Source organism: Hibiscus syriacus, unplaced genomic scaffold, assembly GCF_006381635.1.
Source record: "Hibiscus syriacus cultivar Baekdansim isolate YM2019G1 unplaced genomic scaffold, ASM638163v2 tig00110418_pilon, whole genome shotgun sequence".
In the NCBI taxonomy this organism is placed as follows: Eukaryota; Viridiplantae; Streptophyta; class Magnoliopsida; order Malvales; family Malvaceae; genus Hibiscus; species Hibiscus syriacus.
In genome coordinates this window covers 2,177,384-2,321,562 of record NW_024062730.1, presented here as the reverse complement: position 1 = coordinate 2,321,562, position 144,179 = coordinate 2,177,384, and the positions used below count along the sequence as shown (strand labels likewise).

The following is a 144,179-nucleotide window of genomic DNA, read 5'->3' as shown; positions in this document are numbered from 1 at the left end:
GTGATGTGTAAATTAGAATATATTATAAAATTATTATAGGTAAGTATTGTTCATATAACAGAAATAAAAATGAAATCCTCGATCGAAATAATTAATATTTTTTATGAATTAGAAATAGGAGTAATTAATATTTGATTGTTAAATGTATTATATTTTTTTAATTCGATCCAATCTTTGCAAAATATTATAATCATTATTTACATAATATTTTTTATAAATATATTTTATTATTACTTAATAATAAAATTTAGGGTTAAATATATAAATGGTCACTGATTATAGAATATTGTTTTATTGAGTCATCTTATTATTAAAAGTTATAAAATGATCCTCTAATTATAGGATACTATTTTTGTTGAGCCCCTCAATTATTAATAGTTACAAAATGATCATCTAACTATTTATATGTTCTAAATTTGTCATCTTCTGTTAAAAAATTGGCAGTCATTTGAGTTGGATGTTAACCTACTGACTGAGATATGATAAAATCATGTTTTAATGATGCCCACTGACACCACTATTGCTTTCAAGGACTGTCTCGTCGATCAAACTTGTCCATTGACAAATGTAGTTTGTGATACGTCACATGGCCCTAAAACTTAAGAGCCCCGCACTTAAAAAAACCTATTAACCTAGGAAAAAAAATTTCCGTGGCAAAATTTGAAAAAAAAAATTCCTCCTAATTTTCTCCTTATTATCTCAAGAATTCAATTGTAATCAATTTTTTCTTAAAAATTTTCAAATTTATGGTGTTAAATGGACAAAAAAAATTCTTATTTATGTCCATCCTAATTTCAATATCTTAAATTTTGATATTTTATAATTTCATCTTATTAGAAAATATTTTAAGGGTTCCACGGAGGGCAATTCATAATTTGGAGGTCTTCCACAGAAGCTACTCTCAACATGGTGTTGGGGGCAGCCTACTATCCTACCTCCCCCTTACCCCATTACATATAAGAATAAGGGTCAACTAATTTTTTTATTTTAGAAAAATAGCATTGGGTCTGCATATCTTTTGGGATAAGTCTGTCCTCGACATAATGTTTCAAGAAATGGTTGAAGACATAATGTAAACGGAGAGTCGATATACAAAATACATCTCAAATAGTTTTGTGATCAAATTTTATCACATCTCAATCAAGAGGTCAACGTCAAGCTCAAACGATCGTCAATTTTTTAACGAGAAATACTGAGTTTGAACATGTGAATAGTTGAGTGACTATTTTTTTTTATTAAACTAGAGTAAGTACAATGTAATATCTATTCAAAGGAAACTCTCAATCATTTTATATTGAACGCTCACACTCCTGATATTTTTTGTACTCAAACCCAAACCTCGCACAATAATTTCTTTACCACTGAAATAACTTAATTTATACAATTTTTAAAATTTTATAACTTTTTAATAATAATAAAAACTCAAAAAAAACATCACGTTGTAATAAAAAATAAATTTATAACTTTGAATGATTATAAGAATGAACAAATTAATTTCTTGTAATTTACAAACCATTTGTGTGCTTTAAATTGAAAACGGTGGGTGGGCAGCGATATTGGGATTACGTGTGGGTTCGACTCTTGCTTTGTCTGCAGCGCCAAATCAAGAGACGTATACGCGCACTCGAGGCCGACATGCCCATCTTCCAACTACTTGCATAACGTGTCCTGCTTCTACTTCGGGATCACAAATTATTTATTGCAACCAAAAAACATTAGTTATTGCATTCTGGTGTACATTCATTCAGCAAAACGTTAAAAGAAAACGTCCTTCCAAAGTTGAAGTCGGCATGATTTAAAATATCACCCATCTCAAATTGGCCTCCCTGCTTGTCGTTTTGCCACTCACGGAGCCCTTGTCTTATTCTTTATCCACATGTTTCTAAAATTTTTTGCATATAATATTAATGAACGAACTTTTGCTACATAAGGTGAATCTAGGAATCAAAATAAAATTATATTCTTTTAAAGGATTTCAGAGTAATACATTTTATTTTAAGAACAAAATCACTCTAAGTTCTTTGATTCAATTTCTGTTGATAAAGTTAGTAAATGATGAGACTTTGGAGTAATTTAATATAAATTATGTGTGAATTATCTTTGGATTTCATTATAATTTAATTATTAATTCAATAATATTTATAGCAATCAACTTTAATTCTAGTTTATTTAAATATATATTACTTATAATTATTATTTTACCTTTTATCTGTAAATTGATAATAAATTTACCTCGTGAGTCTTTAACGGTTCATTCTTTCTAATTTGAGTAAAGAGTCATAATCGATAAGGTAATGACCGTTAAACGATGTTTTTATGTGAAAAAGATAAAATCGTAAGGGGTAAGATGCGAGTAAAAGAGGTGTAAAAAGTGGAAAAGATCTCATTCTCAATCATATCGAGAGATATTTATAATGATTATAGTAAACGGTATTAAATATTTAGACGTAGAATAATTATGACAAGCCATAAGTCTGTAGATTAAATGAATTTAATTGTAACGGAGTCAAAAAAAACTATAATACTCGTGCCCCAAGACTATAGATTTCTTGGAAAACGAAGAAATTTATCCAAGAATCTCGGCTGATAAAAGATTAATAATTTCTGAAAAAAAAAATATTCGAGAAGTATGGTAATATTAAATGATATTATAGATTCATCAGATAAATAGGCGCAGAAAAAGAGGAAAATTTCAATTCGAAGGCAGGCTGTTGAATGGAGCGGAACTAAGAAGCAAGTAGATAGTGAAAAGCTAGCGTAGGAGGGACACCCAATTTGGCAAATTTCGTTGGGAAAAGGGACTGTTGTTTTGATTTTGCGCACGCGTTATTCATGCAAAATTAATTATATTTTCTCGTGTGTCAAACAGCTGGAATATCAGCATCACTACTTTTCTACTGATATCTTCGACACTGCTTAGGCAATACTATATATAAATGAATCGTTTCTCTTCAATTCTTCATCCTACCTTCACTCGTTTGATCTCCTTCTTTTTGTTTATTGTCTAATCAATGGATTCAGAACTTTCCTTATGGTTTTATTCCATGACTAGTGCTTTCTTCTTCGTGTTCTTCACTTTCACCCTCTTGTTTTCTTTGTTTTCGTTGCTGGTCTTCGTTTTGAGGTCGAAGCTATGGTGTAAATGTGAAATCTGCGAGGCTTATCTTACTTCAAGCTGGGCCAAAGAGTTCGACAATCTTTGTGACTGGTATACTCATCTTCTTAAAAGATCCGCCACAGGAACCATCCATATCCATGTTCTTGGCAATATCATCACGGCAAATCCTGGTAATGTCGAGCACATGCTCAAAACCAGATTTGAAATTTACCCGAAAGGGAAAACTTTCTCCACTCTCCTCGGCGATCTTCTTGGTAGAGGTATTTTCAACGTCGACGGCGATTCGTGGAAGTTTCAGAGGAAAATGGCCAGTCTCGAGCTCGGTGGCGTCTCCGTAAGAGCGCACGCTTTTGATATTGTTCAATCAGAGATTCAGTCCAGGCTTCTGCCTCTTTTATCGTCGGTTTCCGGTAAAGAACAGGTTCTTGATTTACAAGATGTGTTTAGAAGATTTTCATTCGATAATATATGCAAATTCTCCTTCGGGTTAGACCCCGGTTGCCTGGAATTATCATTGCCGGTTTCAGAATTCGCTGAAGCTTTTGATTTGGCATCTAAATTTTCGGCACAAAGAGGGCTGGCGTGTTCTTCTTTGATATGGAAGGTCAAAAGGCTACTGAATTTAGGCACGGAGAAGCAGCTTAAAGAAGCCATTAAAATACTTGATGAATTTGCTCAACAGATGATAAATCAACGGCGACAAAATGGGTTTTCTGAAAGAAACGATCTACTGTCAAGATTCATGGGAACTATCAACGAAGACAAGTATCTCAGAGACATTGTCGTAAGTTTCCTCTTGGCCGGTCGCGACACGGTGGCCTCAGGGTTAACTAGCTTCTTCTGGTTGTTAACTCAGCATCCAGAAGTTGAGTCAGCCATCCTAGACGAGCTGGAACGAGTCATGGGTTCGAGTGACGAGCAATTCGCGAGTTTCAACCAAATGCGGGAAATGAACTATTTGCACGCGGCCTTGTACGAAAGCCTGAGACTTTTCCCACCGGTCCAATTCGACTCCAAGTTTGCTGAAGAAGATGACATATTGGTTGATGGAACCTTTGTGAGCAAAGGCACCAGGGTTACCTACCATCCATATGCAATGGGTCGGATGGAGCAGGTTTGGGGCTCCGATTGTCTTCAATTCAAGCCACACAGATGGTTGAAAAACGGTAGATACATGCCTCATGACTCGTACAAGTTCCCAGTTTTCCAAGCTGGGAAAAGGGTTTGTTTAGGGAAGGAAATAGCAGTCATGGAGATGAAATGTGTGGTTCTGGCCGTAATCAAGCGGTTCAAAATCCTGGTTCCCGGTCTTACTCAACCACCCAGGTTTGCCCCTGGTCTTACTGCCACCTTGAGAGGTGGCTTACCGGTTCTAGTCCAAGAAAGGGAAGCTTAATTCAGACATATTCCTACAGTTTTTGTGATCTAAGCCGAGTTATCTATGTGGTAACAGGGATGTATTATTTTCTTTAGAGCTCTCATGTTCGAACATATACATCTATAGGAAATGCCTTGTTAATAATTAAAAAAAACTCTAAACAGATACTACCTAATAATTACCATAAACTGTAGAAAAAGAATCAATAGATATGTACATGTTTCATCATATATATACATATATATATTAGGTGATAGTAAAGTTGTACTTATCCCACAACTGATTTTATTTCACAACTCAAGTTCTAACAAAGTTCCTTGAAATATCAGAAGCAAAGTTTGTTCACCAAACGAAAAACTCGTAAAAATACCATGATGATATCAAATAGTGTCTCACAAATGTACGGAAACTCAAACCCAGATTATTATTATTAATATTTTATTCAGTACTTAAGATTTAATTCCATGTTGTAAATGGCCTGGAATGTGAATGTGAATGTTCATTGTATAATCTTCCCAGTCAATGCTCTTTGAATCAAAGTTGAGTTCAGCTACATTAATGCCTCTCTCTTCAGCCACCCTCTGCAGTTTCTCCAAATTTTGATCATCAAATCTGTTTAAAAGAGCACAAAGACATTTCAAATGCTTATATTAATAAATGTAACATAATTGAAATGTTAAATAAAATAGAATGCAAAATAGAAACTTACATCCCTGTGAAGAACGCTTAAGGTTTGTAAAATTCTACTAATCGAAGCGCATACTTAATTTTACGATCAAGTTTGGTATAAATTTTCTTGAAACCTTGACAGCAGAGTATATTGATCAAATAGAACACCTGTATTCCAAGATTACAAACATTGAAAAAGAGTGAATAATTTGATGTAAAAATACTTCATAAAACTGAAAATTGAGAAGAACAAACCGTGAGTGGGAGCACATATTTGAGTTGCAGGAATAGGAAAAATCTGTTGGGTGTGCTAAAGACTGTTGCTTTACCAACTTTTACTAACTTCCCATTTGCATCAATCCATGGGTTTTTTTTTTGTGAAATAAGAGCGTATAAACTTTCGAAGATCTGACAATTTCATAGGATTTCTGAATGAAGAACTGACATGGTAAATGTTCTCAAGAGAAAATTATCTGCGTAATGAACTTGCATGGCCACAACAATGGCATTTACCACCATATCTACTGGTATCTGCACATATAGTTAAGAAATTCATCTTTTTCACTTTGGGTTTTAACTAATTATGTTGATTTTTTTCTTACCACATCAAGAGGAGAGTTAAAATTGCCTAGAAAAAAATATTAATTTCCCCTTTCCATAACTCAGAATGACACTATTCATGGTTCTGTGTATAAGAAACCAGAAATAAATTCCATAAGTTGTGAACTTGTAGTTTGATTTCTGCAATTGAATATTTGTGTTGAGTACCTGACACCTTCAATAAACCTGGGAAGGGTGTGTTTATAAGTGCTTGTAACCATGGTGGGACGTATAATAACAAGAGGCAAATCGTCTTTGAAATTCCCTTAAAGCATCTCTCACATTGCTTTCGTAAATACATATGTATTCGGCCACCCATTCAATTTTGCCCTATGTTCATACACACAAAAACATATGTTGTTGTTTAGTATGCTAATTATACTGATTCAGATCATTGTTTTTGTCTCATTTTGTAGCTAATCGTTTAGGGTAAATATAGAAAGAAACCTTTCGAGGCCAAGTTTCTTCATTGATGAAGACATTGCTTTATCAGAGGCAAAATAATATTGTAATTGCTCTAGTTGTTCGTCCACAATTCTCTTCTCTTCAAAAATATTTATGTTATCTGTTCCTTTCAAACTCTCACCCATATAAAATAGTTTTTCTAAAATTATTCGCGTCTGTTCACCACAAACATAAGCTAAAAGAGGAAAAAAACCATGTTATTATCATTTTTTTGGGGGATAAAATGTATATTTAATCCAAAGAAGCAGCAAAGCTGCAAAAACAGTCCAACACCCTAAACAAACTATACAGACCATTGACTATCTCCTCCTAATAAGCTTTATCTGAACAAAATCATTAATACAATCAATAATCCTCTCCTCATTCCTATGTAAGTTCCTAAAATTCCTTCTATTTCTTTCCTCCCGAAGAAAAATATACAAGCATTTCAAAGAGATCTTAAACAAGAGAGTTGAAAGAGACCTACCCCTCCAACAGGATAAAATCCATCGAATTTCCTCCTCCCATCCAACGCTTGCACGATGAACCCCATTCCAAGCTAGAACTGCCCTCCAAACCTTAGCCGAAAAAGAGCAATCAAGAAACAAGTGGTCCCTAGTTTCCCCTTCCTCTCCACATAGCACGCATTTATCCTCAAGAACCAACCCCATTCGGCACAACTTGCATTTAGTGGGCAGCCTATCTTGCAAAGCAAACCAGGAAATAATGGAATGCCGAGGCATACGCAATGGGAACCAAACCAACTTCTGCCAAAGAACTTTATCATTCTTCACCCTTATCTCATTCCAAATCCACCTCGTTCGAATAGCCTCCGAACACCCATTTTGAAATAAAGGTCTCGTCACCTCCCTAAGAGAAAGAATCTTCTTCAAACTCCAACTCACCCCAGTGTTTGGATCAAAACTCCAAAAATCTCTTCCCCTAAGAACATAAGTTCTCACCCAAGCCACCCAAAGTGAACCATTATTAGCCAACAACTTCCTAAGAAGCTGCAAGAGACAAGCACGATTCCAACAAGCTCACCCTTGCTCCAGAAGCAGGAACATCAGAGCCCTTTCAAAAAAATCTCATACACAATATGAAGAATAATTCGTATTTAATAATTTCCAGTTGAAATATGGAGAAGTAACCTAATTTTATCGCATTTCTTCGTAAGTTCAAAATATTGAAAGCTCCCAACGTATTGATGTTCAATGCAACGTCGTACCTTCGATACGTAAGAAGAAACTAAGATGAAAACTTCTACATTAAGATCAACTCAATACAACTTCTACTTTTGATTATGAGGATGATAACCATAGTTATAATATAATTATGACATGCATAAATCTAAACTACCTTTCATTGAAGTCAGTTGTGGCTGCTGCATTTACTACAATTTCTATTTCTTTCCACATTTTTTCTCGTAAAATTGAATCTTTCAGTCCCAAGTTTTCAGAAGAGACATCACCAGCCACTGCTATTGTTAGGTATGGCTCATAAATATACCAGTAAAGAGGACAGGAGATGGAGCGGAGTGAGCGAAGCGAACATCAACTGTCCTTACAAAGAAAGTCTCGTTGTGGGGTTACGAATTATGTGGGTTGGGGGTGCGGGGGCGCAGCCCTACGGTACGGTACAGGGTTGATTTTGTAATTATGTACCAGAGTTTTCTATTATAAATAGAGATGTAACCTAGACCTAAAATATCATTTGAAAAAACTTCTAGCGCCGCCTAGGCACCGAGGACGTAAGCACATTACCGAACCTCGTAAAATTCTCGTGTTCTTTTATTTTCTTTACCCGTTTTCGTCAACAATTGGTATCAGATGTCAGGAGCAAAATTTGAAGTCGCGAAATTCGATGGTCAGGGTAACTTCGGATTATGGCAAACGAGGGTGAAGGATCTATTGGCGCAGCAAGGGATCTTGAAGGCTTTGCGACCTTCAAAGCCGGCGTCGATGGATGAGGAAGATTGGGAAGAATTGTAGTAGCGAGCGGCAGGAACCATACGATTATGTTTGGCGGACGAGGTCATGTATCACGTCATGCATCTATCGTCTCCAGACAAAATTTGGAGGAAGTTGGAAAGTCAGTTTATGTCCAAATCCTTAACGACAAAACTGTATCTGAAGCAGCGGCTGTATGGGCTGAAGATGCAGGACGATCACGATTTGGCGCAACACGTGAATGTCTTCAATCAAATCGTTTCTGATCTGGCTCGGCTTGATGTGAAAATTGAGGATGAAGACAGAGCGATGATTCTGTTGTGTTCTTTTCCTCCCTCTTATGAACACATGGTGACTACTCTTACATATGGGAAATAGACTATCAACGTTAAGGAGATTACTGCAGCCTTGTTGGCTCTCAACTAGCGGAAGCAGAATGCAGGGGAAAACTCTCAAGCCGATAGCTTATATGTCAAGGGTAATCGAGATCGTGGACGGAAGCCAGAGAAGGCAGGGTCCGGGAAGCGGAATTCCAGATCCAAATCCAGGGATAAGAAGACGATTCACTGTTACAAGTGCAAGGAGGCGGGACATATGAAGTGAGACTGTCCGAAGTTGAAAAAGCAGACTGATGAGAAGCGTGATGGCTCAACCAAGTCTGTGAACGTGGTCGAGGATGATAATTCTGATTGCAGTGAGGGTGATATGCTTTTTATTTCAACGACACAATTGACGGATGCTTGGATTCTTGATTCTGGATGTTCTTATCACATCACGCCAAATAGGGAATGGTTTTCGACATACAAGCCGGTTAATTCTGGTTCAGTTTATTTGGGTGATGATCGATGTTGCAATATTGTTGGTATTGGTGATGTCAGAATTAAGATGCACGATGGCTCCGTTCGGACGTTGAGTGGTGTTCGACATATCCCAGACTTGAAGAAGAATTTGATTTCCTTGGGCACTTTGCACAAGAATGGTTTTATCCCTAAGGCTGACGAGGATAGGGAAACCATTCGGATTGTTAAAGGAGCATTGACTGTGATGAAAGGCAAGATGACTGCAGGGAATATCTACAGATTGTTAGGGAGTACCGTTGCAGGTGGAGTTCACTCTGTTGAGTCATGTGATGATACGACAAAATTGTGGCATATGCGCCTTGCTCATCTTAGTGAACGTGGTATGGCAGAATTACACAAGAGAAACTTGTTGCATGGTGTCAAAAGCTGTAAGCTCGATTTTTGCAAGTATTGTGTTCTTGGTAAACAGACTAAAGTCCGTTTTAAGACTGCGAAACACACAACTCAAGGGATTCTTGATTATGTGCATTCTGATGTATGGGGGCCTTCCACGACATTGTCTTTGGGTGGATCTAGGTACTATATTACTTTTATTGATGATTTTTCACGGAAAGTTTGGGTGTATTTTTTGAAACAGAAATCTGAAGTTTTTGAGAAGTTCAAGCTGTGGAAAGTTGAGGTAGAAAATCAAACAGGACGAAAAATCAAGTGTTTGCGGTTTGACAATGGTATGGAGTACACAGATTCACAGTTCCTACAATTCTGTAAGGAGCATGGGATTCAGAGGCATTTTATAGTGCGCAAGACACCACAACAGAATGGTGTTGTGGAACGAATGAACAGGTCATTGAATGAAAGAGCCAGATGTTTGCGGTTGAATGCGGGGCTTCCCAAACACTTCTGGGCTGAGGCTGTTAACATGGCGTGTTACCTTATCAACAGATCGCCAAGGGCATCGCTGGCTGGGAAAGTTGCAGAAGAGGTATGGACTGGTCATGATGTTAGTTTTGATAACTTACGGATTTTTGGTTGTCCTGCTTATGTGCATGTACCTGCTGATGAGAGATCCAAACTTGATGCAAAATCGAAGGAGTGCATTTTTCTGGGTTACAAGAAAGGTGTCAAAGGATTCAAGTTCTGGGATCCTGTTGCGAAGAAAGTTGTGATTAGTAGAGATGTCGTTTTTTATGAACAGTCCATGTTGCAGCAGAAGCAAGACACGACAGTGGTGGATTTCGAGCAGTTTCCAGTTGAGAAACCAGAAACTTCTCAACCGATTTCTGGTGGTTCCACTACGGATGATTTGCAGGATTATAGTCTCGCCAGAGACAGGGTGAGACGAATGAATATAAAGCCTCCGAACAGATTGGGTTTTGAAGACTTGGTATCTTTTGCACTTATTGTTAGCAGTGATGATCCGGTTACTTTTCATGATGCCGTTACTAGTCAGGAAAACGACAAGTGGATGGCAGCCATGGTTGAGGAGATGAAGTCTTTGAATCACAATCGCACATGGGAGTTAGTTCCCCTTCCTGAAGGTAAGAAGTCGATTGGTTACAAATGGGTGTATAAGAAGAAACCAACAGTAACAGAAAAAGAGGGGGAGAAGTTCAAGGCTCGTTTGGTAGCGAAGGGTTTTTCACAGCAGAAATGAGTTGATTATGATGAAATCTTTTCTCCTGTGGTCAGGCACACTTCAATCCGAGCAGTACTTGCATTAGTGGCTAGTTGGGATTTGCATTTAGAGCAGATGGATGTTAAAACTGCTTTTTTGCATGGTGATTTAGAGGAGCAGATCTACATGCGACAACCTGAAGGTTTCACTCAACCTAGAAACGAGCATTTAGTTTACAGATTGAAGAAATCTTTGTACGGGTTGAAACAGTCTCCGAGACAGTGGTATAAATGGTTTGACTCCTATATGATCAAGATTGGCTACAACCGATGTGAGTATGATTGTTGTGTCTATGTTAAGAGCCTTGATGATGGTTCTTTTATTTTTCTATTACTGTATATTGATGATATGTTGATTGCTACGAAGAACATGGATGATGTTATCGGTTTGAAAACTTTATTGAGTCAGGAATTTGATATGAAACATTTAGGTGCTGCAAAGAAAATTCTTGGAATGGAAATTTGCAGGGACAGAGACTCAAGGAAACTGCGGCTATCTCAACAGGGTTATGTTGAGAAAATGCTAGAAAGGTTTGCGATGAGCAGCGCGAAACCAGTTAGCACTCCATTGGAGAATCACTTTAAGCTCTCATCAGAATAGTGCCCTAAGACAGATAAAGAAGCTGAAGATATGGCAAAGGTTCCGTATTCTAATGCTGTTGGCTGCTTGATGTATGCGATGGTATGTACTCGTCCTGATTTAGCTCATGCTGTTAGTCAAGTTTGTAAGTACATGTCTAAACCTGGTAAGCAACATTGGGAAGCAGTCAAGTGGATCTTTCGGTACTTAAAGGGTACTGTGGGACATGGAATTATTTTTGGGAGTCAGCGGGATAATCCTTTGGTTATAGGATATGTGGATTCAGACTATGCAGGTGACTTGGATAATAGAAGATCTACGACAGGGTATGTCTTTACTCTTGGTGGAGGGCCTATTTGTTGGAAGTCTACTGTTTAATATGTTGTGGCTCTATCTACAACTGAAGCTGAGTACATGGCAGCGGCTGAAGCTGCAAAAGAAGCTTTATGGCTTACTGGTTTAGTGAAGGAGTTGGGTGTTCAACAAGGTGGAGTTCAGTTGCTTTGTGATAATCAAAGTGCTATTCACTTGGCTAAGAATCAGGTGTATCGTGCTAGAACTAAACATATTGATGTAAGGTTCCACAAGATCAGAGAGTTGGTTGCATCTGGAGAAGTTTTGTTTCAGAAGGTACATACTGATGAGAATGCCGCTGATATGTTCACCAAGCCAGTTATGACAGACAAGTTCAAGCATTGCTTGGACTTGTTGAATGTTTTGAGTTGTTAAAGAAGCAAGGTAACCAAACCCACATTGAAGTTTCCAAGGGGCAGGATATTCGCCAAGGTGGAGATTTGTTAGGTATGGCTCATAAATATACCAGTAAAGAGGACAGGAGATGGAGCGGAGTGAGCGAAGCGAACATCAACTGTCCTTACAAAGAAAGTCTCGTTATGGGGTTACGAATTATGTGGGTTGGGGGTGCGGGGGCGCAGCCCCACGGTACGGTACAGGGTTGATTTTGTAATTATGTACCAGAGTTTTCTATTATAAATAGAGATGTAACCTAGACCTAAAATATCATTTGAAAAAACTTCTAGCGCCGCCTAGGCACCGAGGACGTAAGCACATTGCCGAACCTCGTAAAATTCTCGTGTTCTTTTGTTTTCTTTACCCGTTTTCGTCAATAGCTATTACCTTACATGGTATCAAGTGATCAAATTTCGAACCCCATTTCTCTCGAAGAATCCTGAACAATTCTGTGCTTATGATCTGCATACAAATTTTAGACCTCATATGAATATTAGTTATGCTATGTATTTTACAGCTTCATATATACCTCGTTACACAAACGTTGCATGGCAGAGTTTTCATCTGAAGCCCTCAAAAGAAGATAAAGCTTATTCACATCTGGTTGAAGCCTTAATATCTTCTCCACTAAGACTAGAAGCCATGGATGAATCATTAAATATTAGCTGTAGTTTCAATAAAATCTCCATTAGCTTAGCAAAGAGATAATAAGAGTAGTACCCTACGACAAAAATCCAGTTGAACCAGTGACTAATATAGTCTTGCCTTGAAGAAACTTGGCTACATTATCCAATATCTCCATGTCTGATGGCAGTAAAACTTAAGAGAATAAATTACACTGCACAGAAGAAAATATAGTCTTCCAATCTTGATGTTTTCATAATGAGTTTTATAAAGAGGACATTTATAGGGGAAAACATGCACTAATTGGGATCATGCATGGTGATATGATGATGGAAAATGTCTTAGATGTCTACCATATTTATAAGCTCTTTTTGTTGAAGTTATAGGTTATGTTGAAGTTATAGGTTAGTTTCGTTCATTTATCAAAATAAATTGGGTAAACTACAAATTTAGTACCTCAATTGTCATTTTTTTTTCATTTTGGTCACCTAACTATTTTTTTCAAAATCATACATAATATTTAGTTTTTGTTTCATTTTGGTCACGCGTCATTAAAAAATTAATGATGCTAATGTGTCATCATAAGGTAATAATGCTTTGTCTCATTAAGAAAATAAAAAATATCAAGTCAACAATTTTTTTAACGGTGAGTGATTAAAATGAAATCAAAACGTAACATTAGATATGATTTGAAAAAAATAGTTGAGTAACTAAAACATAATAAAAAATGATAGTTGAAGTATAAAATGTGTTGTTTACCCAAATAAATTTAAGGTAACTACATAATAATATAATAAATTAGTTTCTATTTATATTTTTAGTTCAAAATTGAAGATTTTATAAAAATATGTGAAATTTTAATTGAGATATAAAGGGATTTAAATTTTAAATAAAACTTTTAATGAATTCATCTCAAAGTTAAAACATAATTGAATTTAATATAAGTTTAAAAGACCAAAATTTACTTGAATCACATATTAACATATAATTTAATTATAATTTAACATTATAGTTTTAATATAATTTCAATGTTATTATTATTATTATTAAAAATAAAAAATAGAAATATATTGTTAATAATAATAATTTAACATTATAGTTTGAATTGGTTAGGAGCCTATGAATATTTTATCCACTATGAATTAAATATTTTCTTTAAATGAAGTTTATCTTTTTGAATATTCTAAATTAAAAAGAATATTATGCGATTTCCTTTTAATTTAAATATTAAATATGATATGAATTGCAATTCACGAATATATTCGATATGATACGGTGTTAATTGACTATTTCTGATTTTATTCAGATGCTAATTAATAGCCCAAATATATTGTTTCCAATTCATCTCCTTTGTGAAACACTATAAATACCATGCTAACCTACTAGGTTAAACACTGTTCAAAAACTCTCTTCTTCCTCTCTTGTTTTCGGTGATAGTCTCTAGCAAGATTTGGTTCGTGATCTCGCAAGTTGTGCTACTGTGAGTTGATCATATCGTTGTTGTATCCTAAGAGACAGACGACCAAGATATCTTGAGCGCCAAGGAGTGACCGAAAATCTATCTTAAGGAAACTACGTTGTTACAAGCCTCAACCTGATTCAAGTTCGATATCATGTTATTATTCGGGTTCTTTACTCTAACATGTTTCTTCTACTTTATTAATAAAATTCGATTTGTTTTTATTTTATTTTCGTCTTGGATTGTATAATATAGTGATCTTAATATTTTTAAAATTTTACTAACAAGTGGAAAATGATTTACACATCTCCATCCACATATCGTAAAAATGATTTTAAGAAATGATTTTTAAGAAAATAAAATTCATTTTATGAAAATCATTTTCCAAAATCTTTTTTCAGTGAAAAACGCATACCCTAATTTTATATCTATATCATAATAACTTTTCGATAAATTATTAGGAAAGATAAATCAATATTAAATTAGTTAGAGAAAATAATTAAATGTTACTAATATTATTAGCATGGTGTTTATTTTTGAAATCTTTGTAATTATAATCTTAGAACTATGATCATATTGATAGTATTTATAAATAAATGTTTAAATTTATTTAATTATTTAAATTAAGATCAAATGATAAGATATATAAGTGTTAAAGATTAAATATATTATTGTACCAATTTAAAATAAATCACATTATAATTTTCATTATTTTTAATAATTGACAACCAAAACAAGTTAAAATGATAATAATTTTGATTAAAATAAAATTTAAAATAATTAGATGAAAAAAATCAAAATAAAAATACAAAAATAACTAAGTAGTTAAACACATAGTTTATTTTTTATTTTATCAACAATGAAATGCTTTTTTTATTAATACAATGAAATGCTACTATAATAAAATGTGCACATTTCAACTATAAGGAATAACACGTATCAATAAAAGCAATTTAATGTATTTGTGTCGCACGTTTCAATTTACCTCAGTGATTAAAGGAATTGTTGTTGTTTTTATAGGTCACGGGTTTGAATATCAACAATTGCGGTAAGTTGATTAAATGCATTCTCAAATAGTTAAGATTATTTAAAACAATTAATACTTTATAATCACATTAGATTAATAAAAAAACAATATGTTTGCGTCATTTAAAATTGAAAAATATAAATATTTCGAATACTTCCTCTTTTTTCTTTTATTTTCATTTTGCTAGACAAGCAATGGTACCAATTTGTTGTCGGTCGTGACTACCTATATTTTTTTATTGTTTATTTTTTATATCACATATTTATTTTTTCTTTATTTTTTAATTTATAATAATTTTATTTTTATGGCATATTTTCTTCTATTTTTATGACACATTTTTAGTTGTTTATTTTCCTTTAGGGTTTGATTTGACGTTAATTCGACTTTTCAAGATGACCCTTAATGTTATTTTTTTGTATCTTTTCTGCTTTGGACACTCGTATTCGACTTAGATACGTGTTTTACATTCGTAGATAGTTTTCTCACGACATTTAATTTTGATTTGTGGTTGTCAATAGTCTTTCAATAATTTAATCTCATGTTGTGGTCCGTTTGCCGATAGAATCAGATTTGTTTGTATATATCTTTTATTCGAGTTTTTTGAATAAATGTTAACATTTTTTGTATGGTTATTGTATGATCTCGAATAACTAATTTATTATGTCAATGATTATAAAAAAATATTTTAATTATGTTTTAAATTTATGTATTTAATTATAATTTTGAATATTTTTTCTTTTCAATAAAACTATCTACTCTATTTGCATAAAAAAATATAAATTGTTATCACAAATGACTATTATTTAAGTAATCGATTCTTTTTTATAAAACTAGGGTGATTACAAGTAATATATGTTTTAAAGATCCTCAATTATTTAACAATAAGCGTTCAAATACCATACAATCACTTTGTTATAATTAATCAATTATTATAACATATCACTTTGTTAAATTTCAAATAAAAAATATTTTATTCGAACTCATCGTGTTGACATGATGAATTTCAAGTCACTGTAGTAAAGCACGCCGAGACCAATAGGACTTCTAACTTTATGAATGCCATTGCTCCATGTCAAAGCCCCAAACACAAAGCTACCATTGCTCTTCTCATATGGCATGAAATCAACCCTGAAAGACATCTTCTCTCCAGTCTTCGTAAAGCAAAGTTTTGAAGGTGTAACTCTAACTTTAACACCAACCGGATGATCTATGTATGCATAATAAACCGTGGCGTCATTACCGTAATACGTAACCGTTCGGTGAACAGATAAACTTCCGTTCATGTTGGACACACCGATTGATGGGTAGTTTAAATCATAGGATGGTACAAGAGGTTTTTGGTAATATGTTAGTTGGCCAGTGAGGTTTTTCAGTTGTGCAGGGCTTGCACCTATACTGCAAAGAAAATCGATGAGCTTGGTCAAGTCATAGTCGTAAATTAGACCAGGTTCAAGTGCCGCTATCGGTTTATGTGTCCAGATCCCTAGTCGAACGGTGTGGTCTCATTTCCGAACGGTTGTCTTCCGATGAGGTGTTTGGTGTTATCAAGGACAGTAGCTGTAGCAGCAAGAAATGAAGTCTTAGATATAAAGTATTACAAGAAAATGGGTGTGTTTCATGCATCAACCAACTATTCTGATTGCAGAAAACTGTTAACTTGTAGTCATTATTGCAGACTTTATGGCTGCCGGACTCCATGAAGGTCTGATAGATTTTATTATTGCAGCAACTGTGGAAATATATGAGGACAAGACAGAGGTCCAGAGATGATGTTATAGTCGACTGAGCGTTCTGCGGTGTCTACAATTGCAATGGGAGACCATGCTGCCAGAATGTACAGTCCAGGTCCTGTAATATCCGGCTGCATAAAAGTTGCACATTGAACTCGTTTAAAACAATAGAAGGGATAATGTCACATTAAGGCATGTGCAGGATAGTATTGAGGAATGAGGATGCAGTAGTAGTTTACTTTGATGATTTCAGGAGTTATAACATTTGGTCCCATGGAAGAAAATCCAGCCATTGCCGGTGCAGGTTTAGTGTTTAAAACAGTTATCGACGGCTATATTTTGACAACCGGATTCCTGTAGTAAACAAAAAAGTTAATACTATGACTACCATTCAATTCTGAAATGGTAAGACTGCATGTTTAATTCTCAATATACACTGACTTTTCGGTTTTCATGTACTCTTGTAGCAGTTCTGCTTCTTCTTGACCAATTAGAGTACCTGGGAGCACAAACTGGAACCCAAAGTCTTTTGCTAATGGATCGATAAGTATAATACCGACTCCGCCGCCTTGTCTTATAAATATGCTTTTCTTTCTTCGGTCATCTGTTACTGCCTCAATCGTGCATGCCACAATCTTTCCCTTGATTAAAGTAGCATCCAGAGTATTGTTCTTGCAAAAGCTGGAAAATAGTGGAAAATGAATCAGGCTAGTGGTATGAATTTTGAGAAGCCATTCTTCATCATGAATAATCCTTGGCCTTGTTCCAAGCTTTAATCTTAGACGGTTGAATCGTAGTATCGGGAAAGAATATTTGGCATGATTTGAGTGATTATATGCATTACCGAAAATCGAAAATGCAACTCTGAGGCATAGGATGATCGTGAACATGTTACACATATAATGCTGCAGAGTTGAAGTTTTAGGCATACCTAGCATTGTTTGGTGTAACTCCTTTGGCAGCTGCTGCACTCCCATCTACCAAACCATATGAGGCATCCATTTCCAGAGGGTTTAAAGAGAAACCCTGAGAGCATACGAACTCGTATGCAGTTTCCAGATACTTCACTTTTTGTGTTCATTTCGAGCTCTTTTCGGTTTTCTTGTTGAAGAAGGGATTGAGGGAGGGATCCTGAGAACAAAAATGTTTACGGAATGTTACCTTCAAAACTCTTGAATTGCCAAGATATACATTTGAGTTGAATATTCTGTCCACCGAAATTGTGGCAACAGTGAGGATCCAATGAGCAACATTCGATGCAGTGCCTGGAAAAATCGAATTTCCAGCTGAGCAGGAGATTAGAATTCCTTTTTGAAATGCATGGAAAGCTCCAATGGAGATGAATCTTCAAATTATATGCTTTCTGGAGGATCAGGGCCGAGGGAAAGATAAAGGATATCGACATCATCACTAATAGCATCATCCATAGCCAAAAGAGTATCAGCATCACTGCAAAGATTAAACCTACAAGCTTTATAGATTGCAAGCCTGGCACTGGGTGCACCACCTCTAGCATTACCCCTGGCCATGCCAGATAAGCTGACATTTGCTACAACTGATCCAGCAATGGTTGACGTGGTGTGGCTTCCATGACCATCACTGTCCCGAGCTGAACGGAAGAAAGTGCCTCCTTGTGACTCGAGAGACCCATGTTCCGCTTCAAACCCTTTGAAATAGTACCTTGCACCAATAATTTTCCTGAAAATTTCGAACCAATGTATCATCATCATTACAAAAAGGGGGAAATTGCTATGAACTGATCAGATATTGAGAGGAGAGTTCACATTGGAAATGTCAGCATACCTATTGCAGTTAGACAATGCAAACTCTTCTCCGGTTTCACATTCTCTTCCGATTCGGGCCAAACTCCTGAAGAATAGATGTAAATAAGGAGAAGTTATGAATGAAAATTTCAAGAAACGTCAAAGCAAGCAGATGCAGTCCTGCAAAGCCTTAGTACATATATTACCGCTATCAATGACACCAACAATAACATTGGCTGATGAATCCATTAGATGATCCTTATATTGTTGAATGGAGTCTATTCCTAGAAAATCCCATGTATGTGTTGTATGGAGCTTATTTGTCCTGCTTTTGAACACGGAAACAACCCCGTCATTCTCTGCAACGCAATTGCAATCGGTAAGAATTTAAACTTCATGATCCAAAGTTTTTTCTTATAGCTATGGACTGAATAGCAAAACTGCTTGGTGTATTATTTGAGTTACCTGAATGAAGCTATAATTGCAAAACAATACCAGCTACTCTTTGTGCTTGTTCTGGTGTAAGCATGGCTGAGAAGCCTCTAAAGCTTTTACTGTAATGGTGAAGTGTAGCTTCTTTTGCTCCTTCCAAACCGAAAATTATATGCCGAAACGTCATTAACAATAATTTCCCATAGCATATGTGAATAAATTAATACTTCTGAAATAATAAGCTATTAGCTTAGTGCATGCCTTCCAGTAACTGAAGCAAGCATTTCAAGGTTTGCTTTGATAACAGATTCTGAGTTGGGATGAGAATGCTCCCCCATGTAAACAGTATAATGATGCGAAATCGAGCAAAACGCAATGAAACACAATCAGATTAGCCACCTAAATCAAATCAACACAACATGAACAAATATTCTATTTCCTTACCTTTGCATTGCTGCTGTCCCCATGAACCAGAGTTAATCTAATGAACAATAAAAGAGTTAGAAGTTGAGCAAGTCTCATGGTGATGAAAATGAAAAACCAAGAGAATAATAGCTTAAAGCTGGAAACGGTGAAGAACCATGACCGGCAAAATGACCTTCTTATAGCAGAAGAAACTCAAAAAAGAGAGTTTCAATTGCCGGCATGATTTGATTATTGTTGAAAGTCTATTTCAGTGTATTGATATGATAAGTTAGCCGGCTCCGGCTATTTCTTGCAGATATGTTTCATGTAGGACCTTACATGATGATTTCTGTATAGAGAAAAAAAGTGAGGTTATTGGAAGTATTCCATTGGATAATGTTGAAAGAACAAGACTATATGTTGGCTGGAGCATCTATGTTCAGCAAAAGTGACCTCAAAACAGCTCCCAAATGGAAGTTCCTCAACTCCCACAAGATTAACTGGGGAAGGATCAAATTTGTATTTAATTCAAGGTAAAAACAATTTAAGAGTTTTTTTTCCCCTTTAAACTGTCCTTGTTTGTATTTAATATTTGTTGCTAACCAGCTTTTCAAACCCAATTCATGGAATCTGATACGAGGAAAGTGTAATCATTGCCCTTGTAATTTGTATTTCTAAATTTCGGAATTCAATGTTTACATGAGCTGAGGTCAGATATTTGTAATGTAACACCCAAAGACCGATACGGGTGACCTGATCCGATCCGAAGTGTCACATTAAGATCACTGGAGCGACCTACTGTAAAAATCTTAGAAAATTTAAAATTTTGTTAAAACACTTAAAATCATAAAACAATTTATAAACATAACAGTAAAATTTAACAATATTCAGAAATAAGACAGATTCCAGACTCGGATATAAAAATAAAATACCAGCTACATGCCCTCTAATCACATGCACCATACTCCGCAAGCAACGCCGATGTAACTCCTTTACTGAAGTCGATAGCTACACTGGTTTGATCCTTTTAACCTGAAATGGTAAGTAAAGGAGTGAGCTTTAGGAAGCTCAGTAATACAGAACTACTAGTTGATGCTACAAGACGTGTAGATAAATGTAGAAAAATAAAATTTCCTTGTTGAATCAGACGTATACATGTTTTCGGGATAAGCTGGGGTTCCACTGGTAGTTCATCGAGCAAAAGCCATGAAGATCTCAGTTCATAGAAAACATTCAGAATACCATGCTTTTAGGAGATTGGAATATGGTGTCTAGTGTGTTCTAACCAAAACCAGTGAAAAGATATATATATTTTAAAACAGTAACCGTTTAAAACATGTTTTCAAAACCATAGTAGAACCCTCTAACTGAACACCATTATGCAGTTCCTTAGAACTGTATCCATAAGGGCTTACCCTGAGCATACAACAAAGGGAGTCACCCTAAGGGAATGCCTTGGGGCCCGAGAGCCTACCCAAGAAGATTACTCAGGGCCACGGGGCCTACCCAAGAAAGATTTCGAGGCCTCGGAGCCTACTCAAGGGTTACCTTAGGGTCGTAAGGATTTACCAGCTGGATCATGTCTGAACCTCCATACTCCAGAATTTTACCCATATAAAATCCAGTAGAAATTAGTTTTAATTGTAAACTGTAACATCTAGATCGTGATCCAGTAAAATCTCGTAAATGTGACAATCAAATAAACCATGTAACTGCCCTCCACCCGTACACCATATGTAGTTCCATGATTAACCCAAGGGAGTGTCATAGGGCTTGAGAGCCTACCCATGAAAGTTTTTCGGGGCCTCAGATCCTACCCAAGTGTCACCTTAGGTCTGTAAGGATTTACCAGCTTGATCAGAGCTGAACCTTCAGCCTACCCATATAAAGTCACAATAAAACAGTTCAAGTAGTAACCAGTGAAAACAGAAACCATAGTTCATAAACCAGTAAATTCCATGATTCCATAAATCAGGAGCAATCATATTTTTCAGTGAAAACCGTAATCAGAGAACACGTACTATGTTGTCATGGTTCATAAGCCAGTAAATCAATAAATTTCGGTAAAATGCATTTCAAAATATATAAAATAGTCATGTAGTACATGAGGAACATACTAAGGATCTAAGAATTTTTCAGAGGCACATAATAGATATCAGGAAAACATGAAACTTATGTAATTTGATCGGATTCCAGGATCGAGGTCCTATTAAAAGGGATTGGTTACTAATGGATCTATCAGATATTTAAAGTTGATACTTTAGAACCTCGTTATGATTCGGGTACATTAGGAAGGTGTTCAGGAACCTTTATATCAGAATAATTCAAGATTCATATTTACATAGAGTGATTCCATTACTCAGGAGATCAGAGGCATTCAAGATTTGTGTCGATCTATCGGGATAACGTGTTAACTTGAATTAAACAAATCCCAGCACTGATATCTATAACCCGATCAAATCATTTCACTTCTAGGGTATTCACTTTTTAATACAAATAATTCTTGTCAAATTGATCATCTTCATAATCATCGCGTAATGGATCCTTGGGAGACGAACAAGTATTCCAATGGTCTTTATTCCAATTCGACATTGCAACGTTATTAGGAAGAGAAAATAACCTCAGTGACCAAAAATCCCAGATAATATACGATTTTGACCAACTTTTTTTGGATTTGCGAAAATGACCAACAAAATCGCAATGCGATCTCTAATTCGCATTGCGATCTTCACTATCGCAAATTCGCGTTGCATTTCGCGTTGCGATAGTTGAAAATCGCGTTGCGATTTTCCATTTCGCGTTGCGATAGTTGAAATTCGCGTTGCGATTTTCCATTTCACGTTGCGATAGTTGAAAATCGCGTTGCGATTTTCCATTTCGCGTTGCGATAGTCTACAGTTGTCGTTGCGATTTTCCAAATTCGTTGTGATAGTTAAAAAAAGATTTTGTTTCTTAAGAATTTTCTCTATAAAGATAATATTCGCGCGGACGTGTCGAAGACACGTATTACCACGACCACGACCACGACCACGACCACGACCACGACACGACACGACCCGACCCGACCCGAGACGACCCGAGACGAGACGAGACGAGACGGACGACGGCGGCGGCGCGCGAGAGTCCCCCTTGTTCTCTATCACTCAACAAGGAAGTGGGAAAGCCAAGCCTTAAATACCATTCCCAATAGTGTTTCCAATACCATGTGGGATTTGAGCATTACCAACACTTGTTCCCAATATTATGTGGGATTGAGCCTTAAATAGTGATATTATTTTTGAATGTTTTGCTATCGCGATTGATTGTAGATTGACTTTTAATTATGACATATTTAATCGTATAATACTAATGCAATTGGTTGCTGATTCAGTTGTTTTAAGGTGCATGATTGTTAATTGTTTCCTGAATAATCACATTGTATTGGAAACAAGTGTTGGTAATGCTTAATCCCAAATTGTATTGGAAACACTATTGGGAATGATATTTAAGGCTTGGCTTTCCCATTTCCTTGTTGAGTGATAGAGAACAAGGGGGACTCTCGCGCACGACCGCCGCCGCCGTCCGTCTCGTCTCGTCTCGTCTCATGGTCGTGGTCGTGGTCGTGGTCGTGGTAATACGTGTCTTCGACACGTCCGCGCGGATACAATCTTTTTAGAGAAAATTCTTAAGAAACAAAATCTTTTTTTTCAACGAATTTGGAAAATCGCAACAACAACTGTAGACTATCGCAACGAATTTGGAAAATCGCAACGACAACTGTAGACTATCGCAACGCGAATTTGCGATAGTGGAGATCGCGTTGCGATTTCAACTATCGCAACGCGAAATGGAAAATCGCAACGCGAATTTGCGATAGTGGAGATCGCGTTGCGATTTCAACTATCGCAACGCGAAATGGAAAATCACAACGCGATTTTCAACTATCGCAACGCGAAATGCAACGCGAATTTGTGATAGTGGAGATCGCAATGCGAATTAGAGATCGCATTGCGATTTTGTTGGTCATTTTCGCAAATTCAAAAAAAGTTGGTCAAAATCGTATATTATCTAGGATTTTTGGTCACTGAGGTTATTTTCTCTATTAGGAAATGTCGATGTGCTTGATATGTGGTACCAAACTCTTATGGACGATACAACATATAAGATCATCAGTGTTTTCAGACTTATCCAAGTTATTCACTTAATCCAAGGTCATCGTGGTACTTAATTTAATTAGTATTCAAATTTATCCCGATCACTTAGGAGTTTCCTAAATAATTCGGTCGTTTGTACAAATTCGAATACATTTAGTACTTCCATTCTGTTTAACTTGGTCAAATAATAAAATCATATTGGTATTCGAGGTTGATTTGTTCATTTCAGTACTTGGGGTATTTAGTTATTTCAGAGCTTGGATGTTCTTCGAATCATATTACACTTCAGGGGCATTCCAACTAAATCATGAATTTAGTCAGTGATTCCAATATTCAAGTGGATCATAAATTAAGTTCTCAAGTCGTCTCCATTATCATAGTTATCTATATTCTTTTTTTACACTTTAAGGGTATTATCGTCATATTATTCAATTCTGTCAGTGGCATTATTGCGGATAACATAAGCTTGAAAGTATTCTAGTTTATTTAGAGTTCAGAATGCTTTGTTCATTTGATCACTGGAGGTTATTTTCACGACGAGGGGATGTCTTGGTCCTTTTACAGTACAAGGGCATTTTTATAATTTTACCTCATAGGGATATTTTTGGTAATTTCTTATCCAATTAATCCCGATATTTAACATTTAAATAAATTTATCAAATTTTAAGGATCTTGAATCAATTAAATTATTATTGAATCACTGAACTTATAATTATTTCTAAATTAATCTTTCAGTCTCTCTTTTTCGAACCGTTTGAGCCTTATACCATGTTATGTTTTTATTCCAATTTATGTCTGAATCCAATGCTAGTTAAATACTTCTATTGGATCAATCATTTCCATTCATGCATTTACTATTTATCCATGAGTTCTGAAAAACATACAAAAGGTAGTAGAGTATTACCTCGGTTTTTATGCCATATCGATCAACCATTTATATTCCATTTGATCACACTCGAACTTTAATTCAATGTCCAATAATTCCTCGGATACATAGCAAACAATTTTACGTCAGAAACTGAACTTAATTGAGAAACCATATTGAATCCGAAGGTAAATCATTGAAAAATGGCTTACTGGTGCGAATTTGGCAAAACGGACTTCGGATTCAGACTTAGGACATCAAAAAACATAAGATATAACCTTTTCGAAAAAGTTAACTTTTTGGGTCAAAGTCAACAATCAACTGTCAAAGTCAACGATCAACTTCAATAGGTCAAAGTCAACGAGTTGACTCAGTCGGGTCAACTAGACCCGGTTCGACTGGACCAGTTCCATAAATATCTTGGACTAACGGAGGAGCCCCACACGCATTGCCGGTGCGTGCCAGTGCGTGTGGCGGCAACAAGGACCGTTGAGGTGGCCCGATCACTCTAGATGCTGCCAAACATGATAATAAGTAAAAAATTACTCAAAAATTCAACCAGAAAAGATGTAAAACAAATGTAAAATTTGTTGAACAGTTACCCCCGAAAACCGAAAAATGAGTGACTGTGAAGAGACAGTGCTGACTGGGTTTTGATCAGAATCACATGGGGAGTCAAATGAAGGCAGCGGTGAGTCGAACGGACGTTCCAATCAGACAGAAATGACGAATAACCAAAAAAGGAATTGGTTTTTTTGACAAAGCTTCAAACACTTCCCTATGGCTTACGACGGAGATTCAAAGGAAGTAATCAGCCAGGATTTGTTTTGGTTGATGAGACGTATCCGTCGGTGGGAGCAGTGACGGTTAACAATAAGCCACAACTGGGATTGACGACAAAGAAATCAAATGTTCCTTCCCTGTTTACGATGATTGACAACAAATCTAGGTGTTTAATGTTCTGAGCTAGGGTCACGAGATGTTGGTGATGCATCTGGAAGTGGTGGTTTATTTTACCGCTGGCTGGAGGTGACTGAACGGGGCAATGGTTTGGGTCGATAGAGATTTTTGGAAATGGGGTATTTGGCAGTTGGGTTTTGATTCTGATTGGGGGAAACAAATTTATTTTTCATTAACCAAAAAATAGTTTAATTTAGGGTTAAGTCCCTGAACTTCCCATAGGTTCCATAACAAAGTTGTAACTTTTAAAATTTTACAATTTAGTCCTCAAATTTTCTCTTATTACATCTTTAATTCGATACTTTAAAATTAATAAATTTTAACCCCTAAATTGGGGTGTGACATGTAAATCGAGATATCTCTTTATTAATCAATCGAAAATGCATGTCAAGTTTGTTTCAATGATTGTGGAATGGAAGAATTGAAGCAATCTTCAAGTAAAATGCTTCTCCAACAGTGCCAAGTCAAATGATGAAGCCGAATTTGAGAGCTCTGACCCAAAGGCATCAATGCAATAAGCATCAAGGTTTTGAAGAATATTCTATTACACAATCATTTCCTTCTAGTTTGTAATAGAACCCATAATATATTATATTCTGCACTAAAGAACAGGCAACAAATCAACAACCAGTTAGTCTAGTGGATGAGGTATTAGATGCTTTGAGCAATGTCAGGAGTTTAAACCATAACATTTACGAATAGAACAAACTGGGTTGGAAGGTAGCTCTCGCCTTTACAATATCCTATCTGGATTAGTCAATCAATATATCAGATATATTAATTCAAAAAAGAAAAGAGCAAATAACAAGAGTAATATCGATGTTAGTTTTTAAAATCCACGAGACTAATGATATGGGTGGGATATTGCATATTTTTAATATTATTTATTCTTCATTTTTTATTTAGATATTAATAATTCAACTTTTCTAAGCATTTTTTTATTATGAACTTCATCGGAACAATTAGATCAAAACCAACCATTAAAGGAAAAATTTGAATTTTACTGGAATTCTTAGTAGGAGTTAGGGGCATAACGTGAGGTACGACACAATTTGAGTCTTGTAATGTCCCGAATTTCGGGTTAGTAGTTTCGGTCAACCCGAGACCCATCAGTATAGCCCATTAGATTTTTCAAGCCAATTTTAGACCAATTTCTTAAAAGTATTGGGCTCAGGTTGGCCCAATAGTTATAGGAAAATGGTGTTTTTAAAAAAAATATATGAGAAGAACTTAATTGTAGTTTACCCTTTTTGTTAAAGCTAAAAATGTTTCCCCTATTTTTATATCATTTCAAGTAACCAAACTCCCCATAATATCTCACCCACTCTTCTTCTTTTTCCTTCCATTAGTTCTATTTTTTCTTCCTTTCAAGAGCCAAGTTTCAAGTATTCTAAGCTTAGTTTGTTGTAGCCAAGGTAAAAATATTTTCCTCCATCCTTCAAGCTTTGTTTTAAGCTCCATTTTGTAAGTTTTAGAATTTGTTTTCAAAAATGGGTTTTATGGAAGTTAAGGGGATCCATGAATCCAAGCTTGGTTATAGTCTATTCAAGTTACCTATAACATCTTAAGCTTTAAACCAAGAGCTTAGTTAGTTTAGTAAACACTTTTCTTGTCTTTGTTTAATAAGGGAGGTGAGAGAAAACTCTAAAGCAAGAGAGAGAGAAAATTTACCCCTTGGTTAACTTCAAAGAGTTTCTAGCAAGCAAGAAGCAAGGTAACACACTATGAACACTTCCATACTCCTAGTAATCATTAGAAATGAGTTATATCTTGAGAGTAAGTTATAAAGCTTAGAGTTATATGGTAATGGTAGATTACATGATTTATGTTATAAGCATGATATAAAGCCTTATTTATTCTCCTTGTAATCACATAAGACTTTAAAGAATGTTTGGGGACCTTACTAGGGTCTTTGGGATTAAAATATAGTATTTTCGTATGTGTTTTATGACTTATGCAGGTAGAGCATCGATACTATAGGGATAGTATTGCTACTTGTTCTTCGTTTTGGACAAATTCGTGAGTTTATGGGCAAGAGTATTAATACTCTTTTAAGAGTATCGAGACTTTGGGTCATAGTTTTGAAACTCCTAGAAAGTTTCGAAACTAGGCAGAATAGAATGATTAAAACTATTGGTACTTATATAATGTATCGAAACTTTTACAGGAGTATCGATACTCTTGGGCTAGTATCGATACTTTCAGTTTATTTTGGCCAAAAAGTTCAGTTTTTAAGTGAATTAGACTCAAGGTACCCTAACACTTCAGTATTTCCTCACATAAGACTTCAAGTGAGAACATTAATGATTTTTAATTCAAATGTAGAAACGAGAATAAAGTAGGGTGAAATAAGACTAGCGTTGTTTGAATGCTCGAGAAAAACAACCATGACACCCGAGTTTCTTTAGAAAATATAACAGAGTCGAAAGTATATATTCAGTCCAGATATCCTTAGGGAGAACGCAAAGAACTTTAAGCTGACTAGTTTGGGTGTAAGTTCTGACACTTAAGGAGTGGGCTAATCGAGAGTGTGGTGTTTGATGTAGAGATTCCAGGGGCCACATTATAGACTAAAGGAGTGTATGAGCTCCGAGATGTAGAACCCTCGGCCGCACCATGATGTCTACCATTGAATAGAGAGTGAGTATACAAGTATACTTGTAACATCCCAAATCAGGGTCAATGACTAAATTGCAAATTTTAAAAACTATATGCTCAGTTTCGAAACAAGTTAAAAGTTCAAGGATTTAAATAGAAAAATTTCAGTGTTAGATTAAATGGTAATTTTTGGAAAGTTTGAAGGGTATAATGGTAATTCCATAAGAAAGATTTTTATTTTTCCTTTATATAGGAGATGGAACGTGGAAAGGGATGAAAAAAATAGAAAAGTCTGGAGACTTTGGTTCAACCTTCTTCTTCTTCTCTTCCCGTAAGCTCCATGGCAAAGGTAAGTTTAATTTCAACTGGTTAATTCTTGAGTTTTAAACTTAGTTTTGATTCTTGGGGTGATAAGAAAGATTATTTAGAGATTAAAGCATGTTGAAACTCCAAAATGAATGAGTTATGAAGGATTAAATGTGAAGAGTTTTTAAGTGAATTATTGAAATAGAGGGAGTTAATATATTGTAAAGTTGAATTTGACTTGTCAATGTTTAAATTAAGAGATTTGGAGTGATAGAATTAGATTTAGAACATATAGAAAATTTGGTATGATTCTTGAATGCTATGTGGAGGAGTGAATTTTTAAGTTAAAGAGGTATTAAATGAAAATTAATTAGTTTAAGTATGTATATGAAAGTTAGGAATATTAAAGGTAGTGAAATATGAAGTGTTGAGCTGAAAATGAAGTGATTTTCGAGCTCTACATGTGATTTCTGGGCTAGGGGAATCGGTACCCATTCAAAGGGAACCGATACCCCCTCAAACGAACTAGAATTTACAGAATGTCATGGGGGAACCGATACCCCCACAGGAGGGAACCGATTTTCCCCTAAAGGAAGAAAAGAATATTGGTTTATTAAGTTCGTTTAAGTTGGTAGTATCGAATTACAAGATGTAGGTATCTAATAATTGTCTTGAAAATGTATAATTATGTAGATTCAGAGCCTGAACAAGTTCCAGAATCATTGTCAAGTAAGATCGATAAAAGGGAAAGATAAGAGATTTGTATTGACTAGAGAGGCCAGGTGAGTGCATACTAGTAACATGTAGTGTTTAATGGAAATAAGACTTGCGATGAGTCCATTTCCTAGAGTAATATGCATGAAGTTATGAACATGATTATGTGTTTGTTGTGATTATATGTATTACACTAATTGTATGTATGCATGACTAAAGATATTGATATGCTTTATATATATTATATGATTTGTGTAAAACACTATTATGTAATAATAGAATAACATGAAATAAGTTGTATGATAAAGACATAAGGACTGAAATGAATAGGTGAAATAAGCTACAAGTTAATGAATCATTGACATATGTATATATATATGAATATAAGATAACCAAATATAAGTCATATTATATGGTATAAGTGATTACATGAGAAAGGTTAAGAGACTCTACGAGGATAGTATAAATTTGAGGGCATAAACATAAGTAATGATACATAAGTTTTATAGGGAAGATTTATATACTTAAAGGAAACTACAGTTTATGAATTATAAAGTGAAGAATTACAAAACTTTATGAAAAAGTATTATAGAAGTCATGAGAAATTGAATTAAATAAATAGATAAAACTAGTATATATATGATTTATGTGAGTGAAAGGGGAAGTGATATATGATAAGTAGAAACTATGTATAGGATAGAATGAGACTATTTGAACTTGTAGTATAAACTTTATAAAGGAAGACTTAGGTAAACTCATTATATGATACAATTATAGAGCATTGCTATGTAAATTATATTAAAGAGTATATATGAGTATATGAGTAAGTTTATAGGTTATTGATAGGACATATAAGGTTATATAAATGTATGATAATATGAAAAAGTGAACTAAGTTTAATGATGTTGAACCGTATGAGTAGAAGTTATGTGATTATAAGTAACATGATTACATGGTTACAAGATATAATACTTGACATGAGATATATGAAAGAGAAAGTATATGTCATATGAAATATTATATGATTATGTGATTATATGGAAAAGAATACAATTATATGTGATAAGCTTTGTGACATGTGAATCATATGAAAATGTTCTACGCGTAAGTGAATCATGTGTCTATATGTATATGTGATATGTGATTTATATGACAATGAGCTATGAAAGAACTATGAGACTATGTGTATATGTGAATGTATATTAACATAAATATTAATGCTCATGTTATGTGTCTTGAGAGCTTTGGGGTATAGTTGGCATGCCAAGAGTCGAGGGTCTACGCGGTCCTTCAGGACATATAGGTATCCTATGGAACATCTATGAGGTCCTTTGCGACACATATTTGGTCCTTAGCATATGTATATGATTCTTAAGGAATTTTCTGCGTGGTCCTTCGGGACGTATATGTATTCTTTGGAGCATGTATGAGGTCTTTTGAGACACTTACTTAATCCTTGTTATATGTATATGGTTCTTAAGGAATTTATATGTGGTCCTTATGGGCAATCTTATATGGCACTACGGTGCAAATTCTACGCGGCACTTCAGTGCAATTATACGAGCTGTGGTGACATCATTAGTGCACAACCTCTATAGACTCACATACATATAGTTCTCACATATGTCCATGGGCTAATCAGGAGATAATAACAAATATATGTTTGTGATATGATAAATGTTGTAGAAATGATATGATGTTGTGTGTGTGTATATTGTTTGATTAAGGGGTTTAAGTATAAAAGTATGTGATTAAAAGATAAACTGTTGATGATGCTTTATGTGTATGTAGGTATATTTTGTTAGGTAATCTGATATGATTTTGTATGCTATGATGAAATAAGGTGATTTAGTATAGCATGATAGAATGAAACATGCATGCATGGTTAAATGTTATTAAGTGCATTATAATTTTTATTTTCCTCACTAAGTCATCGACTTAGCGTGTGAGTGTTTCACACGTAGGTTCTGGAAAGCTAGAAGAAAAGCTAAGAGAGCAAGACAGGTCAACATCTCCCTTACAAATTTCAGATCAGAAAATAGATGATTTAAATGATTTTGGTTATTATGAATATAATTGGCATGTACTAAAGGATTGAGTCAATATGCTCAGATTAATTTTAGTTATTGTGGTCAAGTTATGTAAATAAACTGCTTTTACTTTAATTAAAGCTTTAAATTTTCTTTAAATTTTATAAAGAGTCAAGGTTTGAAAAGTCAATGTGACACCTCAGACTCGTATCCGGGTCGGGTACGGGTTGGGGGTATTATAATACTCCCTAAAACAGAACAAAACAGACCAGTAGACTAGATAACAATAGACCAGATAGTAGTAGACTTGATAGTTTGAGTATTTCAGTGACAAACTTTTAGTATGTTTTAGTTGTTAGTGTGGTGCTGAGCTAGTTAGCTTAGCCTTCAGATTGTTTTTCATGGGCAAGTTAATAGATCGAGAGTTTGAGGAGCATTAGATAGATCAAGGTCCAGGCCCAATCCAGATTAAAAGTGCAACTCAACAATTTTTTAAGGGCATGTCTATTTTATAAACCCTGTTATATTAGTTGAGTCATAAATTTTATTAACAGTCGGTATGTAATATTTTGATTGTAAATATTTATTTTGGGAGCTCCCCGGTATAAAGTTTTAAATTATATTATTTCATGGATGTTTTATTTGTTGAAATGGTCGTTTTATAGTACAAGAAAAGAGTAAGGTGTTGGTTAGCCACTACGGTGGTTCCGTGTGGCATCCTACATCGGTCGATTGTGTGTCATACTGATCTAGGGTGTTATATTTAGTGGTATCGGAGCGTCAGGTTTGATGTTCCTAAGAACCACGGGTCAGTGTCGATAAAATAGTTTATGAGTATACATACCCTACAGATTTATGTTATACTTATGTATCTGCAGTAGTAGTAATTCCTCGTTTCCTCTTAAGTTTAGAATTCTAGAGATAGATGAGAGTCTAGACCGTAGTAGAGAGGTTAGTGACGAAAGTAGAGCTTCTTTAGCATGTTATTTGAGAGATGAGTTTATTTTAGACATAGAGTTTGATGAGCGCGAAGATGCGAGGATAGATGAGACAAACTTTTTTAGAAACCTGACTGCTACCTTGGACGGTATAACTAGAGTCTTTCCTAGAACGCCTGTTTAGCCAGCCCGGCCTTTCCTTCAGTTATAACATTTCAGAAAACACCAGTAGAAAGGCTCCGAAGGTATTGGACCACCAAGCTCTTTGGGTCAGGGGATTATGATCCCGATCAGTGGTTAAGAGAAACCTTGAGGACTCTTTATCAATTACATCTCACTCCAGAGGGTGTGCTATAGTGTGTCATCTCCCTGTTGAAAGGCGATACGATAAATTGGTGGGAGACAATTGAGATATCGTTAGAGCCTGAACAACTTACTCGGGATCGATTCTTAGAAGAGTTTCGTCAGAATTATGTTCGGGAGGTCCATATGGATGCAATGAGAGATCAATTTGCTTAGTTGGTTTAAGGGAATAAATCAATGTTTGAATATGAAGTAGAATTTCTCTGGTTGAGTAGATATGCCCCCCAAAGCTGGTTTCCTCAGAGTATCAGTGCTGCAGGAAGTTTAGAGAGGGTCTTCAACTAGGCATCCTCACTCATTTAGTCGCTAATCCACCAAAAAAATTTGTCGAGTTAGTTCATAAGGCAAAGGCAGTAAAAAGCGTTGTGGGAAGAAGAGTAGCAAAAGAGGGTACCACTTTAGGTCAGCGTAGAGAAGTGGTTGAGTCAGCAGAACTATCCCAGCCATCCAAAAGGTCGAGAAAGTATCAAGAGTTTTAGGAGAACCCCGACAAGCCAGTTCAGTGGACCAGTTCAGAGCGCGAGTGGAGGAGAGAGTAGGACCAGTCATCGCAGACGACATGCAACCTTTGTATACCGCACTGGTAGCTAGTGCTGGAGGATCATCGATAGCGTATTCTCATCCTCGCTGTTCCCTTTATGGTATGATGCACCCAAGAACCTGTAGGCTTGGGTCCAGAGCTTGTTACCGTTACAGATCTTTGGATCATTTTCTCCGAGATTGTTCAGAAGCTCAGAATGTAGCTCCAGTTTTTGACCCAGCAGTCAACTCCTACAATTCATAGAGGTATTGGATTCCAAAGGTTAGAGAGTTCTTCTGATCAGACTGGTGGAGGTGTCGTATAGCACGGAGTAAGTAGAAACCCTAGAGTTATAGCCCGTCGGTTTGTAATTAGAGCTAGAGAAAAGAATGATGCAACTGATGAAATCTCAGGTAACCTACCTTGTTCCCTATTCCAATAGCCACCCTAGTCAAATTAGTATTCTGCCTTTATAATTAGATGTTCTAGTGGTTAATATTTATTGAAGATACATTGTCAAAATTTTGAGGATGAAATTTCCTATTCGGGATGAGAGAGTTGTAATATCCCGAATTTTAGGTTAGTAGTTTCGGTCAACCTGAGACTCGACAGTAATGCTCATTAGATTTTTCAAGCCAATTTTAGACAAATTCTTAAGAGTATTGGGCTTAGGTTGGCCCAATAGTTATAAGAAAGTGGTGTTTTTAAAAGTAAGTAAATAAGAGAATGACCTAAAATGTAGTTTACCCTTTTTGTTAAAGCTGAAAACTTTCCCCCTCTTTTTATGTCATTTCACTTAACCAAACTCCCCATAATATTCTTCTTCTTTCATTCATTAGTTTTCATTTCTTATTCCTTTAAAGAGCCAAGTTTCAAGTATTCTAAGCTTAGTTTGTACTAGTCAATGTAAGAATGTTTTCCTCAATCCTCCAAGCTTTGTTTTAAGCTCAATTTTGTAAGTTTTAGAATTTGTTTTCAAAAATGGGTTTTATGGAAGTTAAGGGGGTCCATAATCCAAGCTTGGTTATAGTGTATTCAAGTTACCTAGAGCATCTTAAGCTTTAATCCAAGAGCTTAGTTAGTTTAGTAAACCCTTTTCTTATATTTATTTAACAAGGGAGGTGAGAGAAAACTCTAAATCAAGAGGGAAAGATAAATTACCCATTGGTTAACTTGAGAGAGTTTCTAGCAAGCAAGAAGCAATGTAACACACTATCAACTCTTCCACACTCCAAGTGGTCATTAGAAATAAGTTCTAACTTGAGAGTAAGTTATAAAGCTTAGAGTTATATGTTAATGGTAGATTACATGATTTATGTTATAAGCATGATATAAAGCCTTATTATGCTCCTTTTAATCACATTAGACTTTAAAGAATGTTTAGGGACCTCACTAGGTCTTTGGGATTGAAATATATTATTTTTTGTATGTGTTTTATGACTTCAATATTGATACTTGTTCTTTGTTTTGGACAAAATTGTGAGTTTCTGGACAAGAGTATTGAAACTTTGTATCATAGTTTCGAAACTCTCATAAAGTTTCGAAATTGAGCAGAACATAATGTTTAAAGGTATTCGTACTTATATAAAGTATCAAAAATTGTGTAGGAGTATCTATACTCTTGGGTTAGTATCAATAATTTTAGTATGTTTTGGGCAAAAAGTTCATTTTTAAGGGAGTTAGACTCAAGGTACCCCAACACTTCAGTATTTCCTCATATTAGACTTCAACTGAGAACATTAATGGTTTTTAATTCAAATGTAGAAATGAGAATAAAGTAGGGTGAAATAAGACTAGCCTTGTTTGAATGCTCAGAAAAATGACTAGGACACTCGATTTTCTTTAGAAAATATAGCAAAGTCGAAAGTATAGATTCAGTTTCGGATATCCTTAAGGAGTACACAAGGCACTTTAAGCTGACCAGTTTGGGCGTAAGGTCAAACACTTAAGGAGTGGGCTAGTCGAGAGTGTGGTGTCCGATGTAGAGATTCCGGGGGCCACATTGTATACTAGAGGAGTGTGTGAGCTCCAAGATGAATAACCCTCAGCTGCACCATGTTGTCTACCATAGAATAGAGAGTGATGAGTGAGTATACATATATACTCACTAAAGAATAACATAACAGACCACTAGACCAGATAGCAGTAGACTTGATAGCTTGAGAATTTCAGTGACAAACTTTTAGTATATTTTAGTTGTTAGTAGCTGAGCAAGTTAGCTCAGCCTATAGATTATTTTCTATGGGCTGGTAAGTAGATCGAGAGTTCGAGGAGCAGTAGATAGATCAAGGTCTAGACCCAGCGCTGATTCATAGTATGTCTCAACAGTTTTTGAAGGACATGTATATTTTACAAACCCTGTTGTATCAATTAAGTCATAAATTTTATTAAGAGTCGGTCTGTAATATTTTGATTGTAAATATTTATTTTGGGAGCTCCCCAGTATAAAGTTTTAAATTATATTATTTTATAGGTGTTTTATTTGTGGAAATGGTCGTTTTATAGTACAAGAAAAGAGTAAGGTGTTGCTCAGTCACTCCGATGGTTCATTGTGGCATGCTATATTGGTCAACTGTGTGTCGTACTGGTCTAGGGTATTACAAGTCCGATACAACAGATTTTACGATATAGTCAGCAATTTCTAGAAGACATGTCAATATTATCTTAAAAGATAAACGTCAGAGAGATGAATATGAGGTTATCCGTAAAAATAAACGAGAATTCAAATTGAACCACAAATCTTAAATATTTATATTTATCTTTTGCGATAAACTTTTAGATTTAAATTTATGAATTTTAGTTTGAATATTTTATAGTTATATATTATATAGGAATGAGTTTTTTTAGGAATAGTTATTTTATGATAAGAATTGAGTTGCACTTCACACTTATGATAGTATTCTTCGATTCTTTGAAAACTATGAGTGATAACATGACATTCATTTAAAAATTACGACAGTTCCAACTCAAAAAAGATGTCATTGGCTTGAAGATTGGTTTGGCTCGTGGTTTGAGAGTCAGATTAGTTGATTGTAATTCAGTTTCATGTGAACAAACTTAGTGGTAGTCTGCTAAGGAGAATCAAGATAGAGTTTGATTCTCAAAGAGATGTTATAACTCGGATTAAGCTCTTCTAACATATAAAACCATTTTTTTGTGCTAACGACGGTAGACATTTTTGAATTCTTTTAATATTATTTATTTTTATTTACCTTTAATATTTTTTGTTTATCATTTATTTTTTATCTTATCACTCTCATTATTATTAAAACCCTCTTTCATTATTATTAAATTATTGAATTAAAATCCGTAATTATGAGCACATATTTTCAATGTATATTGTTATAATAAAATATGACATAAATTAAGTGTCTGATTATGTTATAAAGTCATAATGTATTAGAAGTGTCATAGAAATAAAAGTGTAGATACTATTAAAGTTTTATTTGTAATTCGATTAGGAGCAAAGTTATAACTACAAACAATAATTGATTCTTAAATTAGATATATAATGGGGTTATAGTTAGGGGTGTAAACGAGCCGAGTCGAGCTCGAGTATTGCCGAGCTCGACTCGACTCGAAAACTCGCGAGCCTAAAATTTTCAAGCTCGACTCAAACTCGAAAGATAATATTGAAACTCGAATCGAACTTGAAAAGGCTCGAACTCAAAAAAATTCAAGAGTTCAACTGAAGCTCGAGACTCGAGCTCGATTGTAAGCTCGATTCAACATCGACTTAAGCTCGAGGTTGGGTTAATATTCTTTTGTTGAAACCCATCCCCCTTTTATACATTCGACTTACCCCTTATTTCCCAAGAACCACCGATGTGGGATATCAACTCACATAGGATAGTGTATTTCAAACATATATATTTCAACATTATGTATGGCAACAACAACAATAGCAAATCTCTGGAGCTCTCCACCTGATAAATCCCCAACATTACGGTCTATTAACTGATTCAGTTCAAGATCGGTACAGAGCTCTCCACCATTGTTTCTGGTTCAACTTTCAACTCTTTCACTGGATTTTTTGTTTCGGGTTTTGCATTGAAATAAGTTGAGTGAGAGCTAAAACGAAATTTATCTGAGCAAGAATCCTTTCATAACAGAGAATAAATACTTATGATTTATGATTTGAAGTTGCTGCATTTTGACAAGTGAAAATGGAATGATTTGTTTCATCATTTTATTAGGATTCTCATGTATAGTTTATGTTCTGGGTGAGGCATTATCACCTCGGAATGGAATTCATCAAAAAACTTGTGGCCTAATTAATATATTAAACTATCAATTCAATGGTATGGCTTAATGCAGCTGTAGATGACGAACTGCAATGGGTTGAGTGGAGTTGATGACAATTTTTCTATTTGTTTATATGGTAATTCAATTCTGGGAAGTAAGTTTCTCTTGTATATTTTTGTGATGACTCATGAGCTTGCAGGATGAGACTTCTAGTGAGCCTTCTTTTTCCATCATTTTATGTTTGTATTTAAGTTTAACTGTGAACCATCAAGTTGTTTTCTATATTTGTAAATTCTTATAAGTCTAATTAAGTCAGTTTAACCAAATTTCAAATACCTGATCGAAGAAGCCTTGCAGTTATTTTTTTTCATTTCTGATTTAATTACTGAACACCGACAATATGTAGTTTGTTACTTTGTTGCTAGGCCACTGGTGTGAGCATGCTAAAACTTAGCGGCAAAGCCTTCCTTTTAGCATTTTAAGATCTTTTTTGGTCATCCAAAATTTCAAACAGTAGATTAGGATAACTGTAAATTCACATTCAATGTGCATATATGTCGTTAGCAGCTCATCCTTGGGCAACTCGACTGAATAATCTTCCATTTCTAAAAGTTTAAGCCTGAAGATGGCAATTCTGCCTCAACACTTTCGTAACACCGAGCAGCTGGGTTTTCAATTTCAGGACCCTATAATTTATGCGTATTTTGTATTTAAGTCATTGATTTAATTCCAATTTTGTATATTTATTTTAGTCATTGTTTAGGATTGTTTTCTTTAATTGGTTGTGAATATTTATTTTGCATGTTGATATGTTTATGTATAAGTATGCGAATGATTTATTTAGGAGTCACATAACATCATTTTGCATAATTTGTATGTTATCTTCATGTGCATAACTTAAACCCTAACCCTTAATATAAAAACCCTAAACCCTAAACCCTATCATATAAACCCTAAACCCTAACATATAAACCCTAAATCCTAACATATAAACCTTACATCGTATCATATAAACCCTAAACCCTAAATTCTAAACCCTAAATCTTATTATATCACATAAATTCTAAACCCTAAACCCTAAATCTTATCACATAATTAGAAGAAATGAGATGACTTAGTGAAAGAAGAGAGAGTATACTTGTTTTGATATATAATTTTTAAATTATTAATATTTAAATTGAATCATATTTTTTATATTTATTATCAAATAAAAAATTAATTATGAGATAAGTACAATATAATATCTTGATATTAAATGCTCAAACATCTTAGTACTATTTTTCTTTATTTATATGAGGATAGAATCGACACTTTTCAACCAAATTCACTTAAGCAGACCAGACCAACCCAACCCCTTCTAACCATCCGTTCAAGTGTAATCCTAACTGCTAGGCAGTAACGGCAAGTGCTCCAAGAAGTACCTGAAATTTCAAATGTTTCAAAAACCAGATAATTGGACGGCAAGAAAACAGGGTGAACATATTTAGGAAGAAAAAAAGGCACAACTAATATTTAAACATTACATGTGAAGTTCTTATTGTGCAACTTCAATAATAAATGAGAGTATTGAATTAAAAAAAATTAATTAGGATATATAATAAAAATTAGTAAAGGCGCTGGTATTTAATTTGCGTGAATTAATCTGAAATTAAAAAAAAAATTCATCTTAAAACCCTGGGAGTTCAACCAATTTTCATAATAGTCCCCGTTTTCTTTAAAAATCTAATATTTGAAAAGTGTTCATTAGGCAGAAATTGTCACATTTAGTCCGCAGCCAAAAACTATAAATCTTTTATATTATTTAGGATTAACTACATGATTGATTACTTATGTTTGTGTTTTGTTTACTTTTCTTTATGATTTTAAAAATATAATATATGATCACTTTCTTTTTTATTTAATTAATATGTGATCACCAAAGGCTAACTGCTGTTGGACCGTTAACAATTTGATGAATTGACACAGTAATTAAATAAAATAGAAAATATATCATTTCCACGTGGATTGTATTAACTATATGATTGATCACTTATATTTGTGTTTTGTTCACTTTTCCTCACTGATGTCAAAAAACATAATATTCATGATCACTTTTGTTTTTATTTAATTAAGATGTGGTCACCACAAGTTAGTTGTTGTTAGACCATTAACGATTTGCTGAGCTGACACAACAATTAAATAAAATGGCAAATACATTATTTTCACATAGATTAAGTTTTAAAAAAACCCTTAAAAATTAATTGAATAATTGTGAAATAAAAAGCTATCATCAACTATCCATTTTCTTCAAATCCATAAAACAGATTATTTCTTTTAAAAATACTTTTCTTTAAATCCCTAACACAACACCCTTTTGATATCTCTAGCAGTCTTAAAATCCTAAGAAGAAGAAGAAGACACCTCAAAGAAGAAAAATATTATGGAATAAGCAGTGACAGAAGAAAATTATTTCAAAGGGGGCTTTGTTTTAGGGATTTGAAGAAAAAAAATAGTTGATGACATTTTTTATCTCACGTTTATATCAATTATTTTTTTATTTCTTTAAACTTAATCCACTGAAAATGATGTATTTTATACTTTATTTAATTATCGTGCCAACTCAACAAACCGATAATGGTCTAACTATAGTTAACCTGTGGTGACCACATCTTAACTAAATGAAAACGAAAGTGATCTTAGATATTATGTTTTTTGAAATCAGTGAAGAAAAGTAGAGAAAACACAAACTTAAATGATCAATCATGTAGTTAATACAATCCACGTGGAAATGATGTATTTTCTTAACCTCGGGTGTGGTATAATTATTAGATTTAATGATTAAATCTTAGTAAAAATGAATTTGGTGCAAAAAAGCATTCAAAAAAATATTTTTCTCTTCAAAAATTCAAAGGCTTGTAATATTTTTATGCCAAAAAAGTTAGGGTAAACTAAGCATTTAGTATATAAATTATCAGTTTTTGTATGTTTTGGTACTAACACTTTTAATTGTTTTTCAAAATCATACCTAATATTTAGTTTTGTTTCATTTTAGCACCCATTGTTAAAAACTTAATGTGTTTAGTAACTAAACTATCAATTTTGGTCCGTTTTAGCACTTAAACTTTCAAAAAAAAATTATAAAAAATAATGTTAAATTTTAAACATGGTGCTAAAATGAAATAAAAACTAAACTTTAGGTATGATTTTAAAAAAAATTAAAAATTTAATTACTAAAATAGATCAAAACTGATAGTTTAAATACTAAAATATATTAAAATTGATAGTTTAGGTAATAAAAACATAATTTACGCTAAAAGTTGTATACCTCACGTTTTGTCCAAAACTTTTTCAATCGGTTAAGTGTACCTTCAAGGGGAAATAAATTTCAACCTATCTTTATGAATTTTCTTTCTTTTTGTTATTTTTAATGTATTCTTCCAAGAAAAAATCTTCTTTTGTACACATAATTCAAACGCAAAACTATCTTCTGAAAAAAAAAATTTAGATGGTTTCGGTTTATCACGTCATCTGTTATCTCAACTAATAATAATATTTTATGTCATTTTTTTCTAAGATGAATCTTCACCTATTTCCTACGTATAAATAAAGAGTGAACAGTTATTTAAAAGTTATTTTAAAATTTGTTACTCTCATACAGGGATCATAAATAATATAGTGTCGAAACTATAAAATAATTTCTCCAGTTTTGGGTATTTTGTGAACTCTTTATATGAATTAAATATATAATAATTCATACATAATCAAACTCATTTTCCTAAGACTACAAGGATTCTTCCGTTTTTTAGCTTAATTAATTAATATCAAATCATATATATAAAGAGAAAATCGCCTCAGTGACCAAAAATGCCTTATAATATACGATTTTAACCAATTTTTTTTGGATTTGCCAAAATGACCAACAAAATCGCAACGCGATCCCCAGAATCGCAAATCAGTTTCCAAAATCGCAACGCGATTCTTGAAAATCGCAATGCGATAGTACAAATTCGCATTGCGATTTTCCAGAATCGCAACACGAATATGAAAATCGCAACGCGAACACATAAATCGCAACGCGTATCCGTAAATCGCAACGTGTATCCGTAAATCGCAACGCGTATCCGTAAATCGCAATGCGTATCCGTATATCGCAACGCATATCCGTAAATCGTAACGACAATACGTAAAATCGCAACGCGTATCCGTAAATCGCAACGCGATTTTTAAAGCGCCATTATAATCGCTACGCGTATTTTATTTTCAAATTACAAAAACGAATATTAAGACAAAATCCCGTAATCGCAACTCATAACCTAAAACCTAAAATCACAACTCAGTCCCATCTCCATCTCTCACTCTCTACGGCGAAATCCGTCCCCATCTCCGAAGATTTCCGTCCCCATCTCCGGCGAAATCCCTCACAAACCATTCACGGTCAGAAATCCCTCACAATATTCAGAAATGGAAAATCAACCTCCGAGGGTTAGTTTTTTTAATTATTTTTATTTTGAAATTTTTGCATTATTGTAGGTTTTTCATATTGAAACCGATGATAAGTTTACTGGTCATTTCAATAATAGATTAACCATTTCACTTAGATTTCATTTCGCGTTACGATTCTCTCGTTGCGATTTTCATTTCGCGTTGCTATTCTCTCGTTGCGATTTTCAAGTTAGTATTTGTTTTGTCTTTGTTCTGTCTTTTGGTTGAAGTAATGCAATCATTCAAGTTTCAATTTGCAGAAAGAGTCGCAACGAGAGAAATGAAAATCGCAACGTGAAAATGACTATCTGCAACGAGAGAAATGAAAATCGCAACGAGAGAATCGCAACGCGAAATGAAAATCGCATTGCGATTTTCATTTCGCGTTGCGATTCTCTCGTTGCGATTTTCATTTCTCTCTGCGATTCTATCGTTGCGATTTTCATTTCTCTCGTTGCGACAGTCATTCTCTCGTTGCGATTTTCATTTCAACCAAAAGACAAAACAGTGTTGCAAATTTTAGTTTCAAGAATAAACTACTACTTTTTATGTTTATGTTTTTGGTATATCTTCACAGTGTAGTTTTTGGTATATCTAACTTGGTATGTTTATTGTTTTTGTAGAAATTTTTTTCGGCTTCATTGACATTAAGGAATAAAGTTAGCCTAGCCACTACAATTGCTTCGAAGCTTTCACCTGCACAAAGAAAATTGTTTGAGGAAACCTGCTTCGGGCCATGGCTGAGAGTACAGCATCCGGGTGGAGATGCTAATTTGACCCATTTGTGGCTTCAGACCATGACATCAAATCTACCCGACAGTATACAACGTGGTGAGGAAGAGATATGGTTTCATTTTCCACCAGCGTATACTTGTTTTGGGCGGAAGGAGTTCTGCTTAATCACTGGTCTACGATTCGGACACGATGATGTAGGCCGGTACACTCGTCATCGCCCGCCCATCATGGTTATCCCGAGTTTTTCCGGATGAGTCAATGGAGAAGCCGAACCTACACGTCAACGACCTGAAGAAATTGTTTAATAAGAAAGATGGTTTCACTCGGATGGATGACGTCGATGTTGTCCGAGTATGCCTTCTACTACTGTGTATGCCGGCTTTTTAGGCAGAGAGGCCATACAACCTATTCCTCGGGAGCTAATATTGGTAGAGGACCTGAATGCATGGAATCTGTTTCCGTGGGGTTCGTATATATGGAAAGCTACCTGGACTAAGTTGTCTACTGCCTTTGATGACCGCAAAAGTTTGCGTGGCGATGGGTCGAAATACACTTTGTCAGGCTTTGTTTGGGCCTTAAGGTAAGAATTCTATATAATGTTTCTAAAATTAATTAATTATTTAACAATTACTAATTTTGTTATTATTGTTTGTAGATTTGGATATTCGAGGCTTTCCCCCAGCATGCGTACATATGCAATAAAAACGTCAAATGATATTCCCAGGGCTATTTCCTGGAAGAGGAAAAATCTGTTGGATTGGGAAGACTTAATACCATATGCGACAATAAATAATGTAAGTTAACACAAATACTTTCATATAATATATAAACAAGTTATTAATAGTAGACGTTTAACTTTGTTTGAGTTTTTATATCGTTAGAAGGCCAACATTCCATTACAAAGACTGACACCCACGGAGGAAGAGCTTGCCACTGATTGGTGGCAAGCTAGTCAGAGTTTTTTTGATGGCACGGATGATGAGCAGCATCCACTTCCTCCAATTCGAGAGCCATCACCTCACCCAGAGCCATCACCCGATCGACCCGACTATACACCTCTAGAACGAGAGCCATCACCTATCCGTCACATCATCGAGCCTCTTCTCCACCATCACCTCATGATAGGCGACCGGTAAAGAGGCCACGACATTTATCTCCTTGTTCTCCACCTCCACGGGATGAGTTACGTGATGAGGTCAATGCCTTGCGTGAGGAGATCGGTACTCTACGCGATAACGATGGTGCATGGCGTGTGGAGGTGTCAACTTTACGTGGTGAGGTTGCCGCTCTACGTGAGATGATAGTATCATTGCAGAATGAGGTTCATACTCTACGCAATGAGGTAAGTTTAAGATTTTCCATATTTAACTTAATGATAAATTTACTCGTAATTTCACTTAGATTAGCCATTTCACTTAGATTGCTTAGTAAATTTATTCGGTTGCTGCCAATTCTGCTAAACTGTGTATTCTTTAACACTGTGAAATAGTATTTGTCTTTGTTTGTCTTTTGGTTGAAAGTAAATTTGTTCGGTTGCTGCCAATTCTGCTAAACTAATACCATGAAGTCAGTATTGTCTTTGTTTTGTCTATTGGTTGAAGTAATGCAATCCATTCAAGTTTCAATTTGCAGAAGAAGAAATAGTTTCTTTCGCAACACGAAACTTAAAATCGCAACGAGAGAATCGCAACGCAAAATGAAAATCGCAACGACAGAATCGCAACGCGAAACCAAAATCGCAACGACAAAATCGCAACGCGAAACCAAAATCGCATTGCGATTTTCATTTCGCGTTGCGATTCTCTCGTTGCGATTTCATTTCGCATTGCGATTCTGTCGTTGCGATTTTCAGTTCGCGTTGCGATTTTGGTTTCGCGTTGCGATTTGGTTTCTCGTTGCGATTCTCATTTCGCGTTTGCGATTTTAAGTTTCGTGTTGCGAAAGTAAACTATTTCTTCTTCTGCAAATTGAAACTTGAATGGATTGCATTACTTCAACCAATAGACAAAACAAAGACAAATACTAACTTCAGGGTATTAGTTTGAAACATATTTTTCTTTGTTATCTGATGCATTTTGTGAACTATGATAGAATAATGACTTGGGTGAATACAATGCAAGTTTGAAACATATTTGTCTTTGTTTTCACTGTTTAAATATCATGTCTGTTTATTTACTGATTTTTGTATTTAATTATTTAGCGGCCCGATAGAGTGGATGCTTTACGTCGGGTTATGCTTGCACGACGGAGTTCACGCATCAGACAGCGTGCACGTGCTATTAAGTCTCCGTACACCCCAATAGTGCGAAGACACCGCAAGAAGAAGCCCGACTCGCCTGTCATCCCTCAAGAGTCCACTCCTATCGTTGAAGAGGCCCCCCTATCATTCCTCGAGAGTCCCCTCCCACCGTTCAAGAGGCCACTGTAATCATTGAAGAGGTCCCTCCCACCATTCAAGAGCTCGATTCATATGGCGTCATATGTAGGCTTCTTGAGAAACCCTCTGACGTGCCGGACATAATGGATGAGAGTTGGCTCTCGTATAAGTTACCGGCCAGTACCATTCCGGTATCGGAAGTGGAGAGAGACAACTACCAGACACAATTCTGGATAACACCCTTTGGGCTAAGACCGCAGTTGATTTTTATCTACATGAGCGGAGCCAGGGGTGTTTCACTGACATATGCAAGCTCACCGATGATATCTATTTGTTTCTTGATCGGTCTTGGTGGGGCGTATTATTAGGGGTCGAAGACAATGGCTATTTCGATGGGGGGTAAGTCTTATATTTTTCTTATATTTCAATTTGATTAATTTTTTTAAAATTTATGTAAGTCACTAATATATGTCTTTTTTTGTAAAACAGCATATCGATACGTGGGTGACACGTCTTCTAATAATAAGAAAACTTAAGAAAAATAAAAATATACGATATACAATTATGCCGACGTCTTTTAACGCCGTTCACTTGAAGAATCAACGAGATGAATCATTTGATTTGGCATGGACAAGCTAAACTTTATCCTGCATGGTGGGAGGTCGATAAGGTTAGTATTTATTTAGATTGAGTTTAAAGGTTTTATGAAATAAGTGCGCAAATGAATGAATTATTACTTATGATTGCAGGTGTTTATCCCTGTTTTGGAACGTAAACATTGGATTCTCGTCGAGCTTCAGCTCCCATCCCTTAAGACAATAGTGTATGAGCATGATAAATTACATATCATTGGCTGATTTAAGAGATATTATTAAGGGATGGAGCTCTCATTTGGCTAAATTCTTGGATGCGATCAATTATTGGACTCGTTCTGGAAACAAGAAGCCAAAGAAGCTCAATACAGTTATTAGAGACGAGACCGCGCCACAACAAACGGAAGGAGCCAGAGGAGATTGTGGTCCTCTCGTATGCTTGGCGTTGGAGCGTTTGACGACGGGAAGCACCAAGTATCTACCTCCCACCGATAGAGATAGAGCTGCAGTAGGCTTGTGGTTTCGGCATTATATGGCTAAATCGATATATACGAGACGCTGCCTACCTGCATCCGCGTTATAAAAAATGTCCATAAACAATTGGTAAGTTTATAGACTTTTGGTTTGAAAATGTTTGGTTAAGTACCTAGAATTCAATAATTTGCTGTTTGTAGTTTTAGATGTGTAGAAAGTGTTGTTTGAGCAAATGTTGGTTTCTGCAGGTTAATCTCAGAAGTGAACTGCGTGAAAATGATGTATGGCTGCAAAAGTGATTCAATAGTTTAATTGATTGTTTTTGATTGTTTAATTGATTTGTAAAAGTTGATTCAATAGTAGATGATTGGAAATAAGAATTATTGCTTATTTTTTGATTGTTTAATTGATTTGTAAAAGATGATTTGTAAAAGTTGATTTGTGTAATTGATGCGAACATAATTCTTATTTGTGCTTGTTTAATTGATTGAAATGTAATGGTTGATTTTGTTGATTTCAATCTGCATTATGTTGAAGGCAAAAATGACTATCGCAATGCGGAAATGAAAATCGCAATGCGAAATGAAAATCGCAACGAGAGAATCGCAATGCGAAATGAAAATCGCAATGCGGAAATGAAAATCGCAACGAGAGAATCGCAATGTGATTTTCATTTCGCATTGCGATTTTCATTTCCGCATTGCGATTCTCTCATTGCGATTTTCATTTCGCATTGCGATTTTCATTTCCGCATTGCGATTCTCTCGTTGCGATTTTCATTTCGCATTGCGATTTTCATTTCCGCATTGCGATTTTCATGTTGGGATTTTCATTTGCATTGCGATTCTCTCGTTGCGATTGTAATTTCCGTGTTGCGATAGTCAAATGCATGCCTAATAAGTGATAACAACTGAATAACAAGAGTTGTTAAGTCAAAATGGTTGGCCTGAGTCATTAATTCAACTGAAAATGTTAAAAGTTCACACATAAATCCACATAATACAACGTTTGCATTTAAAATCACCTAAGTTAACAGTCCCAAAAGGTGAAGCCAGTTTGATTGGGATTTTAAAGATGATTGCCTTTTGCTTGACACCATATGAGCTTTGGATTTGATGAGGATCCATATTTTGGTAGAGGAAAAGATGATTGTGATGGCACTGGTGATCCACATGTCAACCTTGTATGACCACTTTCCTTGCACCGACTACATGTCGATCTCTTCTTCTCTTCACCCTTAGACGGTATACGATCGTGACTTTTTGGTCGGCCAGGTAGCCTTCTGTCCATGGCTGGTGGCAAAACTGTTTGTAAGTCATCTGGTATGTCCCACTCAGAAGGATGTGGAATAGGGTAGACAATCTCGGCATAAGTCTGTCGATAACTTCTGTAGTGTAGCAATCCATAGCGTATGCGCTTGAATCATCTTGGTTTAAATGAAGAGCAACTTTTATACATGGCCACACGGATAACCAGATGTTTGCCATTTCATACAACTACACGTCTTTGCATTTAGATCGACTAGCCCATTTAAGTTATTATCCAGTACTTGAAACAAAGTGTTTGAACATGGTTCAACTCTCCATGACGTTGACTTCACAACACGTTTCGTTATCTTTTTTCAGTCCATGGTGTAACACGATGTTCCAATGTTCCTGTAAATTTAAATAAACAATACTTAGTAAATATATAAATATGATAAGTTACGAATTCAAAGAATAATACCTGCATGGTTTCTTTTCTTGTAGTACCACTGTTGAATAGAGGCTCGAAAAAACTCCATTAACATAGTAATGGGTAATTTCCGGAATGACGACTTAGAGCGTTGATTGATTCTGCACTATTAGACGTCATGAAACCATATCTTGCTCCAAGTTGATGTACTCTTGACCATCTTTCAAACCCGACATCTTCTAGTGTTTGAGCATACTGAGGCAAAACACGTCTTAAACATTTATGCTTATTGAAATCCACTTCCCGATAAGCTTTTACAGCCTTCCAGTATGTCCATTTGTGCTTTTTTATACCAGCAGACCTTGATTTTAGATTTCTATACAAATGAACACCACAAAGTCCATGAAAAGCATCTGGGAAACACCTTCTAACAGCGTTGTCAATTGAGTTTGCCCTATCGGATATGATTGTCAGATTGCTAATAGGACCTATGTAATCCCTAAGATGCCCCATAAACCATGTTCATGAATCAGAGGTTTCAGATTGCCAACCCCGTAAGCTATTGGCATATCCCATTGTTAGCATCCATGGCTACTGCTAATAAGTTTACTCCAAGGTATCGACCTCTCAAATGTGCTCCGTCAACTATAATAACTGGGCGCATGCAAGTAATAAACGAACGAATATACAAAATAATATACACAAGAAATATAATCATTTAAATGTGAAATGCATGTAACTAACAAAAAATGAGTCAACAAAATATATTGATTTACTACCGTAGCACCAATGGCGATAAACAGCAACTCAAAGTGTCCATCTCTATCTGTTTGATATGAGTTACCGACCCAGGATTTTTCAGCTTTAAATTGTGACAATAAGCCGGCAGTTGGGCAAACGATGCTTCTGGCGACCCCCTCAACAATTCCAAGGCATAACATTTGGCTCTCCAGCTTGAGAATATGATATACTAATCTTGAACCGAGCATTCATGTCAGTCATAATTTCATGTCCCCGATATACCCTGCCATTCAAAACATAACTCAGCCAGAAAACCACCCAACAGCTTTTTGTTTGCCTGTCTATGGTGAGGAAAAACTTGGGTTCTTGAACATGTATGTTTATCAATAAAAGTCCTAACTTGAAACATTTCGCAATCTTTATTCTCTTTGCAATCATACGCCACGTACAGTTTTTGTCAATCATACACCTTGTTTCGAAACGATCTTTGCTTGATTTGTTAACTTTTAGTTGATAGCCATCTTCCACACATTTTGTATACAAAGCTATCTTCAAGTCTTCCTTTGTATCAAAACAATCATCTTCTTGATACGAATAACTTTGTGTAACAATCAATTGCTTTCTTTACCAACTCTTCTTCCGGTATCTGAAGTAATCTGGCATATTCCAGTTATACGCCCGTGGCATTTTCTTTTCTTCGGGGACTTTTTCTTCTTCAGGATTATATGAATTATAGAATGGATGTTCAACATGTTCATTCACAGTCATAACTTCCTCCTCATTATCATCAACAATACCTTCTTCGGCAACGGCTGTTTCATCATCAAATTCGGGTATTGACCAATATCAAAATAATTACACGCAGGGTCTGTTTCTCCGGATATTGACCAAGACCAAATTTCGAATACTGACTAGTACTCACAATTTTTTCTGTTGGCTCATCATCGTCTAACTGGTCAATACGAAAACCGGAATTTGGTGCTGAAAGTTGATTGGGATTTTGAGAAAAACTTAATTGATTACTACCCGCTACTGACCCAACAATACTACTTCTAGGTTCAACAACATACAATGTAATCATCTTGTGAAACTAAATGTAAGCAATGAATCGTTCACATCTTCATTGTCGGTTAACAAATAAACTTTACCATTTCTCTGATAAGATAGCCTAAATCCACTTAGGGGCTCCAAATTCAATTTCTTTGAAACACGTAGCATTAGAGTTTCATAAGTTAACTTTTGTAAAGACATTTTAGTTGAAGATTCATGGGTAAAGGCATATATTGTAAAACACCATGAACATTATCCCATGACCCTCCAAAACACAAATCTATCCAAACATGATCAACATTAGATGATTCATGGTTGTAAATTAATTTACTAAACAGACGAGCTGCGAACTAAAACCTGTTACCGGATTGGGAAGGATGTCGTTGGATATAGGAACGGATGTCGCCGGAGAGAGTGATAGATGGAGATGGAATGAGTTGCGATTTAGGGATTTAGTTTATGATTTGCTGTTGTGCGTAGTTATATACCCAAATTTCAGTGTTGTGATTTACAGATTCTCGTTGCGATTTACGGATTATCGTTGCGATTTACAGATTCTCGTTGCGATTTACGGACTATCGTTGCGATTTACGGATACGCGTTGCGATATACGGATACGCATTGCGATTTACGGATACGCGTTGCTATTTACGGATACACGTTGCGGTTTACGGATACGCGTTGCGATTTATGTTCGCGTTGCGATTTCATATTCGCGTTGCGATTCTGGAAAATCGCAATGCGAATTTGTACTATCGCATTGCGATTTTCAAGAATCGCGTTGCGATTTGGAAACTGATTGCGATTCTGGGGATCGCGTTGCGATTTTTATTCGCGTTGCGATTTTGTGGTCATTTGACAAATCCAAAAAAAGTTGGTTAAAATCGTATATTATAAGTTTTTTTTGTCACTGAGCGATTTCTCATATAAAATATCTTGTTAGATGATTTGTGAAACCTCCAGGTTTGACAAAAGAATGCCAAATTTTGTAAGTAGTGACTATGGCTAGATGATTTTTTGACGTCATCTTTACATTGATAAAATAAATTGTATTCATGAATTTATTATATACGCGTGGTGGGTGCCATGATGTGGGTTAATTATGGTAATTAAATAAATATCTTGTTAGATGATTTGGTGAAACCTCCAGGTTTGACAAAGAATGCCAAATTTTGTAAGTAGTGACTATGGCTAGATGATTTTTTGACGTCATCTTTACATTGATAAAAATAAATTGTATTCATGAACTTTATTATATACGCGTGGTGGGTGCCATGATGTGGGTTAATTGGTAATTAAATGTTCAACCAAACTTTTTTTATCTCTTTTTTTTTTTCTTGCAACCAAATTCTCAAAAGAGATGAAGAAACATAATATAATGGTTATATTTTTTTTAATACTCTTACCGTAACAGTAATTTTTTTTCATTTATAAAAACCTCTATAAGAATTCTTTTGCTAAAACTTCTGGTATCCTATATTCTCTGATCAACAATAGTTTTTCTACAATATCATTAATAGATTTAAGAGATCTTTCATGATCAAATCTATTGACAGTCGATACATTCATTTACTTTGTTAACCTATAAAGTTATGATGACCTTAGATTTGACATTAATATTAAAGATAGTTCGAACTCTCTATCTTTCTTTCGTACTCTTCTAAATTCATCTTCTCCAATTATATTTTCTCCAAAAATTATTAGTTACAGTTATCTATCTAATCAAAAGGAACAAACTTTCTACCATCATCGTAAAATCATATTTTACCATCAAGATTAATCCTTAACCATTATTTTTTTTAAGAATCAACAAACCAAATGAATTACATTTAATTGGAAAGTGTTCATGTGAAACCTTTAATATAGACCAAGTGCTTCTCATGCATGCATACGTGGGAACGATATACTAACTTTAGAATCAAAAGCATAAAAACAACATGATTGATTGAAAATTATGATTAATGCTGGTAGCCAAGACACATAAGACATATCAGATAACTCTTGAATGTCTGGAACACAATACAATCCCCGTCCTATTAAAATATTACCAGTAGCAATGAAGCTGATAAATTTTCTCCCTTAGAAAATAACCCAAACTTGTTTCAAATCCCCATGGAAGAGAAGAAAATTCATCTACTTCACCACTCGAGGTAACCCTTTTCTTTCCATCTTATTCCCGATCACGAGCGATACCCAATTCAGAAACACGAGCGCAAGTTAAAGTGTAGTCGAAACGGCCTAGTGACTCAGTGAGTGAGTTCATCTTCGGAGCCCGTGGTGCATTCCTTGTCGAGCCAAGGGTGAGGAGAATGGTTCTTTCCGAAGACCTGATGTGATCTTTCAAGGACCGTTTGTGTTTGAAATCGGAGCCACAGGTGCAGTACCAGCTTGCCGCAGTTCTTCTCGTGTGTTCTCCAATCGCCTTTGACGGCGAACTGTTTGCCGCATTTCCGACACGAAGGGCTTTGCGCCATGTTTCCTCTTGTAGTGAGTCTGAAGTGTCCGAAAGTCTTTCAGTGCCTGGCTCGTGGGTGGTTGATGTTGTTCTTGCAGCCTTGAGCACAGCAATAGCACGGCAGCCTCAGCATTGCGGCTGGTTGTGTTCCTTTAAGTGAATCTGGCCCTTTCCTGTATTCAGATCCATGCCCCCACATATGCATCTGTACCAACAATATTCAGTTTCCTTTACTTGTTTTTCCTCAAATAATTTCATACTCTTAACATTTTTAAAAAACCGTTTGACAGATTGAGTGACCTTAGTGATCTAAAAAATCTAAACAGATATTACCTTATAATCATTCTCGATCTTAAAAATAAATCATTCCATACCTAAAAAGTAAGTAATTAGAAAAAAAAAATTCGAATTTGATGTTAATTTAGATAGTGATGTTTTAGAATATAGTCATGATTACTGATAAAAAAAGGCAACACCAAGGAACATTCAGATGTGTCTTTTAATTAAAAGTTGAATAATTAAGTTATTAAAGAGTGGAAATTTTACTGAATAACAAGATCCAAAGATGTGAAATGGAGCTGCTCAGATTAAATCCCATGGCCCTCACACCTTTCCTTTTAGATTTTCCTAATCAATTTCAACTAATTGATTCCTACCACTTCATTATCTAAGGCACAGATCATTGTTAATTTAACGATGGAAAAGAAGTCATCAATTTAATTTCTTGCATGTTCCATGATTTGTTCATAAGATTAAAGAATTGGAAAGATAAAAATTTGACTGACCTGCATGTTATTGTACCTATTGAAAGTCTTGCTACATATGGAACAAGCAAACTGCATGGGCCAACGAGAATCTGTGCGGTGTTGGGATCCAAAACCTACTCTCTGTGTTGAAAGAACATCCATGGAAGCTTCTGCTTTTCTTGATGGCTTCTTCTTCTTCTTCTTCCTTCTCCTCCTTAAAAATCTTGTTTTTAATGACTGGATTACAGTTATCTCCATGATCTGTGCACAACTGTTAGTCAACCCAATGTGCAAAGAAACTTCAACTTTCTCCATCTTTTCTTCTTTAACTATATTCTCTTTCAATGATTTGTTCTCTGTCATCCTGCTTAAAAGGCAGGCATCGAACAGTTTCCTTCCCTTGCTGCTCATCATCTTGTATCAAGTAGCCATCGTGTTTATAAATGGAACGCGCTGATCATTTAAGACGACGACGACAACGATGAAGCAGGAGATGGCTTGAGCCATTCAATGAAAGTAGGAGCTTGGAATTCCTCAACATGGCAGCTCCTAAAACCCATCTTCATCTTATGTGGGGAAGGGCCTTTGGCCTTGAAAAATATAGCAGCTGGTTTGGTTTGTCTTTTAGGACAAATTACACTCCCTTTTCTTTTCTTTCTTTCCTGGCCCTTTTATCTTTGTCAACTTTTGTCATTTGTTTGATTTGGGGAGAGTATATAGTGAAATATGGAAAGCAGATTAGTGGTGGGGTTTAAGATAATGAAATGCATAAATAGAGAATCCAACAACAGTATTATCTACATGTAAACACACGCATATATGGTTAAAAGGTATTTTACAAGTCAATGAAGGATAAAGAATAAAATCTTACAACATAGTGATAGATCTAGAAATTAAAAAAATGGGAGTTTAAAATTTTAATATTCTAATTTCTAGAAAATTTGAGTACGTAAAATTCCTTATTTTTTTCTTTCCTCTTAATGTATTAAATTAAATTTAGTAATTTTTTTTCAAAATACGGGTATGTACTATGGGAGCTGCGTACATCCGCCACTATATAAATAATGTATAACATCTCAAGATCACATAATATCAATTCTATTGAGAGATTCATGATAAAGTGTCCCATTTTGCCACATATATAAAAATTAACTGATTCTATTCTCATATGTAATAGGATGAGGGGGAGGTAGAATAGTAGACTGCCCCTATCGCTAGGTTGAGAGCAGCTTCCGTGGAAGACCTCCGGCAGTCATAATTATGAATTGCCTACCGTGGAACTCGATCCCACGACCACAATGTTAAGAGCTTTGCGCTCTACCAACTGAGTTGACGGACAATTCTTATGAAATCGGTGTGATATACACCTAATGCATTTGCCATTACACCTAATTAGCCTTAATTATTGCAATGAAACTCCGCCCGTCCTACATTAGCCATTGTGCATACTCTATTTAGACAAGGCAACTCCCCAATTATGGAATAACAACCCTCATAGGTTTTTTAGTAGCCAAGCTTAAGCCTTTATCAATTCTTGTGTCATATTAATTTATTTTTTTGCCGACAAGATTTTGTGAGCGGATTTTCAGGGGATAAAACATGTTTTAACCCTTTCCTTTTCTAAATTTGTTGCATGCTTTTCCATCATCTTTTGCTCCACCTTGCCTTTTTCTTTTTTAACACTGTTTGATGCCCCCCCCCCAAGTCCCATGCTACACTCGTCTTTTAGATATTTAATATATATTGGTGAATGTGCTTACTCTTAATCTTATTTCAACAATTATATGATACTAAAGTTGATGAAGTTAAGAATAAACACAATGTGCTTACTCTTAATCTTTTGTTGTAAAAATATTAATAAAATATGTGCTGTCATGTTAAAACGTTAATAGAATAAGTTATGTTATCCATCATGATCAAAATATAGTAATTCAAAAGTTGAGTGATTAAATTTAAAATGTTTAAAGTTTAGTAACCAAAACAGGAGTAAGAAGAAAGTTGAGTGATGAACATTGTAGTTGACCCTATCATAAACTATTTAAATACCAGAGGGTTTGTTTTTCATCTGCCATTTCGAATTATTGAAGAGCCGGTCGAGCATTATATTCTCAAGGAATCATTGTATTCTGTTTCAGAGATTCTTGCAGGTTTGAGTGCTGCAATTATTCACTAAATAGCAAAGATGAAACCAAAAGTAAACTCATGGCAGGTGCTTAAAAGGAGAGCAAGTCAACAATCTCACTGCTCTTCTCTGTGTTAATCAATTCTTTGAAGAGAGGCAGCTGCCAATCAAAGGCAGAAAGAGAAGCAGATCCTTTTTACCAGGATTTTGAACGGTGAGTAAGCTACGTTTGCTAGATCTGACCTTTTTAATTCAAAAACAATGGCTAAATTGCTCTTTTTGCTTCTGGGAATGGTATTATCAGTAGAATAAGGATGGTTCACCGGAGGATCTGCCAATTGCTTCACTCAGAATCAAACTCAGTGAAGGCAGACGTATAGCTTACAGAGAGAGAGGTGTGCCCAAGGCCGAATCAAACTGCAGGATTATCATTGTTCATGGCTTTGGAAGCTCCAAAGACATGAATTTTCGAGTTCCCCAAGTACTCACTTTTAACCTTCTTCTCAAATCTTATACTGCCTTTTTTTCATTAATCCTATGATAATTAGGAACTGCTAAGAAATTTTATTCGCAATCCGTATGATATATGTTATCAGGATAGACGAGAGGGGTTATTGGGGCAATTCTTCTTGAAATTTTTAAATTTTTGTATCATTTAGAATTTTTTTGAGGCTCGGGTGAGTAATAGATATGGAGATTTATTAACACTTTTTCATATACTTGGAGGACCATACTCCCACATGCATGCATGAATTCGTGTCGAAAATGAATATGATAGGATTTTGATCTTTTTCTTATGAAACTTGTAAGACTTATCAAGTATTGATGTAACTGACCTGGAGTTGGAGATGTTACTTGTTTAGCATTACAAACAGACTTGATCACAGTCAATGATTGTTATGACATCTTTTGCCTGAAATTAACTTCAAGATTGGTCAAGTTTCCAGGAACTAATAGAAGAATTGGGAATATATTTTCTGCTATATGATCGAGCTGGCTATAGCGAAAGTGATCCGAATCCAAAGAGCTCGGTTAAAAGTGAATCATTCGACCTCCAAGAGCTTGCTGATCAGTTACAGATAGGACCAAAGTTTTATGTGATTTGAGTCTCAATGGGATCATACCCCATCTGGAGTTTCCTCAAATATATACCAGAAAGGCAAACTAAGGCTTTTGTTGTAACTTGTGCCATAAGCAATCTACTTGCCAATTGATTATCCCTGCAGGCTAGCAGGCGTGGCGATGGTGGTTCCGGTCATCAATTATCGATGGCCCTCCTTTCCCAAGAGCCTGACCAGAGAAGATGATAGGAGAAAAATTGTGAAGTTGTTGTAATGGATAGCAAAATATACCCCTCGCTGCTACTCTGGTCTGTTACTCGAAAATGGTTCCCTTTGTCATTGGTCGTGGAAGAAAAGCCGGTGTTCTTCAATAAAAGGGATATGGAAGCCCTGAAGAAAACAGATGGGTTCCCCATACTTACCAAGGTAAAGATTAAACATTCTACATCAGCCTATGTTTAAACTTGGGACGCCCGCTATCAAGTACTCATTATGTTGACGATTTATATTTGTACAAGCAAACGGGAAAGATTGCGAGAACAATCTGTTTTCGATACACTGTGCAGTGACTTTCTGGTCTGTTACGGTGATTGGGACTTCGATCCAATGGAGCTGACTAATCCATTCCCCGAAAACCAGAGCGGTGTTCATATCTGGCAGGGTAACGAAGACAAGATCGTCCCATTCGAACTCCAACGATGCATTTCGAGAAAGCTACCATGGATCCAACACCATGAAGTTCCCGATGGTGGACACCTACTCGTGCATTACAACGGGTTACGCGAGGCCATATTACGTGCGTTGCTGCTCGGAGAAGAACATAACCTGTATAGACCAAGTGCAGATAAAGTTATCGCCTAAATATCATCCACAATTTCTTTCATTCTTTCAATGTTGATTGTGACTGGGCAATTATGTGGTGTAAGATTTGTTAGAACAAATTAAATAGTCAAGTTTGTTATCAGGCTTGTTTAGTGTTTGTTAATAAGTATGTTAGTGGTTGTTAAGTGGGTTGTTAGAGGATGGACTATATAAGCCACGTTTGTGACGAGCTAAAATGAGCTTTTCACTCAAACCTTTGTAATTATGTTTCAATTGAATATTTCATTTAGTCCAAAATCCCTTTAGTCCTGATTACAAATCTCACCGCCGTCGATGACTTGTCGGCCACCAATGGTCCCTTTTTCACATGATTGATAAACATGAAAAGATTTCACAATTTGCATATGCATATCTAATACATACATACACTCGTACATATACATTTAAAGTGCAATAATCTTTGTCGAGATTCACCCACCAAAGTCAGGTATACGACATAAATCGGTCTGAATTAGTCAAGACAAAACCTTAAAACTTAAAGGACAAAAAAAATTGAAATAATATGAACACAAACATAAATATAAACACGAGAAAAAATCATAAAAATGTAACATCAACAACTTTTTTTAATAGTGTAACATCACCATTTTAGCTGGGAATAACATGTTCGCCTCATGAAATATGGTATTGAATAGATTGACAATTATATATATATATATATATATATATGAAGCATGGTACATAATTTTAAATTTTATGTTAAGAGATAGACATGATAAATACTTATATTATTGTATATTTATATATGCATAATGTAGACACCCATTTTTATTAAGGACTTCAAGGGTTTTATTTAGTATATATAATAATATATATAATAATTTCAAAAATATATAATATATATAGTTTTTGAAGATATATAGTATAGTTTTTGGAAACATATTTTTAAAAACATATAATATATAGTTTTTTAAAATGGTTTTTAAAAACATATATAATATAGTTTTTGAAAACATATAATATATAATTTTTAAAAAACAGTTTTTGAAAATATATATAATATAGTTTTTGAAAACATATTTTTGAAAACATATAATATAGTTTTTAAAAAGGTTTTTTTTGAAACATATAGTTTTTGAAAAAAATTATTTTGAATATATTATATATATATATATATATATAGTTTTTAAAATCGGTTTTTGAAAACGTATATAATATATATCTTTGAAAACATATTATGTTGTTTTTGAAATATAATATATATTATAGTTTTTAAATATCTACATATTATTATATATAATATTATTAGTATACATGAAAAGATTTCACAATTTGCATATGCATATCTAATACATACAAACACTCGAACATATATATTTAAAGTGCAATAATCTTTGCCGGGATTCACCTACCAAAATCATGTATACGACATAAGTCGGTCTGAATTAGTCAAGGTAAAAACTTAAAACCGAAAAGACAAAAAAATTGAAATAATATGAACAAAACATAAATATAAGCACGAGAAAAAATCATAAAAATGTAACATCGCCAACTTTTTTTTAATAGTGTAACATCACCATTTTTTAGCTAGGAATAACATGTTTCGCCTCATGAAATATGGTATTGAATAGATTGACAATTATATATATATATATATATATATATATATATATATGAAGCATGGTTCATAATTTTAAATTTTATGTTAAGAGATAAACATGGTAAATACTTCTATTATTGTATATTTATATATGCATAATGTAGACACCCATATTTGTCCAGGACTTCAAGGGTTTTATTTAGTATATATGATAATATATATAAAAATTTCAAAAATGTATAATATATATAGTTTTTGAAGATATATAATATAGTTTTTGGGAACATATTTTTAAAAATATATAATATATAGTTTTTAAAAAACATATAATATAGTTTTTAAAATGGGTTTTTGAAACATATATAGTTTTTGAAAACATATTATGTTGTTTTTGAAATATAATATATATTATATAGTTTTTTAATAAATACATATTATTTTATATATATTATTAGTATTTTACTTTCCTTTTTCTTATCTATTGTCATTTTTATTTTTTTATTTCATATTTTTTTAAGGTCCAAAGTACAAAATGGGTGATAAGACCCAATCTGCCTGACCCAACAGATTGGGATTCAAGGAAGTCCAAATCAAGTGGAGGCCTAATAGAGAGGTTTGCCTGATCCAGCAGACCAATCTGCTAAGCAATTGTATAATGGACGGGGCCCAAGAAACAAGCCCAAGCCACACTAGGGTTTCATCATTAAGTCCAGCGCCGCACAAATGAAGACTATTAGATCAAGATGAAGATCAAATGTAACACCCACAACCCGTACCCGACCAGCATACGAATTTGAGGTGTCACATTGACTTTTCAAAACATTTACTTGTACAAAATAGTGAATAATTTTAAACTTGTACTAAATACAACTAAATAATTACATAAAATACAATCATATGATTTTACAAAACCTATTAGATCATATCGAATTCAATCTTTATTTACATGCCAACCACAATCAATATTACAAAATACATACTATTCAATTCTTTTTTGATATGAACTTTGGAAAGGAGAAACTGATCTGTCTTGCTTAACTTTACTCATTCTTCTTCTCGGAACCTACGTGTGAAATAATCACACGCTAAGTCGTTGACTTAGTAAGGCATATAAAATATATAATAAAACCATAAAACATTTCATATAACAGAATGCATACATGCACATATACCATCATTATCAACATCATTACCATGATCTCTATCATTATCAATATCATGTAATACATTTCACTCAACAATACACACAGTATCACATATAAATATTGTAACATATTGCATATAACAAAGCATATACATCACATAGTGTATTTATTATTATCTCTTTATTAGCCCATGTACACATGTGATTCAGTAAACAATAATAACATGATATCATATAATAATGCAAACACTTTTGATATCTTTTATAGGCCATGTACATTACTGAGAACTCAAGGTATGCGAGTACATTGAGGTTGTGCAAACATACTGTCACCACAGTTCGTATAAATGCACCGAAGTGCCACATAGAATTGCACCGAAGTGCCGCGTAGAAATGCACTGTAGTGCCGTATAAGATGTCCATAAGAACCACATAGAAATTCCTTAAGAATCATACATATGCCAATGACCAAATATGTGTCTCAAATGACCTCATAAATGTTCCATAGAATACATATATGTCCGAAGGATCGCGTAGACCCTCGACTCTTGGCATGCCAACTATACCCCTAGCTCTCATATCACATAACATGGGCATTATCATTTATAAACAGTTCACATCACTTGTATTATATAAACAAGTAATCTCATAACTCGTTCTCATATAGCTTGTATATCATTCTTGTCATAACCCATATCAGGTCATATCATAACATATATCACATGTACATGTAATCACATAAATCATATCGTGCAACTTATATCATTTCTCATGTGTTCATGTAAACACGCATGTCATATCTTGTTCACATATGTTCATATACATCATATAACACATATAATAACATAAAATTATACATGTATTCATTTACATACTTTCATATAGTTCGTATATCAATTCCCTATAACTTATCTCACAGTTTTACATAATCACTTATCTCACATTATTTATATTCTAGTTTCATATATTTACTTAATTCAATTTCACATAGCTTGTTACCTATATATATTCTAACTTATCATTATCTAGCTCTCATAACGGTTCCTATAGCTTCATAGATCTTTACCATATGACTCATATATTATATGTTCATTTAAGCCCATAACTCTTCCCCATATAACTTATCTTACATGTTCGTATAATCAATTCTGTCAATGTCTCCTAATTTATGCACTATTCTTATATTGTCCTTTAGGTCAATGTTATTTAACTTATCTCACTTTTCATTTAATCTCATAAGTTGGTTATACCAGTTCCTATATATCTAACTCATGTAATTTATATCTTTTTATTATATCTTCAGCTAGACCTATATCCACATGTTCATAATCAGATAACTTATATTCTTTCTCATATAATCACATACATCCATGTCGTTTAACTTATCATTTATATCTATATCACCTAGCTTATATCATTTTTTTATTATCACATAAGTCCTTGCTATTTTACATAGTTCGTGATCCTATAGTCATTTTTGTCAATACTGTTGAGTTAATCGATTGACGGAATTAGCCAAGAGGGGGGTGAATTGGCAATTAAAAATTTGGTGGAAGCTTTTGCAGAAAATTGAAAGTAATTGCACAGCGATTTAGAGTGGTTCGACTTTCTCAATCAAAGTCTACGTCCACTACCTTAGCTATCCACACTAAGGATTTTCCAACAAATTCACTAATTTGTTCTTTCTTTTGAGGCCAAAGAGATAACCTTACAACACCCTCAAGAATATACCCCAATTATTGAGAACACTCTTTCCCAAAGAGAAGATTACAAATTTATAAACTTACAAGAAAAACCTCACAAGGTAAGATGTTTGCACAATTCTAAAACAAGAAAAGAACACTCACAAATAATTACAAATGAGCACAAATGGTGTTCTTTGAAAGCAAAATGAATATTGAAAGAAAAATTGGCTTGATTTGCACAAACTTGGTGTTTGATGCTTTCACTATTGTTTTCTATGATTTCATCTTGATCAAAGGCTTCAGAACTTGTTTAAATACACCTTGAATCACTTCTGAACGTTGAGGATGATTAGTGAAGATCATATAGCCATTTTAGTGTGAAAACAATTAATAAAACAGCTTGGAACGTGGGGGGAATCGGTACCCCCTATGGGGAATCGGTTCCCTAAGTGTAAAATTCAAATATTTCGACTGTTATACAAGGGGGAATCGGTACCCCTGGGGGGGAATCGGTTCCTCCGAGCATACTGGAATTCTCGGAGCCAAACCATTCAGGGGGAATCGGTACCCCTTGGGGGGAATCGGTTCCCTATGAGCAATCTGGAACTTTTGGCTTTGAAATGGTTCGAATACTTTGTAAAATTATTTTGAAATTGTTTTAAGATTAAAACTTAATTTTACACTTGAGTAAGGATTAAAAATGATTTTTGAAAGATTTGGAGTAATGTTTTGATATTCGATATTATATCGAATATACTTAGAAAATTATTTGGAAAATCTTAAAATTCATTTAACTTAATTTGTTATATCGAAATATCAAAATGTTTTCAACAATCTCCCCCTTTTTGATATAACAAAACATTTTAGTAATTTTAAGATTTTGAAATCAAGTTTTGAAATTACTCCCCCTTACTTTAACACTTCTCCCATTTATCATTTAAAACACATTTAACACTTCTCCCCTTTTTTGTTAAATCAAAAAGACATTTTTAAGAATTTAAACAAGTTTTTGAAATTATTTAGCCAATTGATTATATATAGTCTAAGCTGCTAAGATCACAAGCAAGAGAAACGTCAGCCATTAGTTCCATAATCAATATTCATAATTAATGTGACATGGCAAAATTGGTCATATTGCTAAAATTATGTAAATGATGCAATAATGAATAAATCACACCAAATATATAAGTTCACATCATCCATAAATCCAAAAAAATTCAAAATCAATCAATCCACAAATTCAAACATCCAAATAAATCCAAAGTCACAAAATCAAACAATCCAAAAAGTTGAAGCAATAATCGTTTAGTTTAAGGTTTTAAAGCTAAGCACAGAATCACATATTCGGATCAGGATGAGGAAAACGAGCTCGCATAGCGGCCATTTCGTGAGTGAGTTCATTAATACGCGCGTTGGTTGCTTCGTTGTTTGCACGCATCTCCCGAAGAATTTCTAATTGTTGAGCTCCCATTGTGGATAAATGAGACTCTATAGAAGTAAAGCGCGAATCCATGGTAGCATATCGAAAATCGAATGTCTCCATAAAGGATTGAAAATATGGAGGCATTTGATGCGTTTGTTGTGCTTGCTCCTCGGGCTGCTCAGGCTCATCTTCGGCTTCATCGATGTCTCGCATTAATTGCTCAAGCTCGAGATCGTCATCAGCTTCTGGTGGAGCTCGTGAAGAACTAGCTCCCAGAGTATTTGCAAAAGATCAAACCCATTCACCAGTTTCCTTATCCTTTATCCATCCCGCTCTCGTTAAGGAAAGAAGATTAATTTGTTTCTTAAGGGGAAAAATGACATCTAAACCGACTCTAATCCCAGCTTTTGAAAACAGATTACTCAAATTGCAACCATAAACTAGAGATGAACATAGCTTCTTGTTAGGAACAAGATTTACGGTTTCAACAATTTCAGCAAAAATAATCTGAGGTAGGTTTATTTTAATATTGTTTTCGAAGCAATGTAACCACCAAAGATCTAAGGCTCTAAGAGTAGAATAACGACCTCCGGATGGCCGAAACCACCAAGAAATCATTAGATGAAGAAAACGTTCATGAAGGTCTAAGACACTTACACTATCTCTTCTTTTATAACGAGATCCTAAGATTTGTTTTTCATTTGAAATACCATCGTTATCTAATCCGAATGTATTGGCTATGTAAGCCGAGTCAATATATAAGAATTATCCTAGGAGGTAGGAACGAATTCCTATGGTTTCGGTTTCAGTTTGGTTTTTAACACAAACGACATTAGAATAGAAAATACGAACAAGTTGATGGTAGACAATGGGTTCAAGATCAAAAAGTTTGTCAAATTTCCACTCTTGTAAAAGAGGAAGATATTTAAAATTAATATCTAACATAGCTTGACAAGAAGGAATACGTTCTTTCCGGATTTTGTAAGAGTCGAAATATTGATAATACCAAAAACGATGATTTCTAGGACCAGGATTATTGAAGCACGAATTTTGGATAGTCAAATTAGGATCAATGGGATTAGGATTAAGAATTGGATTTTGAGGATTTGGAAGTGGATTTGGTTGACGGTGTGAGCAACTAGATGATGACCTAGCACGTTTAGGATTGGACATGGTTTAGGAAATCAGAATAGAATGGATAACCTGCAATTTAGAAAACACATGTATGCAATTCAATCAATCCCAAAACTCAATTGAGTCCTCAATATTTCAGGTTCTCTAAATCAATCCTAATGGGCAAAGTTTTTGAAAACTTTTGAAAAATACGGTTTTGAGAAACAATATATGTATAGTTTTCATAACAACAACATAATTCAATCAAAACACAATAATTTGAAAATCAACTTTTTTTTTATTTCGAAAATTTAAAAATTTTTGGAAAATTCTTGTGTTTTTGATGAAATTAGTTGTAATATCTAGTTTGTAATCACTAAACACTCAATGCCCAATCTAAAGTTCATCCTAGAACTAATTAAAACTAGTTCTATGTTCATAAATTGATGAAATAGAAGTTTTGGAAAAATACCTTGAAAAGATTTCGGATTTGAGTGAGATTAGATGAAGTTTGCACTTTTTTGATGATTCCAACAGGTTTAGAAGATGATATTTGAAGTGAATTCCGATTAAGAACGTTGATTTGAGGCAAAAATGGAGATTTGAGAGAGTAGAGGAGTGATAGGTGGTAAGGAAGAGAAAAGAAGAGGGTTTGAAGTTTTGAAGGGTTCTGCCCGTGTATATCCAGAACCCCAGGGGGTATCGATTCCCCTGTGGGGGGAATCGGTTCCCCTTCAAAGGGGGAATCGGTTCCCTCATGGGGGGATCGATTCCCTCTGCACCAAAATGCTAAAATTCGATTTTAAACACCCAAAATGCTAAATTAATTTCCTCTAGTGGTATTGGCAACTCATATATTGAAAATTAATCATGTTCAAACAATTAAATTAATCTTTAAACGATATTTGAACATAAAATTAATTTTTCATCAAGAATCATAAACTCCCCCTAACTAATAGCAATGAATGCAATCAAAAATTACTATTATAAGCATTTTTCATTTATTATTAAAAGTGCTAAAATTATTTTAAACACTAAGTGAAGATAGGTTGGTCAAACCTAATTCTCTCCTAAGTGCCCATTGTTCCTTGTTTAAAGGTTTTGTAAAGATATCCGCTAATTGGTGTAAAGTATCCACAAATTCTAGAATTATATCTTCCTTAGTGACATAGTCTCTAATGAAGTGATGTCTTATTTCAATGTGCTTAGTTCTTGAGTGTTGGATAGGATTTTTAGTGAGACGAATAGCACTAGTATTGTCACACTTGATAGGAATGGTATCAACTTCAATTCCATAATCAAAAAGTTGTTGTTTCATCCATAAAACTTGTGCACAACAACTACCAGCTGAAATGTATTCGGCTTCAGTAGTAGATAATGCAACACAATTTTGTTTCTTTGAAAACCAAGAAATCAGCATATTTCCAAGGAATTGGCAAGTACCGGAGGTGCTTTTCCTATCTAATTTGCATTCTCCATAATCCGCATCAGAAAAAGCATGCAAGCTAAAGCTAGAGTCTCTAGGATACCAAAGTCCTAAACTAGGAGTGTCTTTAAGGTATCTAAAGATTCTCTTAACAACTAGTAAATGTGATTCCTTAGGGTATGATTGAAATCTAGCACATAAGCAAATACTAAACATAATGTCCGGTCTACTTGCAGTTAGATAAAGTAGAGATCCAATCATTGACCTATATAATTTAATATCTACACATTTACCTCCTTCATATAAGTCAAGCTTTGTTGAAGAGCTCATTAGAGTGTCATGAGGTTTCCCATTTTTCAGTCCAAACTTCTTGAGTATATCTTTGACGTACTTAGCTTGATTGATGAAGATGCCATCTTTTCTTTGCTTGATTTGGAGTCCCAAGAAAAATGAGAGCTCCCTCATCATGCTCATCTCAAACTCACTTTGCATTAGCTTAGAAAATTCTTGGCAAAGAACATCATTAGTAGAACCAAATATTATATCATCACATAAATTTGATCTACTAATAAATCTTTAGCTTTATGCTTTAAAAACAATGTAGTGTCAACCTTCCCTTTTGAAAAACCTTTTTCAATTAAAAAATTTGACAATCTTTCATACCAAGCTCTAGGAGCTTGTTTTAAACCATAAAGAGCTTTTGTCAATTTAAGAACATGGTCCGAAAATTTTGAATCTTCAAAACCTGGAGGTTGTTCCACATACAATTCTTCCTTTATAAAACCATTTAAAAACACTTTTAACATCCATTTGATATAATTTAAATTCATGAAAACATGCAAATGTAATAACATTCTAATTGCTTCATCCTAGCTACGGGAGCGTAAGTTTCATCATAGTCTATGCCCTCTTCTTGAGTATACCCTTGAGCAACAAGTTTAGCCTTGTTTCTCACTATATTACCACTCTCATCAAGCTTATTCCTAAATACCCATCTAGTACCTACAGTAGATTTATTACTAGGCCTTTCAACTAATGTCCATACCTTTCTTCTCTCAAACTGATTTAACTCTTCTTGCATAGCCATAATCCAATGTTCATCATTTAATGCTTCTTTAATATTCTTAGGCTCTATGCATGAGATAAATGCAACATAATTACAAAGATTTCTAAGAAGATCGAGTTGTTACCCTTTGGATGGATCACCTATAATTTCACCATCCTTGACATAGTTGTACTCTCTTGGATAAGATACTTCCCTTTCTTCAATGGTTGGATTCTCAAAAGGATCATGAGTTTCCTCATTTTTTGTTTCTTCCTTGATGATGGTTCTCCAACGTCATGTCTAACATCATTTGTATTTATACACCTACATCATCATTCACACGAGAATCCTTCCTCGGAAGGGGATTATCATCGAAAACAACATGTATAGACTCTTCTAAAGTTCTTTTATTAAATACTCGATAAGCTTTAGAATTTAAGGAATAACCCAGAAAAATTCCTTCATCACTTTTAGCATCAAATTTGCCAAGGTTCTCTTTACCGTTGTTTAAAACAAAACATTTACATCCAAAAGGATGAAAATAATTAATGTTAGGCTTTTTATTTTTGAAAATTTTATATAGAGTTTTCTTTAAAATTGGCCTAATCATTACTCGATTTATAACATAACAAGCGGTATTTGTGGCTTCCGCCCAAAAATATTTTGGCAAATTATTTTCACAAAGCATGGTTCTAGCCATTTTTTCTAAAGTTCGATTTTTCCTTTCAACAACTCCATTTTGTTGAGGGGTTCTAGGTGCTGAAAAATTATGGCTAATACCGTTAGAGTTACAAAATTCAGTAAATCCAATATTTCAAATTCAGTTCCATGATCACTCATAACACTAGTTATAGAGTAACCTTTTCATTTTGGATTACTTTTGAAAACGTGATGAATTGTTCTAATGCTTCATCTTTAGTACTTAAAAATAGAACCCAAGTATATCTAGAATAGTCATCTACCAAGACAAATGCATATTGTTTTCCACCCAAGCTAGTAGTCCTAGTTGGTCCAAAAATATCTATATGGATCAATTGTAATACTCTACTAGTTGATACGTCATTAATGGATTTAAAAGAAATTCTCTTTTATTTTCCTTTAGCACAAGCATCACAGATTTTATCATTATCAAATTTAAGCTTAGGCAACCCTCGAACTAAATCACCTTGAATTAGCGACAAAACACTCATACTAGCATGTCCTAGTCTCCTATGCCATAACCAACTATCATGTTCATCCTTAGCAACTAGGCACAAATTAGTCTTATCAATAGAATCTAAATGCACCATGTATATGTTTCCTATTCTATGACCAACAAGCATAATCTGATTAGATGCAATGTCAATCAATTTTGCAATCATTTAAAATAAAACATTGTATCTTTTATCAAATTTATTTTTAAAAAGATTATGCTTTTAACCCATTCACATATAAAACATTATACAATGTTGATTATAGAGATTAAGAGCACACGCATAAAGTTTTTGAAAATGTTATGCCTTAAAACTTTATAATATTTAAACAAAAAATCTATGCATAAACATTAAGAAAAATTTCAGGTCAAAATTTTGCAAAACCAAAGTTCTTGAAAAAATCGATATCAATTGTTAAAGAGATATCAATTACATTTTAAAAACAATTTTGACCAAAAATTAATATGATGAACTAGAGTTTATAAAACATTAGCAAAAATTACCATGTTCATCATACAAATTTTTCAACATACATGAGATAAAACATAATTCAACATTTTAAAACCTCATGCATGCATAAATTAAATGAGCAACCAAATAAAAACATTAAGTTTAGAGGTTACCCATTCCATTTTATGTGGCTAGAGCATCTTGAATATCATATTTATCACCATTCCTCTCACACACCTAAAGACATTTAAGTAGATTTTGGTATCCAAATTGCTTTGGATCCTTGAAAATTAGTTTCAATGCCTCTTGTTCCTTTTGGAACCCATACTTGTCTAATTTTAAATCATTTTCCTTTCTTTAAAGGACAAGTATGTTCCTTATGACCATGATAATGACAATGTGAACATATTGTCATTATTGAACTAGATGAATTATTTAGAATGATCTCTTTTTCTCTTGTTCAAGCTTATCTTTCAAATTGAAATTTTCTTTTTCAATACTTTCAAATTTCATTTTTGAGAGTTCTAAATCCTTCTTCAAGATTTCATTTTGATTTTCAAAATCCATTTCATTTCTAGAAGAAGTTTGTTTAATTTGAAAATTTCTTTTTCAAAGTTTTCAGATTTATTTTGAAAGCTCTAACTCCTTTCTCAAATTTCATTTGATTTTGCAAGTCTGTTTTAGCTTTCAAAAGAAGATCATTTTTAGCAATAATTTAGAAATCAATTTATTGTATTTGGAGTTCATGGTCTCAAACTCCGAAAATAATTTATCATAAGCATCTTGTAACTCATTACAAGATTTTGAATTTGATATATTTAAGTTAGAAGATACCTTTGGCTCTGTGAGAGCTAATAGAGACATCACTTTTATTGGTTCTTCTTCTTCCTTGTCTCTATAGATCTCCTCAAGCTTATCCCACATTTCCTTGGCACTTGAACAAGAAGAAACTCCTTTATATACATTAGGATCAATTGCACAACACAATATGTGCATAGCCTTTGAGTTTTGTTGAGCTTCCTTCCGTTCTTGAACACTCCACTTCTTTGCCTTCTTAGTAGGAGAGAAATATCCTTTCTTGATTATCATCCAAGCTTCCATATCAAATACTTTGATGAATATCATCATACACCTCTTCCAATGACGATAATTTGTTCCATTGAAGTGTGGAGGCATGTCAATAGGTCTAGATTTTTCCATGGAGAATGAACCGGAAGTAGACGTCATATTTATCGATTTAACTCTTCCCGGATCGACTCAAGAGGCGATTAAACCTTCAAATGAGTTAGGCTCTGATGCCAATTGTTGAGTTAATCGATTAACAGAATTGGCCAAGAGGGGGGTGAATTGGCAATTAAAAATTTGGTGGAAACTTTTGCAGAAAATTGAAAGTAATTACACAACAATTTAGAGTGGTTCAACTTTCTCAATCAAAGTCTACGTCCTACCTTAGCTATCCACTAAGGATTTTCCAACAAATTCACTAATTTGTTCTTTCTTTGAGGCCAAAGAGATAACCTTACAACACCCTCAAGAATAACCCCAATTCTTGAGAACACTCTTTCCCAAAGAGAAGATTACAAATTTGCAAACTTACAAGGAAAACCTCACAAGGTAAGATGTTTGCACAATTATAGAACAAGAAAAGAACACTAACAAATAATTACAAATGAGCACAAATGGTGTTCTTTGAAAGCAAAATGAATATTGAAAGGAAAATTGGCTTGATTTGCACAAACTTGGTGTTTGATGCTTTCACTCTTGTTTTTCTATGATTTCATCTTGATCAAAGGCTTCAGAACTTGTTTAAATACACCTTGAATCACTTCTGAACATTGGGGATGATTAGTGAAGATCATATAGCCATTTTAGTGTGAAAACAATTAATAAAACAGCTTGGAGCGTGGGGGGAATAGGTACCCCCTATGGGGAATTGGTTCCCTAAGTGTAAAATTCAAATATTTCGACCGTTATACAAGGGGGAATCGGTACCCCCTGGGGGGGAATCGGTTCCCTCCGAGCATACTGGAATTCTCGGAGCCAAACCATTCAGGGGGAATCGGTACCCCCTTGGGGGGGAATCGGTTCCCTATGAGCAATCTGGAATTTTTGGCTTTGAAATGGTTCGAAATACTTTGTAAAATTATTTTGAAATTGTTTTAAGATTAAAACTTAATTTTACACTTGAGTAAGGATTAAAAATGAGTTTTGAAAGATTTGGAGTAATGTTTTGATATTCGAATAGTTATATCGAATATACTTAGAAAATTATTTGGAAAATCTTAAAATTCATTTAACTTAATTTGTTATATCAAAATATCAAAATGTTTTCAACAAATACCACATGGCGTGTGTTGTATTTTATATATTCATGTAGTTTAGTATCACATATCGCATATACATGTAATTAGTAGATCATGTCATATGGTAAATATGACACATATACCCATTTTTATGTACTCATGCACACAAAGAATCACATCATCACAATTAAATAACATTTTAGGAGTCACTTCCATATTAACTCCGTCATTGGCTCATCGCAAGCCAATGTTTGTTCGAAAACATAACTACAATTAAATTGCACTCACCTTGACACTTTATATAAATCCAAACCACTTCTATGATTTATCTCTTTGGATTGATCCTAACTTTGCAGTCGTTTCAGAACTTGCTTGTGCTCGATATCTACACAATCATACATTTATACATATCAGTATTCCTAATAGCATACTCTAGTTTCATTTCTTAAACTAAAGGAAAGATCTATTCCATTTCCCTTTCAGTGTATCGGTACCCACTATAGGGTATCAGTACATCCCTTCATTGGTGTATCAATGCATGCCTATGTATCGGTACACAAATTACATTCGAAAGTTTCCTTTTAAGAAGGGTAACGATACGCTTCCTTAGTGTATCGGTACACTAACTATGTGAATGTTGCACTTTAATCACCATCTTTTCAAACTTCCAAAATAGTCATATTTCACATAAAATGCTCATTTTAATTCCAAAATAGCAATTTCTGCATAGGACATCCACTATTAAACAATTTTACAATAATACACAACTTTTCCAAAATTACCAAATTGGTCTCCCTACTTTTCAAAAATTATAGAATGGTCCTCAAACTTTTCCAACGTTTATACTTTGGTCACCAAGCTTTCAAAATCTTATAATTTGGTCACTAAATAAATCCATTTATAGAATAAATTCTTTTTGGGAAAAATACCACTTAGATCTTTAAACTTTTCCCAATTTTCTACTTTGACCATCAAACTTTCAAAATTTGCATTTCAGTCACTAGTCATCTTTTTAGGATGTTACAAATCTCTCCGCCTTAAGAAATTTAATCCTCGAATTTTCACTGCACAAAGAGATAGGAAACTGTCTACTCATATCTTATTTGCATTTCCCTGTTATACTATAGATCCACATCTTTTAAAGATCTCATAAGGTCTAATGAATGTAGGTTAGTTTCCCTTTTTGCCCAAACAAAAATATTTTTCTTCATATTCCATCACTCTTCTCATATCAATATAAGAAATATCATCGTAACACTTATACTCATATCTGATTACAAATTTTTTTCCACATCTTTATATCCTTGATAGTCAACACTACTTGCACAAAACCTTATTCTTTATCATTCTTATACTTGTCTTTTCTCCACTTGTTTCAACAATTACCAAATTCCAATACTCATATAATCCATTTAAAATACTTTTTCTACTTCAAACATAACTTCTAACAGAGCTTTTAACCCAATTCATAAAAGTTGTATTTAACCTTAACTTATTATCAATTAACTCCTTGTTTAATCTTCCAGTATCAGACCTACTACTTGAGTCTGTCTGATTCTCTGGCAGAATGCAAACTAATTCATACATGGTCTGAAATTGAAAACCAAAATCTCTAACATCTCTTTGATGATGTTGAACTATGAAGCACTAGTTCTTTTAATCATCTGAGATTTTTGTTCTCCAAACCTTTCATTTTGAGCTCTCTCTAGAGCTTTAGCACGATTAATCATTTCTTGAAACGAGAAAAAATTCAAAACCAGTAACTCTTTTAATTTAAGGCGTAATTTCCTTGTTTCAAGCTCGTATATTCTAGCTTCATTTGTCTTATAAACTGGTCATCGATGTACTTATTTTTTAACTCTTATACAAATAATAACTACGTCACTTCATCTTTTAACATTCTCATGGTGACATTTGTCCACCATACTCTAGCTTGTCAATGTAATAATGAAACTACTCAATTTAACTTCTCTACTTTGGAGAAATGAAAACCTTCTAACATTATCTTCATATTATTTAACTAAAGGTCTATAACAATAGAACATTCCTCAAATTCACCCTTGAACTCGGGTACTCTTAACTCTTTCAAATCTTTCAATATATTCATTCTATGAGTTAAAGGAGCATAAAATTGAAAACACATCAGAATATCCTTCAACATGATGAAAACATTCCCTAATCTTATACAGACAGTCCCTGAGGTGTTCACTATTCTCCCTGCCTTGTCAGGGCATGTGAATTGCTATTACCTTCAGGTCTATCGCCTTCCACTTCACTTTGTAAGTTCTCATGATCAAACATCTAATATAACATAAAAAATTAACTCTATTAACAAGACAACACACTCTTTACACTATCAGGACAGAAAATTTTTCACTTTGTGTTGGCATGTATACTTTTTAAAACTCTTTTGACTTCGGTTTAAGCCTAGAATCGACTAAATCGTAGCTCAGATACCATTAAATATAACACCCCCAACACGTACCCGACCCGAATATGAATTCGATGTGTCACATTGACTTTTCAAAACATTTACTTGTCAAAATAGTGAATAATTTTAAACTTTTACTAAATACAACTAAATAATTACATAAAATACAATCATATGATTTTACAAAACCTATTAGATCATATCGAATTCAAATCTTTATTTACATGCCAACCACAACCAGTATTACAAAATACATACTATTCAATTCTTTTCTGATCTGATCTTTAAAAAGGAGAAACTGACCTGTCTTGCTTAACTTTACTCATTCTTCTTCTCGAAACCTACGTGTGAAACAATCACACGCTAAGTCGTTGACTTAGTGAGACATATAAAATATATAATAAAACCATAGAACCACTACTAGAAAAAAAACCCCTTTAATGATGCGCATTGCGCGTCATCTATGGGTGTGGATAACACACAAATGCCTGTCGTTGAAGCCACTGACATAAATCTCAGATGACACGCAATTGTGCGTCATAAATTTATGACGCACATTTATGACACACATTTATGACATTCATTTATGGTGCGCATTTATGACGCTCATTGCGCGTCATTGAAGCCCCCGTCATAAATGAAGACGACACACATTTGTGTGTCATAAATTTATGGCACGCATTTATGACTTACATTACATGTCATTGAAGCACACGTCATTAGAAAAGATGACACACATTCGTGTGTCATGATTGTATGTCGTAAATTATATATATATATATATATATATATATATATATATTGTAGAATGACAAATAATCAAACTAAATCACATTTAATGCCTCATAATACTAAATATATATATCATATTATATATAAGCAATCCATTTGCATACAATATGTTCACATTAAGCGATACAAAATATTGTAATCATATATCGATACAAAATATCACGACATAATAAAGTTTGTCACATAAGATTCCTCAAAACCCTATACAAATATAACGGGATTATGTTATGTCAAAATGAATCATATATATGTGACACCTTCAAAATATTTGATAATTTGAGCACAAAACATACAATGTCAGTAGGCGTTTCATGTTTTCTGAGCGCAAGAAAATCCTGACTTGGCCCTTATATCACTAATCCTCCTGTACAAAGATAAATGCAATATTTGCAAACAAATCAGTGTTGATCCTATGAACGTGTCCAGATACGTGGTTTAAAATAGAGAAAAATTTGAAGAAACTTACAAGTCAGTTAGATTTCTTAGTAAACTAAACGTCACTGGCAAATTCTAAGTTAAATGATTGGAGGAGAGCATCCTGAAATTACAATGAGCATGAAAACAAATCATTTGATCAAGGCCAATTTAACAAGAAATTAAGAGAATCGTAAAATATTAAACAAAGAAGAAGAAGGTACTGAGTTTTTCCTTACAAAGTTTCCAAGTTCACTAAATCCCCAAGTGCAGGTGGTACAGGGCCCAAAAATTGGTTTGCTTCAAGATTCCTGATAAAGAAAAGCATCAAACATCCTTAATAAATTTCCTTCCGAGTGAAAAAAGGAATATGAAAAGTCTATAATTTTCTAGTACCTACAACATCTAATAAAAAACAGACTAACAGAGTTTGCTGTTTTGATTTTGCAATGAAATTTTTCTAGGAAGTCAATCGTTATCGCACCCTGAAAAATCTAACTGAATAACTATAATTAACAAAGGTTCAGAACATACTGATATGTGAGACTGGTAAATTTTCCCAGGTACTTCAGAATTTCTCCTGACAAGCGATTTACTAGAAGAGAGCTGCACAAAAACTTTCAGATTGATATTTTAAGAGAATAAACTTATGTTAGGAGTTCTAAAAACTTATATAAAAATCAAATTCATTGAAGCACATTCACTTGGAATGGTTCCTTCGAGGTAGTTGTATGCAAAATCACTGTAACAAAAAGATAACATAAAGCAGTTAAACACTACTGCTCACGATTACAATTAGTATGTAGAATCATCATAGCAAATCATTTCAAGAGCTTTTACACCCGTTTTCCCCCACAATCTCATAAACAAAATGAAACTACCACAAATAAAAATCAGATCTTAAACTTTGACTCATCTTCTTCTTTGGCCACCTTAGACTCAGCAAATCTAAGCAAGCTAAAGCAAAACATTGCAACGATCCAGACGACCATCATTTTCCTGGTATCCATGATAACTACGAGAAGCGTATATTTTGGGGGACTTTTCAAACAAGTGAATTTATACAATAAGTAGAGGGTATATTTACTACATTCAATCTCTATGTGTGCAACTTTAAAGAAAATTCAGAGAAATCACTTGAGTCAGTTGAGTTGGCATTGGTATTCAAAGATTCATGCATGAAGCTAGGAATCACAGTATGAGAGTTAATCTGTCATTTGAAGAATAAAACTATATGAGTTACTTGAAAGAACAAATTGACATAATTAAGTAAATATAAATGCAAGCAATCCATGGCAGATGAAGCAGACACAATCTACAGAAATGATCCTATTAGTGTTCTCAAGTGAAAATAATCATAAACTCAGCACATTATACTTAACAACCGATATGGAATGTTCATTGCAGTTAGCTTGTTAAATATGTATCCCCCCATTTCATTTGATCAAAGGTAAAAGACGATTGAGATCCTAAAAGACTGACTTAATCCGGGGAAGAAATATATTGTACAACTGTGAGGGAGGTTTTCAGACAGTCTCTTTTGCAGAGTTAGGTTATATGAACCCAAAAATAATGACAACTTGAATTTTCAGCTATGATCCTTTTGTAAGAGAAGATAGAAAAGCTAGTTTTACATGATTTATGTTATTCATTCCAATGTTTCAAAGAAACTTGTCATAAAGAATATTGACTAGTTATGGCATGAAAATCTAGAACAAGAAGCAAGCTGGTTAAGCTGCTAATGAAGCTAAACAAAACTTGAAGTGGGTGGCGAATTTGCTAATGAAGCATACCTTGGCAGTGCTCAAAACAACATTTTTGCATTCTGATAAGATACTGACAGACCACGCAGGCAAAAGGTATGAATTACCATTGAATTTAACAGTTGCATCATATTTTGTGTCCACATTGACAAGAAAAGCATAACATAATGATCATGTTTTTATAAACAGCCTGGGAAGAAAAAGGAATACGTCAATGAACATTATTTTGAACAAGATCTGGCAAAGAAACTGTTGGGCCACTGTTAATTGATTTTCAACTATATATTTCAATAATAGCCTGAGCACATTTTGTTCTCGAGAAAAGTCTTAAGAAGAGTTTATGATAAGAAAAAAAGTGATTATGTTTTGTCATTTATGTGTATAAAATATTATGATCCTTGAGATTTCAACGGGACCCTTGCTCACCAATCAGACAAAGAAGAATAAAGAGACAACCCTCATTGAGTTCTTATTCATAACCAACATAGAAGCAAAGAAGTAATGTTCTCTTTTAAAATGAGAAAGGAAGAGAATAAATATGGAAAATACCTCCAAGTTTGGACCCAAGGAGGAAATGGTAGGATCAGTGGCTATCAGTGCTTCTTCACAAAGCTTTATAGCCTTATGAACATCTCTTAGGTGACCCCGCTTAGGTTGTCTAACAAGTCCTAAAAAAACAGTGAATTGGAAGACATGTGAAACTTAGAAGATGTCGTTTATGAAAGTATAAACTGAATAATCATGGTTTTACATTACTCATTCTATTGTAATAACCACTGATATGAGTCAAGTTGCATACAAGATGATAACCTCAAGTATGTTACAAGAGGCTAAGTATATGCTTAGAAGTGCTATCAATTTTTATTAGATTGGTTGAAGACATACCGTACTCATCAATCGAAGCATCATAATCATAACTAGTAGCAATGAAGGGTCCACTTGTAGTCCTGCCAGAGTTCGTTCCACCATTATACTGTTTTAAGAGAAACCAAAAAAATTGACCCGTAAGTTCCGTTCGAAATAAGACTGCGTACTAGGTTCTAGGATTGAATTTTATTACTATAAAAGCCAATGCACAAACACATTTGAAACTCTAATTATGATTACCATATAATAGTTTTGGAAAGTTCCACCTCTTTGGCAAAACTGCGCAACCGCAAATGCTAGGTATTCTACAGGTATGTAGGGAACGACACCACAAAATGAAAGGAACCTAACATTTGAAATATATTGGGAAGTAATGAAGAAGAAATACTTTTTGATAAAAAAATTGAATAAGAGAAGCAAGCAATCGGCATTATGATGAAGACATTTAATCCATATCACCAAAACAACTACTAAGTAGAAGTCAGATTGTAAATTATATTGACGAGTTGGACTTGGACACCATACCATCCAGACCAATTCTCGGTCACATTTTCGGTTTCTTATTAGAATTTGGAGTGAATTGATCACAGTAGAATCCATTGCATGTGTTAATCTATCATTGCCAAGATAAAAGAAGAAATTATATAAAAAACCAACCAATGCCCTGATTTTCAAAACAAACAAAAAACATTGAAACCTCTTTGACTAAAACATGCAAATTCCAAGAGAAACGATTAACTATGATCGAAATTGCAAGTAAATCTTAAAACCCCAAACTTACAATGGGGTCAAGAGCATCAGATTGCTGGCACATGACCAGGGAACTCCAATATCCAATGAGATAGCCATATCAGCTGCCCATTTAATATATGGTTTTGCACCTGCCCCATATGCTGAATCAATGTTTCCATATACATTTTCAATCTGTATAAGAAATCCCAGAAATATTATAGCACCGACAACAACAACAGGAATTGTTCATAAGAAGTTGAAGAAAAGAGCAAAGACAAACTATAGAGCAAAGACAAAACATATACCTGTGACAAAATATGGGTCCTCCTTGTGATGCATACATTTCTTGCTTCATCATGTCCACAATTTTGGCCGTGAACCTCTGTATTTCTGCCTAAAAAAACATTTTTACACTTGTTTTTAATCATTCAGCTAACAGTCCTTCCAACAATTTCAGTGAACTTTACGAAACAGAAGAGAATGATGAATAAGAAGAGATTAATTTATATAAATAATAAAGTAATAATATTTTTATGGATAAATATATTACCTTATATGGTTAGTTATCAGTTTGAAACTTGATCCCGGGTATAAAATGTAACCAAAGAGGAAATCAACTGCAAATATTTTATCAACAAATAAAAGAAAATTAAACATACCCAAAAATAAATAAATAAATAAAATTTTACCCATAATTCCATTCAGCACAAACATATGGTCCGATGCGCAGATGAACATAAAGATCAGCTGCTGTAACTAACTTCACACATTTAACCAAATCGTTTCTTCCTTCGAAATTATACTTTAAACATCGAATCAAAACTCAGGAAATAATCAATGGGATTAATTTTTAGTGCATAAGTTCATAACAGTTTTAGCACAACAACTGAAGAGGAAAAAAGAAGGCAGAACCTGGTTTCGAACTAGTTTGTGCAGATTCCAGAAAATGTAAGTTTCGATCATATCTAATCCTCCATCTTTGGATTTTTGTATAAGGTTCGGCCACATCTGAAAACATGAAACACATTTTTTCCTCTTCCAAAAACAAGTAAAGGGAAAACGAGGGGAAAATGACAGAAAATTCAAGCTTACATCAGGGGTGCTGCGAGGGTAGTGAATGGAGCCGGATACTAAAACGCGGCGTTTCCCGTCAATGAAAATTGCTCGGCTATCATACGTGACGGTGGATGCAAAAGTCAAATTCATTGAAGCACATTCACTTGGAATGGTCCCTTCGAGGTAGTTGTATGCAAAATCACTGTAACAAAAAGATATCATAATCGCTTCGAGAATATGGCGTTTTGGACAAAAAGAAAAAGGGAAAAAGAGAAAAAGGGGAAGCATGCGGAGTGAACTTATAATTATCGAGGGGGAAGAAACGGGAAAGGATGAAAATAATGGGGAAATTAAAAGACGACTTTTATATATGACACACATTTAAAAAGTGTACTCTGTGTTTTGTAAATTTTTTGGATTATGACTATTAAATATGACACATATTATTGTAAGTCATAAATCGTTCATATTTTAAGAAACATGACCTTTTTTTACACACAGTTTTTGCAAGTCATAAATTAGCGTGTCATTATCCGTGTGTTATTAAAGGTATATTTTCTTGTAGTGAACATTTCATATAACAGAATGAATACATGCACATATACCATCATTATCATGATCTCTATCATTATCAATATCAATATCATTATCATGTAATACATTTCACTCAACAATACACACGGTATCACATATAAATATTGTAGCATATTTCATATAACAAAGCATATACATCACATACAGTGTATTTATTATTATCTCTTTATTAGCCCATGTACACATGTGATTCACTGTAAACAATAATAACATGATATCATATAATAATGCAAACACTTTTTATATCTTTTATAGGCCCATGTACATTACTGAGAACTCAAGGTATGCGAGTACATTGAGGTTGTGCACATATGTTGTCACCACAACTCGTATAAATGCACCAAAGTGCCACATAGAATTGCACCGAAGTGCCGCGTAGAAATGCACCGTAGTGCCATAAAAGATGTCTATAAAGACCACATAGAAATTCCTTAAGAATCATATACATATGCCAAGGACCAAATATGTGTCTCAAAGGACCTCATAAATGTTCCATAGAATACATATATGTCTCGAAGGACCGCGTAGACCCTCGACTCTTGGCATGCTAACTATACCCCTAGCTCTCATATCACATAACATGGGCATTATCATTTATAACAGTTCACATCACTTGTATTATATAAACAAGTAATCTCATAACTCGTTCTCATATAGCTTATATATCATTCTTGTCATATAACCTATATCACATAGGTTCGTATCATGTAACATATATCACATGTACATGTAATCACATAGATTATATCGTATAACTTATATCATTTCTCATGTGTTCATTTAAACAAGCATGTCATATCTTGTTCACATATATATATACATCATAAACACATATAAACTTATACATGTATTCATTTACATACTTTCATATACATATCAATGCCTTATAACTTATCTTACAGTTTTATAATCACTTATCTCACATTATTTATATTCTAGTTTCATATATTTAATTCAATTTCACATAGCTTGTTACCTATATATATTCTCATAACTTATCATCACCTAGCTCTTATAACATTTCCTATAGCTTCATAGATCTTTACCATATGACTATATTATATGTTCATTTAAGCCTATAACCTTCCCCATATAACTTATCTTACATGATCGTATAATCGCTTCTGTCAATGTCTCATAATTTATGAACTATTCTCATATTATCCTTTAGGTCATTGTTTAACTTATCTTACTTTTCATTTAATCTCATAAGTTGGTAATACCAGTTCCTATATATCTAACTCATGTAATTTATATCTTGTTATTATATCTTCAACTAGACCTATATCCACATGTTCATAATCACATAGCTTATATTCTTTCTCATAAAATCACAATATCCATGTCGTTTAACTTATCATTTATATCTATATCACCTAGCTTATATCATTTTTTTCTTGTTATCACATAAGTCCTTGCTATTTTACATAGTTCGTGATCTTATAGTCACTTATGTCAATACCACATAGAGTGTGTTGTATTTATATTCATGTAGTTCAGTATCACATATCACATACATGTAATTATGTAGATCATGTCACATATAGTAACATATAACACATATACCCATTTTTATGTACTCATGCACACATAAGAATCACATCAATCACAAATTAAATAACATTTTAGGAGTCACTTCTTGCCATAGTAACTCCGTCACTGGCTCATCGCAAGTCAATGTTTGTTCGATAACATAAGTACAATTAAATTGCACTCACCTTGACACTTTATATAAATCCAAATCCACTTCTATGATTTATCTCTTTGGATTGATCCAACTTTGCAATCGTTCAGAACTTGGTTGTGCTCGATATCTACACAATCATACATTTATACATATCAATATTCCCAATAGTATACTCTAGTTTTCATTTCTTAAACTAAAGGAAAGATCTATTACATTTCCCTTTTCAATGTATCGGTACCTGCTATAGGGTATCGGTACATCCCTTCATTGGCGTATCGATACATTGCCTGTGTATTGGTAAAAAATTACATTCGAAAGTTTCCTTTAAGAGGGTAACGATACACTTCCTTAGTGTATCGGTACACTAACTATGTGAATGTTGCCCTTTAATCACCAATCTTTCAAACTTCCAAAATAGTCATATTTCACATCTAAATGCTCATTTTAATTCCAAAACAACAATTTTCAGCATAGGACATCCACTATTAAACAATTTTACAATTATTCACAATTTTTCCAAAATTATTGAATTGGTCCCTTAACTTTTCAAAAATTATAGAATAGTCCCCAAACTTTTCTAAAGTTTATACTTTGGTCATCAAGCTTTCAAAATCATATAATTTGGTCACTAAATAAATCCATTTATGGAATAAATCTTTTTGGGAAAAATACTACTTATATCTTTAAACTTTCCCATTTTCTACTTTGACCATTAAACTTTCAAATTTGCATTTTAGTCACTAGTACTCTTTTTAGGATGTTATATCAATGGCCAGAATCATAAGAGATCTAGGGTTTTTAAACCCTAAAATATAATCACACTGCAGCCAACACCAAGATCAAATCTCATAATATTCCAAAAGCTCAAGAGCCACCGATAATAGCTCGTAGGAAGCACGCATCGGCGAGGTTACCAGTCGGTCGAGATTTTCGTCCACTGAATGTAAAAATCAGAGCAACTCGGGACTGAACCTGATTTGGAACATTAATTAAAGTCGAAACCTTATTTTGGGCCCACCTAAAGGACGGTTACGACAGCTTGGCGACTCCACTGGGGACATGTAAGTGAGTCAGGCCAGAATTGATTTCCGGTTGTCTTTTTAACCAAAAATTGTAAGTATAAATTATAATTTATCCTTTCGACCCTTTCTATTTACCTTTGATTATTATTTTTCGAATAATAGTTATACTGATTTTTTAATGATTTCAACTTTTTCAAAATTCATTCAATCTCAGGCTTGTTTCCAAGTTCCAAACCCTTTCTTAAGTGGAGCTAAAGTGACACCTTCGTGGGAATTTATTCTCTGTATAGGCCTAGCAAGTAACCTTCGGGATTCATATCCTTTGTCTTGTGTGAATTTATTCCCTACAGACATAAGGGAATGTATCCTCTCAAGTTTAACTCGATTCACGTGAGTATGTGATAGGTTTAGGGTGTAGCAAGCCTAAGGGGGCACCAGCAAGGGGAACTCGGGTACCTCTTTTAGAACCAAACCATGATGTTGCAAGAAATTAGAGCCACCCAAAAAAAACTCCATTTCAGAGCCTAGGATGTTTGATTTTTTTTCCTGCTTTATTTTATGTTCAAAGCATGTGAATTAAAAATATAAGTGGTTAGGATTTGTTCAAGAAAATAACATATGGGATAGAAATCATGTCTGTGTAGGAATAAAAACATGTGGGTAAATATCATATGGGTAGGAATTTTTATTTTTTCATTTCATTTTGATTTTTATTGCTATTTACTAACTTATTTTCTTTCATTTTTTTGTTTTATTTCCATCTTTATCATTTGTATCATTTAAAGAGGCGTTGACATGTAAAGTGTTTGTTTAAACCTGAATAGTTGGCATTAATGAAAAAAGGGGTTATAATGCAAGAGGTCAAGAATGCAGAAGTACGACTATGCCAGAAAGGACTTAGAAGAAAAAAGGATAGTTTTTGTAAGACAAATATGTCAGATCCGGCTGGCTACCTTCCATCAGTCTAAAAAGGAATGATACCCAGGAGTTGCGAAACATTTGGATAGTTGGAAAGCTGATAGGGAACAGAAGTTTGCTAACGATACGGTGACATCGCACACTTGCTCTATGTCAAGATAGACTAACCCTAATTCAAGCCTGATACAACTTTGGAATCTGAGATACAACTACTTACATTCATCAAGAAGAAATGGTGCCCAATTGAAGAGTACACTACCCTATTACATTACGAATGAATCATAATGAACCGAGTCTTCATCAAATACATCAAGACTCAGCCTTTCAAGAATGGGTTTGCAAAAGTTATAGGGGTCGATGAAAAATGGGTAATTGATCGAATTCACACAAATGCAACATGAGCAAGATAACAAAACTATAGTCGAACTGGAGGTCATCGTGGATAAATTCAAGAAGAAGGCAAATGAACTCCAAATAGTTCCTTTTGATGGAGGGCTCCAATGACATTTCTATTGGGAATAGGCTCAACAAAGGGTAAATGTTAGAGATGCAGTCATTCAGGACTTTCTAGAGCAGGTACAAAAAGCAGCACACCACTTGCATGGTTTGGCAAGAGAAGTCGGGGTAGTTCAACAAGGTATTCAACCAGTGACAAGAAGACTTGTCAACCTATTAGAAGCCATTCGGGCTCTAGAAGATCTAGCTAAAATGTACCTTGAATTGTTTTTGGTCTCTTAGAAGTAACACTTTTGTCCTAATAAAGACTATTATAACCACATTTTGGATCAATGCCTCAAAAATTTCATGCATCATGCATTTTTGCATATTTTTGCATTTTCATTAAAATTAACTAACAAAAAATGTCTCATTAAAAAAGGGAACAAACACTAGATACACCTCTTCAAGCACACAATACCCACAAAAAAAAAAGAAGAAGATGGAAGCTAAGATCACTCAACTAGAGGAAAATATGCTAAGGTTAAAAAAAGAGCGTGAGGAGAAAAAAAAAAGTCAAAATCAACAAAAGACCTTGGATTCCATCACTAGAAACCAAGAGTCAATGGTTGATCAAATTGTGGCAAATCTGTCTGACTTAAATTAAATGAGTGCTCCTGGAGCAAGGGCATCTAAAGGGATGGTTGTTCCACCTACTCCGTAATTGGTTATCTCACCTGGAATCTTACCAGGACTTCAAGGGGACTCATCTGCTGCAAAAGGAGTTTTACCAATAACTTTTTGACACACATGTGGTATGATGAAACCCTCATACCCTAGGTGGTATGATGAAAATGCCCATTGTGAATATCATGGTGGTGTTTCGGGCATGTTATTGAAAACTACCTTGCCTTTAAGAAAATTGGGGCTCCAATGACATTTCTATTGGGAATAGGCTCAACAAAGGGTAAATGTTGAGATGCAGTCATTCAGAACTTTCAAGAGCAGGTACAAAAGCAGCACACCACTTGCATGGTTTGGCAAGAGAAGCCGGGGTAGTTCAACAAGGTATTCACCAGTGACAAGAAGACTTGTCAACCTATTAGAAGCCATTCGGGCTCTAGAAGATCTAGCTAAAATGTACCTTGAATTGTTTTTGGTCTCTTAGAAGTAACACTTTTGTCCTAATAAAGACTATTTAAATAACAGACACGTTTTGGATCAATGCCTCAAAAATTTCATCATCATTTTGCATAATTTTGCATTTTTTAAAATTAACTAATAAAAATGTCTCATCAAAAAAGGGAACAAACACTGGATACCTCTTCAAGCATTGGACACATCAAAAAATGGAAGCTAAGATCGCTCAACTAGAGGAAAATATGCTAGGGTTACAAAAGGAGCGTGAGGAGAAAAAAAAGTCAAAATCAACAAAAGACCTTGGATTCCATCACTAGAAACCAAGAGTCACTGGTTGAAATCGTGGCAAATATGTCTGACTTGAATTAAATGAGTTCTCCTGGAGCAAGGGCATCTAAAGGATGGTTGTTCCACCTACTCCGCAATTGGTTATTCACCTGGAATCTTACCAAGACTTCAAGGGGACTCATCTGCTGCAAAAGAGTTTACCAAAACTTTTTGACACACATGTGGTATGATGAAACCCTCATACCCTAGGTGGTATGATGAAAATGCCCATTATGAATATCATGGTGGTGTTCCGGGCATGTTATTGAAAACTACCTTGCCTTTAAGAAATTGTCCAAAGAATGCACAATACGAACTGGATTCATTTCAATAATTCAGAATTGCCCAACGTTGCACAGACCCTCTGCCTATTCACCAAGAAAATGGTTAAATGTAATCACCGATGAGAAGGGTAGAAGGTCAAAATCAGAGTTTATGAAGTGAAGTCACCTCTGGCTTGGGTATGGAGGCAAATGATAAATGTGGAGCTTCTTTCATCGCATCCTAGCACATTATATTGAAAAGGTGGCAGTCATTACTGTTATCACAATGAGGATGGACATGATGTACAAGAATGTGTCGAATTTAGAGCCTTGATCCAGCTAATGATGGATAGAATAGAGCTGGAGTTTTACGAGGAAAACAATGACACTTCAGAAGTGGATGTTGTATAACTGAGATGCATCTTAAAAGTAAATGTCGCAATTGAGGAATATGACATCTTAGGACGAGACAAGAGGATATCATCACTATTACCACGTACTTGTGTTGCTTGTGAAATAATTTCTTGTTTGAATTTGTTTTATATGCTTGAATATTTTTTAAAAAAAGAATGAAATTCTTTGAGTAATAGAGAATGTTGAAATTTAGTGAAATCAAGTATAATAAATGCACGTTTTGAGAAATGAGGTTATAGCCTTTCGACATATGCCGAGATCAAATTCCTTTAAAAAACAAGATCCATATCCTCCACCCGAAAAAAGAAAATGTTTTCTTACGCATCAAGCATAGAAGTGGACAATATGGGGTATCTCTGATGCATGAAATTGCAAGACCAATTAGTTTGCATGTCTGTTAAGGACGTTCCGTGACGATATATAATTTCACAAATAGAATTATGGAATAGACAAATTTGGCTTAGATCAGTTGCTTAAAATTGAGCTCTAAAGATGAAATTTTTTGACTTTCACTAACACTCAAGCTATAACAGATTCTTCCTGATTGTAACACCCATAACCCGTATAATTATACCTATATAGATTATAGATGTCACTCGAATTTCAAAAACCATTTATCATTCCAAATCGATTTAAACTTTTTTCTTAAGTTATAAATGATATTATCAAAATTATTATATCATTTGAATTATGATTTGTTATAACAGTATACCGATGCACTGCTACAGTAACGTGAACAGTGCATCGATGCACCAAAAATTTTGAATTAAAATTGTGTATCGATGCACTGCTACAGTAACTGCTACATTAATTTCAGCATTATATACAAAACTCATAAAATTGCCATTTTGTTCCAAATTTGTTCAACAAAACAAATAAAACATTAATAATTACATGCCACTATAAAGTCAACATTACATCTTAGGATGTCTTACTGATATAGAAATATACTCTTGATGCTAGATGTTGCCTTGAACTCTTTATTCCTCTACTGGCTTTTTACCTACGCGTGAAAATCATCACACGGTAAGTATATACTTAGTGAGGCAATTAAAATAATAAATAATGCAATACAATTCATGCATGAATTTCATTGTCAAAACAAAATACCTTAAAATCATGTTACCATCATATCCAATATTTTACCATGACAAATATTTATAACTAAATATAAAATTTCATACAAATATTGCCATTTATTCCACAAGCTCATAAGCTTATTTGTACGCTTACCATTTATTCACCAATAAACCATAAACCATATATAAAACCCTGAGGACCATGGGTATTCGAGTAAAATACTTGCACCATAGTGCTAACCTGCACTAAGCTTACGCCATAGTGCTAATCTGGATATGACACATAAGGTTGTGCCCACCACCTACACTAAGCTTACGCTATAGTGCTAATCCGGACATGATACATAAGGTCGTATCCATCTTTCCCGCATTTAGTGCCCTTACACACTATAGTGCTATTATAATCCTGCAGCTGCTATACTCTATGGCATGCCAACTATACCCTGTCCCTCAATGACTTACATGGGCATATAGTCTTTATTATATTCATCCAAGGCAAAGAATATTATCAATATTTAACATTGGGCAGTTCATACCTGAAAACCTTCATGGTAAAATATCACATTTTTTATGATAATGCATTTTAATTTCATACCGTGACATTTCAATGTCATGTCAAAGTTATAAAATGACATATATCATGCTGATATAAACAAGGTCGACTTATTGCAAGTCTTCTTAATGATGTATACAACATCCATATATAATGTCATGCATGTATTGCACTCACCTTGCCACTTTATATAATCCACAATATGTGCCTCACTAATTTTCCACAATAAACCCTTTTTCTATTTGACTTACTTCGATCACAAATCAATCACAATCTGTATTAATCACAAATCATAATAATACATATGTTAGTATTGTACTAACATAAACACATCCCATAACAACTCCATAATATACTTGAAACTCATTTTCTACCAAGTATTTAACATTTAATAATTCTTTTTTAACATTGGAAACAACTTTTCCAATTTGTACAAAATGTTCCTTCACCATTTTATCACTTAGATTCTTAATACCAAAAATTTTAACATAGTACATCAATTATATAACACTTACACAACAACCCAATAATTTCCAAATTTTCTACTTGACCATCAAACTTTCAAAATTTGTATTTTGGTCATTATCTAAATTTTTGGGGTATTACATTGATAAACTTATAAAATCTAGAAATCGAAGAATTAATGTGATATTTTTAACAATGCTAGGGTTACTCCGCTGAAAGTAGTAGGCTGTTAATCTTCGGAGAAATGTCTGAAGCAGCTATGGTTGTAATGTCCGAACTTTACGGAGTGAGTTTCATTTGAGTTTGTCAAGTCGAAGACTTTCTAGCACTTGGATCCTTTAATTAAGGTTATTCCACTAAAGTAATGAGCAACGTTAATATCCTTAACTTTAAGAATACGAGTATATTCAAATCATGACACTAGTCTATGTGTCGAGAAATCTCCCAACAATATCTAAAGCGAGGATATCAAGTTTAACAAGTATAATTTAAAGAAAGACAGTAAGGCCTGAAATAAACGGTATTTGAAATTAAATTTCGATGAAATGGACTAAGGGAGTCAGGAAACACTTGTTATAGTTGACTACAAAACACTTAGGGTTTTGTTTTTAGATCGATATTTTTCGCTATCTCTGCTTAAGAAGTCTACGAAGCTTGAACAAATAAAAGATTCCTGATAACTAAAATAGAAACCATCGCTCTATTTTGTTCACATCCTATTTGAAAATCATGAAAATCAAAACCAAATCGCATTGTCTTCCCATATCACCCAGGATCTTGACACTTGTCAAAGGGCTATAATTTTTTAAAATAACTTGTGTGATTCGTTTATTTGATATTCAGTGAACTAATACTTTGCTTCAATTGCTTTGATACCATTTTTATACCAAACCTTTAAAAAAGAGATATATCTCAGACAAGACATATTTTCTATAAAAATTTGGTTGAAGGACCTAAAACGGTGTGGGGCATCTCAAGGTTTCCAATCTCTTCTCATTCCACCACCCGTTCCTCCTAATTGGTTCCTATCATAACATAGTCTGACGTTATGTAGAAGAAGTGTATCTCTTTACTATAAAGATAGTCTTCTGAGAAGCTACAAGAGACCTACAACAATGAGTTTGGTTAGAAATAATTTCGCTTATAATGGCGAGAAACGTTTGGTCGCTATCAATCCCTTCCGATAACAAGCATGAGTTCACTTTTATACCTGAGGTGCCATATCAAAGAGAAAAAATTGGAATACGAGCCTTGATAGTGATGAAAACCTGTCCGCTCGGTATGAGTACTATAAATGATGTGGATATATGTGCAAGTATACACAATTGAACAAGTAATACAGTGATAAGTTGAGTATCATCTCCACAGGGAATTGAGGAAATCAAATAGGTTTGTCAAGGCACTTTACTTTGTCACCTAAGTAAAGTTAGTGATGGTATTTACAAATGATAATGTTATGGCAAAATGGAATAACTGATATGGAAATAGAACTATGGCAGTGTGGTAGCAAATGGGTATGTCGTGGTAAAATAGATTGTGTTTAGTACAAACAGATAGAAATGTCAAAGCAAAATAAAATGTAAATACAGGATTTAATTTATAGGACTTTAGCTTTCTCACATAACACGTTGCTATGGGAATGAGTTATAGGAGTCACTGGTAAAATCTAAGTCTATTTCTCCGAATGGTATTTCTTCTATACCTAGCCTGCCCGACAGAGTCTATTCAGGTGCCCTATTTATCTCTAGTAAGGGACTGACAGATTAAAGATGTCCTGATAAAATTGATGCGTAAACCCCTACAGTGATCCTATTGGTCCAGATAACAGGATATGTCTCGGCAATACCTTTTTGTGGCAGCATTAACATCTAACCTATCGTTCTTGCACAGCTCCTTTTAGTCGAATAAAACCTACCCTTATCTCTAAGGTGATTAGGTCTAGTTACTACTAAACCCATTGCTTATGTAGTCTCCCTAGTTTCTCTCGAATAGTAAGGATATTTTGCCAAGGTATTCTCTCAAACCCTCAAAACCTCATAAGAAAAGGCTACTCTTGTAGCTCCTACAACCTTAAGGCATTAAGTTTCATAAACAAAACAGATTGAAGCATAGAAAAACAATAATTCATTGAAATAAAACTTAAACATCCAAGCAAACTCCCACAAATACGATTAGTTCATGTGGGGTTCGAAATAACAAGCACACAACAAGTTTCATTCGTTCCTTACAACCCAATAATAAAATATAAAAGTAAAGAAATAAGGGGAGGAGAGAAAGCCTTCAACGTGCACTGCCCAATGCTTCCCTCGGCCACCAAGAACTGCTCCCAGCGAACTGGCTCCTATCGGATGCTCAGGACGCCACTCCCTCAGGCTTGTCAAGGAGAAATGCCACGGCAAGTAGGATTAACTGAGAAAGATGAGACCCTATCTCTCTCTAACTTTTTAAGCTCAAATCTGGGTAGAACTAAAGTCTTCTTCAATGTGGCTTCATCCTCTATTTATAGGGGAAAATAAATCCTAGGACTTGGTGTTGACTTTCCTAGAAAACCCCAAAACCATGGTTAAGTTACTTAGGAGTCGGGCAGGACATGCTATAATACAGCCTGAGTAGCTGGTTGAGTGATCGACATAATCCGTTGTAGGCGCCCAATGACAGACATGATCTACAGGGTCAGGCGGCGTCATCAGCAGGACTGGCGATTGCAATGTCGATCCCTCTAGGTAAATATTCGAAGTGGATTCCTTGGGCAGAGATCTTGGAGAGTCAGAGATAGCTGGCTTCAAAAACATCTTCTCGCACTTTGTACGCTTTCGAAATACCAGTCGAACTTGGCAATTTTATTTTGCTCAACAATCTCCTTATGTCACGGTATTTCGTTTCCTCTTCTCCTTGCTTTCAGTTCCTGCATATCATCAAACAAGCACATTTCCTGTAAGGCAGCACCGCTTTAAAAATAGAATGCCGTGGCAACCGAATTCCACCATATGTAACTAAATGCTTATAAATGCATCTACATGGTCCTAAATGAGCCTTTAGGCATTCAATACTTAAGTGAAAAGGTCCTAAAATATGACCTTTTATGGAGTTATCACACCCCCAAACTTAAGCTATTGCATGTCCTCAAGCAATGGATAGTAATAAGCAAAACAAAAATACCATGACAAGTTCAGAAGAAGAATAGTCTTATGGGATAAAATTCAGCCCTCAGCACATATGAATGGCTTCAACATGCTAAACTGGTTCGAAATCTAGTATTGTCCCCTAGGGCAAGATTCTTTGTGGGGTGTGTGATTGCTAGTATCCAGTCTATGCTTAATAAACTTAAAAATTTAAGCAAGCTTTTTAATTTGCCATGACATTTATAAAATCTTTACTCCCAACTTACTTCTTTTCTTTTCTTCTGCTACAGGGGAGTCAGCCTATCACTCTACCCTCCCACACTCTAGATGAAAGGAGCATACCTTCCACCCCCGAGCAAGTCAGGTAGAGTCATCTTGTGACTACTTTCATTCACTCATATTCCTGGCAAGGGGAGTGTCCCTCTACAGATATGCTGAGGCATTTATTCACAACTTTATCATCATTTTTCATTTTTTAACAACCATGAGTTTTCATCATTCAAAGTTTTATGCCACGGTATTTAAGAATTCTCTTATAAAAAATTCCTAACTTTCTCAGCATGGAAAACATACAATCGTGTTTCAAAGATTTAAAAAACCAAGTCCTAGAGTTGGTTCTATCATCCTCAACCAATCATGTATATTCTATCCTAGCCATCACGAATTCATCATCATCAGACATCATTAACTAATTCCAGAAAACTATTCAAACATTTACTAATATCATTGCATATTTATTTTATTACTACTCATGCAATGATCGAGAACCCTACTTCCCCCAAACTTGAGAGAAACATTGTCCTCAATGCTTACTAAAACTAAGGAAAATAAACTACATGTTATGAATGCAATGCAATGCAAGGTACCTTGTCTTTAAGCGGGGGTAGTGCAGTCGCGCGACGAGTTAACTTTCTCATTTGGCAGGGCTGGAATGTTCGGAGTCAGAAGCTGGTGCAGTCGAGAGGAGTACTGGGACCTTCTGGGACAGTTGAGAGTTGGGGCTTCTCATGCTTAGATGCCTTCTTCAGGCGACGTCGGCTCTACGCAAAGGAGTTTGTCGTGGCATCTCGGATTGTGACTCTTCGTTAACTCGGTGGGCTGTGGTACTTTAGGGTGCTCTTTTTCCATTGGCGTGACAGGTTGTGGCATATCAGATGTTCTGTCGCCAGAGGTTCAACAAATTGTGGGGATTCCGGGAGATGTCGAGTTGGATGTTGGCTTCTCAATCTGCGTCGGGCGACACAGCATAGACTGGATCAGGGTCAACGGGTTCTTCTGCTTCAGGCTGGGGACTTTCTATACTGGGTGATTGATGAGCGTCGGCAGTAGCAGGAGGGGGTACTTTTACAGATGCCTCGACATTCTCATTTGGTTGTACGAGTGTTTCAGGGAAGGCAGGAATGGTGAAGTTCATGTGCGAGAGAAACTCTAAGAAGGCGTTAGTGAAAATTTATCCCTACGCTTAGCGTAGGAAATAAGTCATCAGTTTTCGGACAGCTGCCCGATGTGCTCTTGAGTGCACTGGATTGCTTGCTCCAGGCATCCGAGTTTGCCCTGGCATCTGGAGATGGTGAAACGCGAGATGTAGTCGCTTCTTTTTCTTTCCCTTTGGCTTCCTTCAGACCCAATAACATAGGGATTTTTGCTTTGGTAATTCCAGCAATACCAGTAAAATCTCATCAAACTGGTCTTCAGGAACCTTCTTTTTACGGCATAAGGTAGTGATGAGATTCGAAAATACCAGGGCACTTGCAGGTCGCTTCAGGCACAAATGAGCTTATTTCGCAATAAGTTTTCCCTACATCAATGGCTCGCCCCCAAATATGATTGATTGTAGTAAAAACATCCGCTAGCAAGACACGGTGGTGTTGTGGGAAGTTGGCAGAAGCTTGTGCTTCATAAAATTGTTCCACAACTTCACTTGCAGGAGCAACCTCTCCCGTCCACGGTCCTACGGCTCAGTTGCTGACCATCCACTGGGTGTCGGGAAGACAGAGGTCTTCCAGGATGCCTTGGTATGTTTTCGTTGTCTACTTCTTTCTTGCGTAAAGGTGGTATGGCGGTCTTCCACAACCTACAATTTAAAATAGCGATTAATAGCAGTGGGGGTAAATCTAATAGAAATGCCACAAACCACAACGGCATGTTGGTTTGGCTCGGTGATGTTGGAGTAAAACTCCTTTACTATCGACGCGTTGACAGTGGCATGATGCTTGGCAAATTTTTGCCACTTATGCTTGTTAACCACGTGGAGCACCTCACTTCATAAGGTAGCATCCTCCTCCTCGGAGAAGATAAACCCCAACTAGAAAAAGACCTGTCAGTTTTTTATAGTTTGGAATCGATCTCGGGCAGCATCATCCACAAAATGTGGTAGAGAGGGTGTACCGAAGAAGATGGATGGGAACAGACCATTTTAGGAGTAGAAAACTACAAAAGAATAAGAAAGCTTAAAACTTTGGTCGGCTATGGAGGTTTCGGCGCAAAGGAAGAAAGAAGAAGATGAAAGAAGAAAAAAAGTTAAAAGTAAAGTGAAGTGAAGTGAAAGGAAGAAATAAACAAAAGAGAGATTTGGGAGGGGAATATTAAATAGAATATGGGGTCTAGGCGGGAAGAAAACAAAAAGAAAGAGTAAAAATATTTAATCCTAAGTAAGAGTGAAAAGTGAAAAAGTTTCCTCCTTTTACTATTTAAGTTTGCCGCCCAAATTTTCACAAGCTTCCTCCATACATCTCACATTCTAGCCATGTGGAATATCCCTTGCAACAAAAATAAAATTAAAGTAATTAATTAAAAAGAAGAAATACTAAAATAATGACAAAGTAAAAATTATTTATGCACAGGAGTAAATTTAAAATGTTATGGCATCCTTAAGATGTTGGGCCAGTATCGACGTCATGTAAGAGAAGAGCAACTTCACGCAATGGTGGGACTCCCTGGTAAGCCTTCAGGTGCTGGCCATTGCTTTAAAGATAGACCCATCGTTCATATTCTTAATATCAACAGTGCCATACGGGTAAACATTGTGGACTTCGAATGGTCCCGGCCACCGTGACTTTAATTTGCCTGGAAGAGTTTGAGCCTAGAGTTAAACAACAGTACTTTCTGGCCCACATGAAAATATCGTGGCAAAAGCATTTTGTCATGCCACTTCTTAGTCTTTTCCTTGTAGAGCTTGACATTTTCATATGCTTGCACTTGAAACTCCTCTATTCATTCAGATCTAGCAGTCGTTTTTCCCCAGCAAGTTACGTGTCAAAGTTTAGTTTCTTGATTGCCCAGTATGCCTTGTTTCTAACTCAACTGGGAGGTGGCAGGATTTTCCATATACCATCTTGAAGGGCGACATTCCCATAGTTTTTGAATGCCGCCCTATAGGCCTAGAGCATTTCATCGAGTTTTGGGGACCAGTCTTTCCTTCGAGGGTTCACCATCTTCTCAAGGATTTACTTGACTCTCGGTTGGACACTTCAGGTTGCCCATTTCTTTGCGGGTGATATGACGTGGCAATCTTATGTTGCACTCCGTATTTCTGCAATGCCTTGGCAATTAACTTGTTATCAAAGTAGGTGCCCTCATCACTGATAATGGCCCTTGGTACTCCAAATCGAGTGAAGAAACTTGAGCACCATCTTCGAGTCATTCCTTGGTGTGGCAATTGCTTCAACCCACTTAGACACAAAATCCACCACAAGCAAATGTAAATCTCCAAAGGAAGATGGTAATGGTCACATAAATCAATGCCCCAAACATCAAAGTGCTTTATCTAAAAATATTTTGTGCGACATTTCATGTCATCTGGAAATGTTTCCAGACGCTGGCATCTGTCGCACGCTTTGTAAAATGCGTGGGCATCCTTAAATAATGATGGCTAATAGAAGCATGATTGGAGGACCTTTGCACACTCCTCACACCTCCAAAATGGGTGAATGACATGTTGCTCCTCTTCGGGAACACACCGTCGAATCATTTGATCGGCACATTGCTTGAACAAGTACGGCTCGTCCCAAAAATAGAACTTGACATCATGCAGAAACTTCTTTTTTCCATGGTTGTTCAGTTCATAAGGAAAAACACCACAAGAAAATTAACAAGGTCATCGTACCACGGAATTGCCATAGCATATAAAATTTTCTCCTCGGGAATTCCTTTAATATAAAAAATGTCATGGCATTCTGAAATGTTCTCTAGCCTAGATAAATGGTCTACAACCTGGTTCTCAGTACCTTTCCTATCAATGACCTCTAAGTTGAACTCTTGCAGCAGTAATATCCATCTAATAAGTCTAGGCTTGGCATCTTTCTTGTTCATTAAGTATTTATAGTTGAATGATCGGTGTGAACTATGACCTTGGTGCCTATCAAGTATGGCCTAAACTCAAATGCAAATACCACGGCAAGTAATTCTTTCTCAGTGGTGGTATAGTTTAATTGTGTCTCATTTAAGGTATGACTAGCATAATATATAAATGAAAGATTTTACCTCTACGCTGGCCAACACAGCTCCCACGGCAAAATCACTTGCATCACACATTAATTCGAACGTGCCGTCCAATCTGGGGGAACTACGATCGATGCAGAGATAAGTCTATTCTTCAGCTCTTTGAATGCGCCGTGGTATTTCTGATCGAACATGAACGTTGGTTCTGCTGTAGCAGGGTGCACAAGGGCTTGGATAATGTGGAGAATCCTTGATGAATCGTCTATAAAATCGAGCATGTCTAAGGAAACTTCAATGCCCTTGATAGAAGTTGGTGGGGATAGCTTCTCAATCACCTCGATCTTGGCCTTGTCTTCCTCAATGCTTTTGAAATTTGTGGCCTAGAACAATGCCTTTGTTTACCATGAAGTGGCATTTTTCCCAGTTCAGAGATCACCCTCCTCACATCGCTTCAGTACCTTTGCTAAATTGCCGAGGTATTTTTAAATCATCTCCAGAAATAGAAAAATCTTCCATGAAAATTTTCAGAAAATCCTCAACCATGTCTGAAAATATGGCTTGCATACAGCACTGAAAAGTTGCCGGGGCATTACAGAGTCCAAAAGGTATTCTTCGAAAAACATATGTCATAGGGACACGTTGGTCCTCCGGTGCGATGGCAATCTGATTATACCCCGAGTATCCGTCCAAGAAACAATAAAATACCTTTCCAGCAAGTCGATCCAGCATTTGATCGATGAACGGAAAAGGGAAATAATCCTTCTTGGTGGCCTTGTTGAGTTTGTGGTAATCCATGCAAATTCGCCACCCGGTGATTGTGTGTGTAGGTAACAACTCGTTGTCTCCACTTGTCACCACTGTCATGCCTCCCTACTTTGGCACGCATTGAATGGGACTCACCCAAGAACTATCTGAAATTGGGTAAATCACTCCAGCATCAAGCCATTTGAGAATCTCTTTCATCACAACTTGCTTCATGATTGGGTTAATCTTCGCTGGCTCTATGGATTTGCCATGGCATTCTTCTAGCAGGATCTTGTGCATGCAGATAATTGGACTTATTCCTCTCAGATCTGCCATTGTCCATGCTAACGCTTTCCTATGTTGTGACAAAACACTTAACAAACTAGATTCTTGGTTAGGAGAAAGGGCAGAGGAAATAATCAAAGGTAAAGTTTCGTTACTACCCAGAGAATCATATTTAAGATGTTGTGGTAAATTCTTAAGTTCTAGGGTAGGAGCATGTTGTAATGAGGGCTTGGGAGGAACAAGCTCTTCAAAGTTCAAAGGTTCAAAATGCGTACTTGGGCTAGCTTTTAGGAAGCTAGCCTACTACTACTCGGATGAAAAATCATTAAGCCCTCCAGCCTTTAAGTCTTCTAATAGCCCCTCATCAGGTCCTAACTGAATAAAATTGTTTTGGGAAAATTGATCTGATTCCTTTGCAATTGTTGTAACTACTTCAAAAATGCTTTGGCATTCTTCAGAATCATTTATGTATTTGAGAGATCAGAAGACATTCATAGTGACTTGTTGATCGGTCACTCACATAGTCAACTTGCCCCTCTCACAGTCAATGAGAATACGACCGGTAGCTAGGAATGGTCTCCCCAAGATGATGGGTGCTGTGGCGTCAACTTCACAGTCCAAAATTAGGAAATCGACAGGAAAAATGAATTTGTCAACCCTCAAGATGACATATTCAATTCGCCCTTTGAGACGAACATGTGAACGATTGGCTAATTACAAGATGACAGATGTGGGTCTCGCATTCCCTATCCCAAGCTTTACGAAAATTGACTTAGGCATCAAGTTTACACTTAAGCCAATGTCACATAATGTCTTCCCAATAAACTTGTCACCTATCGAACATGAGATGATAAAATTGTGCGGATCATGTCTCTTCGGTGGCAGCTTGCTTAATGAAGAGCAAAATTCTTTTACCATGGCAATTGTCTCATATTGCTAAACCTTTCTCTTCTTGGTAATAATTTCCTTGAGAAATTTAGCATATGTTGGCATTTGTTCCATGGCCTCCAGAAAAGGAACATTAATTTGAAGTTGAATCAGAATGTCAATAAACTTTCTGAATTAAATATCTTCATTATGCTTCTTCAGTCTCTGTGAAAAAGGGATTTAGCTGCACATGTTCATCCACCTTTGGATGAAAAAGACAAGAAAGCTCTTCGTACATACTTTGAAGACCCTTTTCTTCGGGGATCTAAATGCAATTACATCTAAAAATTTCTCTGATCTCGTTATGGCAAGAAAAATGATAGAAACGACCATAAGACAAGGAAATATAGAGGGAGGTGAGTCAAGTAGAAGACCTCCCATGAAGAAGAGAGAATGAGAGATCAATAACATCAACACTTTTAACACCAGTAAAAGTGTTACGGTCTCCAAATCAAAGCCAACTGTAGTTGTACCATCAAATACTTCTAGATAAGATTCGAGGGAACCAATGAGAGAAAGAGAAAATGATCATTTCAATCAAATTTCCATGATGTATAAGGAGCTTTACCAACAACTTTTTAACACACATATGGTATGATGAAACCCTCATACCCCAGGTGGTATGATGAAAATGCCCATTGTGAATATCATGGTGGTGTTCCGGGTATGCTATTGAAAACTACCTTGCCTTTAAGAGAATTGTCCAAAGAAAGAACAATATGAACTGGATTCGTTTCAATAATTCAGAATTGCCCAAAGTTGCACAGAACCCTCTGCCTAATCACCAAGAAAATGGGTTAAATGTAATCACCGAGGAGAAAGGTTAGACTATCAAAATCAGAGTTTATGAAGTGAAGTCACCTCTGGCTTGGGTATAGAGGCAGAATGATAAATGTGGAGCTTCTTGCACCGCATCCTAGTATATTATATTGAAAAGGTGGAAGTCATTACTGTTATCACAATGAGGACGAACATGATGTATAAGAATATGTTGAATTTAGAGCCTTGCTCCAGCTAATGATGGACAGAATAGAGCTGAAATTTTACGAGGAAAGCAATGACACTCTAGAAGCGGATGTTTGTATAATTGGAGATGCATCTGAAAAGTAAATGTCGTAATCGAGGAATAGGACATCTTAGGACGAGACAAGAGGAGATCATCACTATTACCACGGACTTGTGTTACTTGTGAAATAATGTCTTGTTTGAATTTGTCTTTTATATGCCTGAAATATTTTTTAAAAAAGAATGACATTTCTTTGAGTAATAGAGAATTATTGAAATTTAGTGAATATCAAGTATAATAAATGCACATTTTGAGAAATGAGGTTATAGCCTTTCGACATATGCCGAGATCAAATTCCTTTAAAAAACAAGATCCATATCCTTCACCCGAAAAAGAAAATATTTTCTTACACATACAAGCATAGAAGTAGACAATATGGGGTATCTCCGATGCATGAAATTGCAAGACCAGTTAGTTTGCATGTTTGTTAAGGACGTTCCGTGACGATATATAATTTCACAAATGGAATTGTGGAATAGACAAATTTGGCTTAGATCAGTTGCTTAAAAATTGAGCTCTAAAGATGAAATTTTCTGACTTTCATTGACACTCAAGCTATAATAGATTCTTCCTGATAAACTTATAAAATCTAGAAATCGAAGAATTAATGTGATATTTTTAACAATGCTAGGGTCACTCACCTGAAAGTAGTAGGATGTTAATCTTCAGAGGTAATGTCTGAAGCAACTATGGTTGTAATGTCTGAACTTTACGGAGTGAGTTTCATTAGAGTTTGTCAAGTCGAAGACTTTCTGACACTTGAATCCTTCAATTAAGGGTATTCTGCTAAAGTAGCGAGAAACGTTAATTTCCCTAACTTTATGAATACGAGTACATTCAAATCATGACACTAGTCTCTATGTGTCGAGATAAATCTCCCAACAAAATCTAAAGTGAGTATATCAATTTTAACAAAGTATAATTTAAAGAAAGACATTAAGGCCTTAAATAAACGTGTATTTGAAATTAAATTTCGATGAAAGATGAACTAAGGGAGTCAGGAAACACCTGTTATAGTTGACTATATAAAAACACTTAGGGGTTTTATTTTTAGATCGATATTTCTGCGCTATATCTGCTTAAGAAGTCTATGAAGCTTGAACAAATAAAAGATTCCTGATAACTGAAATAGAAACGTTCTCTAAAGGGCCTTGCAGTAGAGTGTATCAGTTGCGCTATTTTGTTCACATCCTATTTGAAAATCATGAAAATCAAAACCAATCGCATTGTCTTCCCATACACCCATGGATCTTGAAACTTGTCAAAAAGCTATAATTTTTTAAAAAACTTATGTGATTCGTTTATTTGATATTCAGTGAACTAATACTTTGCTTCAATTGCTTTGATATCATTTTTATACCAAACCTTTAAAAAAGAGATATCTCAGAAAAGACATATTTTCTATAAAAAATTTGGTTGAAGGACCCAAAACAGTGTAGGGCATCTCTAGGTTTCCAATCTCTTCTCATTCCACCACCCGTTCCTCCTGATTGGTTCCTATCATAACAGAGTCTGACGTTATGAAGAAGAAGTGTATCTCTTTACTATGAAGATAGTTTTCTGAGAAGCTACAAGAGACCTACAACAATGAGTTGGTCAGAAATAATTTCGCTTATAATGGCGAGAAACGTTTGGTCGCTATCAAATCCCTTCCGAATAACAAGCATGTTCACTTTTATACCTGAGGATGCCATATCAAAGAGAAAAAATTGAATACAGCCTTGATAGTGATGACAACCTGTCCGCTCGGTATGAGTACTATAAATGAGTGTGGATATATGTGCAAGTATACACAATTGAACAAGTAATACAGTGATAAGTTTGTATCGTCTCCACAGAATTGAAATCAAAGGTTGTCAAGGCACTTTACTTTGTCACCAAAGTAAAGTTAGTGATGTATGTACAAATGATATGTGGCAAAATGGAATGACTGATGTGGAATAGAACTATGGAAGTGTGGTAGCAATGGTTATGTCGTGGCAAAATAGATTGTGTTTAGTGCAAATAGAAAATGTCAATGCAAAACAAAATGTAATACAAGATTAATTTATAGGACTTTAGCTTTCTCACACGACAAGTTGCTATGGGAAGAGTGATAAGAGTCCTGGGGAAAATCTAAGTCTATTTCTCCGAATGGTATTTCTTCTATACCTACCTGCCCGACAGAGTCTACGAGGTGCCCTATGTTATCTCTAGTAAGGGACTTGACAGATTAAATATGCTCTGGCAAAACCGATTGGCGTAAACCCCTACAGTGATCTCATTGGTCCAGATAACAAGATATGTCTCGGTAATACCTTTTTGCGACAGCATTAACATCTAACATATCGTTCTTGCACAACTCCTTTTAGTCGAATGAAATCCTAACCTTATCTCTAAGGTGGATTAGGTCTAGTTACTACCTAGAACCCCTTGCTTATGTAGTTCATCCCTAGCTTCTCTCGAATACTAAGGATATCTTGCCAAGGTATTCTCTGGAACCCTGAAAACCTCCTAAGGAAAGGCTACTCTCGTAGCTCCTACAACCTTAAGGCATTAAGTTTCATAAACAAATAGATTAAAGCATAGAAACAACCATTCATTGAAATAAAAACTTAAACCAAGCGAACTCCCATCAAATAGGATTATTCATGGTGGGGTTCGAAATAAACAAGCTCACAGTAAGTTTCATTCCTTCTTTACAACCCAATAAAATAAAAGCAAAGAACTAAGGGATGAGAGAAAGCCTGACGTGCCTGCCCAATGCTTCCCACCCAAAGAACTGCTCCCAGCAAACTGGCTCCTCTCAAACGCTCAGGACGCCACTCTCTCAAGCTTGTCAAGGAGAAATGCCATGGCAAGTAAGATTGACGGAGAAAGATGAGACCCTCTCTCTCTAACTTTTTAAGCTCAAATCTGGGTGGAACCAATGTCTTCTTCAATATGGCTTCATCCTCTATTTGTAAGGGGAAAATAAATCCTAGGACTTGGTATTGACTTTCCTAGAAAACCCCAAAACCATGGTTAAATTGCTTAGGAGTCGGGCAAGGCAGGCTATGATACAGCCTGAGTAGCTAGCTGAGTAACCGGTATAATCCTATTGTAGGCGCCCAAGGACAGACAAGATCTGCAAGGTCAGGCGACGTTATCAGCAGGACCAGCGGTTGCAGTGCCAATCCCTCCAGGCGGATGTTCAAGGTGGATTCCTCGGGTAGAGATCTTGGAGAGTCGGAGACAGCTGGCTTCAAAAATATCTTCTCACACTTTGTACGCTTTCAAAATGCCAATCGAACTTGGCAATTTCATTTTGCTCAACAATCTCCTTATGTCACGGCATTTCGTTTCCTCTCCTCCTTGCTTTCAGTTCCTGCACATCATCAAACAAGCACTTTCCCATAAGGCAGCACCGCTTTAAAAATAAAATGTCACGGTAAACTGAATTCCACCACATGCAACTAAATTATTCTAAATGCATCTACATGGTCCTAAATGAGCCTTAAGGCATTCAATAACTTAAGTGAAAAGGTCTCAAAATGTGACCTTTTACGGAGTTATCACAACACAAATGAGCGTGAAAGGAAGAGAGCAAGACACTTATACTCAAATACGTTTAGAGTAGAGATAAACTTTGCTACCAGATTCCCGTGTAAGAATTCAAGTACTCTACGAGTACAAGAATCTGAGAACTCACAAGTAGCACTGAGGGTGCTTGATATAATTTTAAGGCAACATGCCTTCTTATTTGCCAATCTTCTTCCATGGCAATCAGAATAATTTTACAGATGTTGGAGGAGGTAGCCTTGGCTGTAGAAGTTATCATTTGAGCTTTTAAGCCACGTAAGGAAGCCTTTCACTGAATATTGATGTGTCAACTACGATGATTCAACCAATTCCATATTTGATCGTCAACCCAATGCAATAGAGTCTTACTCCATCGAGTAAACAAAGGCTAAAAGCTTAAGAATCTCTAATTAAAATTGATCCATACTATCAAGAGTGTAAGATCACTGGATTGAGCTAACAAATAAGCAAATGTCAGATATTTCCATGAAGCCATTAATGTCGGGGCATCATCGATTCCAAGGACAAGGCCAACAAACAAAGAATGAGACTTCGTCCAAGAAATAAAACAATAACTAATTCATTTTGCATACATCTTAGACATACTTAAGAGCATCACATTTTATCATTTTCTGCATACATAATTTTTGCAGCTTAAGAGTCAAGTTTTAACCTCACGACGAATGATACACGATTTAAAAACGTTTTAAAAAATCGATGGTGGTTGCTTAAATCAGCGGCGATGAACTACACCTCAACCAACTTGACCTATAGAAAGATCAACGGATCTTAGAATCAACTTCAAATCGGGTTCGAGAGCCAATTCAGATGGGTTCGAGAGATAATTCAGAATGGATTCAATTTAGCTTAACTCAGCAACGAGTGGCAATTTCCTATTAAAGTTTTCAAGCTAGATTTTAACTCCACGACGGATGATATCCTGTTGACAGAATAACTCACTTGGCTTTCTCGCAAGGAGGAGTCACTTGAAGAACATCTCACATGGCTTTCCCATGAAAGAGAGTCATCCAAAGATCATCTCACCTGGTTCAGACCCGCGAAGGTGAACCAGCTGAAGAATATACCACTTGGCTTTCCCGGGAAGTGAAAATCATCCAAAGAATCAAGATCAATTTAAACCGATAAGGGAAGTCATCTCACCTGACCTTCCCATGAAAGGGAGTCATCTAAAGAATTATGACCGACTTAGACCCATTAAGGGAAGCCATCCTTCACTTAGAGGAACCGTTCACAACATAGCTCAAGGCAAGAAGGGTTATTTGTCAATGAAAACTTTCGAGTTTGATTCCATTCAGCTCGAGGGCGTATCAACTGCATGGTAGCAACGATGAACTACTTTCTAACTAAATTTTAGACCGAGGTCTTTAAGCCAAGAAGAAGGCCTAGGTTGGTTACGATTTAGCTACAAGGAATTATCTCCCAGCCTAATTCACAGCATAGCTCAAAGCAAGAAGGGCTATCAGTCAACGAAAACTTTCGAGTTCGATTCCATTCAACTCGATGGCTTATCAATCGCATGGTAGAAGCGAGGAACTATTTTCTGATTGAATTTTAAACCGAGGTCTTTAAGCCAAGAAGAAGACCTAGGTTAGCTGTGATTTAGCAACAATGAACTATCTTCCAGCCTAATTTACAACATAACTTCAGTCGAAAACTTTTGAGTTCTATTTCATTCAGCTTGAGGCCATATCAACCATATGGTAGCAGTGATGAACTATTTTTCGGTTGAATTTTAAATCGAGGTCTTTAAGCCAAGAAGAATACCAAGGTTGACTATGATTTGGTAACAAGAAGCCACGTTCCAGTTCAGATTTCGAACTAGATTTCATCTTCACAGCGAATGATATCATGCTCGAAACATCCAAGATTGACTCAATTTCACGACGAATGAGTCACACATGATTTTAACTTCACAATGAAGGATATCGTGCCTAATTCATTCGAGATCGACTCAACTTCACAGCGAAGAGTCTCCACAACATAGTTTAACTCAACGACGGGATAATGTCGTCTAGTCAAATCTCAACTTCAATACGAATGAGTTATCCGTAACTCAGCTGAACAACATGGAGCCCATCTTTTATTTTCAAGTTGAATTTCAACTCTGCAACGAAGGATATTCGATAAAAAGAGTCGACTACAACATTTAGTCAAATTTCAAACTCAGAGATCGACGACACTCATAGGAACAAGCTTGTCTTTGCCCTATTTTCGTTATACAATAATGGGTAAAGAGGGGCAACTGTAGACACTCATTTTCATCCGGGACTTAAAGGGTCTTTATTTAGTATATATGATAATATATATATATATATATATATATATATATATATATATAGATATATATATATTATATATATATATATTATATATATATTGTTTTTGAAGATATATATAGTTTTTGAAAATATTTTTGAAATATATAATATATAGTTTTTAAAAATGGTTTTTTGAAAACATATAATATATAGTTTTTAAAAAACGATTCTTGAAAACGTATATAATATATATAATCTTTGAAAACATATTATATTGTTTTTGAAATATATATATTATATAGTTTTTTAATATACATATTATTATTAGTATTTTACTTTCCTTTTTCTTATCTATTTTCATTTTTTTTATTTCATCTTTATTTAAGGTTCAAAAGTCTAGTATGGGTGACAAGACCTAACCTGCCTGACGCATCAGATTGGGATTCAAGGAAGTCCAAATCAAGTGGTGGCCCAACAGAGAGGTTTGTCTGATATAGCAAACCAATCTACCAAATAATTGTATAATGGACAGGGTCCAAGAAGCAAGCCCAAGCCACACTAAGGTTTCATCATTAAGTCCAGCGCCTCATAAATGAGGATCGTTAGATCAAGATAGAGATCAACGGCCAGAATCATAAGAGAGCTAGGGTTTTTAAACCCTAAAATATCATCACACCACAACCAATCCTGGGCCATTGGATCTGTAACCAATCCAACGGCCAAGATCAAATCCCAAAATGTTTTAAAAGTTCAAGAGCTACTGATAACAACGCGTGGGAATCACAAGCCGACGAGATTACCAGTCGATCGAGTTTTTGGCGCTTGTAACATAAAAATCGGAGCAACTCGGGACTAAACCATTCTAAGATATCTGGTCAAACACGAACCATGAATATCTCAAATAAATCAGAAAGACCTATCGCCACAGCGGAAAGCTAATATCCCCGATCATGAACTTTCGCAGCGCCAACTAACATTCAGAGAGATGACTTTGGAGGATTTTGTCGTCAAAGTTGGAGTTATTCAAGAATCATCATCGGTTTCTTCCCAACAGAAGAATGTGACACCTATATGTCCTATACAGACCAATGGCATAGGTTTAGATGCAAACTATGGACTAGGGCAAAGGATCGAATCTTCTCAACCAAAGATGCTAAAATCTATTCAAAATAACAATGGAAACATAGATGTAAACTTTGGAATGAGATATGTTATAGGGCCAAGATTCCCAGACCACCAAATTGTTGCCAGCAACATGGCAATGTTAGTATAAATAAATGCATGGTATATAAGCACACGTACAACTGCTCTGCGTGATGGTCATGCATACAGCTGAGGATTGATACACTGCAGCTAATCAGTTAGAGCAGTTAGTTTGTTGAAGTTAGTTACATCATTAGTTAGAGTTACAATACTAACTATAAATACACTCCTTGAGACTTGTAAACACATACTCTTGAAAATAATGAAGTTCAGAAGATTTCTCTCTTTAGTTTTGTTTCTCGTTCTTGCTTTTATAGTTTAGATATATGTTGCTAATCTATACATGGTATCAGTCGCCAAAACGATCATGCAGTTTTTGGTTTGCTTCTTTTCTTGGAGGTTCTTGAAGGTTATTGTTTTACTTTGAAAATGGTGGACCTGCAATAAGTTGATGTTCAGTCTTCGGTGAATACCACAGTCAATTCGTCGTCATATGGTTCTTCGGTCCTATCTAGTGTACAACATATACCTAAACAGGATGTCATAAAACTTACCGAGTTAACATACCTTCTTTGGAAGCATCAGGTGACCCTTATAATTGATGGCTATGGATTGTTGGCTTATATCTCTAGTGATAATCCTGCTCCATCTCAGTTTGTCACAAATGAGTCAGGACAGCTTGAGGAAAATCCAGATATGTTGTGCATAGGAAACAAGACAAGTTGATTGCTTCATGGTTGTTGACAACAGTTAGCATGGAGGTTTTGTCACATCTTATGGGGCTCACTTCCCCTCGCACAATCTGGAATGCAGTAACAAGGTTGTTTGGAGTTCGTTCAAGTGCCAAGATTTCTTCTTTTAGACACAGTTTGCACTCTCAAAGGAAATCTGGTTTGACTGTAAGTGATTATTTAGCCAAGATCAAGACAATATGTCACTTGTTGAATGTGGCAGGCTGTGTTATATCTGAACAAGAACCAAGTAAATGTGATTATTGATGGATTGTCAATGGAGTTTGAGTTCATCATTGCTATAGCATCTCATGATGTAGTATCATTGGATAGTCTCACTGAAATGCTCCTGGATTATGAGGCTAGGCAGAAAGCCTTTTTAAGCGATGGTATTGCTGCAAATATGGTTGTCTAACCAAAAGAATAGAATGGGTCGAAGTCTTAGGCTATCACTGAAACAGATGCAACATAAAATCAATTTTATCCCATGAGAGGTCAATAGGGAGGCTATCTTGGTCGAGGTCGATGAAGGTTTAATATTTCAAATCGGCCACAATTCCAGTTGTGTGGAAAGTTTGGGCACATTGTTCAGCGGTGCTATCGTCGTTTTGACCGAGATTTCACTGGAGTTGTCAGTGAAGATCAATCTGTTGAGAAATGGAAGAAACCAGCTGAACAGGTTGTTCCTGTGAATGGACATGCATATAATTACACGATGTAATCTCCTTTTTTCTACCACTATCCATCCAGTTCTATGCATGGTATGCCTTATACTTTGACTCGTCAAGGACTGCCTTACTCCTCGAATCAGGTAATGAATACCTTTCCTGGGGAATGTGTAGTTCATCCTACAACAATGGAAGGACAAGATTCAGTTGTTCATACTGCACCTATAACTTTTGTATCCACTGTGCCTAGTATGGCAGCAGTTTACAGTGTTCCAAAACACTCCAATGCTTTGTGGTATCCAGACAAGGGTGCCACTCTTCACGTATTGAATGATCTTGTACCATTCCATTCAGGTATGGCATACAAAGGTAACAACACACTTCTAATGGGAAATGGTGAAGGGATTAAAACTGATCATATTGGTCAAGGCTTTTTGTATTCTAGTCTCAGACCTATGGTGTTACAAAATATGCTACATGCCCCACACATTAAGAAGAAATTACTGTTAGTACCTCAATTCACTCGTGATAACAATGTATTTATTGAGTTTCATCCTTTTAAATGCTTGGTGAATGATGTACAGACTCGGACCGTTCTATTGAAAGGGAATCTCACACGTAAAGGTTTATACCAGCTGCTACCGTATGGAGAGAAGAAATCAAGTTGCATGATGAACAATGTGTCCAAGGCTTCAAGCAGTTTGGAACTTTGGCATAGGCGTTTAGGACACTAGTGTGTGAATACTGTCAAAGATGTTATGAAAATGTGTAATGTTTCTTCTAGTGAAAACAAGTTGAACAATGTTTGTTGTGTATGTTTTCAAGGCAAGGCTCACAAGCTGCCTTTTTGTAATTCGTTGACTGAATACAAAAAAAAATTCAACTGGTTGTATCAGATGTGTGGGGACATGCACCTATAGTTTCGACTGAAGGTTACATATATTATGTCTCATTTATTGGCGTGTTTAGCAGACATACCTGGTTTTATATAATTAGAAAGAAGTCTGAAGTCAGCCAATGCTTTCTCAACCTTGTTAAAATAGCTGAGGTTCAGTTTGGGAAGAAAATCAAAGCATTACAAAGCGATGGTGGAGGTGAATATCAAGCCCTGAAGAGTTCATTTTTTACCAATGGTGTACAACATCGAATCTCCTGTCCCAGCACGTCAGAGCAGAATGGGAAGGCTGAGCGGAAACATCGTCACATTGTTGAGATGAAACTAGCCATATTAGCTCAAGAATCACTGCCAACAAAGTTCTGGAGTCATGTCTTTCCTATGGCAGTGTACATCATAAACAGGCTACCATCTGAGATATTTTCAGGCAAGACCCCGTTTGAGGTTCTCTATCAAAAAGCTCCTGACTACTCAGGTATGAGAGTGTTTGGGTGTGCTTGCTTTCCTTTCTTGAGATCGTTTAATCAACATAAATTGGATTTTCAGTCAAGGCAGTGTGTGGTTCTTGGGCCCAACACCTCACATCATGGGTACAAATGTTTATACAATGATCGTAGAGTCTTTGTGTCTCGACATGTAAGGTTTAATGAGCAAGTATTTCCCTTTGATAAGAATCAACTAGTATGCAAGTGCCATAGACAAGAAATTATCACGAATGGACAGTTGCCTGTAGTTTATAATGAACATGGAGCCACACCGCTTGGCAATCATAATAATATTGGGGTAGGTACGCATAATCCAAGCCATAATATCATTGGGGGCATGTCTTTTGAAATGGTAGATGCACGTGGTAATGCTCATGGGGCCACACCAAGCCATAATATCGTTGGCTACCATAATAGTGCGCATGGATCCAATACGCATGGGTCCAATGCGCATGTGCCTCTTGGCGTGGTGCCCACCCACGTTGCTACTTCAACAAACACACATGGGAATCACGATGGGAGCAATCATGGGAGAAGTTGTGATGAAAGCTCACGTGGGGTCCAAGAATAAGAAAATTATGAAGGTGCGCCTAATTTAAACAATGGAAGTGGTTGTGTTGGCAACTCACGTGGGGTCCAAGGTAATTGTCATGGTGCGTCAATTATATATAATAGGAGTAGTGGTGCTGCTAATATAAATAATGAAAGTGGTTGTGTTGGTAACTCACATGGGGTTCAAGGAAACTATGAAGGTGCGACAAATTTAAATAATGGGAGTGGTTGTGTTGGCAATTCAAATGAAGTCCAAGGAGAAAGTCACGATGATAGCCATCATGGGAGTAGTTACGGTAGGAGCTCACATGGGGTCCAAGAAGGGAATCACGATGCTGGCAATAATAATGATATGGAGAGTGATGTACCACAAGCAGTCTCCAATGTTCATGCCATGATGACCAGGAGTAAGCATGGAATCTGGAAGTCGAAAGTTTATAACGTTGCAAGTTCAGATCGAGAACTAACAAATATCACAAAGGCCTTGATGAGTCCTCATTGGAAAGAAGTTGCACAAGTCGAGTATGACGCCCTGGTAAGGAATGGCACGTGGACACTAGTTCCTCTTCCTAGAGATAGGAAGGCAGTAAACTGTAAATGGATATTTCGTATAAAGTGTTAATGGTTCAATTTCAAGGTACAAAGCACGCTTGGTGGCAAAAGGTTTTCTTCAAAACCAGGAATTGACTTTGATGAAGTCTTCAGCCCGGTGGTTAAGCCTGCAACGATCAGGGTAATCATTTCCTTGGTGTTATCACGATGGGTGGAAGCTGAGACAAGTTGATGTCAATAATGCTTTTTTGAACGGGTTACTTACTTAAGACGTTTATATGACTCAACCACCAGGGTATGAGCAAGGAAATGGTGCTGGGTATGCAAGTTACACAAGGCGATTATGGGCTGAAACAAGCACGAGGGCCTGGTTGAACGACTGAAGGCATACCTAGAATCTAAAGGTTTTTGCTTAGGCTAAGTCGGATGCCTCTTTTATTCGAAAGACCTCGGATAGCTTGGTGTACTTACTGGTGTACGTTGATGATATCATCTTAACAGGGGATAAAGATGTGGTTGTTCAAAGTGTTATAGACAAACTGAATGCTCAGTTTTCATTGAAGGATCTTGGACCATTGAGTTTTTCCTAGGAGTGGAAGTCAGTTATGAAGGTTTCAATGTTGTTTTGAGTCAACAAAAGTACATTCATGACCTTTTACAAAAGCATGGTTTTGGTGGAGTAAAGAGCCTTCCCACTCCCATGGTCTCAAATGTCAAGCTATTTGCTAAGGAGGGAAAACCACTTGAAGATGTTGCACAATACAAAAGCATAGTAGGTGCTCTGCAGTACATTATAATTACTCGGCCTGATGTGGCGTTTGCTTTGAATAAAGTGTGTCAGTTCATGCAAGCCCCACTGGATGTTCATTTTCAGGCAGTCAAGTGAATAATCTTAACTACAAGGCACCGTTGACTTTGGACTACGGTTTACACCCTCCTCGAGAATGGCTTTGACTGGCTTTGTAGATGCGGATTGGGGTTTAGATATTGATGATAGACGGTCAACTTCATGATTCTGTATATATATTGGGAACTTGGTCTCGTGGAGCTCTAGAAGCAGGTTGTTGCACGTTCAACTGCTGAGGCTGAGTATAGAGTGTGGCTTGTGCAACTGCTGAAATGGTGTGGCTTCGGTCATTGTTGGGAGAGTTGCATATAGTTACTCATGGCAAGGCCACATTGTGGTGTGATAATACAAGTACAGTCGCAGTATGTGATAATCCTGTACTTCATTCCAAGTTTAAACATGTTGAGTTTATCTGTTTTTTGTTCTAGAAATGGTGGCTATGGGACAGTTACAAGTGCATGAAGTTCCTGCAGTCGAGCAGGTTGTTGATGTGTTGACCAAGCCTTTATCAGCACCTTTGTTTTTCAAACATAGACAACGGTTACTGGTGATGCAACTTAAAAGCATATCAGTCTGAGTTTTGAAGGAGATTTGAAGTTGAATGTTGCAAGGGGAATGTTAGTGCAAATGAACATTTCGTGCGTTTTGAGTTTTGAAGGAAGCGTTGATCATGATTGTGTAATTTTGAGTTTGAAGAAGGTTTGAAGTTGAAGGTTGCAAGGGGAATGTTAGTATAAATAAATGCATGGTATATAAGCACACGTACTACTACTGTGCATAATGGTCGTGCATACAGTTGAGGATTGATACACTGCAGCTAATCAGTTTGAGCAATTAGTTTGTTGAAGTTAGTTACATCATTAGTTACAGCTACAATACTAACTATAACTGCACTCCTTGAGACTTGTAAACACACACTCTTGAAAATAATGAGTTCAGAAGGTTTCTCTCTTTAGTTTTGTTTCTTGTTCTTGCTTTCATAGTTTAGATATGTGTTGCTAATCTTTACAGGCAGCACCAGACAATGGTTATGCAACCACATACCCGTTTTCACGTAGAGTAAAGCTGTTATGTGTGAATCTTCTAATGTAGCTGAAAATGGGAAGGGCACCAACCGCATGTTAGAGCCTGTCATGATATAGAACAAGAAGAGATCATAGATGGTTCACGGAGGTGGTAATGGAAAGGCAACAACGTCGAATGATTAAGAATCGAGAATCCGCAACAAGATCTCGAGCAAGGAAACAGGTGCATGCTTAAGTATTTTCGGTTGATGTGGTTTGCTTGTTCAGTACTATCCATTAAATTTAGACTCTACTTTCTTGAATTGCAGGCGTATACAGTGGAGCTGGAGTTAGAGTTGAATCAACTCAAACAGGAGAATGAAAAGCTTAAGCCAAATACTTCCTCCCGAAAAAGCTTAAATTCCTAAACTGTTTCTAGGTTTTTAACTTTGAGCAGAAGAAAATGAGCAAAGGCGAAAGCAAGAGGTGAGTTGTTGCTGCCAGGGATTTAAAGAGTGGTCCACTATCAGGAATAACTGTAACAATGATGTCCGAAATTGTTATTGCACAACTGTGATACCTACAATGATCGTAATAACTTCCTACAATGACCGTAATAACATCCGTTATGTCTGCAATTATGATAAAAACACAACTACAATTTAAATCTCTGATTGTTGCCATGCATTTGACATACTTATTTTCTAAGAAAATCATCATAAATTTAATTTCTTTCTTGTTTTCATATGCGGTGAACTCATGAACAGGTTCTGAAAAGAAAACAGTCAAAATTACCAGCGCAAAGGAAGGTTGCTGCAGATAAGATGAGGACATTAAGGAGGGCAGTGAGCTTGGGATGATGAAAGTGATGAGAAAATAGAGAAATAGAGAATTATAGTATGCTTAGCTTAGTTTACTTTGGCTTACAAACGTAGCGTACATCTAAATAATTAGGAATATTTCCAAATTAAAAAACCCATATTTTAGTTTCTTTTTTCTCTTTGAAGGGATCATGCGAATATACGAGCGTGTGTAATAATAAGTACTTAAATTAATTATGGTAAAAGAATAATAAGTAGCAATATTCTATGTTTATTTAAAATCTTACATGCAAAAAATAACAGGAAAATCAAATAATTGAAATTTATTTAAAATGAGATCTCAATTTAAAATTTAAAATTAATAAAATCATTTTTTTAATTTTGATTTATCAAACGAAATTATTTTTTCAAACGAGAAAGAAAATGAATTAAGGTTGAAATTGTAAATTTTATAAACTTAGAAAGGTGCAAGTGTAATTTTCTCAATTATTTGGCAATTGACGACGACGTATTAAACTATTTATTATACGACTAAAAGGAATTTTATATATTTTTATTATATATACACATTACTATTACATAATAACCATTCCCGCTTTTCTTTTCTTTTTTCCCGTTTCGCCCTAAAATTCTCCCTGATTTTGATATTCGATTCAGTGCGTTGATTCTCAGGTAATTGGATCTTTAGACGCTCTAATTTCATATTCTTTTCCCGTAATTTCAATTCAATTTCAATAGTTCTTTCTTCCAGGTCCTCTCTCATGTTAGGGTTGTCATGTTAGTTTCTAAAATTTTCAGTTTCTTTTTTCCTTTTATTTGTTAAATCTCACTTTGCCTAGTTGGAAGTTGAGAGAGTGAAGGAAAGAGAACTCAATTTAACTTCCGGTTGGATTTTTCTCTCTTTTATTTGTAATTTCGGTTCAATTGTTATTGTAGTTTTGATTGTCATTGCTGTTCCTTTGTTCTTATTATTTGAATTTGAAAGGTTTTTTTTATATTACGTAAAATAAACAAAGTTTATTGTTTTAGTAGTTGAAAAAAAGTGGCAAAAAAGGGGGCACAGAAAGAAATTGTTATTGCTTGACATATTTGCCAAATATTTCTGTTTTTAAGTATGTTTTTGCATATGTGGAATTGAGTTCAGTTATAACTTATATGTTTTAAAACGATAGTTGATAGAATTTGCTGAGGCTCTGTTTGCTTGATGCTTTTGCTTCTTAAAAAGAATGCCAAAAAGCTAAATCAAATGGTAAAAAATTAAAAAGAAATTTATAATTGAATTAAGAATGATCGAAGTAAGTAAAGTGCAACACTACGTTTGATTTAGTTGTTCTGTATTAAAGTTATCCTACTTTTAATTTTCATTCGTTCAAATTCAAAAGCAAAGCTCGGGAGATTGAGTTATTTGGATTTTTTGGGTAAGAGTCTTGGCTTCATGTGTCCAGATTTGGAAGTTCAAATTCAGGAGATTGACATAGAGGAAGAAATGTTTGGTTCTGCGAATAGTTTAAGCCGAGGGAATGCAGGACTTCCCTTAGATATGCCACCATTGCCTCAGTGTTTGCCTTGGAGCCAATTACATTGGGGAGTCATAAATATACACGGTCCGAGAGCTAAGCCGGGCTCTGGGTGTTCCTCTTCGAAGTAGTACATCAGAGGATCACTCTTTTGGAGTTTCACACTCCAAACTTTCCCCTCCCGTGGCAATAGAGGAGCTTAAGAACTTTAAGGAAAGTGTTCAAGATGCCAAAAGAAAAGCCAGGTATAGTCCCTTTTTCTGTTATTACGATCATCCAGCTAATTTTTTTTTGAATAGTTTATGTTTTACAGAGCATGGTTTTCTTCATGAGTTAGCGTAGTAACTTCTTGTTGTAATTGTGGTGATAAGGGAACCTTTAAAGGTAGGTACTTTCAATGGAAACAGAATGGGCAAGTAACAGCAACATGGTACATAAATGTTATGATGCATGCAATGCTCATATAAAATGGTGTATATGCAATGTATTCTTTCTGTGTGCAATGTAGATATCCCATCTTCAAACTTCCTTGCTGCTTGAGTATTTGTCTCAGGTGGACGATATGAACTTGCAATTAATTCTAGTGCTTCTTCTTGCAGTTCATCTTTCTGAGCTTGTACTTGTGCATATTTTATCATTGTCATGATTCCTGATACTCCTAGGTTGTGCAGACACTTGACAGTTTGGTTATTGAATATACATCATCTTTATGTCAGTGTTAGGGTGAAAAAGTTTCGCGATTCAATTTCTAAATTGGAAAGGTATAGAGAAGCCTTAGGCACAAAGAAGCAGCAACGAAGTGATATTTTGAATGAGAGAAGTAGTGGATTAGGCATTGCAAAGATGGGAAGCCAGATTCATAGAAACACTAACGAAATAATGAACCAAAGATCAGAGGATAAGACAAAGTGTGTTGGGCTCAACAAGCGTGTACGCACATCATTTTCCGATTTACGGGTATTTCTCTATGATTGTTGGAACATATTAGGATTCAACCTATTTAGTCTTGTCATACATTCTTGAACAAAGAAAAATCAGTTGATATTTCTTCCGCACTGAATAAAGTTTCCTGTTGTCTTTCGTTTTATATTGGTAGTAACCATAATTGAATGTGCCATTTAATTTTTAAATGAGAGAAAAATAGTCCAGAAACATAACAGTAGTTTGACTAGATCCTTTTTTTCTCTTAATTTTTAGCTTATGCTTCATTAATTTTATTTCCCTTGTTTTCTCTTTACTCTTTTCGTGAGACCAGGCTATAACAGGACTACTGTGAATCCAAGGCAGCAGGGGGTAGTAGAAAAGGATACTGATGTGCTTTCAGCTGTTAATGGGGGTTCTGCTCAAATTAAAGAAAAGATCCGCAGATTGCCAGGTGAAGGATGGGAGACAAAGATGAAAAGGAAACGGTCTGTTGCAGCTGTAGGAAATAGAGCTGCCAACGCTGGTCGAGATATAAAACGATCTATGCAACCAAAGCTGAGTTCTGAATCAAAGTTGCAATTATGTGATACGCTGGGTTTCAGGTGATTGTATAGGATCTTTCTTACTTCCTAGTTGCTGATTTAATTGTGGATACATCGCTGATGAGAAAAACTGGGTTCTGTGATCGTCTCGGATGTGCTTTAATTGTTATGATCAAACTGGTAGGCCTGTAAATGAACTGAACGTTCAGCGAACCGTTCATGAACCGTGCGGCGGGAAGTTCGTTTATGTGCGTTTATTTATTAAATGAACGAACATGAACAAGATTTTGTGTTCGTTTAATTAAATGAACGAACATGAACAAGATTTTGTGTTCGTTTAATTAAATGAACGAACATGAACATAAGTCTCGTTCGTTCATTTATGTTCGTGAACGTTCGGTTATGTTCGTTCTGTTATGTTTGTTTATGTTCGTTCGGTTATGTTCGGTTATGTTCGTTTATGTTTATTCATTTATGTTTAATCCAATCTTCTTAAATCAATTTTGGTGATCAATTTTTAAGTATCTTAAAAATATTAATTAATTTGATATTCTGATGACCAACTCTATAATTAACCCAATTTTATTTGGAAAACCCAACAATATTAACATGGTTTAGTTCATTTTGAACGATCCATAAGCTGCATACCCAGCACCGTCAACATCCACTATGCCGAAATCCTATGTGACTGCACCACCAGCTGGTTATCTAATGAGCAAAGAGGAGTCTCAGAAACCGGTTGCTTTTGAAACCAAGTCCAAAGGTGATGGATTCTGGAAAGGATGTTAAGTATTAAGTACCGTTTCTTCTACTCAAATAATCTTCTTTTCTTTCATTTATAATGGAGTATTCGAATTTACAAGTAAATAGTTATCAACCAGTAACTCAAGTCAGCTTACTTTGAACTCAAGAACCCAATAATGGTAAGGCCTTATTCCATAGGTTGAGAAGTTCTTTAACGCGTTTCATCAAACAAATTTTGTGCCCATCCGGATATGAAGTTTAGCCAACCTACTTCTCTCATTTCCCAATTTTCAACTTCTACATAGCACGAAGCTAAGGACATGTTTATTTGATCCCCAAGGATTAAGGTCGGCAATCACATAAAACACAATCTGTGTTCATCTCGACTGTTGTTAAATGAGATAGGAAGAAAGAAAGTGGAGGAACATTATGCAATCCCACATCAGTAGCAAATAAGCAGCTCGGGGTTGGTAACTTATATAAAAGATGGGGGAGAATAGGTTTAAGCATCTTTGCACTTGGGGCAATGTCGAGCTTGAATCGAGCTTGAATCGAGCTCAAGTCTCGAGTTTTAATCGAGCTCTTAATTGTTTTTTGAGTTAGAGCCTTTTCGAGTTCGAGTCGAGTTTCAATATTATATTTCGAGTTCGAGTCGAGCTTGATAATTTTAGGCTCGCGAGTTTTCGAGTCGAGCCGAGCTGACTTTGAAAGTTTTCGAGTTCGAGTCGAGCTCAGCAATACTCGAGCTCGACTTGACTCGTTTACACCCCTAGGTAGGGTCTCCAACGTTTATGTTCGTGTTCATTTATGTTCGTGTTCGTGCGCGTTTATGTTCGTTTATTTATTAAATGAACGAACATGAACAAGTTATATTCCTTAATAAACGAACATGAACAAAAAAAAATTTGTTCGTTTATGTTCGTGTTCGTTTATGTTCATTTATTTTTTAAATAAACGAACATGAACATACCTCTGTTCGTGTGCGTTCGGTTCGTTTACAGGCCTACAAACTGGCGGTGTTATAGACTTAGAGTAATTGTCAAAGAAACATTCTGTTTTTCTATTTAATGCTTGTAGATTTTATGGTTGCAGTCATTATTATTCATAACATGCGGAACTTTGTGAATTTTGTTTTGTATAAGAAAGAATGATGGAGGCTTTTAGATAAAATTGCTATAGTGTGTAGCATTGTGAGAGTCAATCATGAAATTTCATGCTTAAGAGCTCATATTATATTTGGATTGACAGATCTCCGTGCTCACATGTTTTTTGGGTTGTCAATTGTAATTAACCTTGGTGTTTCTATTTTATCTGCTGTTAGTTCTAATATAGAATATATGATTGTGACTGCTTTCTTGCTGGCATGGCATTTTTAAATGCTTGATATTGGCATTAATCAAAATGATGACATTTCTTGTTTCTGGAAATGATTATCAAATTTTGACTTTATAAGATACAGTTTACGCTGATTCTAGACATTTTCAGTCATTTTCAAATATGTTATGCACGATTCTTAAAACTGCTCTTGTTCATTGTTTTATGCATGCAGAACGAAACCTTCCCCCGGGGTTGGTGGAATCAATAAGTCTCGCGGTTCATTTGAAGCTGCTGGTTCAGAGGCGAATAAAGTAGTCAGGAATGAATTGGAGAGTACATCTATTCTACGGGATCGTGCAGCTATGTCGGAGCAGAGGGTTGTAGTGAAAACAAATAATAAGTATGTCCCTTTACCTTTTTAGTTCTTGCAATCTGTGAATGGGCAGGAACCTTGCGTAATTGGTGTACATCAAAATTTGCATTTAATTTCTGCCATGTATGATTTTCTATTAATGTTTCCTTCTCATTTATTATTGATATTTTTTATGGAACTGTTTGTCAGGGCAAGTCATCATGAGGACAATCAAGCAAGTGGCTCAAGTACAATTCTAAAAGGGAAGTTTTCAAGGGCACCAAGAACTGGGTCCATCATGGTGTTAGACTCCTCTTCTAAAGTTCACCTCTCATCTGGAGCTTTGCAGGGTTCAGATCAGCCAAATCCAAATAAAATCCAAGCTTTAGGTGTTATGAACAATAAAAAATGTTCAATGTCTACAGGTTCATCATCACATGCTATATCCCAGTGGGGTGGTCAGAGACCACATAAAATCACACGAACAAGGAGAGCAAATCTAGTGTCCCCTGTGGCTGATGCTGAAGCTCAAGTTCATCTCAAGGCGTTGCAATTCCTAATTTTGGTGCTAGGGTATCTATTGGAACTGGTGGATCGCTTCTTGGCAGCAGTGTAGATAATGTTACTCCGAACATTGAACAGGAACTTGAGAATGTCTCTTCTCCATTTGGGTTATCTGAGAGTGAAGAATCTGGGGCTGGAGATAACAAATCAAAAGATAAAGGAATTGATACTTGTGAGGTTACTCTTCCTGCATCTCATAAAGCTGGGACCTTCTTACTGCCCACAAGGAAGAATAAAAATACAAATGAAATTGGAGATGGAGTCCGAAGGCAAGGAAGGAATGGTAGCAGTGCTACACCCTTAACAAAACCAGGTGTGCATCCAATGAGGGAAAAATCGGACAATCTTACAACAACGAAGCTAATTCAAAGTGCAAGATCTGCTTCTGATAAAAATAGAAGGTTCTTATCTGGTTCTTAATATTATGTTGTTCATTTGTCTTGTGGAATCTGATGAATGAATCATGAATTTTTTGTTCAGTAAAATAGTTTGCCCACCTTCCAAAAAGCTAAAAGATCGCAAGGCCTCAACTCGTGTTGGGTCAATGGTGAATAATGTTTCTCCTGATTTCACAGGTATTTGATTGCTTATTAGGTTGATGATAATTAGCTGCATATTTGTCAAAAATATGGAGTCTGTTGCAGCATTATGATTTCTCTGTGATGGTATATCTACACATCATTTTGCATGGTTGTTACCAATCTTAAAGCTGTGCATCAATGATGACTTTGATACCACATTTCTGCTACCTGACATTACCATTTTGACATATATTTGGCTCTTAGATTTACTGTGTGTTTAGCTATCAACAAGTTATGTGTGTGTTCTTGCAAGGATTTAATTTTTATTTTCGTCAAGATGTTTTGTTGTTTAATTTTCAGATTTTGGAAGGAATTGTACTACGACACTTATCTACATGCATATGTATGTGCATCTTTTGTGAACTTCCAAACTTGCTGAAATGTCGTTGAAAATCTCTGAAACTTTCTGGTGTATACACTTGATGACGGTGTATTTGGGATGCCATTTGCAGGCGAATCTGATGATGATGATCGTGATGAACTATTTGCAGCTGCCACTTCGGCTCGGAATGCTAGCGGTATGCATACCCCCTACCCACAAATAAAAATAAATAATAAATCAAATCAAATGCCTTATGTGAATTGAGCTTTTATTCAGACATATATTTCTTGTTTCTGTAGGTCTTGCTTGTTGTGGTCCTTTCTGGAAGAAAATGGGATCTATTTTTAATTCAGTGAGCTCAGAGGACACGTCTTACCTCAGGCAACAGGTACCATATGGCCAAACATATTTATGATGCATTGATACTTTGGGGTTAGTTCATCAGAATTTCCTAAATGCTATTTTGATGTTGCATCAGCTAAGTTTGGCAGAAGAACTTGACGAGAGTTTGTCTCAAATTTTTGGAGATGGATTTAATGTTCAGGTAAATTTCCATCATCTTATGTCTCTTTCCCTAATACTAGGTCTATTTAATCAGTTATAAATACAAGCATGTTAATCTTAAGAGATCTAAGAAGAGAAGGAAGGATAACTGGAAATTAAGTCAGACTTTGTTGGCAAATGTTGATATGAACTCCTGCCATTCCTCAGGGTGTTGCACTGCAGAAAGATGCACCTTTTTCTGTTGAAGAAGTGGCCAAAACTATTGCTGCAAGTGAAAGATCTGATATAAAGAAGTTTGACAAGGTTACTCCTTTATATCAAAGAGTTCTTTCTGCTTTGATCGAAGAAGATGAAAATGAAGAAGTTTACCACCGCAATGAAGCGAAGAACATGTCTCTTCACTATGCAAGCGACGATTCCCATTGTGGTTCTTGCAACCAGATGGATGTTGAATTTAGAGATAGAGACAGAATAGAAACTGAAGCTGAGTCAATCACAGATTTTCATTGTCAGAAAAATTCTCTGTTAGACAGGATGTCTGGTGATGTGAGTGTTGCATCAAACACTTTTAGGAACTGCAGCATGTCTAATTCATTACATAGCAGCGAACGGTGGTTGGGAGATGATGATTTATCACATATGGATTCAGGTCCCGTGAGTGAAATATGTTCAACTGACCTGGGTCAGCTCCAACAGAAGGAAATAAATGTTTCTGAGGGTTCTTTTGACTGTCAATATCAGTTGAGGTGTATGGAGGACAAGCTTTTGCTGGAGTTAAATAGTATTGGCATTTATCTCGAGTCCTTGGTAAGTTTTTCTGTCATGGTAAGATTGATTGATTGATTTAAATAACTTTCCTTCTTTCAGTTCCAGGAATACACCCAAGCCCCCCGTATGTTGGATGACAAATATTTTTTCCTGCTACCTTATATAAGTACTATTGTTTACTTTATTTGCTTTTGCCTTTTTGCAGCCTGATTTGTCAGAGGGGGAGGAAGCGATAAACCAAAATGTTGTTGAACTTAATGAATGTCTCTATCAACAGGTTGCTGTTTGAAACTGTTACCTGTTTTCGCAAATGTCTCCAATTTGGATTATTTAAGCATATTTGGCATTATACTGGTGCTATTTACTTTCCAGATCTATTTCTTTATGCGCTTATAGCATAGTAAATTTTTTTTTTTGATAAAAAAATAGGCCTCATTAAAAACCCCCTTCATACCCGTCGCTGTACATAAGTACCTCGTCGGTCCATAGCATAGTAAATTTTTATTTAGTTGACTTCTGTTTTTACATTGATTCTTTTTGCATATTTGAACACTTTTTTTTTATTTATTGATTCTTAGATTCAGCAGAAGAAGAAAAGGTTGGGGAAGATTGATAAAGCTGTTGAGAATGGGAGAGATGTAGAAAGGTGGGATAAACTGTTGATCTTGTTATTGAATATTGATAACCTAATGAATTGTGCTTCAACTAGAGTAATGTGGTTTTCTTTGCAGGGACATTGAGCATGTTGCAATGGACCAATTAATCGAGATGGCTTACAGAAGACATTTGGTACTTCTCAGAATCATTGCGCACTTGTTTCTAAATGATTTTCCTGGAGCTTCTGAGGCTTAGTTCTTTTCCATTGATCCTTCCTGTTTTTAATCTAAATTTCCACGTTTTACATGTTTCTCTATGATAATTAAAGGTGTGAGAGTCATTGCATGCAAGAATTGTTAACAAGTTGATAGCATTTTTTTAACAAGTATCAAGCAAACTAGTATTTTATATTGACAGCTAATTATCAAAATATTTTTTGGTTGCTATCTATTTAGGTTGATAATCTAGCTTTATAGTGACAATGCCTGCAGCTGTTAAAGGGAATATGTTTAAAATTTTGTAATGTCAGACACATTACATAAATAATGTTAAGTCTCGGTATTTGACAATTACAATGCCAGTGTTTTAGAGACTAGTCAGACTGGCTAGATTGAACTTGGAACTAGGACCTATCTGGCTGCTTGCTTCATAATCCCAAGTGATTAAAAACAAGAAAGTTGGGAGAAATGGTTTACATGGTCTTTATTTATTGTTTATGATGTTCTCAGTCCTTTAAATATTCAATACAATTACAATGATAACAGGTGCCTATGTTGGTATTTAGCAAAATCAAGAGGACTGAACTAAATTAGCTGAACTATTTGACCCTTGAACCACTCTTGGGGACCAATTCCTTTTTTAAGATTTTCTACTGTTTTCATGATAATGGAAAACATTATGGCTCTAGATTGTAAAACTCTATGGCACTTCGTCCAGTGCATTATCTACTTAGCATGTCTTTATAAAATCACACGGCATGGAATGGAACTTAAAAAAATATGAGAGAGAGTCAGTCAAGTAGGGAGAGAAAGAGAGAAAGGTCAATCCTCTACCGGTGAGAGTTGGACGGTTTTCGTTGATAATCTTAGCAAGAGAGTCTCTAGAAGAGAGTTAAGAGATTTATTTCTTTCTCAAGGTCATGTGGTTAGAGTTTTTATTCCAAATGAGACGAACAAACCAAAGTATAAATCCTACTTGTTTGCCTTTTGTTCAGTTTGGTAATGAAGTAGGAATGTGGAATGCAATTGAAAATTTAAATGGGATATGGTTAGATGGGAGAAAAATATTTGTTGGAGTTGCAAAATATAAGAAAGATCGTTCAAGGTATGGAGGGTTAGATAAGGTTCTAGATGGTGTTTCAAAGAAGATAACATAAGGAAATACCAATTTTACTGAAAGAGCTCAGCACACAAGAAGCATAAGGGATGATAGGTCTTATAAGGATGCTTTATTGGTGAACATCCCGCAGAGAAGAGCTTTGAAAGATTTAGAGAATAAAAATGATGCTTCAGATAGGGGGAAAGGAAAGAAGAATATTTGGGAGATGCATATTCCTTCTGATCAATCATCCTGGGTAAAAAGATCATTCACGGGCATTGTTAAACAAAAGTTTGATCTGGAGTTGGTGCAAAGCGCTTTAGCCAAAGAAGGTTTTGAAGTCCAGATTGCAAGCTGGGGTCACATTTGGAAATCTTGTGTCATTATATTTAAGTCAGACGAGGAGATGAAGGAGGCTTGGATGAAAAGGAGTGAGTTGTTATGCTTCTGGTTTGATAGACTGGAACTTCTGTTGAATGAAGGAGGTGTGCCAATGGCTTTTTGTTTGGTGGAGCTCTATGGTGTTCCATTACTATGTTGGCAAGAAGATTTTTTAGAAAAGTTAGCGGGGAGGTGGGGGATCGTAGATGGTATTCAGAACTCGAAAAAAAACATGGAGGATCTCTCGACTGTGAGAATTCTGATTAGGGTGGCAAGCCCTTTTGATGTTTCGGAAGTTATCAATTTAGGTTCGTATGGAAGATCCTACAAGGTGAAAATTAAGCTGGGTTCGACCTCTATCTATTCTAGTTTTTTCTCCAGTTCCATGCCGGAAAATTTTTCCGATGAAGGTGAAACTGCATCAGAGTCGTCGGAGATGAAAGTTGACAACTTAAAGTCAACTGATAAGACAGGTATTGTTCGGTTGGTTGAGGAAGCACGTAAGAGAGTTGATAGCTGGATGGAGCAGGGAACTACTTCCGCTTTTGTTGAATTTGACAGAGGATCAGTTTCCTAGAAGAAGCAGGGATGGGATAAGAATTAATGAAGGGATGTCAGATTTGCACAGTATGGGAGTTTTAAAAGGGAGAGTTTGCAGGTTTGGGTTTAAGGAATTTGAATAATTCAAATGGTAATTCTCAGGCCCAAACAGATGATAGTAGTCAGCCCATTTCCCCAATAAAGAAGTTAATTCCTAAGGGTCCAGCAGTTCTCATATCTGGACTTCAGTTTCCATTAAATAATCAGTGTTTCATTCATCCAAGCAGTCCGAAGGAAGCAGTAAATAAGGGGATTCAATCTAGTAAAATAATAGTGGAGGGTGGTTCTAATTTTACATCATTGAATTCAGCTAATGTGAGGTCTGCAGAAGGTAATAATTTGTTAACTGTGGGGGGTGTTTTTCAGAATCGTCCAGCAAAGATATTCTATGAAAAGTGCTCCGGTGGGAAGAAGAATGATAAGAAGTTATAAGAGAGTTTATAAAAGATCTCGGGTGAGGAACATTGGCGAAGTAGTGAGCAGGATTCTTATCTCAAACAGAGGGTGGTTCAATCAAACAGAATGAAAATGCTGTTATTTTAAGATATGCACAATCTTAGCCCTTACATCTTCGCCTTGATTATGGACGACATCTATTGTGCGACACCAGACGGTGTTCCATGGTGTATGCTTTTCGCTGACGACATTGTCCTAATTGCTGAAACAAAAACTGAGCTGAATAGTAGACTTGCTACCTGGAAGACTGCTTTGGAAGAAAAAGGTCTAAGGATCAATATTGAAAAGACAAATTATGTATGTTCAAACTTCAGTTGCAACCAAAACGTTGAAGATGTAGAAGTATGTATAGAAGGACACATTGTCCCCTCAAATGATTGTTTCAAGTACTTAGGTTCTATGATACATAAAGATGGGGGTGTAGAAGAAGATGTTACACACCGTATAAAGGCGGGATGGCTAAAGTGGAGGGCTGCTACTGGAGTTTTGTGTGACAAGAAGGTGCCTCTAAAACTAAAGGGAAATTTTTATAGAATGGCAATAAGACCAGCGCTGCTGTATGGATCAGAATGTTGGGCAATCAAGAAGGATCACGTAAGGAAGATGGAGGCCGCAGAAATGAGAATGCTTCGATGGACATATGGTAGGACTCTTTGGGACATGACACCTAACTCTGCTATTAGGATGTACTTGGGGGTGGTGCCTGTATCCGAAAAATTGAGGGAGGAAAGACTATGGTGGTTTGGGCATGTCCTTAGGCGACAACCGACGGATGCGGTCAGGAGGGTAGAGTCGATTACAGTCGACGGTGTCAGAAGGAGAGGATGACCAAGACGTAAGTGGGAAGACTGCTTGAGATCTGATTTGAAGGAATTAGCCCTTACCGAGGACATGGCCTCTGATAGGAAAGTATGGAGACTTAAGACCAGGGTAGTTGAGTAGTGCGGTTCACAACCATAGGGTGTAACATTTCTGTCTTCTTTTTAATGTCTTTGTAGTACTTTCCATGACTCCTACTTTATACATGAAATGTATGAAGGCTTAGAACTAGGGTATCGGAGTAGTGTTGCCTTAGTTTAAGAATTAACTCATTTGAAGTTATTCCTCCTTGTAGCTTGCTATTATTGACTTCTGTGTATCATTTCTATTCATGTTTCCTCTTTTTAAATTTAGCTAGGTCTTACATTTTTAGTCTATATGCAGAGATTTCTATTTAGGGAATTATTTGCAGGGAATTATTTACAGAGATTATTCCCTATTACAGACGCACATATCAAGACTGCATATGAAGTCTGTTCATCTATGTATTTATTTATACACGCATTTGCGTCTTATCTTTATTTTTAATTTTTTGACTGCCGGAGGTCTTCCATGGAAGCTGCTCTCAACCTGGCGTTGGGATCAGCCTACTACACTACCTCCCCCTTACCCCATTGCATATGGGAATCAGGGTTTTGTTGTTGTTGTTGTTGTGAATTTCCAGAGGATGATCAAAACTCAGAAGAGAATTGTGAAGATGTGGGGATTTCAAGATCTAAAAGGAGAATTCAAAGATTTTTTATTAAGGATGCCTTAGAAAAGGTTAGTGTCTCCACTGTTTCATCTACTGCTTTTACTTCGATTTTAAAAGAAGCTCGTGCAACTTGGGAAATTAGCAAGATGTTGGGTATATCATTTAAGGAAGGGAAGGAAGCTTTCTTGGATAAAATCATGAATTAGAGGAAGGTTTGAGTGGGGTCAGTTGAGTAGGTTGTCAAGCTGGGGAGGAGATTGGTATTAGCATACTACCATGGAAACAAAGATAGTAATATTGTCATGGAATGTCAGGGGTTTGGGGAAAAAGAAAAGCAGCGAGCTGTTCAAAAGATAGTTTCCGAGAAGAAACCATCCTTTCTCTTTTTGCAAGAAACAAAATTGGAGGCATGTCCAAGGTCTTTTTTGAGAAGAAGTGGACTGAACAATCTTCAAGGGTATGTTGAATCGCCAGCAGAAGGTTCTTTAGGGGAATTACTTAGTTGTTGGGATGACAATGTTTTTGAGGTAGAAGATAGGCAGATTCATAGGAGATTTATTGCTATTTTAGGGAAGCTCAAAATGAATCAATTTCAGTGCGGGTTTATTAATGTATACGGACCTTCGGTGGAGGAAGAAAAAGCATATTTTTTGAAGAGTTTAGCTTGTTTTTGAATGGTATTAGTATTCCTTTTTGTGTAGGAGGGAATTTTAATGCTTATTTAACAGAAGATGAGAAGGATGGAAGAGCACAAAACAAAAATTCGATGGATATTTTTAGGCAATTTGTTCATCATTCGGGCTTAATTGATTTTCCATTGACGGGGGGAAGATTTACTTGGGGTAACAATTGGGAAGATCCTACTGTTGTCAGATTGGATAGGTTTCTGCTGAGTATTAATTTTTCATCTGCATTCTCGGATATCACCCAACTCCTACTTCCGAGATCTATTTCTAACCATAATGCAATATTGCTTCAGACGGGGTGATAATTGGGGTAAAAAACCTTTCAGGTTGTTCAACTATTTGATGAATGAGGATGGGTTTGATGAGCAGGTTGTTACAGCTATTAAAGATTGTAAGAAAGTTGATAGAAAAGCAGGTATTCTGAGCATCATTAGAAGTTCAAAATCAGCTATTAAAAGTTGGTCTGGAAGGAGAGATCAGCTTCCAGCTTCAACCATTTCTGCTTTAGAAGGGAAGATTCACCAATTAGAGCAGAATTCTCAGTCACAGCAAGTAGTAAGGGGTACAGACAGTGTTGAAGAATTGCGGTCTTTAAGATCAGAATTGTGGAAGTTATACAGGATTGAGGAGCAAGTCTGGATTCAAAATTCAAGAGTGAAATGGATAAAAGAAGGTGATCGAAATACAAAATTTTTCCATACTTGTGCTTCAATTAGGAGGTTGAATTCTTTAAATGCTCTCAAAGTGAAAGATGAAATCATTTATGACCCGACTCTCATCAAGGCAAGTGTCTGTGATCATTTTGTTGAAACTTTTAATTTCAAGTCTATCCTGGAAGTGGAAGATATCAAGCTGAATTTTTCGAGAATAACTTTAGAGTAGAGTACAAGCTTAGAGAAGAGGTTTACGGAAGAAGAAGTTTGGGAGGCCTTGAATTCATGTGATAGCAACAAAGCACCAGGGCTGGATGGGTTTAACATGGTATTTTTCAAAAAGGTTTTGATCCACATTGAAATTTGATATTCTGAAATTTTTTCATAATTTTTACTTGGGAAAAAATTGGGAGCATGGCATTAATCACACCTTCATAACCCTCATCCCTAAGGGTTCAAACATTGGGGGCTTAGATGATTTCAGACCTATTAGTTTAGTATGTGGATTGTATAAGATCCTTTTGAAATGTCTATCAAGAAGGTTGAGATGTTGCATGAACAATGTCATTAGTGCTTCATAATTTGCTTTTACTCCTGGTCGACAAATCCTGGATAGTTCTTTTATAGCTAATGAAGGAATAGATTTTTGGAGAAAGAAAGGCTTAAAGGGTTGTGTGTTTAAGGTAGATTTCCGGAAGGCTTATGATACAGTGGATTGGGATGTTCTTTTCAAAGTCATGGACAAAATGGGTTTTGGCATAAAATGGTGCAGCTGGATAAGAAAGTGTGTTACCACAGCATCAGTTTCAGTGTTGGTTAATGGTGTGCCTACAGAGGAATTTTCAATGTCAAGAGGTCTTAGACAGGGCTGTTCACTTCCCCCATTATTGTTTAATTTTATAAGAGAGCTACTTAATCAATTGCTTCTCAAGGCGGTATCTTCGGGGTTGTTTAATGGTTTGGTTGTCGGCAAAGAAGAAGGTTCTTATATGCTATCCCATTTGCAATTTGCAGACGATCTTATTATTTTTTGTAATGCCTCTAAGACGGATATTTTAAATGTAAAGAGAGTTCTAAGGGTTTTTGAAATTATGTCTGGTCTACAGCTTAATCTAAGCAAAGTAATTTATTTGGCATTAATATTACCGATGAAGAGGTCAAGGAGTAGGCGGGGGATCTTGGGTGTGCAGTTGGTACTTTCCCTTTTGATTATTTAGGGCTTCGAATCTTATTTTATGAATAGGGCCTTATTAGAAAAATGGTTTGGAAGTTTGCTAATGACAGTGAATCAATTTGGAAAGGTTGATAAGTTCCAAATATAATCAAGACACTAATTGATTTCTTCTCTAAAAAATATCCTACAAATGCTTCTTGGATTTGGAAATCGGTGGTTAATAATTATTTTAAAGAGGATGAGTTTGGTGCCAAGATTCGTAGCATGTTCCAAGTCAAAGTGGGTAATGGGGAGAGAATCAGGTTCTGGGTAGATATTTGGGCTCTTGATCATCCTTTGAAGACTGTTTTCCCGAGGTGAGTTAGAATAGTTTGGGATAATTAAGGAATTCGGTGAGTTCAATTCATCGGGGTGGTCTTGGTATGTCCAGTTGAGAAGAAACCTATGTGATTGGGAGTTAGAACAATTTTCTAATTTTCTAGCCATCATTCATAATTTCAGCCTATCCCAAGAGTCAAGAGATGGTCTGCTTTGGAGAGAGAATGGGGAAGGTATTTTTACTGTTAATTCTTGTATGAAGATTTGTTTTGTTGAATCGGTAAAAGATAGTTTCTGGGAGAAATGTATTTGGAAGGGGTTGGTGCCTCCTAAAATAGAAACTTTTATGTGGTAAGTAGCCCATCAGAAATTGGCAGTAAGTTTGAGCTTCAAAAAGAGGGGTTTTCGGGGATTGTTGATGTTTCTTGTCGTTGTGTAAAGGAGAGATTGAATCTATTCCTCCTATTTTTCTCTTGTACGGTAGTATGGTCCCTATGGAATAAGTTTTTGAATTTTTGGAATATTAGTTCGGTCCTTCATGGAAATGCACAAGGATTTTTACTTGTTTGGAATGACATGATGTTTTCTTCTTCTATTTGGTCCTTAATTCCGGGGTAGTGCTTTGGACCATTTGGAAACTTAGGAATGCTGTGGTGTTTGAAGGAAGGTCTTTGGATCACATCGAGTTATTTTTCATGGCTAGGCTAAGGCTTGCTTCTTGGTTCTTAGCTAAGTTCAACGAGGTTACTATTACTAAAGACTCCCTGATAAGTGATCCATCTATTGCAGATTTTTGTTCTTCTTCCAGAAATCCGACTACTAAAATTGTGTGTTGGATTCCTCCTCCAAAGGTTTTCTAAAATTGAATGCAGCAGTTTTGCAATGATTGGCAAAGAGCGTTGTGGTTTACTAAGAGATGAGGCTGGTAAGATTATGGGTTCTTTTAAAGAATCTGCAGATCCAGGCCCTCCAACTTTGCTAGAGCTTGTTGCCATCAAGAGGGGTACTTATCTTTGATATTCTTCAGAGGTTTAAGAATCGGTGTATTGTTGAATCTGATAGCAAACTTGCTGTGGATTGGGTTAAGAATTTAGATAGTTGTCCTGGTATTTTCCTTCATCTAGTCAAAGATATTGTTAGGGATGGCAACGGGCCGGGTTCGGGTCGGGTATTGGTCCCCCCGTCCCCGTCCCCGTCCCCGTTTAAAAAACCGGTACCCGTCCCCGTTTAAAAAATCGTGGGGATTTAAATGGGGATCCCCATCGAGTAATCGGGAAAAACCGCGGGGAAACGGGTATTCCCGTTTAGCATAAACGTTTATTTAAACGGGTATTGGTAGGGTTGTTCATTCGGTTAATTCGGTGGCCGAACTGACCGAACTACCATTAACTGAATTAATCGAATTTTTTTTTCTTTAACCGTTAATCGAACCAAATTTTTTTTCGAAAATATTAACCGAACCGAATAAATTTCGGTTAATTCGGTTAATTTTTTAATTAACCGAAATTTTTTAGAATTTTCGAATTTAATACTAAAGAGCAGCTGTTGTTCCATTTGCTAGGGAAGAACGTGATGTTGGTATAGGTCCCAAGGCTGATTTTAATATGGCTAATTCACATACTTCGCTTTGTCAGAGGAACGTTAAAGCTTGTGTAATGGAGACAGCTTGTATGAGGTTATTGGAATGCGAGGTGAAAAGGAGGGTTGTTGTCGAAGAGACGAAGACAATATGCAAGTTGCATTGATTTTAAATTCTGCTAGACATAATTTCCAGCTTGCCAATGCTAGTGGTGGGCTTCAGGTGTGTAATGGTGTATTGGACGAGGACCCTGCAACAAGTACACGTTCGTTGGAAGTGGCACAATACCACCAAACCAACAAGACTTTTCCCATTTAACTAGACAATGTTTGTCTATTAAAAGATATTAAAGGTTCACACGTGATTGCAAACAAGAAGTGTAAGCACTATTTTCACGATTAAAAGAAAAAAAGAATTTTATGAGACAGCGAAAATTGAGGTAAATTCTAGAAATTGAAGCGGGGACGATGTTTTAAAGTAGGTCAGTATGGGGTAAAAAAATAATAAAAAATATTTAAGGGTTAATTTAAAATATGTTATTAATATTATATATAAAAAATAATTATTTTTAATATTTATCGGGTCGAGTATCGGGTCGGATAATCGGGTAATCGGGGCGGGGATTACCAAACCCGTCCCCGTTTAACATAAACGGGTTTTTTCCGTCACCGTCCCTGTTTATCATCCCCGAACCTGACCCGTTAAATTCGGTTTTCCCCGTCGGGTTCAGGTTTTTTTGCCATCCCTAGATATTGTTGCCATGATAAGAGTTTTGGAAGGAGTTATCAGATGGGTTGACAGAACGGCAAACATAGAAGCTGATAGCTTAGCTAAGGCTGGTATTGGGTAGTTATTGTTTGTTGGGTTGGGATATTGTTTAATAGAGTGAAAGATGTGTTCTTTGGTGTGTTTCGGGTTGTTTTTATAAGGGGCTTTTTTGTTTTAAACATTATGTAATCTTTTACTTATTAATGAATTATGAGACACTCTTTTCCTCCTTCCGTTGATTAAGGAACACCAATTGGTGTTCCATTAATCATGAAGGGGGTTTTAACGAAGCCTTAACTTCCTATCAAAAAAAAAATCACACGGCATGGAACTTTTTCTTGCTATGTAGTCAATGCAGTATTAGTCTGGTATTGGCAATTTATTGGCGAGTTTTACAGATGCCAGGCCTTTTTACATACTTTATTGTTGATTTAGATGAGGATTGGGCGTAACATCTCGTATACTGTTGTTGAATGGTTTATTTGTTTTATATGTGAAGCAATTGATATTTTTTTCAAACAATTTATGCAGGCATGTCGTAGGAATAATTCATCCAAAAGTGCAGTTCGTAAGGTTTCGAAACAAGTTGCATTGGCTTTTGTCAAGCGAACTGTTGGTAGATGTAAAAAATTTGAACAGACCGGCAATAGTTGCTTTAGTGAACCAGCTTTGCAAGATATTATGTTTTCTGTATCTCCATGCAGCAAAGAAGCAAAGTCTGTTGATTGTATTGGCTCCGGAACTGCTAGTAATATTTGTAATGAAACTTCCAACCATCAAGGAGAAGCCAGGGGCTCAGGTATCGAAAATTCTACCTTCTATTCAAGGTTATGCATTTTGGTTTTAACTAGGATTCGAGAGCATTTTTTGCTCAATGATGGAAGAAACAAAACGGTTATCTCGTCTTGTTTCATATGCTTGGGTACATGCCTCGTTTAACTTTCAAACAGCTTTATTCATGTTCATTTCACTTCTGCTACAGGTGCTGTTTCGAGTACTTACGAGAGGAATGATTCATCGGAAATAAAGTATGGATCTCTGTTGAACAAAGGGACGAAGAGGGAAGTACTTACCGATGATGTTGTTGGTAGTGCTTCGTCTAGGGTAACATCGACTCTTGATGGCAGTGTTGGAGGAGTAAACGGAAGGGAGCAAAGCAGAGAGAATCTGAGAAATACTAGTTCGAAGGACGAGCAGAAAACGAAAGCAAAAACCAAGCAAAAACATAGTCATTTATCAAGTTCTGGAAATGGATTCAACGGAAGGCCTACAGGACCTTTGAAACCTACTGATAAGATCCATCAGAATTCAACTAAAGAAGCAGACGATCCAATGGATTTTGCGAACTTGCAACTAAACGAGCTGGATACAATGGAGGAATTGGGTGTCCCGAACGAGATCGATGGTCCGCAAGATCTGAGCTCATGGCTAAACTTCGATGAAGATGGCTTGCAAGACCATGATTCAATAGGGTTAGAAATACCGATGGATGATCTCTCGGGTTTGAAATTTGCATTCTGATATTGTTGACCCCTTGCATTAGCAAAGTTAGGTTACTAATTTAGCAGCCTATCTGATGCAAAATGAAGAGAAAAACTGTAATTATGATGAAATCTTCTGTATGTATAAAACCAATTATGAATAAGGTGCAGGTGTATATATCATATCATATATGTATCATAAAATTAACATATTTATTAATAATTATAAATTGAATTTATTCGAGATAATAAATTTAATTTCAGTTTCGAGACACATCAGCAAAAATGAACAAGTTAATCCTAAAGAATATTAGAAATAGATATTATAAATATGATTGCTCGAGAGGTCAAATGTATGGTTTCCTTCTTAAATCATTTTTTTTATTGTAAGACGAGACGAGGTGTAACAATCATTTTGATTGAAAATTTCAGTCTCATCAGACAACTCGTCAGGCTTACTCGGCTAGTGAACAATTCTATAACAAAAATATCATAATTATTTATAACAAATTACGTAATTAATGAACTTAAAAAATTATTAGTATTATTTGAACGGTCCATCGTCACTGAAACAGTTGATATAAACAAGTGATGAGCAAAGCAGCATTTAGGCGTTGATTTAAAGAAATATTTAAGTAAAAAAGATAAGTTAATCAGCTTATGTCCTTAATTATATAATTAATTTACTTCTAAATCTTAGTCTCTAATATTTATTTATAGTGACATTCTTCGCTTACACAAAAAACTTATATAAAATATCTACTCAACTGAACTTGTTATTTTTCATCGGCCCGCTGCAGCAGATTCCTTTTTAATCTATATTTTAAATAAATAGTTTCAATTAGATCATCAAAATTTTGAATCATACAACTCTAACCCTATACATAATTATATAATACGTGTGAAAAGCGAACATTTCATGCACCAAGCATGCTGTTTTCATTTCCTTATTATATTTATCCAATAAATATAAATATGTTCCCATTTTCATACATAGAATTGAAACAGATATTATAATTTAATATATTTTTAATCGATATAGATCTAATATATACTTTATTATAAATATTACTTTAAGAGAGATATTTATGTCATCCAGCACTCCATTAACTCGGAATTTAGGGTAAAAGAAACAAACCCCTCCTTGTCTGTCGGTTTGTCTGTCTCTTATTTTATTGTCTTTCTCCTCATTAAAATAAAACATCTCTCAACCACTTCAAATAAATGAAATAATTTAAACATCAATGAAATTGTAAATATACAACTAGAGATGGCAACGGGCCGGGTTCGGGCCGGATATTGGTCCCCCATCCCCGTTCCCGTTTAAAAAATCCGTACCCGTCCCCACTTAAAAAACCACGGGGATTTAAACGGGGATCCCCATCAGGTAATCGGGGAAAACCGCGGGGAAACGGATATCCTCGTTTAGCATAAACGGTTATTTAAACAGGTATCGGGGTTCGGGTATATATATTTAAATTAAATATATAAATATTATATATATTTTTTAAATTTAATTTAAATTTATTAATATTATATATATATATATAATAATTATTTTTAATATTTATCGGGCCGGATATCGGGCCGGGTAATCGGGGCGGGGATTATCAAACCCGTCCTCGTCCCCGTCCCCGTTTAACATAAACGGTTTTTCCCCGTTTAACATAAACGATTTTTTCCCATCCCCGTTTAATTCGGTTTTCGATTTTCCCCGTCGGGTTCAGATTTTTTTTTTCATCTCTATATACAACAATGTCTCGCGTCCACTCTAACAATATTAGTATTTGTCGTTTCCACATTTTTCAATTAATGGAGAGAAAACAAATTTCTTTTTTCTTTGATTTCTTATGATAATAATAATAATTTTATTACAAGTCTGGCTTTATCTATTTCTCTCAACACCTTTTTATTTATTTATTTATTTTCATTTTAGCTTCAAGAGCCAGCTACGGGAGTCAAGGATACAAACTGACTTCATGTATCAATCTATTTGTGTTTTGTGAACGTAGAAATAGATGACTAATGCGTAGATAATAGCCATTTTTTATATACCTATTTAAATTATCTATAATCAAAGGGTAGACCATGATGTTGGCCCTCAAATATGATCAATTTACTTGAAAAAAACTCTTTAAATATTTGAAAATTTTTCAGTTTAACACAATAATAAAATTATTCTTTCCCAAAACCAAAAAAAAAGGGCTGTATAGGCAATCATTTGGATGGACTGGTATCATTTTTGAGACACCTATCCTTAACCTAACTACACATACAAGTTTTTTTTTTTATTAAGCTAAGGTGATTAATTACAAAATAATATATGTTCTAAATACTCTCAACCATTTGACAATGAACGTTCAATCACCCTGTCGCAGTTGTTGGTGCTCGAACCTCTGACCTATAGAACAACAACGATTCCTTTTAACCACTGAGATAAGTTTCACTTGTGCAACTGCACATACAAGTTGAAGGCCTCCGTACAATTTATTCTAACTATTATCTTCCTTAGTATATTAATTACTTAACACTTGTTGTAAACACAACATTCAAAACTCTTAACAACACACTTATGACATTTCTTAAATAAGGTGATTTGTGTGAAACAGTAAATCTATCTCTTAATTTGATTTGTAGGTTCTAATTGGAATAAAATGTTATGAGTCACTTTTGATTAAAAACAACCTTAAGGATCAAAATGAAAATTTTGAAATAGTTTAGGTGTCAATTTACTTATTAAGCCATTATTTAATGACATAATGATAAAAAAATATACTTAATATTTGATTAAATAGTCATTTTGGCCCTCAACGTTTTATTTTGGGGCTAAAAGACACATCCGTAGATGAAAAATCATTAGTCAGCAAACAAGTGATGCTCCAAAATAGGAGCAATTTTGTGCTAAAAAGAAATATTAAGGGACAAAATGTTCTAAAAAGAAGAATAAAAGTTAAAGTGACTATTTAGTTAAAACGTTATGACCTTCTCCCCTTAAAATAAACTAATAGGGGACAAAATACTCTTAAAAAAAGGGAAAATGATTATTTTATCAAACATTATAATTTTTTTGACATTATGCCTTTTTAATCTCAAATCATCAATTATTTTATCAAATTGAATTTAGATTAATTTCAATTTTCAATCTAAATTCATTTTAATATCTCTCATATATAAATACTTTTAATTTCAACTTTGACTGTTCTTTGATGATAATTTAATTTCTTTAAAGAAAGGAGAAAGCTAGCTCCTTGATGCACATTAAAATTGATTTTTTTTCTCATTTACAGTGATAATGTTAATACAAAAAAGAAACTAAAAAAAAAAGCAAAGAAAAATAAAGCCCTAAGATATCCTTTAAATCAAGTAGCTTAGTAAAATCCAATAATATATAATATTTTGCATGGCAGCTTCATCGTGGAAAACACAGGATTCTGATTGCTCCAACATTCTGGGAACTCTTTTTCTATTCTTTTATCAAAAGTTTGAGAAATGATTGTGTGAGGGTTGGACCATTTGCAAGTCTGTTGTTGTTTGGCACGAGTGATCATCACTCATCATGCTCCTGCATCATGCATACTTTCATCGTTAATTGGACTAATCAATAACTACACATAAATTGTAATAATATACACATGAGCCAACAAATTAAAGAGAAGAATTTTGAGAATATTTGTTTAAAAGTAGGTAAACCTCATGTTGTTTAATATCTTATCATGTCCATTTTTTTGGGCCGGGGGGGGATTATGGTTAATTCATGTATATTTTCCCGTTAGGGTTTCTTTACGCAAATCAAAATGCTTTATATAATATTAAGAGATCTTACTCTCGAGGACGAGACGCCCAGAGGGAACTGAGTGCTCGCAAACGTCCGTAGTACTCTCCGATCATCAGAAAACACCGCGCCGCTTGTCGGACCGTCAATATTTGAGACAACTGGTGAAGGGTTTGCTGTCTTAAATTGTCAGCCTACAGCACACACATACAAGTTTAATATATAAAGCTTTGAAGTTTATGTTAATGTTAGGATTGGGTCTATTATAAAGTAATCAATCATGACTTTCCATTGATGGTTGAAGCTAGGGTTTTTATTCCAAAAGATATCACTATCGAGCCACCTTTTTGATAGGAACTTTTATAGATAAAGATACCCAATCAATCCCATTCATGGCAATGGACTAAAGCAATTAATATTAAAAAAATTCCCTCATTAAAATTATTTCAATCTCATTAAGTACCATTTTGCCACTAATTAAATTCTAGTTAGACTTGGACGCTTTAAATTGGCAAAATCAACGAGATAATGCGTTGAATTTTTTTTTTCACGAGATAGTGTCCTCGCCAGATTAATTGCTCAGATGGGGTGATCTCTACAGTCCCCATATAGGTCGCCATGCACGCCCAGCGACCTACTAGGTCGCCATGCACGCCCAACGACCTACTAGGTCGCCATGCACGCCCAGCAACCTAGGTAGGTCGCCATGCAATCCATGCAGCCCCCAAAGGTTGCCATACACGTCCCAACACGCTGGGCATCCGAGGCCATCCGAAAGCATCCGAGGCCATCCGAGAGCATCCGAGATCATCCGACCGAGGCCATCCGAACGAGCTATGCGAGGGCATCCGAGGGCAACCGAGCGAGCTATGCGAGGGAATTCGAGGGCAACCGAGCGAGGGAATTCGGTTGCCCTCGCATAGCTCGTTCGGATGACCTCGGTCGGATGGCCTCGGATGCTCTCGGATGGCCTCGGATGCTTTCGGATGGCCTCGGTCGGATGGCCTCTGATGCCCAGCGTGTTGGGGCGTGCATGGCGACCTGGTAGGTCGCTGGGCGTGCATGGCGACCTACCCCCAGGTACGTGGGACTGTAGAGATCATCCCATCTGAGCAATTAATCTGACGAGGGCACTATCTCGTGAAAAAAAAAATTCAACGCATTATCTCGTTGATTTTACCCTTTAAATTTGACAATATTATTAAACATTAGGTGATCTTTCGGGATTGGCCAAGTAAATGATGATACCTGGCGAACGAAGACTTCAAGATTGGCAAGCTTGCCTAAGGCAACAGCCATTTGTTGCATTCCGTCGACGACTGGACGGCCGGCAATGGTGTCGGTCAGCGACTGCTGGAGCTGTTCGAGGCCTTGGGTGAGTGCCTCTTCCGCCTGTTGTGAAGAATGCTGGAGGCTATAGATCCCCATCACTTGCTGCTCAGTTAATGGATCTAATTGAGATATTAACATCTGATCAATGATTAAAACAAATCAGAACCGGTACAAAGATAAATGGCTGCAAAAAGAAACAGTATTTTTATAGATAAATTCGAATATGACATGAATTATTAACGTGTCGATATTTAGATAAGGATGCATTTGGGAACTTGTCACCTTGATGAGCTCGGAAGGCCTGAAACCTCCCATCCAAAGGAAGCAGCGTTCCGCCGGAGTCGTCCACATGCCGGTTATAAGGTGGAAGACATCGGCTTTTGCGGCAGCGACCTTCAACCGGAAAATCTCATCGTAATGTGATATGTAACTGTCTACGATTATTCTAAGGTCGCTGTCGGAAAGGTGTGCATTTAGTCCAGTTCTAAGCTCCAACATGTGCCTTTGATCATCTTCTAACCATCTCGAATACTCCACGTCGAAGATTGCAACCCCTAAAATGAAACAAACACGACAATAATGGTAATGAAACAAACATATAAAATCCCAGTTGATGTACATTAAATCGATAATCTTAATGTTTTATAAAAGCGTATATCTTGAAATTACCAGAGCTGATATTTCCAACAGCACCAGCACAACCTCCCAAGAAAAAGCCCTATATCACAATATTCAAAAATTAATAAATAAATAAATAAATAAACAAAAGAAACAGTGTCTTTTGCAGATAAAATCATGTGTTTCTGTAGAGGGAAAGAAAAAAAAACCTGAGATCGTGCTCTCTGAAGATCTTGCTCCAGTTGGGTTAGCTTTATTCTACTTGATTCTAGTTGTTGAACATAAGCCTGTTTTAAGACAAGTAAACCAGTTAGTTACTAATACAAGTAACCATGCAAATGTTGGGTTTTTCAAGCAATGTTTCCATGTTATACAACCTTTTTTCTAAGACGACTTTTCCTGGCGGCTTCTCTGTTTTGTGCTAACCGTCTTAGTGTCTGAAAAAAAAACAATTTTAAATAGATTGAACTGAAATGTTTTTTGAAAAAGAAGAGAAACAAAGATAGATTTTTCTGTACCTTAGCATCAAGCTGTTTCTCAGAAGTTGAACCCCTTTTCTGCAACATAATTAGAAAAAAATTATTATAATAAATAATGAAAAGTGTAAAAGGAAAAGGAAAAAAGAAGATGAAAAATGCAGTGGTTGGTGATTTTAAAGTCTCTTATCAAACCCAGACAAGAAGTTGGTCAGGAAATTGAGAGCATTTGATTGTTTGGTAGGCTAAAAAATATGATAAATGAGTTCATGATATAAAAAAACACACAAAAACTCAGTTATTTTGCTAACAGTTAAACTATCTAGCTAACTTAAAGAGCCAAGCTTTTTTTTCTTCAAAGAAAACAATGATCAAAAGTGATCTCACAAAATTTCTGGGAAGAGAAGCTGATTGCTGATGGCGATGTGACTCTTGCTCTTGTAACATGTAATCATGAACATGGTAAGGGTAGCAAAAATCATCAAATTCCGCCATTTTTGGATACTGAGTTTTGGGTGTATACCTTGGGGGAGGGGGGAGGGGGGAGGGTTTTTCTTCTAATTCTCAAAGTGATTTCTACAGTATAAAAAACATGAAGCTCATCTGTGAGTTATGGGGATCGAGTAAAAGTGGGGTCATGGTTTTATAGTCAAAAAACAAAGGTTCTAGTAGTAGTAGTAGTAGTAGTACAGATTGTCTCTTTGCTTTCCAATGTGTAATTTGTGTTTCTCTCACTATTTTTATGTCAGAAAATCGTTCAGGGATCAAGGAAAAAACTCTGAATCCTGTGATTTTCTGAGGGTTTGTTGGGATCTGTGTACCCCTTTGAATAAAGATAGGCCCAGAGAAAGAGAAAGAGAAGGATCAAAACAGTAATAATAACAAATAAGATACCTACTTTTCCTCAGTTGTTGGGAAATGGAAAGGAAATATAGTAAAAAAAAAAAACAAGGCTTTAACTTTGAAGAAGAACCTTTTCTTGGGGTCTTGAGATTTCACTCGCCATATCTTGTTGTTTTTGCTGTTGTTGAACCAAAGGAGTTGTCTTTCTAGTACTATTGATCGGAGATTCCGGTTCAAGCTGGTTCTCAGTTTTGCTGGAGATTGTATTCACTGCTGAACCTGAATCAGCGCTTTCCCCTCCTGATTTTGAACTTCCCTGGATGAAATCAAGTATAAATATTAAATATTTTTGTCAACTCTGTTGAGTATAAGAAACGTATTAAAAAAACAGATAAAATGGTCCACTGTGAATCACGTCCAGTACAAAGGAATGGTCAAACAGATGGGTTAAAAAGAAGAAACTACTCTTGGGATTTGTTGAAATCTCATTGGCCGAGAAGGGAACATCTCCAGGGTAGCTGCTGGTCTGCCTGGTGTGAATAAAGCTGCACAAAGAATCACACAAAAAGCAAAGTGTACAATCTCAGAAGATCAACCAAGATAAAGACCACCAAGATTGTATATATATTGGTTTGCTATTTTATATCATTTTTTTAACAGTTATGATGGGGGAGTCAGTAAATAAAAATCATGCTAAACAGGTCATTGTTTTCCATGTTTGGTTCCTCAACGTCATTCTATTGTCTTCCTCTTTACCTGTTTTTTTCCCTCTACACTGTATCCTCTCTCTCTCCTCTCTCTATCTCACCCCTTCGTGTCGTGTTTAATATCGCCATTGCGGTTTTACTGACTTTTGTCGAATATTGATGACGAAGTAAGAACCGAAATCGTATGTGTTAATGATATGGGAAAGGAAAGGATCATACGTGGTTTAGCTTCATCGTTTCGGATCTTGACTCCCTGCACCACAATTGCTTCTTCTAGATCTCCTAAATCGGAGGAACCTTCTTGATGGCTGAGGAATGGGAGCTTGATGAAAAATACAAGGAAAAGAGAAGGATCAGATTTGAAAGAGAAGAAGTTAACATACATGAAACTTGTGGGAACATTCATTCCATGAAGAACTGCATAAGGGATATTATGATGATGGCGATTCGAAGTTCCCGAGTCAGTCAAACCGGTCTCTCCAACTCTATGATTCGCCAGGCAACAGATCTTTACACCATTCTCCAAACCAGAAACAGCTGAAACGAAAAAAGAAAACATGCTGCAGCACGATGAAACACACTCAGAAACCAGAAACAAAACAAAGAAAACCCAAAGTGGCTATAGGTTTATGTTTAGCTTACCTCAGCTAAAGGTCGCTGAAGAAGAAGACGGAGATGGGGGTAGTGCACAAGGAAGATAAGTTGAAAAAAGCTTTCAACTTGAGATCCGGTGTGTGTTTCTGTTTTGCTTTTATTACAGCACCTTGTTGTCGTGTAAGATTGTAGGAAATTGTATCAGATTCTGGAACTCTTATTCATTTTATTACGGTACTGCACACAGGCCCTGACCCTTCCCTTGTGGGGGATCTTTGAAGTTTAAAAATTACTCAGAGGAACCCACTAGAATCACCGACTCCAACTCCACTCTCTCTCTTTAACCGCCTGTTGCCTCTCATTGGCTCGATTTCATGGACCTCTTCAGCTCTGCAAAGTACTATACTAATAATAAAATAAAGAAATATATATAATTTTTTTATTTATTTTAAAAAATGATGTAATAAATGGACAGCACTTGATCCAGCATTGAATATTAGATAATACAAGGTTTTCTTTCTTAATAAAATGGATAGAGATTGGTAGGGAAAAGAGTATGGAAAAGGTTATACAACAGAAAATGGGCGGTTTTCTTCATCTTTATAGTATACGCGTCTCAATTTCTCATATTGTTTGTCTTGGTTCTTAATTTTATTCATTTTTCTACTTTAATAATTGATTTTTCACATTCTTAAATTATTTAAAAACATTATAAACTAAAAAACAATGTAATTATTTAGTTTCTTTATTTTTAAAGAAATAATAATGATGAATTTATTATTATAATTTAACTTCAAATGAAGTTCTAAACTATATCTATTGAGTCTGATATATAATTTGGTGAATCGGACACCAAATTCGTGCTCAAGAGGTCAAAATTAGTGAATTTGAAATTTTGAGATTCAACAGTTGTTGGTGAAAACGATCGATGAAGGCTTGACAACCACAGTAGTGAGTGGCGGTCAAAAGAGGAGACTTTTGTCGAATTCAATGGTCAAATTAATATTTTACCTAAAGTTTATGGGTCAAAATGCTATTTCGTCTAAATTTCATATGTAAATTTAGTATTCATCTAAAATTCAATTGCCAAATTAAAAGTTAAACTATTTTATTACTAACGTGTCATGTCATCAAACTAACAAAAGTTAATGATTCAATGGCCATAATATAACAATTGATAACATATATGACCAAAACGTAACTTTTTTAAATTTGATGAACAAAAATGTACAAAGATAAAAGAATAGTGACCCATTTGAAAATTTACCCTTTAACTTTTTTTTTCACATTATTGAATTATTTAGATAAAAATATATTTATCGATGGGAAGGTACCAAAAACATTTAATTATCAAGGTAGGAAAACAAGTATGGTTGTAAGGCAGAATTAAGCAGTCTAAAAAGGAGGTGTGAGATTATACGAGTTTACTTTTCTTTTATTTTTTTGGACAAATAATGGTCTTGATTTTCTTTAAACTTGTTGTTCAACCACAACATTAAAATAATGATGAACCCCCACTTGTGTATTTATAATTCCTTTGATCTTTGAGATGGACTTATTAGGAATGATGCCCTTTTGTTGATGGGTCAACATCCCTTTCCCTTTCATCACCTAACCAACCCCCAATGCCACATTTTCATATTCTTTTTCCCTTAATTAGAAATTTGTCTTTCTTTCTTTGGGATGGTCCCCCAAACCATAATTACACCATGATTTGAAGACTTGGCAAAATAATGCCCTGTTTAAGGGCTTAATCCCCATGATTAGGTAAGGTCTCTTTGTTGGCACTGTCCCAAACTTTGCATCCAGACATACAATTCAATGCTTGTTTGCATGTATATCCTCAAAGCTACCCCTTAATTTGCAGACTAACCCCAAAAGAGAGAGAGAGAAACAATTCCTACCCTTAACTATCAGCATTACTAGATCTTGTTTAATATTGCTTGTGCTTTAAGCATGAGAAGTGAATTATATTCGGTGACGGAATCACGTTCTATTGAGAATGGACACTAAAACACGATTTTTTCTTCAATAATTATTTGTTATTTTAAAATTTTATTTATGTTCACCTTATAAAAAAAATTAATATTATATAATATTCTGGATCAATTATTTATTATGTTGTATGGATTAGTTGATTTGCAGAATAAAATAATGTATTTAAACTAAACTGGAGCCCCAAGTTGGTTCAGATTCTGGATTGGAATCATTACTTGAGTTGCTTGATAAATGTGTATTTATGTATATAATGTGATGTATGAGTTATTAGGAAGGTGCCATGGGGAATATTATCATATTCATGTAAATCAATCATTGGCATTGGACCCTCCCATCAAACCCCAAACATCACATTCTTCATCCATTTATAGAGGGTGAAAAAAGTGGGTCGAATGTATACAACTTTATTATTTCACATTAGTCGATTTCTTTGAGAAACATTATTGTACAGAAAGTGGATACAATTAGTACGTGTACTGATAACTCCATAAAAAGGTATTTAGTTGCATTTATCAAACTTGCGGTGTAGTTTGCTTGTTGGTCTTTAATTATCTTATAAATGATGCTTTGATGGGAGAAAGGTAGTGTTTTGGTGGTGATTTGTGCAGGTGAAGAAAACTGAAGGAAAATTGAAAAATGCCGCAACATTCTAGATAGCATTCCTGGGTGGAAAATTGAAGCAACATTCTAGACAACTTTTCTGGGTGCAAAAAATGACAAAAATATGAAGATATTTTATTGTTACTACTAGCTATCACACGTGAATGCCCTGTACCAATTGTCCAGCCCATACATGTGAAGGGAATATTCCCTTAGGATATAAAAGGAATTAGGGCACTCAACCCTAGGAGCCCCCAGTATATAAAGAAAAAGACACCACATTTATGAGATAGTTTTTAGATTTTATGAGATAAGAGAGAAAAGGTGAGAGGCATCCACTCTTCATTCTTCTCTTCTTTATCGTGGTGACCTCTATTATTGGAGCTCCAAGGGGATAAAGCTTGCTGGCCTTTAAGAGAAGCAGCGGCACTTGGGTGGTTCATGACAGTCCATAACGACTCTTGGCTTGGGAGTTCTCTTCCTCACTTAGTTGTTCTCTATTTTCTTCATCTTTTGTTGGATATGGATTGTATTAAATAGATGATTACGAATGTTAATTACCCAACCCTGAACTAGCTTAAGTTGGCTTGGGTTTATTTTGGATGAATCTATTTTGTGTTTTAATTACTGCTGCAGCATTTCCAATTTATACACATGCTTTGTTCATTGTTTTATTGCTTAGATTTGTAAGAGCTTTCGAGAGATAGCCTTTATCTATGTGTGATGCTTGATATCGAGAGAGTTAAGCTTAGATCTAAGTGAACAATGGGGTTGACCTAGGAGGCAAAAGGAGTAGGGCTTAATCGATAGTATCTTGCTAGGATTCATGCTGAGAAGTATTGCTATAGCATTTTCACTGTCATGTTTCTTACTAGAGATAACCTAGAAACAACTTAGAAAACTTTGTCGAGCATCGTACTAATCGGAAAATGTTAAGCATTCATTGAGGACAAAATATAGTATTCCAAGATAGACCTAGCCGTTTATCCATCTTGAGAGTTCCACATGTGTGAGGTTGTATCGTTGTCTTATCTTGTACTCCCATTTCTCAACTCTATTTTTTCATAGCATACTTCACTTTATTGTTTGTCATAGCATTTCAACCACATCATTACTTTTCCACAGCATTCACATCACCTTGTTTATACCATTTTACAATTTATTGTCTTTAGTTTAAGTGCATAAGCTTTACTCGAAGTCCCTCCAATCCCTGTGAAGACGATACTCACTCGCTACTATATTACTTGTTCGATTGTGTATACTTGCACAATTTTACGCACCATATTATAGTACACTCACACACGTAACATGTACTTAAGTTGAAGATTTAGGAATTTTGCATTGAAAACTTTATAATGAACTTAGCATGTGTACTTAAGTTGAAGATTTATGAAATTTGTATTGAAAACATTATAATGAACTTTTCTCTGAGCAAGACTTTATGAAGATAGGATCGTTGACCGATTGATATGAATTGTGTAGAAAACCCTCTTGTGTTTTTGTATACATTTTAATTTGACCAACTCACTTAAGTATTTTCTGATACAGCTACACCAATAATAATTATATTATCTAATATAACCAATATGAAAAAGACATGGCAAGCAGCACCACATATAGTTGTTACTTCAAAATCTTATTTTGATTATTATTATTATTATCATCTTATCATTTAGCGTAAACTAACAAATTTGTTATTAAAATATTAATGGGAGAAGGAAATTATTGGATAAAGTTCATATACAACTAAATTTAAATAATCAAAGTATGTCATGCATATCTTTTGAATTGTCAATCATCCGTTCAAACTCGAGCATTCACCTAATACTTGTCCAAGTTCGAATTAAAAAAATCACCTTAGATAAGTAGAATTCTAATGATAATGCCCGTGCATAAATGAAATTCGATGAAAACATTTTCCTTCTTTACATAAATTTTAATGCGAAGAAGGAAAGTGTTTTCATCGAATTGACATAAATTCGGATTTCAGCATCTGCAACTTCTTTACAAGAACATAAAGAGAAGTGAGGCACCGACGGAGTCGAGAGTTTTTCTTTCTCAATTGTAGTACACTTTCTTCCTTTTTAATGCATATGCACGTCTACAGGTGCGTGCGTGCTTGCGTGGTGTTGCTGCTGTCAAATTCGACTCGGTTTCCCTTGAACACCGAGTTTAAGAAAAGGGCATTAGTGTTCATCGACAAGGGAAAACTCATGCAGATTCACAACACGAATTCATTTTTTCAGCTGAAATCAAAATGTAGTAAGAAACAATTCTTCGTGTAGGTAAGTTAACCAAACATGTGTAATTGCAGGCATCACAACTTGCCTACTTGCCTAATGCCAATAAGCTCCTTCATTGCAGATTTGCAGTTTAATAGGAATAAGACTGCAAGTGAATATTACAATCTCTTGCATGCTTACATTATTTATGCCAAAAACATGCCGATTGCAGAGACCAAGGAGAGACTTTCCCCTTCCATATTACTTTTGATGAGAAGGACTGCAATTCTGTTAATCCTTTCTCTGCAATCCGTTCCGCAATTCTGTTGCTTCTAGAAATATACAAGAAGCAAAAGATATAGTTAAAACATACTCGTCATCCTATGGCCTCTTCATTATGAACAATGCAAATGCAGAAGTGACTGCATCTCTACTCTTTTCTAAGCAAATGTCAGATACAAAACATAATCCCCTCTAAT

General features: G+C 35.5%; 4 protein-coding genes and 6 pseudogenes across 5 annotated transcripts; 5 read left to right on the top strand and 5 right to left on the bottom strand.

Annotated features, from left to right (window-relative positions):
• Positions 1-2,974: 2,974 nt before the first annotated feature.
• Positions 2,975-9,607, top strand: LOC120124317 (cytochrome P450 94C1-like). The gene is made up of 2 exons (XM_039143024.1): positions 2,975-4,538; positions 9,596-9,607. The coding sequence occupies exon 1, from the start codon at positions 3,012-3,014 to the stop codon at positions 4,512-4,514; it is 1,503 nt and encodes a 500-aa protein (XP_038998955.1). The 5' UTR covers positions 2,975-3,011; the 3' UTR covers positions 4,515-4,538; positions 9,596-9,607.
• On the bottom strand, positions 4,946-12,764 carry LOC120124318 (annotated as a pseudogene).
• Positions 12,765-16,052: 3,288 nt separating this feature from the next.
• On the bottom strand, positions 16,053-19,519 carry LOC120124453 (annotated as a pseudogene).
• A 31,580-nt stretch (positions 19,520-51,099) lies between these two features.
• On the bottom strand, positions 51,100-53,017 carry LOC120124367 (annotated as a pseudogene).
• A 1,545-nt stretch (positions 53,018-54,562) lies between these two features.
• On the top strand, positions 54,563-56,587 carry LOC120124452 (annotated as a pseudogene).
• A 17,916-nt stretch (positions 56,588-74,503) lies between these two features.
• Positions 74,504-78,044, bottom strand: LOC120124451 (annotated as a pseudogene).
• An 18,912-nt stretch (positions 78,045-96,956) lies between these two features.
• LOC120124449 lies at positions 96,957-110,919 on the top strand (annotated as a pseudogene).
• LOC120124506 (transcription factor TGA9-like) lies at positions 105,002-139,081 on the bottom strand. Its single transcript, XM_039143170.1, has 15 exons — positions 138,929-139,081; positions 138,670-138,846; positions 138,506-138,594; positions 138,045-138,124; positions 137,710-137,895; positions 136,779-136,817; positions 136,638-136,697; positions 136,470-136,547; positions 136,312-136,360; positions 135,925-136,196; positions 135,559-135,780; positions 134,362-134,504; positions 133,995-134,100; positions 131,694-131,698; positions 105,002-105,036 (listed from the first exon to the last, which is right to left on the bottom strand). The coding sequence occupies exons 2-13, from the start codon at positions 138,843-138,845 to the stop codon at positions 134,013-134,015; spliced, it is 1,482 nt and encodes a 493-aa protein (XP_038999101.1). The 5' UTR covers position 138,846; positions 138,929-139,081; the 3' UTR covers positions 105,002-105,036; positions 131,694-131,698; positions 133,995-134,012.
• Positions 111,474-116,904, top strand: LOC120124507. 2 transcript variants are annotated; one of them, XM_039143171.1, is made up of 6 exons: positions 111,474-111,552; positions 112,326-112,642; positions 113,114-113,354; positions 113,653-113,923; positions 116,157-116,324; positions 116,487-116,904. In XM_039143171.1, the coding sequence occupies exons 4-6, from the start codon at positions 113,793-113,795 to the stop codon at positions 116,890-116,892; spliced, it is 705 nt and encodes a 234-aa protein (XP_038999102.1). In that variant the 5' UTR covers positions 111,474-111,552; positions 112,326-112,642; positions 113,114-113,354; positions 113,653-113,792; the 3' UTR covers positions 116,893-116,904. The 2 variants fall into 2 exon arrangements, with proteins under 2 accessions (XP_038999102.1, XP_038999103.1); XM_039143172.1 differs by having other exon boundaries at positions 113,060-113,354.
• LOC120124505 lies at positions 116,889-130,721 on the top strand. The gene is made up of 11 exons (XM_039143169.1): positions 116,889-117,241; positions 117,321-117,415; positions 117,874-117,939; positions 118,043-118,131; positions 118,222-118,287; positions 118,455-119,054; positions 119,221-119,292; positions 119,594-119,661; positions 119,747-119,804; positions 129,589-129,856; positions 130,040-130,721. The coding sequence occupies exons 1-11, from the start codon at positions 117,165-117,167 to the stop codon at positions 130,576-130,578; spliced, it is 1,998 nt and encodes a 665-aa protein (XP_038999100.1). The 5' UTR covers positions 116,889-117,164; the 3' UTR covers positions 130,579-130,721.
• Positions 139,082-144,179: the final 5,098 nt, after the last annotated feature.

Bases quoted from the DNA above. Each gene is read 5' to 3' on its own strand.
- LOC120124317 (XM_039143024.1), top strand. From the start codon at position 3,012: ATGGATTCAGAACTTTCCTTATGGTTTTATTCCATGACTAGTGCTTTC.
- LOC120124507 (XM_039143171.1), top strand. From the start codon at position 113,793: ATGAAAAGGAAACGGTCTGTTGCAGCTGTAGGAAATAGAGCTGCCAAC. The intron at 113,924-116,156 runs GTGATTGTATAG...TTATGCATGCAG, and splicing joins TGTGATACGCTGGGTTTCAG to AACGAAACCTTCCCCCGGGG. The intron at 116,325-116,486 runs GTATGTCCCTTT...ACTGTTTGTCAG, and splicing joins GTAGTGAAAACAAATAATAA to GGCAAGTCATCATGAGGACA.
- LOC120124505 (XM_039143169.1), top strand. From the start codon at position 117,165: ATGAGGGAAAAATCGGACAATCTTACAACAACGAAGCTAATTCAAAGT. The intron at 117,940-118,042 runs GTATGCATACCC...TTGTTTCTGTAG, and splicing joins TTCGGCTCGGAATGCTAGCG to GTCTTGCTTGTTGTGGTCCT. The intron at 118,288-118,454 runs GTAAATTTCCAT...GCCATTCCTCAG, and splicing joins GAGATGGATTTAATGTTCAG to GGTGTTGCACTGCAGAAAGA.
- LOC120124506 (XM_039143170.1), bottom strand. From the start codon at position 138,845: ATGTTTTCTTTTTTCGTTTCAGCTGTTTCTGGTTTGGAGAATGGTGTA. The intron at 136,698-136,778 runs GTACAGAAAAAT...TTTTTTTTTCAG, and splicing joins AGAAACAGCTTGATGCTAAG to ACACTAAGACGGTTAGCACA. The intron at 136,361-136,469 runs GTTTTTTTTTCT...ATTGTGATATAG, and splicing joins TTCAGAGAGCACGATCTCAG to GGCTTTTTCTTGGGAGGTTG.